A 115,757-nucleotide genomic window follows, 5' to 3' on the forward strand; every position below is an offset into this window, starting at 1 on the left:
ATTTAGATCGGGCGAATTTGTTAATGTTTTGAAAACAGGAACATAGGAAAAAGATGCGGTTGATGAAGCCCTTTTCGAAGCAATTTCCGTCTCCCACCTGTAGACTCTAAAGACAGTGAAATGTAAGAAAGAAGCAGTATTCATCTTTAATTCAACAACCTGACTTCCCTATGTGAAATCCTTTGCAGCTGTAAACTTGGTTTGTATCTTTGTTATATTAATTGTTAACTTTATGTGAAATTCTCCATTTAATTCCACGACCTTCTATTTCGTTGCTTTTCCTGAATCGTGAAGGGCCACCATGCTGGGGATGACTTGTATCTCAATTTTATTTTATACAGCTCAAGGCAGTCTACCTGGTGCTAAAGAGGGGCTTCCTGCTTCCCCCACCCCAAGAGACCCACATTCTGAGGGCAGACAGAGGGGCTTCCTAACCGATGCCTGGTTCCCAGGAGGGGAAGGGAATGTGGAAGGTAACTTCAGGGCTCTGAACCAGAGCATTTGGGAGAAGGGTGCCTGGCAGGGAGAGCTGTACATGCTGGGGCTGCACTGCCCCATTCCTCCACCCACCCCCCAGTGATCCCCAGGGCGCTTGCCCACCAGATGGGAAGCCCGGAATGAGGCCCTGGCATCCTTTATGGGGAAGGGGAAGCCTGCAACAGAGGCCATGATGAGGGTCCTTCCTTCTTCCCTGGGAAGGAGAGAAGGGGGGGGGGGGAAGCATAGAGTTGGAAGAGGCCTTAGAGGTCCAACTTCTGCCTTACATCCTTATTTCAGAGCATGTTCATTTTTGGAGCGTTTTTGTTTAATGAATTGCTGCTCATTTGTTGCCTGGCAGACCAACCAGCCTGCCTCACAAATTAATATAGCTGCAAAGAAAGAGGAAAGACGGCTTAACTTGTATTGTCTCTTTATTTATCCTAAATAGACAGGACAGAGTAAAAAACAAAAATATCTTGAACTGCAGAGATAGGCCTGAGTAGTTAACCAGGCACTTGGTCAAAAGATCCATTGGAGGAGATCGCATCTTTCTGGACCCAAAGAGTCACGTGGATATGAATGCAAATCCAGAAATGCTGCTGTGGCTCACACCTCCTTTGGTGACACAGCACAGAAACGTACAGATGCTTTCCAGTCTCTACAAGGTACACACCGCTGTTGCAACAAGATGCAGTAAGCTTTTTACACATCTGCCGGGGCAGACGTCGGAGGCCAAAGAATAAGGAACAAGAGTGACTGACTGACATTCATTCTGCCACTCACTCCAAGGGTCAGAGAGAAAAACAGGAGACAAATAATAGCAATAGGGTAATAAAAAAATATTGCACTTAAATTTGAAAGGAAACTCAACAGGGAGACATTCTCATAGACGTGGTGTCCCACTAGAAGGCTTCAATAAATAAACTTAGCAAGGATTATCATGGCTTTCAGAAAGTGGGAGAGAAGCAGGAGGATTCCTTGTCTGTTGCAGTTCAGAGGGAGCTTTCTGTCCAAAGAAGACATGCCAAGATTCAAAAGCAGAAGTCTGCAAGAGACCCTCCCACTCCCTCTTGCTCTTTGAGGATGTGGCCCATTCATGAAAGCCACGGATCCCCCAAGACAGGTCTGCGTGCATCGCACTGCCACCTCCAGAAGAGCGGAAGGGTGGAAGGAAGGCTCTGGACTTCACAGTCGTCCATTGGAAGGCCTGCTCCTTTGCAGCTTCGGGTGCTCTGACTTCATCGTACCAGAGGAAAAAGCAGGTTGTCGGGAAGAAGGAATAGTAAAGCTACTTAGTTCTGTCACCCCGAGGCCCCTTTGGGTGGGAAGACAGATTTATTTATCCAGACAATCCCATGGCCAAAATGGTAATTATTTGTAAACATACTGCTCCCCGGGAGTTTCCTGGAGGGAGGCCTAGCATCTTCTATCTACAGTGAAGGTTTCCTCGGGTTAATGAGGTCCAAGTACAGCTCTGAGCGCAGGAAGCGGGGGTAGGAGTCCTTCTCCATCAAGCCATAAATCCGCCTCTGGGCAAGGTCAAAGCAGCCCCAGCTGATGTTTTGCAAGTTCTCTTTGGTGTGTTCCCGGGTGTAGGAGTCCAAATTGACCTAGAGCAGGACGGACAGACACTGGTCACCGTCAGGCTGCCGCTTATTCGGAAGCTTAAGGGTGACATTAGAAGGGACAGGTGAACAAAAAACTGCAGCTCATTGTGTCCTGCGCTAAAACAGAGACAGTGTCATTTTTGGTGAGTGGCATAACGTCTGCTGGAATTATTATCTAGTCATGAAGTAGGCTTCAAAAACCTGCCAGACCTATTCTGACCTTACGATGCACAGAAAGCAAAAGAAGAGAAGGAAGAACCAATGCCTCCGGGAGCATCTTTCCAGATTTCATGGGATAAAGTTATGGAACCGATTTAAGAGCATCTTTTCCAAAAGGTTCCTTGGCCTCGTTTCTCTGATGAAACCACAGCGGAGGTTTCCATTCAGAGGCTTTGAAAATGTGCTTAAAGTTCTTTCTATTCCACACTCGAGCTGAGTAAACTTTCTACAAGCTGTCTGCACCCCAACAAAAACCCAACATCCCTTCCACTGCTTACCTCTTTGTAGGACTGGACCGCAATGTATTCGGTGAAGATCTTCTTGGCTTTGGCGATCATCTTGGACTGGGACTTGATGTTCTTGTATTCCTCACATGCCAGCCAGAACTCCAGGTTCTCCTCACTGAACTCAGTGCGCAGGAAAGAACGGAAGGCAGCCACTCCATCTGAGCAGGGATGAGAGGATGGGGTGGCTTTTGTCAGAGGGCCTTGTGCTACAAAGGCACGGAGGCTCCTTTGGCACAGCCACCTTACAGGGGAAACAGACGGCATAAGAACGCAATGAATAAATAAAAAGGGGGAGGGTTCTGTTTCTGTTTCTTCACTCTCAGTTAAGCGACTTTTATGTCAAGAAGCAGATTCTCTCTAAAGAAAATGTTAAGGGCTTTGTATCCCTTAGGAGAAGTTGGATTAAGGGCACTTTGGTTTGATTCAATATCTCTGGGCACGTGACAAGAGGCTGTTCCAAATTTCTTTAAATCCAGTCTCTCCAAGAGATAGGTGGTACAGATGCTATACAGCAGTGCAATCACCTGGCATGCAAAACCCCTCAGGCCAACTTGCTGCACCTCCGTGGGCACTGAGGGGTGGGGGGAGTAAGAGTGATGGGAAAATGTGCTTTGGAAGCCCTGCTGCTGGTCACAGCAAGCAACACCTGGCGACTCTCTGACTTGGCGATATTATTATTAGCAAAAGCTTTCTACCTTAACAAAAATTATCCTCTTGGCACAAAGAAGTACCCAGGTCCCATAAGCCAAGGCAGGAATAGGAGAGGAGGGCAGGGAAAGGGAAGGAAAATAACTGCTACCCTAAAGCTTTGTTCTATTTCCATCCCTGAATGTTTAAGATCTGAATTTGGAATGAATGGGTGAGAACTTACTCAAAAGCTCTGGCAAAGGGGAAAAGAAAAGAAAAATGCTGTCCAATCTTTCACAATTTTAATTCAAACACATACAGCAACCTGACTTTTGAAACTCAAACCCAGAAAAGGCTCCTTACATTTATGCTGCAGCAGCTTTTCCAGCGATTCCCCCCACTTGAGAGCTTCTTCAGGAGGGGGCCTGAAGGGAGGCAAGGGATGGGGGAGAAGTTAAAATCACACGTCACAAAAGCCCCGTGAAAGATGGAACCACTGTGGGAAGAAAAATAACTCCCCACCACATGGATTTATTAAAACGTCTCCTCTTTAAAACTGGAACAATCCTAGAACAAAAATAAATACTTTGACCAAACTAACTTGAAATTTGGAACTTTATTTAACCTGCCTATCATACTCTTCTGCCGCTCAGAGTCAAATATAGTTTGCCACAATCCCATCCCCCCTGCACATTTCTGTCCTTGCTGCCTCCATGGCTTCCACCACTTCACTCACAGTGTCCTGAATGTGTGTTGTCTCCAGTCTAGGGATCCCAGAACAGGCCAGGTGCCTGGGACAAAACAGGGCTTTGGCTGAGGTTGTGGCTTATGGGTCAAAAAGTGCCCCTCCCTTCCCCATTGGCAGCCAGTGCTGAGCATGACATGGACACAACTGAGGCTGGCATCCACACCTCTGGTATCTCAGCTTTTCAATCAGGTTTCCTCCTAGGCAGGAGGTTTCGTCTTCAGGGGTTGTTTCATTACCACAATCTCCCAAGTGGTTTTCCATCTCGCATCTTGGGCAGCGCCCCCCCCCCCCACTCCCCCTTGCCTAGGAGGGAAGTGTTCCCCACCCCCGGCCGTTTCGCTTACCGCTGAGGCTTCATCCCTTTGTCGGCCTTGCTCTCAGGCTGGCTCCCCAAGGCTTCATGCCGCTTCCGAAAGAGCGCCAGTCGGTTCTTGACGTCTTTGGCCCTGCAAGGAGAGGAAGCCGGGAGGGAGGGTGAGCATCCGAGGCCAGCTCTTCAGGCCTGGAGAAGACCTGCTCCTCCGCTCCCGACGCCGCAGCCCTTACTCTTAACGCCCCCCCCCCCCACACACACCCCAATCCCAGGCAGCCCTTTGCGCAGCCCAAGCGAGAGGCGCTGGGCACACGCGCATCGGAGCAGCCGGACGGAATCTTGGGGGGGGGGGGGATTCCTACGTGGGGAGGCGGGGAGGGGGCAACGTACTCCTTGGTGGTGTGCCGTCGCTGCAGGCCCCCTCCCCCGCGGCCGCTTCGCCCCGGAGCGCCCCAGAAGGTCTCGGCCTGGAGCTCCGCGGGCGGCGCTTTGCTGGGGTCGCGGAAGAAAGGCATGGGCCGGGCCGGAGGGCGCAGCCGGCCAGCCGCTTCCAAGAGCCGCGCGTCCCTCGCCGAGCGGCCGCCGCATGTGTGACTCACGCCGGAACGCCGCTATTTCTGGCCGCCGCAGGCACCAAACCGCCGCTATTTTTAGCCGCCCCGGGAAGGGAGCCCGGGCTCCGCGGGGAGGGGCTGCGCCGGTGGACCCCAGAGGCGGCGCTGCTTCGGCCGCCCGCCGCTGCGTTCCCCCTTCCCCCTCCCGCCGGAGTCGAGCTCCGGCTCTCCGCTCCTAGCCGGCGCGGCTCCTCTCCGCCAGGAGACGGCGATCAGCCGCCGCAAAAGCCGGCACGGCCGGCACCGCCTCTGCCCACGGCTGCCTGCCCGCACCAAGCCGCGCCACGTTCTTGTCCCGGCCCCCGCCGCTGCAGCCCCCCTCGGGCAAGGGCTGGGGAAGCAGCGAAGGCCGGGAGTGGAGCGATGCTGCCCCCTTCAGGGCGGCAGGAGGAACAGCAGAGGGCGCCGTGGAGGTCCTGAGCCCTGGGGCTGCTCCGCTCACCAGACGCCCCCCCCCCATTAAGGAGCGTCCAGAGCAGGAAGGGGAAGCCTGTGGGAGGCAGCCCTCCCTTCAGCTTCCCCAAAAGACCGGGCTCCTAAGGGGACCCAAGGCCCCTGCTGGCCAGAGAGGGAAAGAGACCCCCTGGGTCAAACCTGCTTTCTTCTGTGGTGGGGGAGGGGGTGCGGGGGACAAGGGGTCCCAGACTCCCAGCCGTGGCAGCTGTGGCCTCTAGAAAGTGGCTCTCAAGCCATTTGGGTGCACTGACCCTGTGGCCACCAATCGCACGCTTGGGTTAACTTGGGTTAACACGGGCTCAGATCAACACCAAATTGTGCCGCTGGCTTGCAGGCAGGCGATGAGGAGGAGGATCTGTTAGCAAAGCATCTGGGAGGTCTGGCTAGGAGGAGGGGGGTGAACCCTGCATCGCTCTAGAGGGACTAGGGGGGCCCTGTCCTTTGCAGAAGGACCCCCACAGATGGCTTTTCCTTCAGGGGTGGGGGAACTCTCTCCCCAAGGGCAACCGGCCCCTGCAGTGTTAACGGGAGTCGGGACAAAGGGGAACTCGCTTCTGATTCCCAGCCCTGTGTTCTCCAGAGAGACGCCTCCACCCACTCAGTCTATTTGAGGGAACGGATCCACAACTTGATCAAAGCACCGTCACACTTACATTGTCTTGTTCATCTTGTGGGCCCCTCTTGAGTCACAGAGTCCTTCAGGATCCAGCCCCTGCTGCTGCTGCGGCCACCATCACCACAATGGGAAGAGGGACGGGGAGACAGAAAGGTAAATTCAACCGAGGGAGACATGAAAGAGTTAACTATTCTCGACAGTGTTGCTGTTGCTCTCCTTGGCTTCCTCGGAGGGATCGGACCGGGGCAGATGCTTACTAACACTGCAAGAGAAGCCAACCAACCGTCCTTTCCAGAGCAGGCCTCATTTGCCAGATCGAACTGCACACAGAGGAACTGGCTTGGGAATCTCCTTGCTGGGCCTCCCCCGCCACCCGGAACCGGGGCAAACCGTGGGAAACCACGTCTTGGTCAAGCACCACCAGCCCAGCCCTCGGAGGCTTCCTCTGCTGGTAGGCGAGGCTTCCGGATCTTATCAGGCCCAGAGCTCCCTCTCTGCCTGGCAAGGACATTTCTGGGCCTTTCGGGTGCGCCAGATGGGCTCAAGTGCCTTTCCTCCGATTGTTGAGAGGGGTTCTCCGCTCCCGAGCAGGAACTGGCCGGGGCTGGCCTCTTCCGGCAGCAGGCAGCCGCCATAGACGGCAGACTCTTCTGCTTGGCACATGGGGTTGTTCTGTTCACCACCCACCTGACGGTGTGTGACAGGAAGAGGGCAGGAAGAGGGCCTTGGCTCTTGGGAAGGGGGCTGGCCGGCCCTGAGCTTTCACTCTGCTCCCCTGCAGAATATAACCTCGCAGGACCAGCATGAAGTGGGGCCTGGTCCATAATTCATAACAGGCATCAGGTGGCCGCCTTCCTTCTTCAGTATGGAGCCTCTGGTTAATCCAGTTAAGGAAAAGGCCTACAACTTAATGCCAGAGACCCCAAATCCCCGCTCTTCCTCTCTGTCCCTGCCTCTCCCCCTCTCCCCGGGGACCTGCTTTGGGAAAGGCAGCCATTCTCTTCTGCCTTGGCAGGGAGTAGCCACCCACAGCTGCCGAATCCCTCTCCAGAAGCCAAGCAAGCATCTCTGGGCATTTCAGAGCAAACTCTGCTGGAGAAACGAAAGGCCCAGCAGTCGTTCTCTCCCGCATCTCTCCGAAGTCGCCAGTCGTTTGGGGCACATCCCCTAGGGGGCAGCCAGCACACGTTGTGTGTGCAAACAGGGATGAGGATGATAGGCACAAAGGAAGGCCAGAAGAGGGAAGCCAGCAGCCCCGCAGGGCAGGAGTTTTGCAAAGTCCTTTCCTCCAGAGCTCCTCCATATCTGCTGCATCACACAGGCTTCAGGCCATTATTTTCACAGCAGGCAACGAGTAACTGATGGGGCTGCTGTTAGCCTGGCCAGGTTGGACACGGAAGCTGCCCATTTATCTTGCAGTTCAAAGTGCTCAGCCGGCAGCATCTTGGGACGCCCCTGGGACAGCTGCCCAGCCCAACAGCATCCCCAGGCTGCTACTGGTGGCTGTTCCCGGCAGTTCCAGTCAAACCCCGAGCAGCTCGACCGAGATTGGCTGGAGGTGGCCCTGGAGCTGCCTTTCCGAAGACGCCCCAAGAGCTGCTGCTTCGAGGAACGCCCTGCTGTCTCTGAGCCTGCCCTGCAACCCTACAGCCAACCAGCCCTGACTCTGCTTAGCTCCCCAGCCCAGCAGGCGGTGGAAGCTTGCAAATGCCCGCTTCTCTTCCCAAATTCAAAGGCAAAAAAATGACCCTGCATCAAACAGATCCCCGGGGGCATTTGTGCTCCAAATAGGTGAACCCCCCTCCAAAAAAAGTTGTCTTCAGTTGACAATGCAACATTCAGGAAACATGTCCCCGCCCCCCAGTCTTTTGTGTGCTTTTTTAAACAGAAATGAGATAAAATGTTATAATTACATTGCTACATTGAAATGTTTTAAGTAATCACTAATAGCATGAAGAGCTGAGCAGGAGGGAGGGAGGGAGGGCTGAGCGGAAGGAGGATATGAAGTCAAAATGTAGTGGATAGTTCAGAGGGAGGGAGGGAGGGAGGGAACTGCCTGGCCTCTCCGCTAACAAGTTCTCTAGGAGGAGGAAGTGAGTTCTCAGGCAAACCTTCCAAGCTCTTCTCCACCACACTTGGTCTCCCTGCGCCCCAAGCTCCTGCCAAGCCCCCTGCCTGTCCGGGAGGCCCCTTCTCCAACCTCTTTAGAGCGGGAGGCGGAATTTCCCTGGCTGATGTCAGAGGCTCATCTGAGCTCCGGACCCTGGCCATTTCTTGAAGCTTCCTGTCATTAATTGAGTTAAGTACAGAGGAGCTGGGAGCCGAGAGCTCTGCCAAGGGTGGGTTCCAGCTGAAGCAGCCACGGCTGCCGCCCTACAAGAACCGATTCGGTGGTTGACCTCCCGGACAGAGAACGTGGCTTGGTCTTTAGCTGCTGTATTTGTACCTTATCTGGGAAACAGGCATGAAGCATCGGAGAGTGGATCCAGAATTCCCTACCTTTCAATTGTGAGGCCCAATGGAAACAAGGGGCAGGAAGGTCTTCCTCCCAAGGAGGGCCAGTAAATCTGGCATCGCCACTTAGAAGCCTGGAAATGTATTTGTCAAACTAGCCCTCTAAATAAACTTGGAAACTGACATTTCTGGGGTGCCAAGAAAGTCTCCTGTGGTCCAAAGGCCTCGTCCAGCCTTCCCCTCGGAGACCCCCGAAAGGAAGCCGGGAGGCCCGAAGCCACCGCAGGTGCAGGGCAGAGCCAGCAGAGACCATGGCACGCAATTCGCATTCAAGATCATTTCTACCCTGAACTCTGGCTCTTTCTGCTCCAAGAGTACTCTCAACTTCACACACACACACCCATATTATCACACACAGACACACCCTTGCCTACCTTCCGATTCCCAACAAAGAGCAGGGTGAGTTGGTGGATGGAGCCCCCGTTCTTCAGAAGCTGTTTCTTGAGGCTCTGTGGAGACGGCAGGGTCCAGCCGGAGGTCGGCCCTTGCATCTCGGTGTAATTGAGGCTGGTGTCGGAGGTGAAGCTGTGGCCCGCTCGGGGCTCCTGGAGCAGGCTGCCTTCGCTGTGAGTGCGACGCCGCAGGGAGTTCTGCACACTCAGGCTGCAGGCCGGCTGAGACGTTTCAAACAGGCTGCAGCGTTTTCTGTCCCCCCTGGCCAGATAAGCCTCACCACTGTCCTCCTCCTCTTCCTCCTCCTCCTCCTCCTCCTCCTCAGCCAATTCCTCTGAACCGCTGAGCTTGAGGCTGGTGAGGCAGGTCAGGTCTTGATTGAAGGCACCGTCCACCTGCAACTTTGGGATGACGAAGGCAGTGGAGCCGCTGCAGGGCGCTTCCTGTTCCTGCCGCTCAAGGTGGCGGCTCTGCCTTCCCTCTTCCATCGTGATGCCCTGGACTTCTGCCACAGCTTCCCCCGTCAGCCCCTCTATGGAGTTGCCTCTCACAGGATAGGCAAGGCGGCGGCTGCTGTCGTCCTGCCCCACAGATGGCACTGCCCCTAATTTCGCAGTTTCTGGCTCAAGCATCTGGGGGAAAGAAAGGGGAAGGGAGATGATCCCCACTGCATGGTTGGAAATGGGATCAAAAGTTTCCCGTGTCCCGAGTGACCCTGGAAAGGTCAGGCAGAGGCCGATGTCTCTGAACAACCACAGACGCTTAAGCACCTCAGATACATGGGGAGCATTTCCTTCCTTCCTTCCTTCCTTCCTTCCTCGCACCCACCCTCCCTCCCTCCCAATAAGGGACACAGTGGTTGAGACTGCTTCTTCGGGGGCGCTCGCCTCCCCTCCCAGTCCTTGCATAAAATGCCTCTCCTCCCCACCCAAATACAATTCTATGTTTTGGAACCGTGAAAATCTGGCACAGAGCACTAACATTAACCAGCATACAGGCCGGCATATATTACACTTTCCATATAGGAGGCTGCTCAAACTAGGGTCTGTTCCGACCACAAGCAATGATCTACTGATGTAGCATTTGCTCCTAAATTTTGTGTGAAAGACCCTCCCACTTCCAAATTATATTCTGAAAATCACCCTCAAAAGCCAATTGGGAAGACGCTCCCCCTTCCCCTTTCTGATCAATGGCCAAGGGACTGGCAAAGAGGCTGGGACGGGGCATGGCAGCTCCCCAAAAGAGTCAGGGGCTGGTCTTAAATTCCCGGCACACGGGTGCTGGGCTTCTGCAATCTCAGGGTGGGGAGTGACCAGCTTGCAAGAACTTACGGATTGTAGGTGCTTCTGGTCAATGTTTCTGGGCGAGGGGTTTGCGGGTAAAGCCAGGCGAGGCAGTGATTACCTAAGCCCCAAACCTGGGACCGGCCCCACTGATTTCTCTAGAAACCACAGGACTCGCACGTCCTTCTCCAAATGAGCTGTTTGAGCTCATTGAGAGCTGCTGCAGGTATTTGCCCACAGCTGATCTGAGTCTTCTGCTGCTGCTGCTGCTGCTGCTGCTGGCATCCCCTGCCTTGGCTCTGTGTCCCACACTAGCTGAGATGCTTAATTGGACAACGGAGGTCCGGATGTAAACAAGGCTTTTAGCTCAGGAAACAAACACAGCTGGTCAGGTTCCAACCTGCCTCCTTTGCTCAGTGGGAGCAAATTACGAGAGATATTCCTTTGGGGAGGGGAAGATGGGCAGGAGACCTAGGAGTGGGGTGTAAACACCCTGTTGCTCAAGCAGCCCTTGTGCCGCATCATGGAAGGGGCCTGGGGACTTCCCTTCGGAACGGAGGCCCATCACACACACAACACATCCCATTTTTCCACTTAGCTGAGCTGACTCATAGGCCTTTGGAGGAGGGTTGATGCCACCGGAGGTAGATTTTAAACATTTCATATTCTCCCCAACTTGCCAGAAGACATGGAGTTAAAATCCACTTGCTCTCCGTCCAGAGAACAACTTACAGGAGAGACGAGGAAGAATAAAACCTGACATATTCAAGAGTCCAAATTTCTGCTTCCGATATCCCTAGAAATGTAGCCGTGGGCAACCAGTGGCTAATGCTGGTGGTAAATATGGAAATATGCTCTGGCACTCTCGGTTTGGGTAAAGGGCTGGCACCCAGGGGTTTTAAGGCCAGAAGGCTTCAGTCTGGTCCGGCACAGTCACGATACAGAGCGTCTTCAGCGTTTCTAGCAGATAGAGAAGTGAACCTGTGATGCTTAATGGGGTGATCAACTGGATCAATGTCAAAGTTTTAAGAGAAAAAAATAAGGCCCTCCAGACCTAAGCCAGGTAAATCCGAGTTGCCATGCTTGGGCTGGGCCTTAGAACGCTTAAAGTAATGACTGAGGGGAGCTTTTAACGTATGGATGCATTCCTGCCTCCCCTGTAGCACAGAGCACAAGCACAGAACAAGCCCCACCTCTGCCTCAGCTGTCCAAGCTCACCTTCATGGTGTGTGGGGGAGGGAGGGGGGGGCCAGGTGGCCAGGCCTGAACTCACCTGCCCCAGGTAACTTTCTGGTGGAAGTTTCCATAAAATCTTTTTATGTCCCTCCCCCCCCTCCCCCTTAAGCCATCCTCCTCCTCCTCCAGCTGCCACCAGCCACTTTGCAACCTGCTCCCCACCACCACTTTCCTGAGATGCCCCATCCTCCTGACATTCCCCGAGGCTGTTCCTGCTCCCTCTGCCTTCAGCCACTGTCTTTCTCAGCCTGTAGATCAAGCAAGCTGAAATAGTTGCTGCTCAATTTATTTTGGTGCCAGAAGCAGATTCATGCCAGGGAAGGATGAAACACCCGAAAACCTACCCTGCTCATTTAGTGTCATGGCTAAGGCCCCTGTCCTCAGCCTTGTGACATCACTCCTTCCACAAAGCATGACTTCAGAGAGGACCACCGCACACATTGTTCTCTTGCCACAACCACTGCATATTCTTCCCCAAACTAAGTACAAAACACAGAGTCCCCTCCCCACTTTAACCTTAGTAGGGAGGGGCTATCAGCAACACCGTTCAATTTCTCCAGGTGGGGAGGCATCGTACAAACCCGTAAGAAACAGAAGCAGCCCCTAACCACACCACAACATCAACACAACGTGAAACATCTAAGACACCTGGGTGTTTATCTCCTACCTCCACCGGAGATTCCTGGAGCCCCTTCCAATCCACAGGACTTGAAGCGTGTGCCCTGCAGTTGACAGGGCCTTCCCTGAAGGGCTGGCTGGGGAAGAAGGGGGCACCCCAAGCCTAGCCTTTGGGGTAGGGGGCGGTCGTTTCAAAGGTGCCCCAGATTAGTCTCATCCAAGGTGAGTAGGAGAGGAGGCAGCCGCTGCCTAGGAGGGTGTCCAGGCAGAGGGGAGGGTTCCCCCAAATAGGGACTGCCCCCCAGAGAGCCGGCTCCAGCTGCTACTCACCAGCTCTGCCTGCCCTTTCGTGCGGGCGCCTGTGAGAACGCAATACTTGCTGAGGATTTTATTGGCCTCCCTAAGTCAGATCATCATTGGATTAAGTGCAGCCAGGAACTCTGCCAGAAAGCAGCCAATTCTGATTATTCTCCTAAACCGCCAGAGGCAGGACTGAGTGATCAGCTGGACAGAGGTAGGCACCGCTTGCTTGCTCCCACTCTCCCTGGGAACAAAGGGGAGCCTTCATCATCAGCCAGGTACAAGGAAACAAAGCCTGCAAACGGCCCAAAGCCCCCCAATGTTCTTCGGCTTCTCTCTGCCACTCCTCTCCATCTCTCTCGTACGGCTGGACATCCCAAGTAGGGCGAGTCCCTGCCTGGCTGGTGGCTGTGACAGCATCTGTGCCTTGCCAAGAAGAAGGCAAGGCAGTCCCAGGGAAGAAGACAGCGCCAAGAATACGGCAGCACAAGGGCCAAAGCCAGCCAGTAGGCCAGCCCCGCGGACCCCCCTCGGGGAGGAAGGAGGCTGCCGATTCTGACTTGGCCTGGACCAGAGCAGGGCTGTTCTTGGGGCCATATAGTCCATGCACTGAGGAGGGTCCTCCCTGACCGGCTTCCCCCCCGCCCCTTGAGCCACGGCCCCGTGTTAACTGTCTGCACTCAGTCATGGGCCTTTGCCCGCCGGCCTTTCCCCTTGCTGCCCCTTACCTTGCTTTCCGCCGGAGGGGCTGTCGGAGTTGTTCTCGGCTGCTGCTTCACAATGTTCTCAATCAGACACCAGCACACCCTGGTCTTCTGCTCGCGGAAGTGAGCCTGCAGGCTGAGCACACACTCCAGCTCCTAGCACACAGGGACACAGAGGCCGGGAGAAGTCGAGGGGAGCAAGGCCCACCTGCGGCACCTGGTTCTCCCCCGGCAGCAGCTTTTCTCTCTGGGTTGCCTGCCCACCTGGGATACCAGCTGATCAGGAGTCCTTCATAGCAAAACTAGCTGCACACACAACTACGTAAGCTGAATGCCAGGAAAGAGTCCCGGGGGGCTTTTACTCAAGTCTGCTGGTTAGTTTGCTTTTCCTTTGCAGGGTCAGGGTCCTCCTCGCCCTGCCGGAAGCGGCGGCAGAGTTGCCAATGCAGATCCCTTCTCCTGTAGCTGCGGAGGGCAGCACTGAGCAAGGGTCGCTGCCCCCCCCCCCCAAAGGACTCCAATTGGGGAAACAGGCACTGCACACCCTCAAGGGCACATGTGTGTCTCTGGTAGCCTGCAGCATCAGTACCTTCTTAGCTTGGAGCAATTAAAAGGGAGGATTTAAAGAGATGAATTCAGATTTATAGAGGCTGCACGTCAGCCCAACAAAGCTATAGAGGCAGATAATGCAGCATTTCATGCCGACTGTCCAGGAGAAGCTGACGGGGAGCTTCCCACGCACTCTCCAACACAGGCAATACAAAAGCCTGTCCCGGAGTCCCCTCCCCCCCCCCACCTTGGATAATGGAATTAGCGGCTTGATCAATTCAATTAGGCCAGCCAAGAGCAAAGCTCTGCGGATTGACTGCTGGCAAAGCAGAAAGGAAGCTCTTTGCAAGTGGCGCCTTTTCCTGGGCGAGGGCAGCCACCTCTCTCTCTCTTTCTCTCCCTCCCTTTCTCTCTCTCTCTCTCCCTCCCTCTCTCTCTCTCTCTCTCTCACACACACACACACACACACACACACACACACACGTCAAATATTGACGTGCAGCTTGTAGAGAAGGGGCTGGCCCTGGAACTAAAGTGACTAGATCAGAGATTTAAAGAAAGCTTTCTTCCACCACTTTCTAAAGAGAGACCAAGCCACCAGCTTCACTTCCTCCAAGTCCTCCTTTATTTATTTTTATTTTTCAGTTTAACTGGGACAGTGACGTCTATTATTCAAACACCTCAGTAGGTTCAAGATTCCTATTTAGCCCCTTAACGTGCTCCAAAACTGAGGCAATCGGCTCAGTGTTGGAGAGGGGGAAGGTTTTGAAGGAATAAAACGGTGGCTTAAACCTTGCCTCAAGGTAACCATTTTGCCCATCAGTCTCGCAGGCCCACAAAGTTGCCCCCCCCCCCCCCCCCCCCCGCAATCCTGGAGATATTCTGAAAGGCCTGCTAGGATAAACTTGGTGTGCAGGTTCCCTCTGATCATCTGGTCTAGTAGAGGGGAAGTGACAACAAGTTGTGAGTTGTGCGTTCTTGAATCAGGGCTCGAAACATGATGATTTTGGCTAAACCCCAAAATGTATTTGCCCTCCCACTCTTTACTCGAATCGCATTATTCATATTCAGAGCCCTGAGATGACGTCTTACAGCACAGGTGTCAAACTCAGGGTGTCACGTTGGTGCCACATGGCGTTTTTCCCATTCGCGGATAGGTGGGCGTGGCCTGTGGGTGACGCATCTGGCCCGTGGGCCGCCAGTTTGACACCCCCGTCCTACAAGAAGGAAGCTTATTGCATCACTGACACTTAACTACAAACACAAGGACAAAGGCCCAAAAATCTCTCTTCCTTATTGACTGCGAGTCCTCAAGGTTGCAATATTTTGTGAGGCTTTCTTCTAGGTGGAATTCAGTCTGCCACCACTCTGGGACCCTCTGGACTGAGTAACTTCTATTTCTTCTGCCAGCTACCAAAAGAGGCTGATGGGATGCACTAATTGTAGCTGGAAGCTAATTTGCAGGTAATGCTTACCTCTGCCAGGTAAAGAATGCAGAATTTCAGATCTTCAGGGGAATCTGCAAGAAAAGTAGATTAAAGGGGTCATTTAACCTTCTCTGACTTGACAAATGAAAAATATGTTTTTGGCCAAGTGCTCAGCATGCTGTAGCTGTTCCCATGGAAAAGGGAAAGCTGGAAAACACAGCATTTCTAAACATAAGAAGCTCCCAACAGGAGCCCTGGAAGCTGCCCTAGCCAGGTGGTGAGCCTGCTGAGCTACCCAGCCCAACATTCTCTGCTGGAGACACACCTACAACACACTCCTCGATGGACACACAAAACATAGACAACTACTTGACAGCAATGCATAATCTAGCCAGGTGGTCTTAAATTATCCCACTTCTCTTGACCTGGTGCTGCTGGGACTCATTCATCCCACGGTGTTCTGACTGAGGCTTCCCAAGAGCCTGAAGCAAACTCCTGGTCCCGACAAAAACCCCTTTTATTAATTGACTGTGAATTCTGCTCATTCACCTCCAGCAAAGTCTTTTGAAGGAGGATTTAGGGTCACAGACCTTATCTGGTTTGGAGACCTGCTAGGCTGATAGCTGCAGAATTTGGTGAGTCAGGAACCAATGAAGCAAACTAATTGCCTCCTGCAAACTCCATTCCCCTTTCGCTCCTCTTTTATTTTCCTCTGGGAGGGGCCATTCATCGTCCACCTGTGGCCTTACTCCCAAGTCCACCCCTGTTCTTTAGCTGTTCCCTTTGTCTGGCAACTCTGCGCATGCGCACACTGGGAACAGGCTCCAGCTGTTCTTCGGCCTCACTGATGTCTGACTCTGAAGGCAGCTGATAACTGTCAGACGGCCCTGGCCCCCTCTCTGCCTCCGACGCAGAGCCCTCCTCAGAGCCTCCCCCAGACTCCAGGACTGGCCCAGGTTGAATTAATGACAAGATGAATTAATAAACAATGCCAAAATTGCTGTTGAGCATGGGCATCTTCAGGAAAAGGAAGGCAGGCAGGGAGTTCTGGCTGCCAGAGAGCACCTGAGCCCTTAAGGACTTTATGCATCTGGTTGAGAAAAGTGAGGGCCAAGGAGGAGCCGCAGTGAATCCCGTGAGATTCCCTTCCCTCGTGGGATCTCCTCACCCATGAGAACCACCACCAGAGAATCTGCCATGGCCACTTAAATGACTCTCCTTCCCCAAAAGGACAAATCAGGGGCCACGGGGCCCTTGAGGCAGTCAGGGCTTCCCACCTTGAGGGTTCAGGAGTCCCAAAACAATACGAGAAGGAAGGCCTGGTCTGCCCTTCAGCTCCTGGGACAAAGTGAGGGAAGGTGTCCTTAAATGCAGACCGTGACCAGAACTTCCCTGGGCGGAAGGATGGGCTTCGTGGAGGAGTCATTTTCTGGACTCACCCTCTTGCAGCCGCACATCCTTCAGGTAAAGCGGGTTGCGAAAGACATTACATCGTCCGGGCTCCTCTTCCTGGGTGAAGAGCAGTAAGTCTGAATAAACGAAGAGGGTCACCTACACAAGGCAGAAGGAAAAAGAAAAAGGGCCAAACATTGGAGCGAACTAATCACTGTTTCTGCAATTGATGGCATCTGGTTCAGTGCATCAGCCCCCATTTCAAATCTCTTTGGCTCCTTGCCCAGACAGGGCAGGCGTCCCTCTGCAAAGGGCTTCTGGAGTCACCCCTTGGCATCTCATTTTGGACCTTATGGGCCTAGAAGTCCCTGTGCAACACAGCTCCAAAAACTCCCCAGAATTTCAAAGATTATCACTGTGGGAAGAAAAATCAAGTCTAGACAGGATGTGACTGAAACTAGCGTAAGGTTTAGGGAATGGACATTTCTGGCAGAGTGCCACACAGTGCACGGCCAACTGCCCCTTTCCCTTTTAGTGGGGGGGAAAAGTACGATGTTATCACAATTCTGAGCGAAATTCTGGAAGCAACTTCCCTGCAACATACAATACAATGAAATCACTCTAAGACCACCAGACGTGCCAACCTCACAGACACATTCCAGCCAAATTCAGGAATTACAGTAGCAGCAAAAGAATTGATTATAATTGTTTCAGAAATAGTAGCAGAGGCAAAAAAGGAAAAAAAAGACCCATTGGAAGCAAAAAAGGGGAAGGTATCCAGGCTGGCTCTTAAAAACAAGGAGAAAATAAAGGAGTTTTGCCATTCCAGACCCTGAAGTCAAGATTGTTTACTTCAGGTGGCCAAAAGGTACTTGGAGCAGGACAGGTTCCCTCATCCCAGGCCTCAGGATGGAGTTTGTGAGCTGAAATCCCTTGCACTCTAGCCTCTTCTGGCACCAATCCCATTTGTGGGCAGAGACAGGCTTGGATCTTCCCCCCAAGAAAAAGCCACACGAGAATCTACGGGTTGGCAGCAAAGTGAGCTGGTGACCAGATTAATTCATGCCTCCAAAGGTCACATAGGGCTTTAAAAAAAGAGCCAACTTTTGATCGAGAGACACTGGCAGGGCTTCTCTGGCGCGTGTCCACCGGGAAGCAAGCCCCCAACAGAGTCAGTGCCCCCCTCGCCACAGCAATGCGCATGAGGCAACACAAACAGCATCTCAGCACACTGATGAGCCAGTCCAAAGGAAAACTGTCCATGCCAAAAAAGTAATCTCATCCATTAGCTGGTAGCAGAACTCATCCGTGGGTGCAGCAATGCGCAAGGGTTCAAAAACAAGGTTATTAAAACTGCAAGGTCTACGGAAACATTAGTGTGAATATTAACCACACTAACATTTCATGGGGAACCTGTGGGGCTTTGGAAGCAAAAGCAGGAGCCCCTGAGCTTGTAGAGCAGCTCCAGAAGGCGACTGCCCCAACCAGGCCACTTAGCAGCAGCAGCACTTCCAAAGGAAGGCCAGGCCGGCACAGCACAGGAGCAGGAAGACCAAAGGGGCAGTGGCACTTAACAGCAGATCGCTGCCTAGAATGGCCTGCCCTGGCACCAGGCCTCTCAAGGGTTAGGGCAGCCTAGTCTCTATGGCCAAGAAAGGCCTCTGGTTCTCAGGGGAAGCCTGGGGGTGAACCAGAAGGGAGAAGGTCCTCCATTTCTGTATTTGTTTAAATACAAGTTTATCTGTAAATTAAATAAATTATTTGGCTAAATTTAAAGATTTCTACGCCGCCCCACATCTCAACATTGTGACTTTAAATATTGTGAATATCAATTGTGACTGTATCACAAGATGCCCCTAACAATGCTGAACATCTTGTGCCCTCTGACATTATGGCACTTTGGATTCTTCTTCCTCGCCAGAGTCAGTATTAATAAATATCATTTCCTAGGATGCACCCAGATGCTCACCTCAGTTGGTTTGTTTCGAGTCTCGTGAAGCAGCAGCTCTTCTGATAAAAGCAGCGTCCGGGCTGGGCTGCAAAGATCCAGAGGCTAATGGAGTAAGAGAAACACACACAGACACACAACTCAGAGACCCTGATGGAGAGAAAACTCTCTGGAGGACTCCATCCATTTCTTCCTTGGCAGCTGCAAACCCCTGATAACCAATGGAAAGTCCAGAGTCCAGGAAATCAAAAACAAAACAAGCGGGAGAGCCGGCAGGTCACACAATAACTAGAGAAAGAATTCCACTTTTGGGAGATGAGGTGATCATCGTTTTGCTATTCAACAAAATCTTCAGCACACATTGAGCAGTTGAAACCGTCCCGGCGTGTGGCTGAGTAGAAAACATTGGCAAGGTGGCACGAGAAGGGAAGCACAGAGCTTACATGCCCGACTGGGCGCCTCTGTCTGAGGCAGGAGGACTCCATCTGCCCAGAGATCCTAACGCAGCCTTCCTTCTCTGGGCTCCACCAAGGCCACCCTCCGTGCCTAGCTGGGGGAGGAAGCTGCCTGGGAGAGCCACACTGGGACTGGGCTGACCAGGAAGAGAGTCCAGCCTCTTCCCCAAGCTTTCTGAAAGAGGCAGAGCTTCTTCTCAGGAGCAGCGTCTGTTCACAGAGGTAATATATCAGATTTCCCCAGCTACCTTCTGCCACGGTGTTTCTGTTCAGGGCTTCACTCTCCTCTGGCCTCCCTGGCTGTTTCTACTCCCATGTGCAAACTCTGCTGCTCTGGCAGAAGCCCAATCAACTGGCATTAACCATGGTAATTACAGGGTACGTCCAGAATCTGCATGCCACTAAACACCAGCTGCTGGGAGCTGCACCAAGGCCAGGTCTAGTCACGGCTTTTTTTGCTCTATGCACAACAAAGTGATGGTTCTCACTGGAGAATGAAGGCAAGTTGAAAACCAGCAAGAATCCTGCATTCCGAGCCTTACTGGCAAGTTCCCTGGGGCACCCAGGAGGCCATTAGGGGAAAGAAAAGACTTTTGCTGGGTAGGCCAGGACTCCCTGCCTTGCTCTGCCCTAGAAGGCGTCTAGAAGGATGACGGTGAACTCTGACTGAGGGCAGCTGGGCCAGAGAGAAATGCACAGCTCAGAGAAAAGGGACTTCCCAGGTATGGAGCCTTCCGAGACTCACCTGCACGAAGATGGGGAAAACCAGCACTTTGGGCAAGAGGGTTACGTAGGTGCCGTAACTGGAGGGTGGGATGTGGGATCCCAGCAGAGGGCAGCTCTGGGTGCTGCTTCCATGGCTCTTGATGGTCTGCACCGTCTTCATCAGCCGGGATTTCTTGCCACGAGATTCTCCTTTGCACACATTGCCTGGACGTTAGGAACAAAAATGGAGGAGGGATTCTGTTCTCAAGGCCGCCAGCCGTGTTAGGACACCCGAAGGCAGCCAGAATTACAACTACAGCCACTTACCTCCGGGAGCTTCATTCTCCTGGCAGACTCGCCTCAGAAGCTGGAAGACACAAGCACCCCCCCCTCTGCTTTTAGGACACAGAGTGATTTTGCCTCTATGCTAACTGGTCAGGGAGAGGACGGAGTTGAATTTTTGCCCCCACCTCTAGTTCTCTGCCTGCTATCTCACTGGAGAACGTTCAGTCTGAACTTTCCAGAAACAGTTTTCCTCATTGCTGAACCTTTCCTTAGAGGGAGGGGGTTCTCATTTTGATATCCGCTGGGCAGTTCAAAGGATAAACATAGCTGAACATCTCTCTCTCTCTCTCTCTCTTTTCCATAGGTGCCAACACGTAGGAGAAATGTGTCTACCACGCATAGAACAACTGCCACTGGCTTATCAATCTCCCCTTTTCCCAATGGCCGTACCTGGCCTCCCGGATTAAGCGGGGTAAGGAGGATGTAGTTCTTGTCTGTACCACTGGAGGAAGGAGGTCGGGAAGGCGGAGGCATGGTGTGCTGCTGGGGAGCCTTGCCAAGCTCAGTGTATCGTTCCCAGCTGTTGAGCGCAAACTCGTGGTTCCCATCGTACAGCACGTGGCAGCTCTGTCGATGCTCGGGGGCCCGCGATCGCCCGGTGCTGCTCTTCTCCCGCCGGGTGGGCGGAGACTGCAAATCGTAGGTGGATTTGCCAGAGGGGTGGCGGGGGACCCCTTGCAGGCTGGGTTTGACCTGCGGCACAATGCGCCAAACGATGAGGAGGATCTCCTGGGGACAGTTCCTGGAAGCAAAGGCCAGGGGGACACTGATTGGTTGAGCTACAATCCCCCTCCTCCCTGCAGCGACTCCCTGAAAAGGCCGTCCGCAGGGGAAGGTGCATGGACCGCGACAGAAAGCAAACCAGAGGCTGACCTTGATCCCACGGCTTGACTTGGGCCCTTCATTTCCCCCCCCCCACCCCGACACCCCTTTCCACACACAATTCATAGTCACCGAATCTCATGGGCCAATTCTACGCATTTCCAGTCTTCCACAGGCTGCTGATTGAGCCGAAGCACCGTGTCCAGTTGCTGCAAGCCAGCCTTCTCTGCTGGGCCGCCTGGAAAGAAAAGAGAGGGAGCTAAGCTAAACCGAGGTCACCCCTGAGAACTGGGTGATTTCACCTTCACAACATTTGGGGGGAGGGGGGGCTGAAAACCTGGTCTCGGGACAGAGCCCCTGGTTTCGGGCCTGGATGGCCATGTTGCAAGGACGCATGCCGGGAACTGAGGGTACCTGAAGCAGAAGGAAGCCAGGCAGCCCCCTCTGCAGGTGAAGCCCACCCATCCTTACCAGAATCAACGGCTTGGACCCGAACAGGGGCGTCGCAGCAGATGGTGAAACCGAACCCATTCTTCCCACGCGGGATTGTGATCTGAAACAAAATTAAGAGTTTTACACGCTTTTAAAAACTGGTTAAAAATGAATCATAACCGTGAAGATTTTTAAAACTGTAACAATTTCAGTATCTGAAAAGCTTAACATTTTTATTAATGATCTTTCTTTCCTGTTTGACCAGCAAAAGGGAAAGAACTGCCCTTCCGGTTTCGGAGAAAGGCGGCCTGGAGGAGGAGCCCCGCAGGGCTTCCAGGAAGCTCTTTCCCGAGGAAGAAGCAGGCACGGCGCCTCCCACCTTCGGAGCTGCAGCTTTTATGGACCAACTACTAAAGGGAGGATAGAAGCGTGACGGATTCAACGGGCTCATTACCAACTCATGCACGTATGAAGAGAATATTAGCCTGTGTAAACACAGCCAGGGAACTGTGAAAAACTGGAAGTTTGTAGCTGGAGATATGTTGCAATCCTACGCACTTACTTACTAAACACTTACCTGTGTTTAGTCCCGCTAAACGCAACAGACTTTATTTAGGGCTGTGCTGTAAGCTGTACGTCTTTTTCTTTCTGGATGGTTTAAATCCCCCCTCCCACCTTGCTGTCTGCAAGAAGTCTGTAGCCCACCCCTGGGATCAAGCTCCTTCTTCAGCCCCCCCAAAAGCCGGTGGCTCAAATGCCCCTCACACCCAGACCACGGAAACAGAAAAGAGTCAGACAGTCGCCCTCTGGCTCAACAATGGCATCATCAGGAAGACCAAGCAGGTCAGTCCCCGCCTAAGGCTGCCCCTTTCCACACAGAGGGCACCTCCCCCCCCACCCCGAGCACCTCTTCTGTCTACCTAGCAATACCAGTAGAGGGACATCCCAGAAGCCTTGTCATTGAGACCAGCTCTTGAGAAGGTAGCAAGGCTAGAGGACGAGCTGGCATTCCCAGAAAAGTGACAGCAGATAGATGAAGAGAGAGCTGCCTGCTTCCCCTGGGGACAAAGGGAGGAGGCCAGGCAGGGGAGGGTTACAGGGGCATATTCGCACCCCCACCACCGCACAGCCGACCGAGCCGCCAAAGGCTGCCTAGCTCATCGCTCTGTCTCAGCACTCGCTTGGCTCTGGTCCTTGGGGAAACCAGAAGTGGCCAAGAAGCCCCAGGCGAGCTGCTCTTTGGAGAGTCAGCTTCTGCCACCTCACAGGTATGTGGAAACTCTACTGCCTAAAAGGCAACAGGCCCAAGGGGAATCAGGTTTCCGTCCAGGTTGCCTCCCCCTCATCCAGCTCCCCCAGAAACGCTCCCCAGAAGACGGAAGCCTTAGCAGAGCCCAGGGAAGGGGGCCTGGTGCCCAGTTGCAACCGACCTGCCGGTAGCGCCGCTCCGAGCACCCTCTGCACAGTCCGTGGAAACGGCTCATGTCCAAAGCCTCGGGGCTTGTGACCAGCCCATCAAGGCACAGAGATTTCCTACTCTGCCTGGCCAGTGAGAGGAGGACCCAGCCTCTGTGGCCCCACACGGCTGCCCTGGGAACTCGGGAGCTCACAGAAGAATGGCAGGAAGCCACCCCTCACCTCCCAGGCGGCTGCAGCCATGTGCGGCTTTGTGATAAGCCCGGAGGTTTCCTGAGAACTCGGAGGGAGAAGGAAGGCGAGAGAGTTCAGAGTCAGGTTCCTGCCAGCAGCCCTTGTTCTGTCCCTGCCACCCACCAGACCTTTCCCAGCACCAGGGAAGGAGGGGGGGGGGCACACTTTCACATCCACAAGGAAGGGAAAGGACTGTAAATAATGAAGGCGCACAATTTCACATCAACTCCTCTCTGCCTGTTGGATGCGTTGTTCAGTAAAAACGCCCAGGGCTCCCTAACACACCTCATCCCATCAGGGAGACTGAGGCACGGGCACCTTCCTTTCCTTGGGGAAACGGTCTCTCCCTCCCTGTACTTTTCGTGGCCACTTAAATCTTCGTCTGCAAACGAAAGCGGGCTGGCTGATTTTGGGGGCGAGAACTTCCAGAGCTCCCAGAGCTGCTGGGTCCTTCTCCCGTCCAAGGTAGGTCAGGGCACCTCAACCAAGAGAAGCTGGTGAGGTCTTTCCCCCTGAAGCAGCACCAGCACCACCAAGGAGACTCTTTTGGTCACAGTTCTTGAGGCTGAGGGCTCCCTCCAAATCCCTCGGAAACACTGAATATATCCATGTTTCCAGTTGGGCAGTTCTAGAGCTTGTCCCAGAAAATGGGCCTCCTTCATGTTTCATTCCTCCCTCCCTCCCTCCCTCCCTCCCTCCCTCCCTCCCTCCCTCCCTCCCTCCCTCCCTCCCTCCCTCCCTTAGCCCTCCTGGTGAATGGAGTGGGCAATTTGGCCAAAGAAACTGGAGCCCAGGAGCTAGAAGGGGGCTTCCACACACCTTGATCTGCTCCATGTCCTCCTGCAGCTGCTGCTCCCCCAACAAGGCAGCCGGCTTGGCTAACGTCATCTCTGGTGAAAAAAAGAAAGAGAAGGGCACAAAGAAGGGAGGACAGCAGGGGGGCTTGTTGTGTCCTGCCCTCCCAATGGGGAGGGGTACATGGGGGCCTCCTCTTCATCCTGATGCTACCCATGAATCAGGCGCCTGTTAATAGCTGACCAATCCAAAACCATCCAATGCAACAGAAATCAGAAGAATAAAGGGAAAATACTAAGAAGGATTAAGCAACAAGACCAAAATGCTGTACTATTAAAATCAGTAGATCTATGCCTTATGCAAATCAGTTAATCCCCATATAGTTTACAGTTACAGAAATGTTTAACTGGTGTGTGCCCCCCCCGTCCCACCCCCTCGAAGTCTTCTGATTTCTGTCTTGAAACAGAGAAAAGGCCCAAGGCAGCATTGCAGGTTGTTTGTGCCACCAATAAACACTCTCTCCCTTCTGCCTTTTTTCTTTAACCTCATGAAAAACTGGGAAGTATAGGAAAGCATGTTCTTAAGGCCTTTTTTGGATGGGGGAGGCAGGGAGGGGGGGGCATCCTAAAAGGTCCAAGCCCACTCCTCACCTACAGGGAATCCTCTGCTGAATCCTGCCTGGCCTACCTGGCCAGAAGGGATCAGCTGAGGGCAGGACGGGCCAAAGACGGGCAAGTCTCAGAAAGTCTTTCTGGAGAAAGAGAAGTCCTCTCTCCTGGACGGACCCACCTTGGCCTCGCTTGAGGGGACGTGTGCCCACTTTCAGGTGCTTTCTTCTGCCCAGATCTTCTCCCAGTAAATAATACCAACCACAAATTTTCTGCAAGAAAGAAGGAAAGAGAGGGGGGGTGGGAATACCAGCTGAAGGATCTACACTCCCTCCTGTTTGGTGTTAATGTGCTACTAAAAAAAGAAAGGCTAGAGGGCTTTGGCCACTAAAATCCTACAACTCTGCTAGGCTTGGCTTTCAAAACAGGCAGCAGAGGGCAGTGCTTGCCTGCCAGCCTCCTTTCCTCCAAAGTATACTGTAATCGCACTGAAAGTAAATGGAAAAGATAATTAAAGGGCCTCCAAAAAGAAAAATCCCATTTGCTTCTCTGAAGATCTCTATTTAGATTTTTTTTTAAAAAAAAAATCTCTCTATTAAGATTGGTCTTTGCCTTGAGAATGTTAGAGGGGAACACAACGTCCTTTAACTTAGAATATCAAAGTTGTCAATTGCTCTTAAGTGACTGGCTTCATTTCTACCAACAGGGCTGTCACCTTCTGGACGCTGCACGGGACCATCGTTTGAATCCAGCCCTTGCAGGAAGGTAGAGAGGCCGCACCCCATGTTCTCACCCACCATACAGGGATCATCGTATTGCTCTCCCCGACACGAGAGTGCTAAGCCCTCTGAAAAGTCAGTCTCTACTGAGCGTTTCTGGCAGACGGAACTGTGTCGTCTGAAGAAGATCAGGAGTAATGTCACCATTCTCGGTTCAGCCACTACTAAACCCTCAGCCATCCCAAGCATTCTGGCTGGGTGCCCACCCCTCTCAGCCCCAGGCACCGTCCCTACCTTGTCGTGGCCCAGCAGGGTCTTCACACCAAAGCTCATGCAGCCAAGGAGTGTGCTCTGCCTGGACAGGAAACAGGGGAAGAGTAAGAGACAGCACAGAAAGGAGCCTGGGGTGCGGGTGGGGGGACGCTATTGTTATTGCCAACAGGAGGACCTCTCTCCATCATCCTGCTGCTGCCCTGCTCTGCTTGGCCCTCTCCTCCTTGCCTTGCTGATGTTCATCCTGCGGTGGCGCAGTGGTCAGAGTGCAGTACTGCAGGCTACTTCTGCTGACTGCCAGCTGCCGGCAATTTGGCAGTTTGAATCTCACCAAGCTCAAAGTTGACTCAGCCTTCCGTCCTTCCGAGGTGGGTCAAATGAGGACCCAAATGGTTGGGGAGGGCAAGAGGCTGATGTTGTAAACCACTTAGAAAGTCTGAAAAGCACTGGGAAGCGGTATATATGTCTAAGTGCTATTGCTAATGCTATCCTGGGCCCTGGAGGACAAGGGCCACCCAGCCCTGGCCAAGCGGCATGCCTGAAACCAGACTGCGAGGCTTGTGCGCAAGGCTGACTGCATCATCCCCCTCGATTGCTCTGCCCTCTTTACCTCGAATCCTGTGGTCGGTTCCAGACTGTGATGAGGAGGCGCTTTTGCTCATCTTCCTCCTGCAAACAGCTGGAATGCAGCAGAGAGAAAGTGACCCTCAGCCCTCAGGAATCCCCCGGCCCAGGCTCTCTCTTGCAATTGACCAAAATCCCGAGAGTCTCTGCCTTAGACAGCCTTACCCAGGTGTATGTACCCCCGGAGAAGGTGTCTTTAAATGAAGGCCAGATCCAGGAGTTGCTATTCAAATGGAGCTCAAAAAGGGGATCGCGCATCTGCTCAGCCACAATGCTGCCATCCCCCCACACTAGCCACAGCATTATGGCAATTGAAGAATGCTACCGTATCAGAATCCTATTGCTGCAGCCCCAGCAAAGACCTTCCCCTCCCTCGATTCCGCCCCCACGGAGAGAAGGAGGGAAAGGGCACACAGTTCTGTTCCAAAGTGAACAATTGAGGGGGAAAGCCCTGAGCTGCTACAAGCACCTGCCTGGGAGATGCACCCTCGACTTCCACGCGGAGGGCCCAAAGCTATGGGGCTTGGGAAGAAGCAAGTCTTGATAATCCCCATACTCACAAAATAAATTGCTCGTGGAAAACAGGGTTTGTACTGCCCAGAATGGTCCTGGACTTCTGCCTGCATTTCCATGATGTGTCTGGCACAATGGACACCTTTGTTAGGAGAGGAAGAAAAAAAATGCCATCAGTCTTCTTTTGGACAGCACACACACACACACACACTCTTAACACCAACCGAGCTGCAGCAAGCAGGGTAATCCTGTGGATTCCAGCACGAAAGGAATATACCCCTCTCCCCCAACGCAATACCCCTGGGACCTTCCCAAGTTCTGCACTATATTTGGGTGGGCACAGGGGACCCAGGAGCAATCCAGCCTCCAGAGGGGCTGAAAGTCTCATTGACAACGGAAGAACATTACAGGTAGTCCTCGCTTAGTGACCCCTGTTCAGTGATGCTTCAACGTTGTGATGGCCCTGGAAGCATAGCCCTTGGGACCAGGCCTTGCGCTCCCCCATGCTCCACCCACGACCACTTGATCGTTACCTGGCGGCATGGCGGTTCCCAGGCCGCCATTTGCGACCTTCCCACAAGCAAAGTCAATGGAGAACACTGGTACCACTGGAGTCCTCCTCCCCTAAGGGGCCTCCCCAGCACAGTCCTCGTTGTAGGGGACCACGGCCGTACCTTGACAAAGGAGCCACACATTCGGTCCTGTTTTCCCATGAGACGTTTGGCTTCCACGACTGAGTGGGAGGAGAAAGAAAAGAAGAAGAAATGGCATTTCAACAGGAATGAATGGAAAGGATTCTGTTTATGGACAGCAAGAGGAACCCTCTGCTCAAAGGTTACACACACCTCCTCCATATTGCTACTTCATGGCTGCCTCGCCCACTCAACTCCTACATCCTAACGCAACTCTCGCTGCCCGATAGATGAAAACAAGCGGCAAGAGCTTGGGCAAAAAGCGGGTGTTTAACGCACAATGATTAGGTTCACGTCTGCCATTCCGGATGACAGAATCCTGCCTTGGCTGCCCTTAGAGCCACCAGTGGGGAAGAAGAAAACGGATAAGGAGCATGCCTGTTTATGAGGCAAGGTGGATTTGTTCATGGCTTTCCCTGCAAACATTGCATTTTCAAGGAAAGCCGGAAGTCCTGTCCTTCTTCCAGGGCATCCAATGTTTCTTCCGAGGAATCCTCTGAGTTGGGACATGCTGCCATGCAGCGATGGTGTCTGAAGCACCACAGAGCCTTGGAAGGTGCCACCCCCTCCTCAGCTCCTGGCTAATAAAGGGCAGTTCAAGGGCTTGCCTGGTCTTCAACCAAATCAGAAGCACAACGGTGGCCAGACGACCCCTTCCCCACAAATCCCCAACAGGCTGTGGGTAGTCAATGTCATATCTAAGCGCTTCAGGTTTCCTCTTCTCTTGGGCAGAAGGTTTATTCCTTCTGTACCAAACACACCCCGTTGACTTACCATAAAGTTTCAGCCTTCTGCCTTGCAGGTGGATGGAGAGTTTCAGTTGCCCTGGAGCAGACAAGAAAGGCGATTGCAAAGTTGCTTTATGACTCTCTCCATATTTCCCTCTTCTATCTGTGAAACAGAGGTGGGCTTCTTTCTCTCCCCCACGACCCTCTCCTCACCCTTGTTTACTTTAAAGGTCTCGTGTTGCTCAGGCCAACTTGTGGCCCCAAGCAGCTTACAATTACACAGCAAACAGTCGTTCAGCCACCGTTCCAAGTTGCGACAGAACCAAGGGTACGCAAGATTGGTCCTTCAAATGGTGCAGGCTCCCCACTGGATCTCCACCGGCTTGCTGAGAGAACCACATTTTCAGGGTTTCCCAAAAGGCTGACGAGGACAGGGCTAACGATCGTGACTGCCTATGGCTCTGTTGCACGCGGGGAGGATGCAGAGGACCCAGAGGCCTGTGCCTCCAGGGGTGGGGGGAGCGGAGGACACAATAGTGAGGGGGATAGACAGAGGTGGTTTCTTGTGCTCTTGCAAGGCTGCACAATGAAACAGGTGCTAAATCATCACCACTGCCTCGCCAATCTCACCCTGTGGAGGACTCACCAAAGGTTGCCAGACAGCAAGGAAACTGCAAACGGTTAGCTGACTTGGCACAGAGAGAGCCTTGGTGGGCATGCCTGGGCTCCATGGTTCCCTCAGCTCCTTAACTGGCAGGGAGACCAGAGACCATTTTTCCAACTGCCCAACGGAGGCAGCTTCCAGTCACAATTTTTCTCCCAGGCGGCTGGCCTCGCCTTCTAACCGCCACTATTTGAATAGGACTCAAGGCCCTGGAAGCCCATTGGTGGATTTGAAAGTCGATCTGCACCCGACAGCAACCACAGCGACGCTCTTGGCTCCGCACCCGACACGCCTCGTTGCCTCCAACTGCCCTCCCTCAATCCCTCCACTCCCCGGGCTCTCCTGGCAGTGCTCTCCCCAGGCTGGGAAATGCCCTGCTACAAGTCTTTCTCTGCCCGGATGCCACCTAGGAACATTTGCCTCCAGGCATCCATGCGCTGCACACAGAAGTAAGCTTACGCGTAGCACATGATCTGACCTTAAAGCTCGTTTGCTCAACTGCTAAAGCTGAAACTAATCGTTCAAAACATGCAGAAGCTCAGCCTGACTCAGAAAAATTGACAGAAGACTGTTTTCCCATGCATGCTAGCAGGGCCTCCCTTAACCAACAAGCACTGTCCTCACGTTGCAGGCTACTCATTATGCATTTTATCCATTGCTTCTGGGGGTTTTCTCATCAAACAGTGAAGGCCAACAGGCGCTCTCCCCTTAAAGGCAATGCCTCGCATGAAGGACTTAGGCAGTAGTTATTTAATACCTGTAACGCTGGGAAGGGAAGCTCTAATGAACTGGGCAAGGTTTTTTTTTTTGCAGATAAGCTGGCTTACTTTCTAGGGGAGAGGCCCCAAGCAACCGCTTAAGAAAGAACCCATGGATTTTTTTCCTTTCCTTTTCAAATCCCCATGTTCCTGCACAGGCACGCTCCCATCTTCCCCTCCCCACTCTCTTCTTTAGCCCTGGCCCTTTTCCCGGAGGGCTCCTGGCCCTGACTTTACCTACCTCGCATTTGAGGCTCAGCATCCATAGTCTAACCAGGGGTCTTTCTTTCCCCTCTGTGCCGGTGTCAATGTGAGGACAACATGAGGGTGTTGGGTTTTTTTTTTTCTTTTTCCTTAGCATTGTAGTTTTGTGGACTTTAGCAATCTGTTTTCATAGTTCTGGATGTTATTGTTTTGTGGACTGTACAATCTGTTAGACAGTGGATGAGATGTACCATGGATGGATGGATGGATGGATGAGTGGGGGAAGGAAGAAAGGAAAGGAGGGAGGGAGGAAGGAAAACTCTGGAAAGGGCAATGCTGTTTTGCTCTGTAGTCTCTGGAGACTTACGGTGGCTACCTTACCTCCCTGTCTTTGACCGAGAGAGAACGCTTGATGTAACATCCCGCCGGCCCCTTCCTTGCCCTCCTTCTCTGCACTTACCCCTCTCTTTAACACAAGCTTGGCTTATCTTCCTGCGTCGCTTTAAGAGGAAGGCAGGCAGCTTTTTTGGAGAAGCCTGTACTTGGGATAGGTTTCCATCCTGAAACTGCTCAGGTATGCAGCCTTTGACACCCGCCTCGAGTTCCATTCCTGCAACCAAAAGGAAATCCTGAGGAATCTGCTGGCTGTAAGTAGATGGATGCCTCTCAAGCCCCGATTCTATTTCAGGCTGTGTTCCAAGGGTCCAAGGAAGAAAGTCACTCCAGCTCCTTTGGCACTTGCAGCGTCTCTAATGAAGAGGCAAAAATGTTGAAGCAGGTTTGAAGTTTGGTTCAGACTGAAAAATTCAGGCTGGCCTAATACTGTACTCCAAAGATGAGGGTGCAGCAATTCCTCGTCCAGGGCAAAAGAGTAACCGCAGCAACCGATTCGGAGGATTGACTGCAATTTTAAAAACACATTTTTGTATTATTTTGATTTGCTTTTTGCCGCTCAGAGTCATAGGCTGAGACAGCTGGCTATATAAATCAAAATGTCAGATAAGTCAAGAGAGAGGGAAGCCCTTTCCAACCATACCCCACGAAAAGCACAACTAAAGTGAGGCCGCTCCACTAGAAAGAGTTCAAAGAGATTGCAGAGCCAAACCTTCCTCTGGCTGTACTGAAGTTAATCAGTTGCCACAAGGCTTATCTTGCAAAAATGTCATTTAACAAGTAACTTATCCTCTGCAAAGGTTTGGAGGCAAGATATTGTTTTCCCAGCCCTTTTTCCACTGGAGCAGAATCTGCCCCTCTTCCCATTTCTTAGAGCCCCTGCTGTATCGCTGCCTTTGCATGCCAGATTCTGCCAGGTGCAACCACCTACTTCCCAGGGCCCCCTTCCAACTTCCAAAACCTCATTTGAAAGTTGGCAGTACCTTCCACAGCCACCAATTTGCCTTGAAAATGCTACTTGTTACCTTGCTCCTTCCACTTTCTCCTACCTGGGAAAAATGGTAAAACAGTGGTGGTGGATCCAATGCCCAGTGCCACCATCTCAAAACAGGTAATCAGTCCCTCCCTCTCTCTGTCTCTCTGTCTCTCCCTCCCTCCCTCAAAGCTCTTTAACTTGACCCACCTGCCAGCAGTACTGGAGATGTAAGAACAGAAGGTTAAATAGTTTTACAGAAGAAAAAGAAATACCCTCCCTATTCAGAAGTCAGAGAGAAAGCCACATCAAGGGTCTGAAAAGCCTCACTGATGTAGAATATCAGATGCCAAAAGTACACAGCTTTCAGTAAGTGTGAATAAACCAAGCTTCTTAAGAGTCAAGAGACAGACCATGGAAGCCCCAAACTCCCATCCTGTCCCATCCCTGCCCTGCAGTCTTCTGCACTCCCCTATGCTCAGAAGTCCTGGTTTTCCCAGCAGACAGCCCAGCACTATCCATCTAATGCAAGAGAGGGAATCCATAGCTCCAGACAATTATTTCTTTAAATTGTCAAAGACCGCAAAGAGAAAAACGCAACAGTTGTTAAAACACAATCCTGATAAATGGGACACCTTTGCCCAAATCCTGCCCTGGATCTTATGTATCTCCTAAATGAGCACCCTGGAATTCTTTCCATCTCCCAGTGTCGCATGGTGGTTCACACCACAGAATAACACCCAGAAAGAGAATTACATATTCCCAAGCTATTCCTTCTTTCTCTGAGGATGGGCCCAAGAGAAGCAAGCCAACAAGCACGGACTGCAAAGGGGCTCTCCTAACAACTTTGTGCCCAAAACCTTGGGAGAAATTGTGCGTATTTTATTTAAAATGTTGGGGAAAGCTAAACCTGGCTACTTCAGACATAATTAACTATTTTACTATATAAAAACCACAATTGTATCTTTACAACTTATCTTGGCCCCATTTAAAAAAACAACCACAAGTTGGCGTATTGTTGTTTTCGGTGCTGACTGGTCATTCTCCCCAGAATGTTAACTTCAAAACAAGGTAAACATTTTATGAAGGAAGAGCCGAGCACCCACCTTGAGGAAGGTCTGGAGGAAGCTGCTTGTGGAGGCCTGGTAGAGCTGCTATGAATGAAAGCTGGGCAGGGGGAGAACACAAGGAGGATTAACCACAAGGGGGAGGAGCCACACTCTCCTTTTCTTCAAAGTAGAGGGGTTGCCAAGTCAACTGCACAAGCAACACAAACTTTGCTCCAAAGAGCCATTGTAGCAACAACCGAAATCCATTCTGCTGTAGTTAATTACTTCTCCTGGGCAGACAATTCTGGAGTGTCAGTCTCTCACCCTCTCAGCTTCTTCTGTACAGGAAACCTCTTCGGACAAATCTCCCTGGCGGGGGCCATAAGCACTGAGACAGAGGCAATATAATCACTGTTTCCCCCAGGGGACCTGTAAAAAGCCAGAAACACTGGGGATCTTGCCTGCACATAGCCAGAGGCAGGACTCATTGAAAAAAAGCATGGTCTAAATTTTTCTAGGTCCCTGAACCACAATAATGAACCAAGAAAGAAAATTATGAAAGAGGAACCAACCTGAGTTTTATTTACCCCACTCGAATAGTATGACTGTTGTGCTCTTTTAATGATGTATTGTTTTCGTGTTTGTACCTTGTTTGTCCTCCCTCCCCCTGAATTGTGAGCCGCCCTGAGTCCCCTCAGGGAAAAGGGCGGCATACAAATAAAGTATCTATATCTATTTGCAATCGGTATATCCGAAGGTTCTTTCACTCAGCAAGGTTGTTGAGAAGAAGCTCAGACAAGAGTCAGGATGCTGCCTTTTACGCACGAGGCCAATGCATTTGGGGGGAGGGAGCCCAGAGGCAGAATCGCCATGCTTCATTTTCTCCCAAGAAGTCCTATTTATTAGGGGTGGTCATATTTATAAAGGACACTAAATTATTTAGATCATGAATCTGAAGCATAGGGAGCCCTGAATATTTGTTTCCAAGACCTAATCATTCCGAAGTAAACTAATTATTTCCTCTTCCAAGTCCCTTGCAAAAGTACCTCGCTGCTCACAGAAGGGGAAAGAAATGAATGATAGCAACAACTGACTGGCTTCCGAAAGGCCCACTCGAGCTGAAGGCCTCCGGGTTCTGCTCAGTTTCACAGCTGAGGGGCTCCGTCTTTCTTCCAGGACTTTTGTGTGACTCGGAAGCCGGCTGGGAAGACCGACAAAGCGCCTTCCGCCGACTCACTCTGTGCCCTCCAGGAGGACTGTTGCCCAGGAAGAGGAGTGTGGAGAGGGAATCGCCCGCCTTTTCACATCCCCGTCTGCTCCTTCAGCGGCCCTCTAGCAAACGGAGCGCCCTTGCCGTCCTTTGACTTGCCTTCCCTTTTAAAACATAACCCCTGAGTTGTCTTCAAGAGCCCCTTAACACGAGCGCTGCATAGGCCGCTCAAGTTCTTTTTCTGGCCGCCCAGCATCCCACCTATTGGTTATCACCAAAGGCGGTTTTTTGGAGACAAGGCTCAGAGAGGCACAAAGTCGGGAAGCAGGAATTTTAATGGTTGTAAGTTCAAGAGTGTGCCCCCCCTTCTTTTAAAATAGAAGTAACCATCCTTGGGAGTTGGCTGCTGATAACCCACCCAGCCGCCCCCTCCTCCCTGCCCCTTCTGGATTCAAGTGAAGCCAGGGGCAGAATTAGGGCTGTTCTCAGAGAGGGTGGGGGAGGGAGGAGGGGGCCCCGGGGACTGTAGCGGAGCAAAGGTCCTGGCTGCTTCCTGCGAGTCTTCTTTGGGCCAAACCTCCCTGCTGATGTCTGAAGCATCCCTCTCAGCCGGAGTGGCTTCCTTCCAGTTTGGCAGATGCTCGCAATACCGTCTGTACCTGGAGTTGGCTTTCGGTAGGCAGTAAGGAAAGGAATCGCAGCCTGAGTAAAATCAAGCCAAAATAGGGCAATGTAAGGAGAGAGGAGTTTTACCAAAGGGGCCCCATGACTACTGTGCCACCTGAGAAAACACCTTTATTCAGAGAGGGGGGAGGAACACACCTAGATTCTTTGCCCTACTGGCTGTGCATGACTTCCTTTTGTCTGCAATAAAGACGCCAATCTAGGCAAGTTACCTCTGAGAGTCTATTGTCCAGCAAGCCTTTCCCTGAATAAGAAGCCGCTGCAGGCCAGAACTTACTGCCAACCTCTGGTGGGAAGTCAGACGGCTCAAGGCGGAGAAGGGCAGCTTGAGATAAGGACGGCTGCCTGCGCATCTCACGGCCCCCGAGACGAATCGACCCAGCGTCAGAAAAGCCTTGCTGCCTTTTAAACCCTTGGGTCAATGGCTCCCTCTCTCCTGCACCTGGCCACCATTTGGGGCATTCATTTTGTCCCTTTAGGAGTTATCAGGCCATTTTTACTGTGGTTACTTAGTACATGAAACAGCCTCCATGCCGGCTCCTGGGCTACCTCTTCCCCAAGTCAAATGGAAAACACCAAGTGAAGGCCTTCCCAGATAGTCTTCATACACCAAACAGAGAAACTTTGTAAGTTATTTGGCTCCACTGCTGTTCCACGGGAAACGGAGGAGAGCATGACGGAGCTAAAGGAACAGGCCTTTCCTCCTCCTGCGGCCTCCAAGGTTTCCCCTTCTCCTCCCGAATCGAAGGGAACATGACCTCCTGCAACCATTCCGCCGTTCCTTAGCCCTCTTGCCTACTGGGTGCTGGCCCAAGGGGCGGGGGGGATGGGCAAGGAGGGCAGTATCGGGACTTCTGCTGGGGTTAGGGGGCGAGCAAGGGGGAGCTGACAGAAAGGTAAATGCTGAACCTTCCCTCACCTCGGCTCCTTAAGCTTCAACTATATCATAGCAGAGCCCTAGAATAAAAGTCCACTGCACTCACCCTCTATGCCCAGCCTTGCCAAATTGCTCTTATATTCCATAAATTTCAGACAAGACTTTCCTTTAGCAAACATTCTTGGAGATGCCTGCAGCTTGCAATTCCCTGCAGCCTGGAGAAAAAAAGAACCCACAAAACCAGACAGGCTATTTCCCCAAAATTGCTCCTAATTTTTTCTTTTTTTTTGGGGGGGGGGGGGGTGGGTGTACCAAAAACAACCCAAAAGAGTAAAAGAATCAAGAGATTCAGATCAACAGTTAAACCACCCGAGTTTCCTGCCTCTTTTCGTGTGGAGAGCAGGAGAGATAGAAAGATCTGCCCATCCTTTGCCTTCCTTCTCTCTCTCAGATAAGGATGCCACACCTGGGGATGCCGGGGGGGGGGGGGGAGATTAGTGCCTCTGCACTGGAGGGCCAGCGGCACTTACAGATTCTGGGGACATCTGGCTACACTCAAGGAGGCCCCCTGCTTCCTTGTCTTGATGGTTCCCAGCATCCCCCAGCTGCTCTATCATCAGGCGTCTCAGGACCAATGAGCCTGCGGCCAGTCAGAAGAAGCGAGTCAGTCCTGGCTGGAAAGTAGCAGTTAGACTTATATACCACTTCATAGGGCTTTCAGCCCTCTCTAAGCGGTTTACAGAGTCAGCATATCGCCCCCAACAACACTCCGGGTCCTCATTTCACCCACCTCGGAAGGATGGAAGGCTGAGTCAACCCTGAGCCGGTGAGATTTGAACAGCCGAACTGCAGAACTGCAGTTAGCTGAAGTAGCCTGCAGTGCTGCATTTAACCACTGAGCCACCTCGGCTCTAGTCTTCTAGCTACATTCAGAGAGTCCTAACGCTAGAATGGAAACAGGCAAACCTCCTGAGATGATCTTGGGCTGGCGGCCTAGGCTTCTTCCTGGGTCTTTGTCTTTTATGGGGATCTAAAGAAAAGAGGGGGTGGAAAGGGAAGGAGGGGGGAGGCTGCAGCAAAGGCCAGCAGGGAAAATCCCAGGAGAAGGAGCCAGAAGAGTTTGCCTCCTGTCTCTTTAATTCTACCTCTCCAGTATTTCACCAATTGACTCGGAGTGATTTGCAGCCCCCCCAAAAAGCAAGTACAGGATTGCCACCTCACTGCTTGGGTCTTGCTCACCTTTGCTTCAGACAGGTTAAAACGGGGCGCCTTCTGCACAATAAAGGGGGCTGCCAGTTTCTCCTTGGTCTCCAGCAGCGCCCTTGCTCTTTTGCTCTCCTGAGTCAACCCTTCCACATTTTGTAGCAACAGATGCAGAGCAGGCAAGGGGTGTTTCCTTGTCCCGAGGAGGCTGTCATCCATGCTCCTTTGTTGGCCTACAGAACTACAGCAGAGTACAATCTCAGCTCCCCTCCTTCCCAAATGTCCCCAGGAAAACTGGGTTAACAGGAGCACAGAGGTGAGGCCGTTTTTTTCTCATTGGACTAAAAATGCACCTTTTTCTTAGAGATTGGAAAGGGCACGGTCCCCCTTCTGTCCCCTTAGGCCACTTCCTCAATTCCCTTAGAATTCTTCTATTGTATTGTATAAGAGGATTGGCACTTGGGTGCCCTGATTAAAATGTTTAATTTAAATCTTCAAAAGGGAAACCTTTTTTTTATACTCAGTTTTTTATACTATTCATATATGCTTTTTTCATATTCAGATAACTCTTATTCCATATTCAGATGACTCTTATTTTTAATACTATTTTTATTCAAGTAATACACTTTTTCCTTTAAACTGGTCATCAACATAATGGAAAGACTGTACCATGATTTCATGTGATAACAATTTAATTGGTCATTTAAAAATGAGATGTAATAATAATGTTTAATATAACAGTAACTAAGAAAGTGGCTGGTCCAAAGTCACCCAGATGGTTTTCATGCCTAAAGAGGGAGTAGAACTCACCATCTCCTGGTTTCACGCCAGTACCTGAATCACACCACCAAACCTTTTGCATTGGTATTAAATATTTTTTTTAAAAAAAATAAAGGTTGCTTTTTAGAACTGACCTTGATTTATTGTTAGACTTTTGATTCCGCCTTAGATGACGAAAGTAAGGCTGACCCCCTGTAGGAATTTTATTTGACTTTTTTCTTTTCTGCAAAGAGAGATCATTCAAATAAGAAAGCAAAAAATAATAATATCCCACACACACTTGAATCCCATCCAGAGCTCTGCATGTGCCTCCCCCAATGCCCAAATGTGAGTGAGAAGCGCCTGGTAACAAGGAATCAACTGAGAGGGATGCCACAGAAGAGGCACCCTTTTTCAGCTCTGCCATGCGACTCAGTGTTTTCAAATCTCCTTTGTCAAGAGGCTTCTGGAAGGAGGACCTCTTCCCTATATCTCGGGAAGCCCCAATCTCTGCCTTTACCAGCAATCCCAAAAAGCTTCCAAGCTTCAGTTCAGACCAGGAAAGTCCTCACTGCTAGATTTCTCTCCTTCAAGCAAGGGGTAAAATAATGAGTGAGGACCAATCAATGAAGCAACCCAAAAGCACACACACGCATACACACACACACCCAGGTGCAACTCACAGTCCCTTGATGATCCTGGAGAGAGCAGAGACTTTCCAAAGCTAGGTCCTTCACACATATTTTTGGAGGGGTCGCCTTTCTAAAAAGGAAAAAAAAGGCCCACTTAATTTCTTATGCAGTGATTCAACACCAGTTTAAAAGAGAAGTATTGCAATACTGAACAAAAAGCAACCCCTCTTCCTCCTTAGAGAGAAGTAGGGGGCAAAGAGCAGCAGAAGAGTCCCTAGGCTGCCTTAATTAAAGCTCCCAGGGGAAGGTTGGGCTCTTCACTAGCAAGCACCTCCCTTTCCCTAGGGCTCCCCAAATACAAAATTACATTGCAAAATGTTTTGCAAGGTGAGAACAACAGAATGAATCAGATATGCGGAGGCCAAGACGAGCAAGCAGAGGGAGATCCTTCAGAGCCGAGACTTTGTTCTCATCCATCCCCAAATGCAAGGCGACCAAATTACATTTATGGCATCACTTACTCTCTCCCGCTAGGATTCTCAGACTGCAGGAATCTGGGTCGCATGTCTGGAACCCACCGGAAAACCGTGCTTCCACAGGGTGCCTGGGAACCCAGTCTTTGCACTACAAATTCGGAGAGGTCTGTCACCTGCATCTAATGCGAAAAGCAATGACTCTTTACTACTTGGCAAAAGAAGAGCTGAAGACCACCAGGAACAAATGCTGGATTGTTCACGGGTTAACAGTTCCAAGTTCAGGTGTAGCTCCAGAAGGCATCCAGGATAGTCTGCCTCAGTTGCTCTCTGGGCTAACTGGCTAGTTGAGTGCCTCAAGAGACTGCTTATCAACAGTGAAAATGAGGTTTTACTACTCGTCTACTTTGTTTCATTAATGATTTAAAAGATTTCTGAGACCATAAGCTCTTCATTACACACAGCTATAAACTCACGAGGAAAATGTTTATTTACTACAAGTAGTCCTTGCTCAATTACAATAACTGGGACTGGCAACTCCACCTCTAAGCAATGTAGTGGTACAGTACATCATCACATGGCTGTGCCAACCTAAAATGACAGTTGTGCCAGTTCCAGCTGTTGTTATTAAGTGAATCCCGCACAGTTGCAGAAGTCCCACTCAGCAATGCAAAAGGGCAAAATGTGCATCAAAACACAGTATTGCAGGCAAACTCTGCACACAGCCTGGAGTTTACTATCAACCCTCACCTCAATGAGGGGCCACAATTGAGAGTTTCCTCTAATTTCATTGTAGGACATAGAGCATTTAGCCACATTACTGAACACAGAATGCAAGAAATGTGAAGCAGTTGGGTGTTGAATATGGTCTGGGTGGAGCCTCCTTCAAGGCCCAAGAAAGCACTTCTACATATTCCTCCCCCTGCTTCCCCCTCCCCAAAAAACCCCAATCCATTGAATTCACTCACCTTCTCAGGTTGCCTCGAGGAGGTTAAACTTATTGGTGGGAAGTGGAGAGACTGAGATTCCATTCTGGAGTTCAGGCCTGGAAAATGATTCTTTTCTGAACTGAAATGCACACAGAGGGAGACACACAATGGAGGCCATGCAGAAGGCACAAAGGCTGCACAAGGATTCTGCCTTCCTTCTGCATAGTTGCAGACATGTGCAGAAACAGCCTGTCCTGTTCCATTGACTAGATGGGTACTGTGAAAAAAAAACTCTTGTGTAGGCGGAAAGGGGGGGTATTCTTACAGAACGCTGCTCTATGCCTATCATCCCACAAATACTTATAGAGGAAATCCACATTTGCTGACCTTAATACTGAAATGGGGGGTATCCAATCATTATTCAGAATAGATTTTGAAAAGCAATTTCTAGCTTCTTTGCTACTGGAAATTGTCTTGGAGTTGAATTCAAAACTTCCCAGACATTTAAACTGTTCTCTCCGAGGATAATGGAGGGGAAGGTCAACAATCTTCAGGGTTGGCAGTTTGCCTGAAACAAGGAGAAAGCAAAGAAGCTAACAACGTGCTTGCTTAAATTAAAACTTTTTGGAATGGTTTTTAGTCTGCACTAGCTACGAAACCTACTTCGTTACTATGACCATTTAAGAGAATAACAATAATCCCATAGCTCAACAAATTCCAAGCAGGTTGGCCACAGGATGAAGCATGTGTTGTAACACACTTTTGTACAAACTTTTGCTTTCTGTTAGGGTTATGTTCCCCAAAACCTCAAGTCAAACAAATTTGCCTAAAGTGAAATGCCAGACCTGTGGAAAAAATGCCAGGCACATCACCCACAGGTACATTTTTGCTTACTTCAGTGCCCCTTCTGTATAGCTCTTTCTTATTCCACGGCCAGGAATGGAAACAACTGCCTACCAGTCAGCTTTAGTGGCCTGGCATCTAATTTCTACAGAGCACTTCTTACCTTCAGAAGCTGGGGAATCTTTTCCAGGTATGACTACGTTCTTCAGCAAAAGGTGAGGATGCCCACTTTCGATTCTCCGCATAGACTCCCAGCAGGGTGGATGCTGACAAGCGATCATATTGCAAATGGTTTCATCCCATTGAGCACCGATATTGACTATACCCATTGCTGTCAGCAACTTTCTGCAAGGTGGTGCAAGGAAGAACAAAACAAAGTGAAACAACTGTTCCAAATAGTGGATTGTGAGATCAGTGCTCAGAAATTCCCCCTTCCTTCTGAAAACCACCACAGTTGCTCTTTCCTTCTGCATACAATCCAGTGTTGATGGCGACTCCTCACAAAGTTCATTTTGGGCTTTGGGGATGCTCAAGGGGTATCTCTTTCTGCAAGGCAGCAAAAAGGGGGGATTATGATCGGGCCTCTTGGTGGGTGCCTTTTTAACCTATGGCATGAATTGCAGCACCGGAATACGAAGGGAGGAGGAAGCTTCACAGACCCCGACCTAAATCATTGCACATGTTGCTTAAGAGCATGGCTGTGGATGTGAAACCCCTTCTTCCACTTTAGCTTCTTGGAAGGAGCATCCTGAATAAATGACAATGATCACAATCATTATTGTTATGCCCATGGTCCCAGTGGAGGACCAGTCGTGGTGAAAGCTTCAGACTACAAACCGGGAGGACAGGCTTATTCCTTCGCCTCGGGGACAAAGTCAACCTGGGGATCTTGGACCAGTCACTCTTTCTCGGCCTCAGGAAGGCGCCAATGGAAACCAAGTCCGAGAAACTTGGCCAAGAAGCCCGCAGGGACGTGCCCGGGCCGCCTGCGAGGTCGGGGCGCGACTGAAGAACATAAGGAGCCCAAGGAGGCCTGGGGGAAAACGACTGGTCCGCTCCGAGGCTTCTCCTGGGCCAGGCCACGTCTGGACACCCTCCGAAACAGTCGCCTCTCCCGGCGTGAGGACTCGGCTAACTCCCGGCCCGCCCTCCGCCCAAAGGCCCGGCTCGGGCTGGACAGGGGCCCCTTTCCGCCACGCCCGTCCGCCGCGAGCGGAGAAGCGGCGCTCCGCCATCCCACCTGCCTGAGGTAAACTGGGCGCCGTCGCCATGGCAACGAGAAGCGGCCCTCGTTTCCCAGGGTGCACTGCGGCCGGAAGTCGGGCACCGGATATGGGCCGGGGGGGGAGAGCGACTTCCGGAGCGCTTAGATGGCCCCGCAAATGGCGCCTCGGCCGCTCTGAGCCGCAGTGGGGGCGGAGCAGGCCAAGCCAGCCCCGCAAATGGCTCCTCCTTCCCTCCCTCCCTCCGGAAGTCTTCCCTAGGGGGCGTGTCCGGCGGGGCGCGGTGCATGCTGGGCGGCGGGGCAACGGCCACTGGTCTGCCTCCGCGCGCCTTTCGAGCTCCGCGGCGGTGAGCGGCGAGCGGAGCAGCCTTTGGGGGGCCCCGATCTCGCCCAGGCCGGAGCGGCTGCAGGGAGGCCGGGGGCGCTGCGGTGCCGAACGGGGCGGAGGCTCGCCTTTCACCTGCAGGCGGGCGGGATGGCGGAGCGGCCGGAGGACCTGAACCTGCCCAACGCGGTCATCACGCGGATCATCAAGGAGGCGGTGAGCGGGCGGGAGGGTCGGCCTCCTTCCAGGCAGCGGGCTCTGGCTCTGCCCGGGGCGGTGGGTGGGATGGATGGCTGGGCCGCCGGAGCCTTTCAGCCGAGCCGCTTCCCGCCCCTCAGCTCCCCGACGGAGTCAACGTCTCGAAGGAAGCGCGGAGTGCCATCTCGCGGGCTGCCAGCGTCTTCGTCCTCTACGCCACCTCCTGGTGAGTCGCCGCCTTTCCTCCCCCACTTTGGGGGCTCCCCTGGGCCGGATCCCTCCTGCCCCCCAACAGTGCTGGCTGTGCCGGGAGAGAAGGACGTGTCCGGTTTAAAGAGTGGAAGAGGGTCATAAAAAAGTAGATGTTTGACATAAGATCTGAGATCTGAAAGAGACAGTAATAGAAAAGAGAGAAAAAGAAGGAGAGAAGGAAGAGGGGGGGAGAAGAAAGAGGTAAGGAGAGGAGGATGGAAGGGAGAGGAAGAGTAGGAGAAGGGGAAGGGAAGAAGGAAGGGAAAGGAGAGGAAGATGGAGGGGAGAGGAAGAGTAGGAGAGGGGAGGAAGAGTAGGAGGAAGGGAAGACGGAAGGGAAAGGAGAGGAGGAAGGAAGAAAGTAGAGAAGGGAGGGAGGGAGAAAAGAAAGGGAAAACAAGGTGTTACAACAGGAGGAAGTGATGGTAAATAAAGCAACCCAAACTATATATTACAATCTATTAAACAATTAAATGATTACCTATTAAATAAATGTATCAGAATGACAAATGTAAAGAAGAATAACAATTATGTGAACGTATATACTTAAAATTGTATGTGAGAGAACAAAAAAAATTAAAAAGGGTAGGTGTTGATCCTCTGTGTTTTGTGTGCAGAAATGGGTTGGTTTCAGCTGGGGCTGAGACCTTGGCGGCTGCCAAACCTAACTTCCCCTGCCATCTAGTTTTTACTGAAACGTAAAAGTAGGGGACTTTCAGCCGTGATGGGGGGATGTTTACTTGCTTTTTACTTTTTCTTTAAAAAAAAATCAGTGCCAATAACTTTGCAAGGAAGGGGAAGAGGAAGACGCTGAATGCCGGAGACGTCATTTCTGCTATGGAAGAGATGGAATTCCAGCGATTTGTTGGGCCCCTCAAGGAATCCTTAGAAGGTGAGTGCAGCCGGTTTGGATCTGGACTTCCCCTTCGGCCCTCCCTCCCCTTCATTTCCTTCTTTTAAGACTTAAAACTCTGCTCAAAGTTTGCCAAAGGCACAGTTCTAAACACACTTTTTGTTTTAAAAAAATTCTTTCAACCGAAACAAAATTAGTAAAGATATGAATATACCAAAATATGACTTGGTATCAAATGCAAGGATTAAACTTTTCCTGCCACAATTCTCTTGCTCGAAAGTTTGTTGCCTCAAGCCGGCAGCTTCATTGCTAGAATACTGACTCCAGGGTTTTGAGATAAGCTGTTTTCCATTAAGAAAATGATTGTTGCGAAATGGGTTGGAAATAAAGGACTCAGCACTGAATGCCACTTGCTCTTTAGTCTTTAAATTTCCCTCACAAGGGATCCACTCATAGTTCTTCAGAGGTATTGGTGAGCTCCGCAAAGCCACACTTCCACAGAAGCTGCAACAAGGCATGCTATTTTTGCCCCGTCCCCTAAGAACGGCTCTCATGCTGTGCTCTTCTTCGCGTCACTTTGGCTCAGTGGCATGCTGAACAGCGGGCACAGCACCCGTCAGTCTCCTGCTGTGGCATACGACAGTTGGTTTAACGCTATGTGTCTTGGTGTTGGTCTTCTAGCTTACAGGAATGAGCAGAAAGGCAAAAGGGGAGTGACGGACCTCAAGAAAAAGGACAGAGAGAAGAAGGAAGATGCTGAGGACCCTGACAAGAATCGGGAAGTGGATGAAAATGAGGAGGGAGAGAGGATGGAGGAGGAGGAAGAGGAGGAGGAGGAAGCACAGCAGCCAAATGAGGAGGAGGAGGAAGAGCAGCAGCCAAATGAAGAGGAAGAAGGGGAGAGCTGAGTTGTGGCGGGGGTGGTGGGGAAGTGAGGGGAGAAAGCCAATGGAAAGAAACACAACTCTCTCCTTTTGTCCTGAAAATGGCTCTGCAGGTTCTGGGGGCACCTCAGGGAAACTCCTTGCCTTCTCTCCCCAGTTGGAAAATATGACTGACGTGGCATCAGGGGCTTCTTTCTGGGCATGCGAACGCTGCTTGAAAGGGGCACCACTTATCTTTCCTTGTGCTGGGGATGCTCTGGTTTTGGCTTAAAAAGACTTTCTCCGCACCCTCGGTGTGTGTTTTTCTTCGGCGCTTCATTGAACAGGGTTTAATTAAAAGTTGTATTTGCAGAAAAAAGTTCCACTCTTTTTTTAATTCTTTTTAAACAAAACAACACATACAAAATAAAGCAAGAGAAGAAAAAAGAACAACTTTCCTCCATTTCATCAAGTCGTTTGGTTACAAGTTTCTGTGCATCAATTCTTAAACTTAGGACTAACATCACTGGTTTACATTAAACATAACTGAATGTTTCACTGTCATTGAGCATTATATGTTCAGATTACCATTAATATTCGTTCATTTGTAACAATCCTTATTTCCTTGAGTTCATAATTATCTATCAAATAACAATGAGTCTTTAAAGTATTATAGTATCACCTACCTTTAAGGGGACAAAGCGAAGATTGAAACAAAGAATTCCCATTGGTTTATAATATACATTCATATTTTCAATTAACCATAGTGTCACCAATCATTGACTGATTTATGTTCTGCTGAGCAGAAGGGATTTTATTTCTGCCTGTTTCGTTCTGTAACAAGCTGGGCAGTGAGATAAAAGCTGCTCCGGATTGCTCCTGTTCCTTTTGTGCAGCAAAAAAGACAGGTTAGAAAATCATGCCATGCTGACTTCTGGACTTCTAGAGCCGAGGTGGTGCAGTGGTTAAATGCAGCACTGCAGGCTACTTCAGCTGACTGCCGTTCAGCAGTTCGGCTATTCAAATCTCACCGGCTCAAGGTTGACTCAGCCTTCCATCCTTCCGAGGTGGGTAAAATGAGGACCCGGATTGTTGTTGGGGGCAATATGCTGACTCTGTAAACCACTTAGAGAGGGCTGAAAGCCCTATGAAGCGGTATATAAGTCTAACTTGCTATTGGATGCTTTTTCCTCCCATCGGCAAATATCTTCAGTCTGTCCTTCCTGCTGCGGTTGCATTTCTAGTCTTCATTCCAATTGTGGAGCAAAAGATCCTTAAGCTAGGAAAGGCACTTGAGGCTAAAAAGCAAGACCTCAGGTACAATTTATATTTGCAATGTTGTCAAGAGGTAAAAAAGTAAAAAAAAAAACTGCCATCCTGAGAACCAGCAAAAACAGCTGCAGGGGGGGCACACTATTCCAGATGCTTCTACAGGTTGTCGCCTCTGATTCCAGAGTACAACATGAGCCAAATTCACATCCATCCCTCCTCTGGCCCAGGAACCTCTTTTGCTCCCAAAAGCAAGATTCACCCCTCCCTCCTCCCACACGCAAGAGTTTGTGGACTCTGCAAGTGGAGTAGTAGTATTGAGGAGTCTCTAAAACTAGTGGGGCCATTACCAATCCAGCTGTCCTGCCTGGACATTGTGTTTTCGGCTGTTCTGGCTGTAGAACTGGGAGAACCAGCGCCGGTGCTTCAGGATGGCGGCATCTTCCTTCACCAGGAGCGGATTGGGAAGGAACTTCTTGTTATTCCAGATCATCAGGTCTCGCTCAAACTGGTTCAGGAGGAATAGCGGAAGACAAATGATCAAGGAAGCAGCAGCAGAAGAGCAAAACGCTTGGCTTAAGTACATGAAACAATATAAGAACATCCCAAAAAATGCAAGACACCCTTTGTGTCTTTGTTCAGCCCTCGCGAAAGGAGAGGGTGGCTTCAGCGAGTCACCACAGAGGCTGCAAATTTGCCAGTGCTTTTTAAAGCCTATTTTATTTACTGAGTTAAGCAGTCTAGCAAGGTGATCTGCAGCCACTTGCCCCCCCACCCCCGGTGTCCTGCAAACAATTCGATCTGCATTTCTGCTCTAAACTGCAGCCCTAGAAACATGGGTGTGGTCTCTGCCAAAGGGAGGTTGGAAGCCCAAGAATTTGTGACGCAGTTACCTAGACCCTTGTCAGGCATCCCCCTCCCCAAATAGATGCCCCCCCGTCCCTCACTCAACAGCCCCAAGGGGCCAGGAGGTCACATGGACCGAGTTTTCCCCCCAGGATCACCACCTGCACCTCTTCTCACCTGGATCTGCTCGGCCCACATTACCAGCTTGGCAAAGAGGGAGAGTGTCTTGCGTGGGGTGTAGATCTGGTGGACCACGTGTTGCAGAAGTGGCTCAAGAGGGGTGACGGACTGAACAATCAGCCCCTTGCCAAAGATGGCATGGCTCAGGGCCATCATAACTATCCCAGGACCGACCTGAACAGAGGACACAACCATCCCGTTAAGAGTCCGTTTTTCCCTTCAAACTGACAGGGATTAAGCAAACCACCGCCCCACAAACCAGAAGTGACTCTCATGTACGGCTTGCCTTCCTCGCTTTCTTTGGGAAGAGGCATCCCATTGATCGATGCTTAAGTCCTGGGCTTGGGACAAACGCCGCCCTCTCCCCGGGTGGAGAGGATCTCCGTACCTGTGTGGCCTTAACATGCAGATCGAGGCAGGCAATGCGTTTGCCAAAGAGCAGCACGTGGTGCGTCAGAAGCAGGACTGAGCAGTGTCCGTTGGGCTCCGGCTCGGGCTGCCACTCCGCCTGGGGAGCAAGCACTGCACTGAGAGTAGAAATGCCCCTGCTGCTTTGGCACCAAAAACCCCGCCAGCCCTGCTTAGAAACAGCCCAAATTGGCACCCCCCACTCCTTTCTTTCCAGCATTACTCAATGCTTGGAGCCGGAGGAAACACACTTTTGAGCCAGAAAGAGACCAAGATAAATGCTCCCCCTCCCAATAGGTGTTGCAAGCACTCTGGGATGGTGAAGAGCTTCCTCATTCCTGCTACCTCTGTTGACAACTGAAGGCAATGCAGAATACCTTCCAGTGGGACAGGGAAGGCGGGGGGTCTCCATGCCTGCCGTGCTTCGCTTAGTAACTGAGTAACTTTTTGCACGTGTTTAATGTTGGCCTTCCGACATGACGTAGGCAGCTCCACTCAATCCTCTCTTCTTGCCTTCACCTTTAAGTGCAGCCTTTGGGACTTCCTCAGAGGGAACCGGACCACCAGGATTTGGAACCCGTTGCCGGCTGCCTTACCTCCCAGGTGTGCTTGAAAAATGCCCAGCGGTGATTGCCTGTGAAGCGCAGGTCACTTCCAGTCATGATCGAGGGATTATGGAGAAAGGTAAGGTGGGCTACATCGGCAGCATTCTCTGGAACTTCCTGCCCGGGAGGGGAAAAAAAAAACATTCTCCTGGGCCTTTCTTGGACAAAAGCAAAACAGAAGCACGCTTTTTCCCAAGTACCAAGAGAGGCACTCCAAATCAACAGGTGTTTCTAGCTGAGAACCAAGTGACAAGGCCCATTGGGCACCCAGCTGTTCTTTTCAGATAGTTGCTATGCAAGGCCCTCAAAGGCAGAAGTCCAGCTAACTTTCAAACCCCACAACTGGCCCCTCTGCATTCCACCCCATCCTGAATCCCCCCGATACCCGGGTTCAGATTGAAAAGGCACCGCTGCTGGCCTTCCCTCGGCCGAGCAAACTACCTCAATGTGCGCGCTGACAAAGTGCTCCGTGGCAGCCCCGAAGGTCCAGTCAGGGGATGATGCCCCTTCCTGCTCGGTGACTTGCCATGCTGGGCTCGTGCCATCGCAGTGGTACCACACCATGATCATGTCGTTCACTTCACATAATGGCCAAACTTTGGTAGTTGCAAATTCAGGCACTGGAAGACACGGAGCACGAGAAGGTAAATAGACAGCAAGGGTGGGGGAGGGCTGTTGATGGACTTGCCATCCCAGGAGTGTCAGATTTTCCATTATCAGTGGGAATACAAACTAACGCGAAGCCCAGAGTTCATTTATTTGACCCAGGGACTACACTGACAAGAGGACCAAAACGGTATAGCAATTTATGAATGCTTTAAAAATAATAAAATTGGCCCAGGAATTTGGAGGTCTGTTATAAGTTACATTTCTAGGAAGGAATTTAGGGTGTGTGTGCATCAATCCTGGTTCCCCTGTTGCTAGGCAGGGCTCCCCTGAGGCCTGAGACAACTATACCCCTGGAGAGTCAAAATGAGAAGCTGCAGCACCACCACCACCACTCCCCAGCAGACAAAGGCCCTCCGTGATGCTCAGGGAAACTTGGTTGCAACATCACATCCTCTTAAGGCAGTCACCTCCAGTCGGGCCTAAACTCCCTCGGCCCAAACAGAAAAGCCCCCCCCTCCCCTCACCTTTGTTGGCATATGGGATCTTGACGCAGCGTCCGTCCTTTCCGGAAAAAATCCAGCCATGGAAGGGACACTCGATGCAGTTGTCCACCACACGGCCACCGATTGCAAGGTTGGCGCCAAGGTGTGGGCAATAAGCGTCCAGGACATGCGCTTCCCCATCCAAACCTCGAAACACAGCAAAGTGTTCTCCTGGGCATGCGAAGAGAACGATCAAAGTAAGCTTTCCTTTCTGTGCTCGGAAGAGCGCAGCATCTATTCCACAAGGCAAGCCAGGATTGCGCCCGTTTTGCTAACCCCTGAGCTCATCCTTTACAAAATTAACAAGAGGTGCCTGGGTACCATAGTCCATGGATGGGGGAGGGGGGAGAAGTTTCCTCTGAGAAGCCCCCAGGCAAACTGGAAAGGCATTTGCTGCTGGTGCATGGAGGACAGCCCCAGAGAGTGGCTCTCCGGAGTCTCAAGGGAGGCTGGAGGAAGAGAGGAGCCATCTCTCCCCCTGACCCAGGGCAGCCAGTTCCAACTGCAGAGTGGGGAACTGAGTCTCACAAGACCAGAAATGGACTTTTCACACTTGTTTAAGGACATGAACGGGCCTCCCGACTCCTTCGTGGAGATTAAAAAAAAAAAAAAAGACGGCATGCCTCCCTTATCAGAAGAAGATCCGGGAGTCCCAACTCCTGCAGAAAAGGTTTGGTGATGCCCCCTGTGCCCAGCTAGGAGTTGAGACTGCCAGGTGTACCCTCCAGCCTACTGCAACCCTCGCCCTCTAGAGAGGAGGGATGAGTCCCAGAAGCCTTCGATGGCTGAGAAATTCTGGCGGTGGGTCCACCTGGGGAGTTGCCAGGCTCTTCGCCAGGAGCCAGGTTCTCAGAGAGAGTCTTCGGCCAGAGCAAGTGGTTCGTGAGGCTGGCAACCTGATGCCAAGTAGGAAGAGGCTAACAGTTCCAGGACTTTTAGCCCAGGTTGCCCTACCTAAGAAAACGCGCTAACTCCTAGAGCCCAATTCCAGCCCGAATACAACAACAGGAAGAAAGCGCGGAGGGGCCGTTCGCTTTTTCCTGCTTCCAACCTGCTTTTCTTGCTCTGCGAATTGACGAAAGAGGCACAAGAGATCACTATGCCAGTTTGGTGTCCTAGCGAAGGTGCCGGCCTAGTAAAAACTCCCTGCGAGGCTTGCCTTAGGCAGGAGATCCGGCTGGGTGACTTTGGGCCAGCCACTCTCTCTTGGCGCAACTCAGTTCCCAGGTTTGAGGTTGAGGTTTATTCCATTTATATGCCGCCCTTCTCCCGCTTACAACATTAAAAGAAACACATACTACAAAAGTTAAAAAGAAATTAAATGGGATATCCCCAAACCCAATTAAAATTAACAATGACGCTTTTTTTTTAAAGAATTCAAATTAAAATTAACGATAATCAATACTTTGATTTGTTTTGTTCAGGCCAGGCTGGCTTGCTGGAAAAGCCAACGTTTTAGGGCGTGTCGGAAGGACCGGAGGTCGGGGATTATACGAAGCTCCGGGGGCAGCTCATTCCAGAAGGAAGGTGCTCCCACAGAGAAGACTCTCCCCCTGGGGGTCACCAGTCGACACTGTCTGGCCGACGGCACCCTGAGGAGGCCAACTCTGTGGGATCACACTAGACGGTGGGAGGCTACCGGTGGCAGTAGGTGGTCTCGCAGGTATCCTTGGCCTAAGCCATGGAGCGCTTTAAAGGTCATAATTAGTACCTTGAATCGCTCCCGGAAGACAACCGGCAACCAGTGCAGGCCGCCTAAAAGGGGTGTAACATGGGAGTACCTGGGTGCCCCCATGACAACCCGCGCAGCCACATTCTGGACCAGTTGAAGCTTCCAGGTGCTCTTCAAGGGCAGCCCCATGTAGAGAGTGTTACAGTAGTCCAGACAAGAAAGGAGGAGGGAGCCAGTGAATGTGCACAGGGCATCCCGATCCAGGAAGGAGCGCAACTCCCAGGGCTGTCCTTGTGGGCAAAACAAGAGCGGAAGAAGCCCTGTGTCAGGCCTGCATTTATATTCCTTTTAGAATTTTGGCTTGCCACACTTTCTCTTATTTCATTATGCTGTTTCTTTAAGTATAGTCAATGGGAGGCGGGATTAGAAGGAGTAGGATTTTGGAATGTATTGTTTTTCATTCTTTGCTAGAAGTCAAGGTCATCCTTTGTCTCCGCACTTTCACACCTGACCGGAAGAAGCTGGGCATGGACGCCAGCGTGGAAGGCGAAGATTGGACCATGTGATGGATTGTGGGTGTGGGGACAAGATCATGAACTTTTAACTGGGTGGGATTCTGATGTAACTTCCAGAGTTGGGATCCCACAGCTATGTGCCAACATGCCTGCTTTATTAAATTGGAACTTTAAGCATAGTTTTGCCTTCGATTCTGATTTGATTCTACATGGTATTTGGAATGCTGACACCCTGGTGTATTCACCACCTTGAGGTGTATATGGAAAAGAACAAAGGTATCAACCAGAGGAAGTGAAGGACCAAAAGCTCTTTAAGTGTTGTTGGCAAACATTGATTTCCAGAGTCACATGAACTCTACCAATGGGCCTTCTCTGAGTCCCAAAGCATCTTTAGTGAGACCAGTAGAACAACAACGTTGGCTTTTGCCACAAACTCTTACTGCAGTTCGTGCGGATGACATCTGATAGCACGTAAAGCGATGGATCAGAAAACATAACAGGTTTCTGGATGACTTTGGTATGGTAAGAGAAAAATAAACTGCAGGCAAATTTGAGCTATCCCAGAGATGTTCGTCGTGGTGCAGGAAGGGAGTCTTTTTTTAATCCCCTTAAAATGTGCTTGCATTGTATCATGGGGAGGGAGGATTCGTTTGGTCAAGGGCTAGAAACCAGGAGACAGTGAGTTTTAGTCCTGCCTTTGCCATGGAAGCCAGCTGGGTGACCCTGAGCCCATTGTTCTCTCTCTCTCTCGGCCAGCCCATCACAAGGGGCGGCTGTTGTGGGAGGAAAAAGTATTAGGTATGTTTGCTGCCTTGAGTTATTTACAAAGGTGTTGTGACTCAGCAGAAGTCTCCTGTGAGTCTTTTCGGGATGCAAGATTAACAATGCAGCTGGGGCTCGTTAGTGGCGTCTTCTGAGGATAAAAGGACGGATGGTGCCACGCCCTGGTTGCAGGAGTCAACGTTCATTCATGCATTCATTGATCACCGGTCATGGTTTATTTGAGAGACACTTGGAGAAGTGATTTGCTTTCTGTAACCCTGATTCAAGGAGACACTTGGAGAAGTGCATTGCTTTGTAAGAGTTTTGTTTTGCATTCTTGTCAGAGACTTGATTTATGTTTATTTTTGGGCTCGCAGCCAGTCTGAGCCGAGGACTGATAAAGTTCTTTCCTTGTACGTTTGTCTGCCTGTTGTCTGTTAACGAGCGGAGAAGGGGGGACAGAACACAAAGGCATGATATAAACAAAGAAATAACAAGAGTTAGCCTTCCTTATTAATCTAACAAAGGAGGATAAGATGTTACTTAAAGGAAATAAATTAAAAATTACCATATCTCTGAGAGTCCGCCCAGTGCCAAGAGGAATGGCATGAAGCAGGTGCTTTGTGAAGAAGCACATCAAGGCCTCAGGTGAAAGAGATTTTTCCCTTCTTTGAAGGGCAAGTTAAAGCAAGCCAAAGAAGAATTAGTGGCTGATTAAACGTTTAAGTTTCAACTGGCTCACCCTACTCTTACGTAGAACCTTTTTCTCTTATCACATGCTATATCCTCAGCCTTGGGGATATATTTGGGGTTGGGGTGGAATTCTTCTTAGTTCGTGTAACTTATAAAAAGTCCTGCACTTACCACCACAACTGAGCCAAAATTTCTGCTGTTAAGAGAGACATTTTTAAAGTGAGTTTTGCCCCATTTTGCGACCTGCTCTGCTGCAGTCGCTAAGTGAATCACTGCAGTTGATAAGCTAACAACACGGTTGTCAAGTGTATCTCGCTTCCCCATTGCTTGTCAGGTCGCAAAAGGGGAGCCCATGGCCCTGGGGCTCTGCCACAGTCGTAAGTATGAACCAGTTGCCAAGCATCTGAATTTTGATCATGCGACCAAGGGGAGGCTTCACAGGTCATTGATTTGATTTGATTTATTTGACTTGTATGCCGCCCTATTCCCGGAAGACTCAGGGCGGCTAACAATCAGAAGGGGAGGGGGTACAAAAATAAAAATAGAAAACAGAAATGTAAAAATACAACAGTCATAACCTCGAAGGGGTCTGGAAAGTTCAACAGCCCCAGGCCTGCCGGAACAGCCAGGTCTTAGTTGCTTTGCAGAAGACCGGAAGGGTGGTAAGGGTTCGGATCTCCACGGGGAGATCGTTCCAGAGGGCTGGAGCAGCCACAGAGAAGGCCCTCCTCCGAGTAGTCGCCAGCTGACATTGGCTGGCAGATGGAATTCGGAGGAGGCCTAGTCTGTGGGATCTAATAGGTCTTTGGGAGGTGACTGGCAGGAGGCGGTCTCTCAAGTACCCAGGTCCAATACCATGTAGGGCTTTAAAAGTAACGACTAGCACCTTGAAGCGAGTCCGGAGACCAATGGGCAGCCAGTGCGGCTTGCGGAGGATAGGTGTAATGTGGGTGTACCGAGGTGCACCCACAATTGCTCGGGCAGCTGCATTCTGGACAAGCTGAAGTCTTCGAACACTCTTCAAGGGCAGCCCCATGTAGAGCGTGTTACAGTAGTCCAGTCTTGAGGTGACGAGGGCGTGAGTGACTATCCGAAGGGCCTCCCGGTCCAGATAGGGTCGCAATTGGTGCACCAGGTGAACCTGGGCAAAGGCCCCCCTGGTCACAGCCTACAGATGGTGTTCTAGAGTCAGCTGTGGATCCAGGAGGACTCCCAAATTGCGAACCCTCTCTGAGGGGCGTATAATTTCACCCCCCAGGCTGAGAGATGGAATAGCTGGACCATCTTTGGGAGGGAGCATCAATAGCCACTCGGTTTTGTCGGGATTGAGCGCAAGCTTCTTCGTTCCCATCCAGATCCTGACAGCCTCCAGGCACTGGCACATCACTTCTACCACTTCACTGAGTTGGCATGGGGCGGACAGATACAATTGTGTATCGTCCGCATATTGATGATATTTAATCCCGTGCCAGCGTATGATCTCACCCAGCGGCTTCATGTAGATGTTAAATAGGAGGGGGGACAGGACCGAACCCTGCGGCACCCCATAATTGAGGGGCCTAGGGGTCAATCTCTGCCCTCCGACCAACACCGACTGCGACCTGTCCGAGAGGTAAGAGGAGAACCACCGAAGGACGGTGCCTCCCACTCCCATCTCCCGCAACCGTCGCAGAAGGATACCATGGTCGATGGTATCGAAGGCCGCTGAGAGGTCAAGAAGCACAAGGATAGAGGAATAACCCCTATCCCTGGCTCGCCAGAGATCATCGATCAGCGCGACCAAAGCAGTTTCCGTGCTGTAGCCAGGCCTGAAACTGGAATGAAAGGAATCCAGATAATCGGTTTCATCCAAGGACCGTCAGAGTTGAAAGACCACCACTTTCTCAACAACCTTCCCAACAAAGGGGAGGTTGGAGACTGGACGATAGTTACTCAAAATGGCTGGATCCAGAGATGGTTTCTTCAGGAGGGGTCTCACCACCGCATCCTTTAGGAGGTGCGGGAAGGACCCCTCCTGGAGAGAGGTGTTAACTATCTTCTGGATCCAGCCATGTGTCACTTCCCTGCTGGTCGAGACCAGCCAGGAGGGACAAGGGTCCAGTATACAGGTGGAGGCACTCACTGCTCCCATGGCCTTGTCCACTTCCTCAGGAGCGACAAGTTGAAACTCGCTCCATAAAATCCGCTCAAGACCTTCCCCCGGTACCTCGGCTGGTACCGTGCAATTGGAGTCCAGATCTGTCCGAATCCGAGCGACTTTATCCGTTAGAAACTGAACAAATTCCTCAGCTCTACCTTGTAAAGGGTCGTCCGCATCCCTCCCTTTCAAGAGGGAGCCGTCTATTCTAAACAAGGCGGCTGGGCGCGATTCAGCGGATGCAATAAGAGCGGCAAAATGCGCACATTTCGCCGCCCGTATTGCCACGAGATAGGTCCTGACTGTGGGAAACAATCCTAAGTCAATTTTTCCCCAGTGCCATTGTAACTTTGGTCACTAAATGAACTGTTGTAAGTCGAGGACTGCCTCCAGTCCAGGGCGAAGGGCCTGTTATGAAATATAGAAAATAACCGAACTGCCTGCACCACAGAAGCAACCCTTTAAAAGAGGTGGTGGGTGTGGTGGGTGCGTGAGTGATATTTATGAGAGCACCCGTTGGCACAGCCTCAGTTCACCCAGCCCCAGTTAAGTAAGCGCATGCAGAGAACATGAGGAGGAGGTGCCCAGAGTTTGATCTCTGATAAAAGATCTACCTTTCTTAAATGAATGCACATTCTCTATGCAAACTGTGGTTACTATCATCTTGGCCTTGGAAAAGGACCCCATCTTGTGCAAGCCAACGTAATCTCCCAGCGTAATCCCTTGTCTTGAGCAATCCCCAAACGGACCCATTCCGTCCCCACCAGGTGGATGCCCTCAATTGAAAAGGGGAGGAACAACCAGGACGGGGATAATGAGGAACTCCATCTAGGTCACTGGACGCTGGCACTCATTCAATGGCATACCATCGGTAACCAGCTAAGCATTGATGCCCAGGGAGCCACGCACTCAAGAGCACAGCAGCGGCCGCCAAGAGGCTGAAAAAATAGAGCTCAAGGAGAAAATCAGATTTGTTTTTCCCAATCCACAGGACACTGCAGTGGCAGGCTGGAAAAAGTAAGGTTTCTCCGTTCATGGGTTATGCCCAATTTGTTATTAGTTTGGCTTGTTGCACAGATGTTTATTTTATTCACCTATTGGCTCTTTCTCTCTTTGTGGCAAACAAAATCTCCCTGCCTTCTATTACCCATCCACTCCCCACCCCCCAAAAAAACTGTTCGAGGCAAGTTGGGGTGAGACAGCCCAGTGGCCAGTCCATCATCCTCTGCCAACTTTCTTGCCAACTCCTGGTCTCTAGGCCACACCAAAGGGATTAGAAATCAAGGCCAAGCAGATTCAAGGCAGGAAAATGTGTGGGATGGGCTGGGATCAATCTTCCCATTAAGGGGCGCAGCTCCCCCAATCCTTGGAGCTACGTTAGTTCTGCATCTGCTCCACTACCCCCACTGGCATCCTTCCCACATTTCAGTTGAGCGGGACATTCGGCCTCCTGGAGGTTAGGTTAGGTTTATCAGATGTATATGCCGCCCTTCTCCCAAAGGACAACATAAAAACACATATTACAAAAGTTAAAAGAAAGATTAAATAGAATATCAAAAAACCCTCCAATAGACATTCACAACAAGATTTAGAAATTAGGTTAAAATTAACAATTAGAATTAATAATTTTATTCAGGCCAGGCCGGCTTGCTGGAAAAGCCAACTTTTTAGGGCGCGTCGGAAGGACCAGAGGTTGGGGATTATGCGAAGCTCCGGGGACAGCTCATTGCAGAGGGAAGGTGCTCCCACAGAGAAGGCTCTCCCCCTGGGGGTCGCCAGCCTACACTGCCTGGCCAACGGCACCCTGAGGAGGCCAACTCTGTGGGGTCTGACGGTGGGAGGCTACCGGTGGCAGTAGGTGGTCTCGCAGGTACCCTGGGCCTAAGCCAGGAAGCGCTTTAAAGATCATAACACCTTGAATCGCACCCGGAAAACAACCGGCAACCAGTGCAGGCCGCCTAAAAGGGGTGTAACATGGGAGCACCTAGGTACCCCCATGACAACCCGCGCGGGCTGCACTCTGGACCAGCTGAAGCCTCCAGGTGCTCTTCAAGGGCAGCCCCATGTAGAGAAGGTTACAGCAGTCCAGGCGAGAAAGGAGGAGGGGGCCAGTGACTGTGCACAGGGCATCCCGATCCAGGAAGGGGCGCAACTGAGCCCCTCAGTCTTGGAGGGATTGAGCTTGGAGGGGCGCTTGCTCTACCGCATTCCGGACCTCGCCTGCCCGCTTCCCTCCCTCCCTCCTCCCTGGAGCACTCACCCAGCGCAGCCACGTTGCGCACCTCCCCGCGGGCCAGCTCGCCTGAGCGCAAGAGACGGAACCAGCCGTTGGGATAGGAGGGCAACAGTTGGCCGGCACGCCGGTTCTTGCGCATCCGGGCGGCGCTCTGGGCGGGGGTCCAGCCGGGCTCGGGCACGTAGCCCACCTGGTCCAGCGAGCGAATCAGCCGCTTGGGCCGCAGCGCCAGCCACGCCGCGCAGCCGCCCACCGCGGCCCCCAGCAGCAGCGGCGGCAGCAGCAGCAGCAGCAAAAGGGGCGGCAGGAGGAAGAGGAGGAAGGCGGCGGCTCCAACGGCCACTAGGAGCGCGACTAGCCTCATCCTGAAGTGTCCGACTGCAGCGCGTCCTCGCACCTCTTATAGCTCCGGCAAGGGGCGGCCCGACTCAGCCGCTTCTCCCGGGGCGGCAAGGGAAGGACAGCTCGAGCGCCTCCTCCTTGTCCCTACAGGCTAAACGCGCCGGTGGAACTCTCTGCCACTGGCGGCTCTAGCAGAGCGCAGCACAGGCCCTCTCGCGGAAGGGGCTCCGTCGGCCAGTCCAGCCCAAGGAGGCTAGGAGTAAACGGGTGGCCGTTGGCCACAAACCCTCAAAGAGGCTCCGGTCAAGGGAAGGGCAGGAAAGGCGACCTGTCAGTCACCGAAGGGGTCCCCTCGCCGCCCCTGGTTTCTGCACAGAAAGGTTGGGCGGCTGAGCTGGAGCCGCCCCTCTCCAGCCAGGGGATTCCACGGAATCAACGAGGATTAACCTGGAAAACGATGTATTCCCTGTTGCCCCCAAACTCAGACAAGAGGGGAGAATGGAGAGATAGAGGGGGGGGAAGAGGGAGAGTCTCCCACCGAATCTGCCTCCGAGGGTCTCTCAATACAGACCACTCAGGGAGCCTCGGAGCAGGCTCTGACCCCTGCAGACCCCTGCGTGTGTGGCATAAGTGGGTCCGCGAAGTGACTCACTTGGCATTTCAGGGGTAGCCCAGGCAAAATGTTTTCCTTACTGTTAACAGGTTTTTTTTCTAAATGGGGGGGTGGGTTACAGCCCCCCCCCCAGATGACAGGAAGGGCTTCACAGGGACCCGCGGCCAGGTTTTACCAGAGGAGGGGGTCTCGCATGGATCGAGCCCACGCCTCTGCCCGCTTCCTCGGAGGATCTCGCTGGCTTCCGCGAAGGTCCTGGGCCAGTGTTTCTCAACCTTGGCCACTTGAAGATGTCTGGACTTCAACTCCCAGAATTCCCCAGCCAGCGAATGCTGGCTGGGGAATTCTGGGAGTTGAAGTCCAGACATCTTCAAGTGGCCAAGGTTGAGAAACACTGTGACCTGGGCAGAGGCTGCCTCCTTTGCTGAGGGAATTGCAAAGCCCCCCGACCCTAATTGTTCGTAGCCTCACTTTCAAAGCAGCAAGAAGTTTTGCTTGTGCCACACACACACACACACACACACACACCCCTCATGTCTCCTTTAGTGCTATTGTTATATTCATTCCTGCTCTCAAAGCACATTTGGAAGATGTGGGACACCAACATAGTGAAGTGTTTCTATAGCAACGTGCACTTTTTAAAGACGTCACCAAGACTGATTTGAATTGCTGGATTCTGGGGCTGCTGGAGAAAAAAAACCCTCAGTTCTTTTGTTCTGAACAAGGCGGGGGGGGGGAATCTTTATCGAGATATGTGGGTGATATGTGCGTGCGTGCGTGCGTGTGTATGTGTATTCACTCCCACCCATCACTTTAGCAGCATTTGCCATTTTCTATGCGGAGGAATGCCCGCCTGCCTGCCTGCCTGCCTCTCTGCTTCTCCACAAAACCTTTAATTTGCTGGTGGCAATAAAAGCTGTTAAGAGGAAATGCGGGAAGGCTAAGGGAGAATAAAGAAGGATCCAGCATTTGTTGCCACCAGAAGCAAGAGGGCGTCCCGTTCAGAGGCACGAAGGAAGGAGCGGCTGCGTCTATACGTCTGACAGCTATTCCTGGGCTGGCTCCCAAGCAGCCAGCCCAGGAATAGCTCTGCTGTTTTGGGGAATTACGCAGCGCCTCTTGAAGGGGTCAGCATCAGGAAAGCCCCATTGCACAGTCTGCAGGAGAGACACTCGGACCACTGCCCGGTCTGTACTGCCCACCAGGGACAAGGACACTCCTGCCCAGCATATTATCACTGCAGGGAAGCCTCCTTTCCCCCTTAGCGGGGGGGGGGGGGCTTAGAGCCTCAAGGGGGTTCACTGTCCCTTCTCACGGGAAAAGAAGGAGACCTACGTTTTCCACTTGGCTCCCAGCTGCACAAGTGCGCAAATTGCCCGGCTCTTCTGCCTGGTATGTCAAGAAATAATCTTCCCCCCCCCCACCGCCCCCTCCCACCGACTGGTGAGCTGTCCACCTGCTTGCCATCTCCCTTGGCTTTACTGGATCCTCTCCCTCTTCTTCCTCCACAGCCAGTCTATTCATCCCTCCTTCCTATCTCCTCCCTCTAGATCCCTCCTTCCTTCCTTCAGTTGGGCTGCAACCCCAACCAGCCGAAGCATCTCCTCCTCGCCTAAAACCAGGTCACCTGCTTTTGGGTCGGTGGGCTGACGAGAGCTGGGGGGTGGGGGGAGAGGGGAGCTGCAGAAAGGGATGATGCACTTCCATCCAAGGGAGGGCAGAGGACGGCCGCCTTAGGGGGCTCTTTCCTCGCAGAAGCCCCGAGGTGACTACCCACCCGCTTCCTTTTTCTTCTATTCAGATTCGGGGGAGGCGCGGGTGGGTGGGGGGTCTATCTTCCAGAAGCCGCTGGCGCGGAAAGTGGGGGTGGGGGCTCCCTCGGGAGCCGGAGGGTTTGGCCGGGCGGGGGCTGGCTTTCCGGGGCCCCTCCCTCCCTCGCTCGCCCCCCTCGCCCCCGCCCCAGTCGACGTGCCGCGGCTGCCGCAGTGGCAGGTTGGCGGAGCCGCCGGGCGCCTCTGCTGCGCGCCCGACCGACCGCAGGGGGGGATTCAGCACCGCGGAGAGCGGCTCGCCCGGGGCGCGGGGCGCCATGCGGCTGCTGCTGCTGGCCGTGCTGGTTTGGTTCTCGGTGGCCCGCGCGGGCTGCGAGCCCAAGATCATCAACATCGGCGCCGTGCTGAGCACCAAGAAGCACGAGCAGGTCTTCCGCGACGCCATCAGCCAGGCCAACAAGCGGCACGGCATCTGGAAGATCCAGCTGAACGCCACCTCCGTCACCCACAAGCCCAACGCCATCCAGATGGCTCTCTCCGTCTGCGAGGACCTCATCTCCAGCCAGGTAGGCGCGGGTCCAGTCCCACTCCCAGGGCTGGGACCACCCTCTCGCCTCCCGCCTGCCCCTTTCTCTCCCCCCCCCCGCACCGCTCCCCGCAGGAATCCGCCCCTCCCTCATGTTCCCCAGGCGGGCAGAGAAACGCCTCAGAGCCTTAGGAGCCAAGGAGCGGGGGCGGAGGGGGTGGCAAAGCCGGGACCCTTTCCAGAAAGCATCCCAAAGCCCCCTTCCCTCCTCCTCTGCCCCACCCCAGAGAGAGCTGTGTGAGCATAATAGGGGGAAACTGGTGGGGAGGGGGAGAGAATCAGCCTGGCTCACTTAATGCGCCAAGGCGGACACGGGCACGAGAACGTGCGTGCATTTGGGGCGGCTCTTGGAAGGCTGAGGGGACTGAAATGGCAGGGAAACCGTCGAATGGGAAGGGAGAACCGCTTTGCCTGCCACCCCCGGTTGCTGTGTGGCATCACTCGGGAGCAAGCACTGCCCCCCCCACCCCACCCAAAAAGGCTTAAGAACCCTGCGTTCTTAAACCCCGGTGGGCATAACTCGCACAACGCAGCTGGACTTCTGTGGGCACAAACATGAGCTTTCTCACAAAACCACACCTGCACAGCGCACACCCCTTGCAGGTTTACAGGTGAACGGTTTCCTCTTTTAGGAAATGGAGTCTAGAAACTCAACACTGGATTAAAAATTAAGGGCACACGAAATGCGCCCTCGAGGCCAATAAGCCTCCTCCCGAGAGAGAACGAGGGGGACCTAAATCCTCTCCCCACAAGCACACTTATTCCCCCTCCCTCTTTGCTGTTTGTTCTCCTTTCTGCGCAAGAGCCAAGGAAGAGGCAGGCAATGGGGAAAGAGGGGGGAGCCAATTGGGTGCAATTCTTGGAAGCTCCCCCCCAGCCCAAAAACAGCAGAAGAGAAAAGATTAACCGGATGGCCTGCCTGCCTTGAATTTCAGGGTGTCCCAACCAGCCTCCCAGAGTCCACTCTGCATCTCGTCTTTTTCTCTTTGCTTTCACGAGCCCTGAGCTAGCTTGTAACTTGATTTCTTGTATCAAGAAATCCATTCAGTGGGCCAGGAAAGGCCCTTCCAGAGAGCCCAGAAGAGACTTAGCAGAGTGGAGCCAGGATCCAACTCAAGGCCATGAAGCAGAATGAGCAGGAGGACTCCACCAAGGATATGACAAGCTAGATATCTGGAAAGGCTCGAAGGAGCAGTTCTGGTGAAATGAAGTTCCTCGCCTCACCACTAAACACAGCAGCAAAGGGACAAATAGAATAGAATGGAATAGAATAACCGAGTTGGAAGGGACCGTGGAGATCTTCTAGTCCAACCCCCTGGCTCAGGCAGGAAACCCTACACCACTTCAGACAAATGGATATCCAACATCTTCTTAAATACTTCCAGTGATGGAGCATTCACAACTTCTGGAGGCAATGTTGTTCCACTGGCTAATCCTTCTAACTGTAAGGAAGTTTCTCCTTAGTTCTAAGTTGCTTCTCTCCTTGGTTAGTTTCCACCCATTGCTTCTTGTTCTACCCTCAGGTGCCTTGGAGAATAGTTTGACTCCCTCTTCTTTGGGGCAGCCCCTGAGATATTGGAACACTGCTATCCTGTCTCCCCTGGTCCTTCTTTTCATCAGACTAGACCAATGGTTCCCAAACTTTTTATTGGCCATGTCCCACCTAAGCATCTCTAAAATCCTGACCCCCCCCCCCACACACATAGAATTTTTACTTTACTCAAAAAGTGAACTCTGCTCAAGTATAGGCAGCCTAAAAGGTCATTAACTTAGTTTAAACAAGGTTCAAATTGCCCCCATTAAAAATCAAACTGCCCCCCCATGGGGCATGGCCCCCACATTGGGAACCACTGGACTAGATCTACCCAATTCCAGCAACTGGAAAATTCTTTATATGTTTCCAGGAAGGCTGTGAGACAAACTACGGAAGCATATAGGCAGGGGGACTAAACAAGGAGCAGAGCAGAGTTTGCCCCCCCCCCAACAGGCTTCCAACCTGGGGAGGCCTGAAGAGAAGATAAATTCCCGAAGGAAAAGGCCATCAGCAGAGCTGCCTCTGCCTTCCTTCCTTCCCATCTTCTGGGCAGGATGCCTGGGGAAGGCCAGTTGCTAGGAAACACGAGTGGGAGCAGGAGACCTCCCCTCTTCTGCTCCTCGCAGGCACCCAGTCAGAAGAGTGGATGCGACGGGCCTGGAGTGAAGGGAGGAAGGCAGATGGAGGGCACAGGAAGGGCAGGAAGGGAGCAGGCAGGGAAGGCAATGCTTCGGACTTCCCCACGGCACCAGGAAGAAGCAGGAGGTTTTGCAAAAGCGCTTACGAATGCAGCATGCACTCCCTTTGGCGAAGGCTTGAGCATCACTCAGCCACCAACACACACACACACACACACACACACACACACACACAGAAGCAACCTGGTTTGGCCCTGCGCAGAAAGCCCACTCCGTGACCCGTCAAAAGCGCGTTCCACAAAAGCGCGGTCGACGAAATCGCGTATGTGACGTCATCACAAAGCGACGAAAAAGATCGAAAAATTGAAATAAAAATTAAATTACAGCAAGCCGATTCACATAAAGGTAAGGGTTAGGTTAAGGGTTAGGGTTAGGGTTAGAGCGTTAGCGTTACGTTTAGCGTTAGGTTAAGGGTTAGCGTTAGGTTTTTCGTTACGTTAAGGGTTAGGTTTAGGGTTAGGTTTGGGGGGGGGTTAGGGGAAGGTTTCAGCTTTATTTTTACATTTTTCGATCTTTTTCGATCTTTTTCGTCGCGCTGTGATGACGTCACATACGCGCTTTCGTCGACCGCGATTTTGTCGTCTGCGGTTTTGTGGTAGAACCGCCCACTTGTCTTTTTTACAGGGAACTGGAAAAATGAGTCATTGCTCTTCATGACATCCATTTCCCTCCACCATCCGAAGACTCAGATCCAAGGGCTTTCCTATAGTCCTGATATCTGGACAAACCAGTGGTTTAACTTGGTCGGACTGTCATTTCGATCATCACGGGGGAGAGGGGGGGGTTGTTCCTAAACCTAATGGATGCATTATGCTAATTGGGGAACTATTTTCAGAATTGGTTCCCCAAGGCAGCTGGATGGGATACATCGCAGAAAGAAAGAAAGAAAGAAATCTGCAGGCATTTATTCATTCGGCCCATTGCAAATCAAGGGGACTGCTAGCCGTTACCCACAGGAACAACCTTCCCCTTTGGGTTGGGGCCAAATTTTCCCCCAGAGAAGACAAAGCAGCCCTCACCCCCCCCCCATTCTAGCATTGCCTGCTCCCCCTTGCAACTGCCCCCCCTCCCTCTCTTTCTCAGAATCTCCACTGACTCTTCCACCTGAAACGGCCCTTGGGGAGAAATTACACTTCCGTGCTAAATGTGCAGTTAAATAAATCATATTATCTAGCCTGCCTCTTCCGAGGGGGACTCCTCTTGACCCTGTGAATGCCTCGGACAGATTCATGCAAGTCAGCAAAAGCAAAACAGCCTCCGGAAAGCTGACCCGGCTAGGAAGCATCGACTCCAGCTGGCCCTGGGCGTTACTGTCCAAAATGTCCCATGAGGGCCAGTTGGTGAAGTTGACTTTACCACCAGAATTCTATCGCAAGGACAACACTTATCTCCCAAATCATGCCAGGAGATAATAAAAATACGGATGTGTTTCAATAATAGAAGGCTAACCAAAGTGAATTTCACAGCTAAAGCCAATTTTGTCTGTGTTCCCCTAAGAGCCAAGATGGCGCAGTGGTTAGGGTGCAGTACTGCAGGCCACTTCAGCTGACTGTTATCTGCAGTTCAGCGGTTCTAATCTCACCAGCTCAAGGTTGACTCAGCCTTCCATCCTTCCGAGGTGGGTGAAATGAGGACCCAGAGTGTGGGGGCGATATGCCGACTCTGTAAACCGCTTAGAGAGGGCTGAAAGCCCTATGAAGCGGTATATAAGTCTAACTGCTATTGCTATTGCTATTGCTAACGCAGTCCCTGAATTCGCTCAGTTTCCTTGATTTGCAATAAACACTAAACTCCCGCCAAAGAAGTGTTTGAAATAACATTTTAAAATCCCAAATGCCTCTAGGACCAAGCAAAAAAAAAAAAAAAGCTTTGAATGGGATCGCAACGTCATAATAAAAAGAAAACGATGATATTTCAGGCATGGAACCTGTTCTTCCCAAAAGAGACATTCAGGAGTCACCCTTTCGTAAGCGGCTAACTAAGAAAAATACAGGTCATCCTCGGCTTACGACCCCCAGTTGAGAATTTATGTGGCTAAGTGAGAAGTGTGTGGTTAGTTTTGCCTGATGTCGCGACTTTCCTTGCCACATTTGTCAAGCAAATCACCGCAGCTGTTAAATTAGTAACACGATTGTTAAGCGAGTCTGTGACTTTGCTTGCCGGAAGATGGCAGAATAGAATCATGTGAGCCCGGGACACTGCAACCGTCGTAAGTATGAACCGGTTGTCAAGCATTGAATGCAAACCACGTGACCGTGGGAGACGCTGCAACTGTCATAAGTGTGAAAAATGGTCATAAGCCCCCTTTTTTTCAGTGCCGTTTGAACGTCCACTAAAAGTACTCTTATAAGTCAAGGACGACCTGTATCAGCTCAGAAACACTGAGCCTTCCTTCTCAAGTCCCAGGCTTATATCCTCTGTCAGAAGGGGGGGGGGAGCCGAACTGGTACAAAAGAAGAGGACCAGACTAAGCCTTTAAGCCCATAATGGCAAACCTACAGCATGCGTGTCACGGGGGGCAAGCGGTGCCATCTCTGCGGGCAGGCGAGCTGTCGCCCAGGTTTATTTTATATTAATTGCCTCCCGCCAGCCAGCTGAGTTTTGGGTCAGACATGCGCATTCACAGGGGTGGGGGGCTCACGCACGGATGTGCGGGGGGGCATTCCCCGTTTTGGTGCTGGTAGGCCTCCCTGAAGCCAACTGGGACCAAAAATGGGAAGTAGGGAGCACCACGCATCCCATTGATGGTCTCGGGAGGCTTCAGGGAGGCCTGCTAGCACCAGAACGGGGGGGGAGCATACCTGCGCGGGGGGGGAGCACTTGGGAGTCGTACGTGCATTCATGGGGGTGGGGCCTGCGGGGGGCATTGGATTATGGGTGTCGGCACACATAAACGCACTTCTGGCACCTGAGGCAATAAAGGTTCACCATCACTCTAAGAACTCTAAACCAGCTCCGTGAAGGTCTCCGGAGACTCACCAGCCCTCCCCTGACGTGAGTCCTATCAATGCTCATCATTCGTTCCAATGCCAGTGGACAGAAGTGTGCAGCCTCGCAAAGAATCTCCTCTCTTTAAAAAAGAAAAAACATTTTCTTTCTCTGTTTCAAACAAGAGCTGACAAACGGGTAATGCTTTCTGTGGCATTTTGAAAGCACATTTTTTTAAAGTTTGGGGTAACAGAGAACAATATAGAACATTTGCTCCTTTTTGTAACAGAGAGGTAACAGAGCCAGACAGAAGCCTGCTTGAAGAACGTAATTGCCCGGACTTATTCACAGTTCTGGAGGCTGCTGTCCGTTTCACGAGTCCAACTACTAGCATTAGAAGCACCGGTTGTTTCCGGGGCAGAGACGGGGTCCCATGTGTGAACCACTGTCGTTGTGCTGTATCCTTACAGGTTTATGCCATCTTAGTGAGCCACCCACCAGCTCCAAATGACCACTTGACCCCAACACCGGTGTCTTACACAGCTGGGTTCTATCGGATTCCTGTCCTTGGGCTGACCACTCGCATGTCCATATATTCAGATAAGGTAACAAAATCATTATTTTCATGACTGGTTGTTTTCATGTACTGCTAATACTAGTGTGCGTATATTATGGGGAGAGGTAGAATATCCTTTTAATTTAAGTTCCTTGTTTCTTGTCCATCCCCTGGAACAATTCTCAGCTCTTTTTTTGCACAACATTCCTTAAGATACTTGAAGACAACCATCGACTTCCCTTCTCCAGGATAAATATATCGGTGGTGCTACCAACTTTTTCCTATATGTTTTTCTTTTCCTTGCAATCCCTCTGTCATCTTGGCTGCTGTCTTTTAGACATGCTGATGACTTCCCTGTTCCTAGAACTCAGAATAGGGAAGACAATATGGAAGATTTTACGATTGGCTAGAGAAAGGAAACTAGAAAAGAAAGTAGGGGGAATATATAGAACCCAGACGGTGCACTATTAAATGGAAGGGGGGGAAGCAGGGGAAAACAGAAAAGAAAATATTAAATATATAAGTATAGATTCAAGAGTGAGATATAAAGGGGTGGAAAAACATAGGACAGATTAGTGAAGGTAAGGGAATAAGAAATGATAGCAAATCATATTTGGGTTTGCGGAAATACCATTCCCAAGAAAACATAAACTGAGATTTGAAAGAGACACCTACAGCAACAGAAAAAGAAAGGGAGAGAGGAGGAGAGAATGAGAGGAAGAAGGGGGAAAGAAGAAAGAGGTAAGGAGAGGAGGATGGAAGGGAGAGAGAAGGAGGGAGGGTAGGAAGAGTAGGAGAAAGGGAAGGAAAGAAGGAAGGGGAAGGAGAGGAGGATTGAAGGGAAAGAAAGAGAAGGAGAGAAGGTAGGAAGGGGAAGAGGAAGAGTAGAAGTAGGAGAAAGGGAAGGGAAGAAGGAAGGGAAAGGAGAGGAGGATTGAAGGGAGAGAGAGAGAAGGACAGAGGGTAGGAAGAGTAGGAGAAAGGGAAGGGAAGAAGGAAGGGGAAGGAGAGGAGGAAGGAAGGAAGTAGAGAAGGGAGGGAGGGAGAAAAGAAAGGGAAAATTGGGTGGTGTTACAACAGGAGGAAGGAATGGTAAATAAAGCAACCCAAACTGTATATTACAACCTATTAAATGATTAAATGATTACCTATTAAATAAATGTATCAGATTTACTATAACATATTAAATAAAATAATAAATGTATAAGAATGACAGATGTAAAGAAGGATGATTATGTGAATGTGTACTTAAAAACAGTATGTAAGAGAACAAAAAATAAAAAAAATTTCTGGGAAAAAACAAGAATAGGCGAGGCAGGCCATTGAAAGACCAACGGAGAAGAGTCCTTGCTCCCCGTCTTTGGGGGTCAGCACATGGAAAGAGGGTCTTTCCAAAAGCCATTCAGCTTGAGAAAGATCGATCAGGGTGGAGCCAAAGTCCCTGGGGAACAAAACGAAAGCCTGGCGTTTGTTTTCTGGATCCCCTCTCAAGGCGACTCCCTTGTGTGGAAAATCTTTTGGCCACCCAGCAACGCAACCCTTTTCCTCTCATTCTTCTGGTTCCCTCCTGCCTCTCATCCGCAGAGCATCCACCTGTCCTTCCTACGAACGGTGCCCCCCTACTCCCACCAGTCCAACGTCTGGTTCGAGATGATGCGCTTTTACAAGTGGAACCATATCATCCTCATTGTCAGCGATGACCACGAGGGGCGAGCGGCCCAAAAGAAGCTGGAGACCCTCTTGGAAGAGAAGGAATCCAAGGTCAGTATCCGCCACTCTCCACGGCCTAAGCTTCTGTGGACACAGAAGCAGAACCCTTTTAAAGTCTCAGGCTTGTTGTATGTACGTAGAGCTGTGTGTGTAAAAACACCTTCTTTCTTCCCATTGTTGACATGACTAACATTATGCTTTAAGCATCAACGGTGTCTCTTTGAGTAGTACCTAACGAAACTTTGTACTCTTATTCATTTCACTTGCTTTACCATGGTCGAAAACCTTCCGCATTTAAAAAAAAAAAAAAGAGAAAGCAAAAACATGCAAACGAAACCAGCAACAACTGTGAAATGAGGAGAAACATAACCTGGAGCTTTGCAAATCCCCCCATCTCTCAACGGCGAGTGGGCTGATAAGAGAACGCTCCCCAGAGTAGTAAGGAAGCTACCCAAGGCCTCCTGGTCTCTGGTGGGCCAGCTGGGGTCAGAGAGAGAGGGAAAGAGAGCGTGAGGGAGTGAGAACACAAGAGAAAGAAAGAGAGAGAGAGAGAGAGAGAGAAAGAAAGAAAGAAAGAAGAAAGAAAGAAAGAAAGAAAGAAAGAAAGAAAGGGAGAATGGTTAGCTGAGTATCTCAGGTCCTAGCACAGCTTGTGGGCTCCCTGATTCCAACTGGCTCGGTCTTGCTAGAATATTTTGGAGTCAGGCCTGGTCCTGGACAGCTTGGTCCTTGGTTACGTCCAAGTTCCTTTCGCTTCCCAGCTTGCTGACATGCGTTTTTGCCTCTCCCGTTCTTCCCAAGCCTCTTCTACCTTCCTCCTGAGCTCTGATCCCTTTCTACAAGGACTTTATACTGCCGATCCATTCGCATTGCAAGACTGACATATACCCGCTTTCATAATCAAGGTCAGAGAAAGAGCATCTTTCTTCTTCTCCCCCGCCGACACAACAAAAGTTTTGTTCCGTATTCAAAGCGATAGTGAGTGATGGTGCAACTGTGCTACAGCCTTTTTCTACTGGCTGTTATTAGCATGCACTGGCTCCGTGGCCTTCCCTGCACTACACAGCTAATAGTCGCCAGGCAGAGAAACCAGAGCTGTTTTCCTGGAGAAGGGCGGCATACAAATAAACTAAATCTTAAATCTTAATCTTCCCTCTGCTGGTCCCACAGGCCGAGACAGAGTGATGCAGTGCTCACTGTAAACAAAGGTGGAGAGGGAGAATCATCCCCAAAATATCCCCCCTCCTCATCAAATAAATCTCTCTGCACAGACAGACAACTAGGGAGAACCCGAGCGAAGAATTGCTGCTTTTCTAGGTGTTCCTTGGTTTCCCTTTAATAAATGGGCCCTCGGTTAGGAGATCCTACCCACGCCCAGAGATCCTGCAGTAATCCTGCCAACGTCAAAGGATTGCCTCCTGTTCTGACAGGCCTGGTCAAGAGCTGCCCAGGGCTCCCTTTGCAAGCTGACCTACATAGATGAGTTTGATTCCTCTTTGATCTGGCGATGCTGGCAAAAAGCATCCTGAGACCATCTGGGCGAATGACGTGGGGGTTGCCTCTGCAGCTCTTTTGGGGAGACGGCACAGATGAAAGGATGGATCTCATAAAAGGATCATATGGCAAGACCAGCAGCCTACGGTAAAGAGGCTGCTCTAGTTTAGGTCTCCTTCTCTCTTCTTTCCCTGAGTTTATCCAGAGGCCTCGGCCAGGCAAGCCCCTCTCCAAGCTCTTAGCAGCCCATTTCTGCCCATCTGCTCCCTGGCCGTCAGCAGCCACATTGTAATAGAAAAGCAGGGCTTCCTGGTCCTCAGGCATGTATGAGGGTCACTGTCTCCCTTCCCTCACACTTCTAGAATTAAACTCCCCCCCCCCCACCTCAGCCAATTCCTAACTGCCTAAGCCACTGGCTCTGCAAACGCATTTCTCCCGCGCTTGAAGCAAATATGGTGTTTACGGAGAATCTGAAGGAGCAAGCAACGTGCCATGTAGGAGCCTCCCAAGTTATCTTTCGGCTGTGGCAATAACATTCCCTATATGGTGCCTCCCCTTTCCCCCCCTCCCCATTCCAACATACCCTAGAACTGCAGTTCACAGAACCATCTGCTCATCTCTGCAGACACAAAACATCATTCCAGAACAGTAGCACCGCTCACCGCCATCCCTGCTAACAGCTAACTTTTGATTCGGGCACGAGGCTCTCTGTGGACAGGCAGATTCCGGAACACCTTGGCTCTGCCTCTGATCAGAAAGGATTGCTCATTGAGCCTCAGTCTTGAAGCCCCTTTGAATGGCACCCAGAATCTTTCATCTGCATGGAAAGGTCTTGTTTAAAACTTCCTTTCCCCAGCCGATCAGAGCAAGGCAGCCAAATTGAAGCCGCTATTAACTCAAAATATAGTTGCCCCAAGTTTAGAAAATGGCTCTTCCAGATTAGAACGGAGAGGATGTTTTTGAAGAGCTTCCCAACTTCTCTCAGATGGCGGGGCAGGAGGGCAGAGCAGTGGCTCCTGCAAAGGCTGGGGTGGGGGTGGGGGGCTTCCTTCTTTCTTTGACTGCAGGGTCCTAGCCAGGATTGTTCGAAACGACAGGGCAGTGGCACCCAGCCAGCCCCAAGAGGATTGCAACCCTCATGGCTGCTCCGGGGGCGCTGACCACTCTCCGAAGGAATCTCACACGAAGCTCTGGCTATGATCCATGGCGTGGCGTGGCAGCTCAATGGCTTGAATGTACTTTTCATGAGAGAGGGATTACACAGTGGGGGTGGTGGAGTGGATTAGCCAGTCCCCACAGTTCAGGAGGGGCTCCATTTTCAGAGCCAGCTGCAAAGGAGCGCAGTTTGGCCGTAGTTTCAGTCATCCCTGACGAGGGAGAGCCTTTCAGTTTATTCCACCAAAGCTCTTCTCATGCTTCCCTCTCTCTCTCTCTGAAAGCTGGAGAAGGCGATGAGAAGGAACCTCCCATTTCATCTTTGTGCATCCCCTTCTCTTGCATCTGTCCGCATCTGTCCTCCTCTTAACCCCCCGAGGTCTTATTGGATGTCCTCAGGGCCATTGAGCCGAGGTGGCGCAGTACTGCAGGCCACTTCAGCTGACTGCTATCTGCAGTTCAGCGGTTCAAATCTCACCGGCTCAAGGTTGACTCAGCCTTCCATCCTTCCGAGGTGGGTGAAATGAGGACCCAGACTGTGGGGGCAATAGGCTGACTCTGTAAACCGCTTAGAGAGGGCTGAAAGCCCTATGAAGCGGTATATAAGTCAAACTGCTATTGCTATTGCTATTCAGAAAGCTGCTCATCCAGATCATCTCCCCAAAGAATCTTATCTTCCCTTCTGGCTTTCCTGGCTTCGAAAAGGATGCTGTCCAGGACAATTGACCCCATGGTTGGCTAATAGGTCAGGCTATGCGTGCCTGTCATGGAAACCTATCATACTTGCTATATGCTCCAATGCTCGACAGGCGTAGCCAGTGAGAGGGGAGGCAAGGCGGAGCCAGGTTCAGCTGGGGAGGGGCCAGAGGGCCCCCCTCTCTCCTGGGTTTTGCGTGCTCCAGGGTTATCGCCTTCCCTTTTCACAAAGAGTGGAGAAAGAGTTGGATATTGGATTGCTTTACTACACGTCATTTTTTTTCAACTGTTTATAATATTCTTCTGTGTCTACATATTTTTTCTGTGCACATTATTCATCAGAGTAAAAAAAGGAACTATGACAGCCTCGAACAACTATCCTATGACAGCAAGCGAGGACCCAAGGTATATTTGCATGGACAATGCACGCCGCCCACCAACCTTAGCAAAATGACGAACTTGGCCACAGGCACAAGGAAAAATTAATTAAAAATCGGAATCAGAATCAAAAAAAAAAAATCTGTACCGAGCAAGCGAGCAAACTCCATGTTTTTGGTAGCACGTTATTTTATGTTGGGATAAGTTTGTTTGACCCTGAGAATGGAAATGTAGCAAGCCAGCCCTGGAAATATTTGTTTTGGAGACATGCATGTAAAGCAATAATCAACTTGCAAGTATTTTTTTTCTTTCTTTCTTGAAAAATTGAACCAATCCCTTCCTGCTGTCCTTTCCTTTCCTCTTCTCCCACCCCCACACCCCCTGCCAAAAAGAAATGGTTCCTTGGTGTGAAACTTTCACTTTGATTCCCCACGTCCCCAAGATGAACCTTGTGCATTTTCAAAAATTTTGAGTTTCCCCTGGTTTATCGTTTTGGTTTTGTTTTTCTGAAAAACAACACTGGTTTGAGTTTTCAATTGCATTGCAAATAAACAAATATGTATCGATGATACTTATATATATATACATCTATGCCTTTTTTCCTCTTTTCTCTACAAATGCACGCCTCTCTTTGAGTCTTGAGTGACTGCATGCACAGTGCAAAAGTTTTTTTAAAAAAATTAAAAGAGAAAACAGTATCGATTGATATCAAAGAAAGGGGAAAAAGCCCTAAGAGAAAAAGAAAAGAAAGAAAAAAAAGAGAAAAGAAAAGAAAAAAATAACTTCCCTCTGCCCTTCCTTTCCATGCCTAGCAGTGCTTTGGAAGAGGGATGGAATTCTCTCTCCTAGGAAGCATGGTTCTGACTCAGCTTTCAGGCCTTTGCACTAATCCCTCTTGCTCACACCAATTGCAGGCTGAGAAGGTGCTTCAGTTTGAACCAGGAACAAAAAACGTGACTTCACTGCTGCTGGAAGCCAAGGAACTGGAAGCTCGGGTGATTATCCTCTCCGCAAGGTAAGAACTGCACCTAACCGCCAACTGCCTTTCAGCACCCAGGCCTCAGGCGCAGATGCTGGAGCCTCTGGGCGCAATGATGCCCCCGCCCCCTGATTCCTGGGGGTCCTTCCTGTCCTGCACCACCGAGAAGCAGTAGAAGCGAGGTAAATGATGCACCGGATGGGAATCAGATTGGTTACTGGCACAGTTTACAAGGGGAACCCCAGGCCCACAGACGGGGCAGGAAAGAGATGCCCACCTGGCCAGGTGACAACAGAGTCCAAAGTGAGGGGCTGTAGAATGGGAGCAGTCCCACCAGCACCAGCACCACCATCCTTCCAGCGACCAAATCCTTTGGCTTCCTTTTGGGCTCCCCCAGCCCTCCCTCAGGAAATTGCAGAGGGGGAAGGCCTTCTACTCCCCCTCTCTCTCCTGGGTGCTAGCCACACACGATCAACGGATGGATGGATGGATGGATGGATGGATGGGGCTGAGAGCACAGCTCAGCCCAGCAGGCAACGCCCCCCTGCCTAATATTCTGAACACAAGGATGTTCTCTGCCCTGAGACCAGGAACAGACAGGCATGGCAGAGGTGCCAGTGGTGCTCCCGAGGCAGGCCAGAAAGGAGAGCAGGCCAGCAGCTGCCCAAAGAGCCACCGCATCGCCAGGGACAGGATCGAGATCGTAAGACCTGGTAGCCCCTCCAGGCTTCCCTGCTCAGACCACGCCTGGAATATCCTGTCCAGTGCTGGTCATCCCCGTACAAGGAGGACCTCCGGAAGGGATGCTGATCAAAGCAACCCAGGGGGAGGCCAAACCCTCTGAAGAGTAGTTAAGGGAGCCAAGTGTGGCTGGCCTGGAGGAAGATTCCAGTAGATAAAGGACTGTCCCAGGGAAGAGGGGCCCGCACATTCTCCCCAAAGCGCCCTGATCACAGGGCCAGAACCAGTGGTGGGAGCTTTACAGAGGGAGAACCAAGCTCAAGATAAGGGGGAATTCCCTGACCTGTCAATCCAGAGGAATAGTCTGCCACCTGGAGCTACGGGGGGGGGGGGGGGGGCGTCCCTGGAAGATTTTTCAAGCCAAGGTTGGCCAGCCGTTGGTCTGGGATGGCCTGAGGATTCCTGCCATGGGAAGGGGGCTGGACTAGAAGACCTCTGAGGGACCTTCCAACGGTAGACAATGATTCTATGGTTTCCAAATTTCTGGATTTCTTACCGGAGCTAAAATTAAAAGTTACCCACCGTTTAAAGTTCAAACTTCTTTCCAAGAAAAGTATTGCAATCCTCTGCATGTCTACTCAGAATGAAGCCCCTGCTGTGTTTGATAGCCCTGCATTTTAAAAATTAAAAGGATTATACTTCCAGTCCCTTGAACATGTTAACTCCAACCCTAAAATTCTAAATTGAGGAGCCAAGTTATCTATGAGCTCTGAGATCGTTACATAAAGAGAATGAATTGCTGAATGAAACATACGATTCCATGCTTTTGCAGTTACTGACATAATTCATGCAGAGCGATTCACCCACCCGGCACCTTTGCGACTGGCTGAAGGGGGAACCGGAAGCTGAGGACTGAAAGGTTCAGCTGGACGGCTCCCCTGTAGAGAAAACCTCCAGGGTTCTGTAGGGAGAATCCCCCTCTGTTTCTTTCCACCCAAAGGGAGTGTTAAGAGAAAGACCCTTGCGAGAGTCTCCCACCTTCCCCAACTCCAGAAATGTTCCAAGAGAAAGCAGGGCCTTGAGGAGCCTTGGCTGCCCTCTCCCCAAAAAGGGACAATTTCCCTAGCCTACTTGCCATTTGGCCCTGATCTTCTCAATCCCTGGGATCACCAACCATCCAATAATTGGCCCCTTCAGCCAGACAGTCTGTGAAAGCATTCTTTCCTAAGGCCTCCCTCCCGAAGTGGAATGAACTACCCCCAGAGATCCGGACCCTACCCACTCTCATGGCCTTCCGAAAAGCTATCAAAACCTGGCTATTCCGGAAGGCCTGGGGCTGTTGAGCTCTTGACCGAGGTCCAGCCCCGCTTAGACTGGGTGCATGGTGTGTTTCTTTTAATCTGCTCTCTTTGTCTGTTTTTTAACCTTTTTTCTTAAAATTTTATTTCTGTAAGCTGCCCGGAGTCCTTCAGGATTGGGCGGCCTATAAATTTAACAAATAGAAATGGAATAGAATTAGAAGTGGGCCCAAGGCAGACCAATAACCTGCACTGGAGAAGCCCCCGGGAGCTTCCCTCTCTCCCTGGGGTCTCCTCAAGGGCTTCCCTTGGCAGAAGCGTCCATGGAAGGGAGCACTAAGGAAGGGCAAGGGGTTCCTTGCCAGTGCCACCTCTCTTCTCTTCCAGCGAGGACGATGCCACCACCGTGTATATGGCAGCAGCCAAAGAAAACATGACTGGTCCGGGTTACGTATGGCTGGTGGGAGAAAGGGAGATCTCGGGCAACGCCTTGCGCAATGCGCCAGAAGGTATCCATCCTGCTCCCGACCATCCTCTCAAGCCACGCAGCTTCTGGTCCCGAGGGTCTTCCTCTCGGCCGCCAGGCGGGCTCTGCTGACCTGTCTCTTCTGGGTTGCCAGAGGAGGGAATTGACAAGATGGGGGGGAGGGTCAGCAGGAATGGGGCAAACTGCAGCCATGCCCCGCCCGGTGTGGGCAGAACAGAGAGATTCATCTTCCCCTGTTTATCATGTCATGCGGGAAGAACAACCAGGTGGCTCAGGAACGAAGGCCAGGCGCAGAGCCTCCGGGATCAAAGGCAGTCCCGCTCAGACAAGCAGATTCTGGGGGTGCAGGTGGAAGTGTAAGAGGCTCAGAAGCCCCAGAGGCCAGCGGGAACGGAGCTCCCCTGCGGGGATCTCCTGAGTCTCTTCTCTTTGACCCTTCCAGGACTGATTGGCCTGCAGCTCATGAACGGGAAGAACGAATCCGCTCACATCAGAGACGCCGTAGCCGTGGTGGCCCAGGCTGTGCACGACTTGTTTGAGAAAGAGAACATCACGGACCCTCCCCGGGGCTGTGTGGGGAACACAAACATCTGGAAGACGGGGCCCCTCTTCAAAAGGTAGTAGCGGGAGGCCCGCCATTCAGGCCATGGGCCCCAGCCACTGCGGGAGGAGGGAGGGAGGTCCAGCTGCGTCACGGGGCCTGTTCCAAGCGCTCACCTATCTGCCCAAGACCACCCAGAATACTTTCCCTTGGACCTTCCCCCCCCAAAGAGGCGAAGGGGGCAGAAAGGCAGCCTGCAAAGCCTAAAGGAGGCAACTTCTCTTAGGGTGCTGATGCAGACCAAATATGCAGAAGGCGTGACTGGCCGGGTGGAGTTTAACGAAGACGGGGACAGAAAATACGCCAACTACAGCGTCATGAATCTCCAGAACAACAAACTGGTGCAAGTCGGAGTCTACAACGGGAGCCACGTAGGTGTTCAGCCCATTCCTTTGACCTTCCCGTCCCTTCCTTTCAGCTCTGGGAAGGAAGGCCCTGGGCTCCGGGCCTCCTGTGGGTTTCCAGAGCATTAAAGGCAGCCTAAACGCATGCCGCCCCACCCCACCACGTCCTGCCTGGCCATCACTAGAAGCCTCTGCCCAGCCCTGCCTTGGCGGAGCAGTTTGTAACCGTCGTGCCCGAACTGCCCCTTCACAGTTTCTGCCCAATGACCGGAAGATCGTCTGGCCGGGAGGGGAGACAGAAACGCCGCAGGGCTACGAGATGTCCACGAAACTCAAGGTAGGGTGGCGATGCCCAGTTGGCCTCAGTGTGGGGAAGCTCTGTGGCCTCACTCCCAAGAGGGGAATTGAAGCCAGCTTCTGGAGGAGCTGCCCTGCTGGGTCCACCCGAGAGGGAGAAAGGCAGGGAGAGCATCCGAGGGCTGTCACTGGGAGTCAGCCAGGTGGGGGGGGGATAGTGGTATGGGGACGGGGCTCGCTGTGGCTCCCGCCTTCCCTGCTGAACCTTCCTCCTCCCGAGCAGACTGCTCCTCCGAGGCCACAAGCCTTTCCGGCCTCTCTCTCCACAGATAGTCACAATCCACCAGGAGCCGTTTGTCTACGTGAAGCCCACCCTGGCCGACGGGAAGTGCAAGCCGTTGCTCAACAGCACGGGGGGACTGGTGCAGCAGGTGCTCTGTACGGGGCCCAATGAGACCTTGCCAGGTGAATTCCTCGGCCCAGAAGCTAAAGCCACAACTGAATTACCCCACCCCACCCCTCAAAAACAGACCCTCCACTGAAGGTGAAGGACTGCGACTTCTCCATTTCCTCTCCATTGGCAAAATTCACTGCCAGCAACTTCATAAGTTGAATAGTGAGGGACCCCCCCCCCCACCCATTTTCTTCACTTGCTTCCACTGATATTGGATAGTTTTCTTTGGAACAAAGAGGAGGGCTTTAGATCAACATGCAAAATATTTATGTGGCTGTCGTGTAAATTTAGTTCGAAGAGCCTAGTTCCTCCCAGCGTTTCCCTGCCCTTATCCCCACCTTCTTCTCAGCCGCCTCACAAATGGAAACCGGAAGCAGCTATCCTGAAAGCTGCCTAGTGCACATGGGACCCAGAGTAGGATCTTCGGGGGTCCATCTTTCCCTTCCTTTCCTTTCCTCCCTGCAACACAGGGCGGCCCAGCGTGATGTTATGCTGCTACGGCTTCTGCATCGATTTACTCATCAAGCTGGCGAAGACGATGAATTTCACCTACGAAGTTCATCTAGTGGGTGACGGTAAATTTGGCACGCAAGAACGGGTAAGAATACGGCCTTCCCCTCCGTCTAAGGGGAACTGAGCCAAAACAGTCGCAGTGGGCAGTAGTCCTCAATTTGCTTCGGATTTATAACTCTTGCTGATTTTTCAAAGGGGGTGGCAAGTCATCGTGCCCACCCCAATCACCCTAAATCAACCTCTGGAGGTTGGACCCGTCAGCATCCAATCAAGCTCAGAAACAGCTGCCTAGTTTCAGTTTAGAGGGAGGGTCGGGGGTGAATGACGGGGTTTAAGCCCAAAGAGAGGCCGGCTTCCAGAACAAGTGGATTAGCAATAGTAATAGCAATAGCAGTTAGACTTATATACCACTTCATAGGGCTTTCAGCCCTCTCTAAGCGGTTTACAGAGTCAGCATATTGCCCCCAACAACAATCCGGGTCTTCATTTTACCCACCTCGGAAGGATGGAAGGCTGAGTCAACCCTAAGCCGTGAGATTAGAACCGCTGAACTGCAGATAACAGTCAGCTGAAGTGGCCTGCAGTACTGCACCCTAACCACTGTGCCACCTCGGCTCTTTTTTGGGTTAAGGACCCATAGCAAGGCAGAGGAGCAGGCAGGGTTCGGTATCAAGAGCTGGCATGGAGGTGAGGCATTGTGAAGCCCTGTAGACTCCAGATAGGATGTGGAGGCAGCTAAGTGAACTAGCCAGGTATTCCTCGCATGCAGCAGGTATTAACTCACCTGGCTTGGAAAAGGCAACGCAGCAGGCATTCCCCAAAGAGGCCTTGGCTTGAGATCCCACTTAACGTGCAGCTGGCGGCTGGAGCAACTGGCCTGGAGTTCAGAAAAGAAATGGCGGGAGGGGGGTGTCAGCTTCATCCGTTCCCCCCTGACTAAGCAAAGACCAAGAGATCCCAATATTTTGACCGTCAGAAGAGAATTTTTAAAGCCTTGTATTGGTTCTGGGAAGTCAGGGGGGGGAAGGTTGGGGGGGACAGGGGGAGGGAGCGGAGTTTACTAAGTTGGAGGAGGAGTGTTGGATTTTAAGGTATTATGATTGTACATGTATACTGCTGTTTTTTTCTTTTTTATGTATATTGAAATGGAATTATAAATACCATCAACACAAAAGGGAGTTTGCTCAGAAGCTGAAATACACCAAGTGAATTAGAGGAAGAGTAGGAAGCAGAGGAGAGAAGAAAGATAGGAAGAGAGGGACAGGAGAGAGGGTGAAGGGGGGTAGATGAGTGTACAATGAGGAGTGGTAAGGGGAGAGAGGAGAAGGAGAAAGGAACGAGAAGTAGAGTAGAAAATGATGGAGGGAAGAAAGGATGTAGAAAGGGGGAGGAGAGAGGGGGAAGAAAGTGTCGGATAAGGTATAAATATGGTGTATGGAGAGCAGAAGAGCCAATAACTGGTTGGGTTTTTTTCCCTTTGGTAGTTGATAGTAAGATGAATTGATGTAATTACTTAATAATACAATCTGATACTGACTATGTAATAGTATACATGTGATTATATGCTATGAAAATGGAAAATAAAATGTTCTATGAGAAAAGAGAATGTTTAAAGCGCTGGGTTGATCTGCGGAGTCTAGGGTGCCCTCTGAGCTTGGATGTTGGCTTGTACCTTAAAGAAGGTCACCCTGGTCAGGATGTCTGCAAGAGACGACCACGCTCAGGGCGCGCGCAGACTCCACGTATCAATCGCTCTCAAGGCTCACTAGGAGCTATAGTAACTAGGCACCTCCCTTCCCTTCTCTGCTCGGACTTCCTAAGCCGTTCGCGGCCAGACTCACCTCCGAGGGAACAGCTCAGGCATCCATCGAAGAGGGTCTTTTTGCACACACCTGTACAGTGGGATGACCCTGGGCGGGGCTGTAATTGCAGGTGAATAACAGCAACAAGAAGGAGTGGAACGGGATGATGGGGGAGCTGCTCAGTGGCCAGGCTGATATGATCGTGGCACCGCTGACCATTAACAACGAGCGGGCTCAGTACATTGAGTTTTCCAAGCCTTTTAAGTACCAAGGACTGACCATCCTCGTCAAGAAGGTAAGGCTCGGATACCGACAGGGCAAGAATACAAAGAGCAGTGGGAGCAAATCCCAGGCCCTCAGCTAAGGATGGAGAGATGGAGCCTTGAGCAAAAAGGGCCTGGGCCAAGGGTCAGCCACTGGCTGCCCTGTAGCAACGGCTGCCTCCTCTGGAATGAGGCCATCCTTGTCCAATAATACCCAGGCAAAATTAATTGTAATCCTAACAAATAAGGGAAGGGGAGCTGCAGAAATAAAATCTAACAGCAACAACCTCTCTGATGTGGTGTGGAAGCTCCTTTGGCTTCCCAGCCAGTTATGACAAACACAGCAATAGCAACGACCCTTAACACTTAACACACCGCTTCGCAGTGCTTTTACAGCCCTCTCTAAGCGGTTGACAGAGTCAGCCTCTGGCCCCCCAACATTCTGGGTCCTCATTTTTCCGACCTCGGAAGGATGGAAGGCTGAGTCAACCTTGAGCCGGTGAGATTCGAACTGCCCAACTGCAGGCAGGCAGCTGGCAGGCAGCAGAAATAGCCTGCAGTACTGCATGCTAACCACTGGGTGGCTACCACGGCTCTTGAATGGACCCTCCGTGTTTGGGGGCAGCCAATCCCTTAATTCCTCTTGCCCCGTGAAGGGACAAGAGTGGCGGGGTTAAGAGTTTCCGCTTCCCTGCCCTGCCTGAGGATTTCCCAGCAGCACTGGAGTGGCAGTGATGGGAAACTGGTCTAGGCCGTGTTGATCTGACCAGATCTCCCGATTCTGGCTGGAGACGGTCCACTCATTGCAAGCTTTTTCCAGCCCTGATCTCCTTCTGTGTTGCAGGAAATTCCCCGCAGCACCCTGGATTCATTCATGCAACCGTTCCAGAGCACCCTATGGCTCCTGGTGGGGCTGTCGGTGCACGTGGTGGCTGTGATGTTATACCTGCTGGACCGTTTCAGGTACCGGAATCCTCAGAATGGGGAGGGGGACACGGTCCGTGGGTGCGTGTGGCCGTGGGTGGGTGGGTGGGTCGGGGCTGGTCGTGAAAAGCCTCTGCGAATGGAGATGCTGGGATCGAGGATGTGGACGGCGATGTTGCTGAAGATGGAAAATCCACAGGCCTTCGCCATCCACTCACTAAGCAGCCACTTCATCGTCTCAGGGTAGGCTTCCATGGCGTGGTTTATGCCCCGTCCAGTTGGAGGGAAGGGCCGGGCCATCCTGAAGCTTAAATTCCGCTCAAACCCTGGGAGTTTTCTTCCCAGCCGGAAGGTCTAAAGGCCTGTTTGGTAATCCTCGGGCTTTTAGGCAGTGGGATGAAGCTGCTCCTGCACCGACGGGCACCCCCGTGCCCACAGTGGCCCTTGATAGATGGGGGTAGAACTCAGCCAAGGGGTGTCGCTTGCTCTTTTGCAGTCCCTTCGGCCGATTCAAAGTGAACAGTGAAGAAGAGGAAGAGGACGCCCTGACGCTTTCGTCGGCCATGTGGTTTTCCTGGGGGGTCCTTCTGAACTCTGGCATCGGAGAAGGTGAGCCTCAGAGCCCCTGGGGAGGGAAATGGCTGTGGCTTTGTGCCGTCAGAGGGCAGGAGGTGGCGCAGTGGTTAGAGTGCAGTACTGCAGCCACTTCAGCTGACTGTTATCTGCAGTTCAGCGGTTCTAATCTCACCGGCTCAAGGTTGACTCAGCCTTCCATCCTTCCGAGGTGGGTGAAATGAGGACCCGGATTGTTGTTGGGGGCGATATGCTGACTCTGTAAACCGCTTAGAGAGGGCTGAAAGCCCTATGAAGCGGTATATAAGTCTAACTGCTATTGCTATTGCTAGGAGGCTTTCACCAGGGAGGAGAGAGGAGGCGTGGGTGGAAGGATCTCCCTGGGAATGCCTCCCTTGATCTCGTTTTTCCTTTTGGGTCATGAAGTTCCATGTCAAACACAGGGAAAACTTTTCCTCCCTCCCTCTCCAACTTCAACAGATTCCTTTTTTTCTTTACTCTCTCCACTCCATCAGGTGCCCCGAGAAGTTTCTCAGCTCGGATCCTCGGCATGGTCTGGGCTGGTTTCGCCATGATTATCGTGGCCTCTTACACTGCCAACCTGGCTGCTTTCCTGGTGTTGGACAGGCCGGAGGAACGAATCACGGGCATCAACGATCCTCGGGTAACGAGAACGGCAAACTGCCCCCAAACAGACCCCCAGCTCGGCAGGTGGCCCACCTGTGGCTCAGGAGAGGCCACTCAAATATTTCACTGCATAGAACCGAAAAGGGGTTCCAGGAAAAGTGGGTGTGTTTCTAACTATTATCACTATAAGAGGAACCAAAAGCAAGAATGGTCAGTGAGGAAGGCTGCACTGCAATAAGGCCCTGGTTCAGATTTGACGGAGGGTAAAGCGAGGAGGGGGAGGAGGGGGGGAAGCCAAGAAGGTAAAAATCTTCTTGTTCTTGTTTCCCAGTTGCGAAACCCTTCGGATAAGTTCATCTACGCCACCGTGAAGCAGAGCTCGGTAGACATTTATTTCCGGAGGCAGGTGGAGCTAAGCACTATGTATCGGCACATGGAGAAACACAATTACGAAAGTGCTGCCGAAGCCATCCAAGCTGTTCGGGACAAGTAAGTGTTTGCCTAGAGCAGCCCTGTCTCTCCCGCGGCCTCTCTCCTCTCGGGTCTCTTTCCCGGAGTCGACGATGGGTCCGCGTAGTTCTCAGAGTCATAGAGTAGGAAAAGAGCTCCAGCCACTCCCCGGCTGAAGGAAGCAGCCCAAGCACGGAGGCTCCCTCTGCAGCCAGCTTAAGCCCACCACTGCTTTGGGGTCACCTGCCCGCAGGAGAGGCAGCGGGCGCAGTAGGTTCCTCACCCAGAAACGAGAAAGCAGGCAGTTCCCTCTTCTGACCAGTGGACCCAGAGGGCGGCTGGCTGAGTTTCCCTGTGAGGCAGCCCGGTTCCTTCGTCGTGCCTCCTTTCAACCTCTTCCCCTTTTACTTCACGGGCCTCCTTCCATCCCCACCACAGCAAGCTCCACGCTTTCATCTGGGACTCGGCTGTGCTAGAGTTTGAAGCCTCGCAGAAGTGTGACCTGGTGACCACAGGAGAGCTCTTCTTCCGCTCCGGCTTCGGCATCGGCATGCGCAAAGACAGTCCATGGAAGCAGAATGTCTCCCTGGCCATCCTGAAGTCTGTACTCTGTCGGGAGGGAGGGAGGGAGGAAGGGCAGGGGGGAGGGCAGAGGGCTTTGGGAAGGGGGGGGGGCGGGTGGGATCCAAGGCCAGGATGCTCCTTTGAGCGTGACAATAGAAAGCTTCTCAAAACACTAGATTTCAAAGCTTCCTAGAGTTCAGCCATTGGCAAATTTCTGAGTCGGAACCCCAAGCACACTCTGGGCTATTCACTAAGGATGCTCACTCAGACGAGTGCAAACATCCAGGCGAGGGCTAGATGGCAGCAGGGAGTAGTGTTTCTGTATTTCCTTGCTTCACTCACTGCAACCCTTCAGCCGCTGCCTCATTCCAGTCTGCTTCTGTTGACTATGTGGCCACTGGCTGGAATAAGTCAATCCATCCTGATACAAGAAACAGGGAAGAGTTGTCAGTCATCCTATAAAAACACCGTGGGGGAGTTTTTTTGGGGGGGCAGGGGGAAATGCTTCCTGGGGGGTAAGGGGGAAGAGTACGGGGCGCAGTTTAAACCTCTCCCCCTTGGAAAGCTTAGCTCAGGTTATACTGGGACACAGAAGGAAGCCCAATAGTTTCAGCAGGATCAGCTTCCTTCCCCAGCGAATTATCCGCGCCCCCTTCTTCTGCTTCCAGCCTCCACGAGAACGGCTTCATGGAAGAGCTTGACAAGACTTGGGTGAGATATCAGGAGTGTGATTCCCGCAGCAATGCTCCGGCAACACTCACCTTCGAAAACATGGCAGGTAAGGCGGCCACCTCCTACCTGCTTCGCCATCTCCTAATTTTTCTTTGGCCTTTCCCCAAACTTTTCAAAAAAAAAGTTCTCCTTCATTTCTTCCAACTCAAAGCATGTTTGACTTTAGTGGCACGTAAGCAGAAGATCCTAATGAAGGTTGTAGTGAATTAACCTTTTTCTAGATCAGCCTGAAAAAACTAACCAAATTGGATTGGATTGGCGCAATTGAAGCCCTATCAATTCAAAAGCAGCCTTAACAAATGAGGGAGCGTAAACACAAAGGTTTTCGACGGGCAGAGTTATATGTACGGGGTGGTCGTGGAGGTGAGGCAGACCCCCCCCCTGGGGGGGGGACAAAGGCCCCCTAGTGGAACTGGGCCGAGTTTTGTTTCTGGGGAAACAGAAGCGAGCCCACACTTCCCTCAAGTCGCCCTTTAGAGCCAAGAGCCAGATTCGGACGTCAGGCTGTGCCGTCTGCCACGTGGAAAAGCGATACGGAGGGCTCAGTGTGGCCGAGGGCCACAATGGGAGCATGCTCAGCTACCAAGATTGCCTGGCTGAGACCATCTGCAGCTCTCGGCTGGAGTCAAGAGGCGGCTAGAATATCCCCAGCTGAGCCATGGAGCTATGGGATAAAATGTGGCTCGGCTCGAATGCCGCTCATCAGGGAGCAAACGGTTGCTTGAGTTTACAGTAGCTTGATCGTCAATTTAAGCCTTACACTAATCGGCATATATCGAAATGAAATTTCGTTGCATGCAGCTCACCACCTCCGGCATATGCTGCGGAAACACGGCAGAAATAAATAAATGAGCCAGCCTTTGCCCACATCTATTATAGGGCACAGTTTGCCTCTATGCCAGTGAGGAGCTGGGCATGCCCAAAGGCCTCAGCCAGGAAAGAAAACTTTGAATTTGAATTTAATAAAATTTATATGCCACCCAATCCCGTAGGACTCCGTGCGGCTTACAAATACAAGAATAAAATAAAAACTAAAATATAGGAAAAAGAAAAGATAGATTTAAAAGCAACACACCATACACTCAATCCTAGATGGGACTGGACCTCATTATGGGGTCAACAGCCCCAGGCCTGCCGGAACAGCCAGGTTTTAGTGGCTTTTCGGAAGGCCGAGAGAGTGGGAAGGGTCTGGATCTCCACTGGCGGATCGTTCCACAGAGCCGGAGCAGCTACAGAGAAAGACCTCCCCCGAGTGGTCGCCAGTCGGCATTGCCCGGTCGACGGCACCCGGAGGAGGCCCAGCCTGTGAGATCTTATAGGTCGTTGGGAGGTATGTGGCAGGAGGCGGTCCCGCAGATATCCAAAATCCCTGAAGGCCCAACCCCTTTAGGACCTGGGAAAGGTTGCCAGGGATGCTCCCCTCCTATCCCCTGCCACTCAGAAGAGCAGCCCAGTCGGAGGCTGGCACCGCAGCTCTGGAAACCTGGCAAATGCCAGATGTCCTCCCAGGGATGGCAGGGAGGCTTCTGCGCTTTCAAAGGGCGGCGGGAGGAAGCCCCGCATCCTCCGTCCGGGTGTCTCCGTGGCGTTAACCTTCCTGCTTGTTTCAGGTGTATTCATGCTGGTGGCTGGAGGTATTGTGGCCGGGATATTTTTAATATTCATAGAAATAGCATACAAAAGGCATAAAGACGCCCGGAGGAAACAGATGCAACTGGCGTTCGCGGCAGTTAATGTGTGGCGGAAAAACCTGCAGGTAGGACAGACCGTTTTTAGAGCAACTCCTCCAAAACAGGTGCGGTTTTTTTTGTTTCCCATTACTTCACCCAATCAGTGACTACCGTGCTACGGGGGATGCCCAGCGGCCTCCCTTCCCACTTGCCACTGACCGAGGCAGCAGTTCCATGGGGGGCAGGAGGGGAGGGGAGGTGTTACACACACGCCCCCCCAAGCCCACCTCCTGCTTTCTGGGGAGGCCAGTGGGGGTGCTCTGCAAATCCAGCCTCTTTTTCCCTGGCTGTGGCCCAAATGCTGCACTTGCCGGCTGGGCCCCCCCTCCTCCTCCCACCCCCTCCGGTTTCCTGTTCTGCCCATTCAGGAGTCCAACGCTAGGAAAGATGGCGTCACCGTCAGGCTGCGGTGGGGGGGTGGGGGTGGGGGAGCCCTTCCAGGAAGGAGGCCTGCTTAGGCGATCCAGTGCACAGTTCCATGGCTAAAGCTATTCACACAATCCACGGCCCTTGTTCCACCCAATGTCCCTTTAGCATCCCCCCCCCCCGCCCGCTGTCAGAAGAGGAGAGTAGAAGTGATGGAAATCTCCACTCAGCCACCCCCAATTCTCACCATTTATCCCCTAGAGGCAACCTTTCGAACAAACACGCTCACTTCTTTCACATCCCAGCAAACGGGATCCGGTCAGCGGCTCCTGTTACTGGCATTCCCCACCCCCACCCCACCCCGTCTGTACAGGACATAAGGCAAAATCTGCCACTCCTCTTCATGCCAATGCCGCCCACCCAATCAGAATGCCTGTTGCCAAGTGAGGGTGCCAGCAGCCACCTTCAGCATCCCAGATGAGGGCATGCACTTCCCGCTGGTGTGCCACGCCCTTCCTGACAAAGGGTGTGCCCACAACCCCCCCCCTCCTCTCCTTTCCCAGAGGAGCAGAAGGGAAGCGGTGCAACAGCCTTTTCTTTGCCAGGCAGCCAAACGGAGCCCCTTGTGCAGAGGAGGGAAAGCGAAGGGGGTCCGGCAGACCCATTCCCACCTGCTTCAGCACCTGAAGCTGCTGAAGCCCCTTCGAGGCTCGGGGTGGGACGGGACGGGCGGGTGTGGGGATACCAGGAGAAGGCAAGCCGGGCCGGCTAATGCAAAGCCGCCCACCCACACGACCCTCCATGAGCCGCCCAGGAGTCCTTACCTCCCTGCCCCCCGCCCCGCAGCCACGCAGAAGGGGGTTTGACCCAAAACAAGAGCACATTAGTCACTGCCATTTTTCACTTGCCAACTTTCTAGAAAAAAAGTCCTCCCCTGGGCCATGGGGAGGTGGGGGGGGAAAACGAATCTTGTGGGGCGGTCAACTCAAGCATGCCACCCCAGGGGTGATAAATAAACAGAGAAACGATGCTAAGAGATCCGTTTGACAATGTAAGACTTTTTCACAGGAGGATTCCTCAGACCACTAGTATCTGGTACATTACTAGAAGGTAGGCAAGTGGAAAGATTTCTTTCTTCAAGAAAAAAAAAATATAAATATATATATATATACAAAAAAAAGCAAATATATCTATTAACTTTTTTTTTTTGGTTTGGTTTTTTATTTTGCTACCTGGGGAAAAAAATTCACAGTTTTGCCATGGCTGTTTTTGGCAATGCCATGGGAAAGGCAAAAAAAAAAAAAAAAGAAAAGAAAAGAAAACCCAAAATGAAACCCCCTCCCCTCCCCTCCCCTCCTCTTGCTAGGTTTTCTTTTTCTGTGCATGCGCGTCGGAGTCATGGAGAATAACTGGAAAGGAGGAGGAAATGTATCTCCCGCGCATGCCCCATGCACCAGTGGGATACATTTTTGGTCACCCCCTGTTCACGGGCTGGTAGAACCACACCTGGTTTCACCTTTCCCTCTCCCAAAGGGGTTAAAGAGAAAAAAAAAAAAAGAATGGGGAGAATTCGGATCGGCTGGGATGCCCCCCCCCCTTCACCCTGCCCCACAAGAAAAACAAGCCCCCCACCACCACAGTGTTGACCAGGTCTGACTTCCTACCACCCAACAGCTGTCTTTTTTTTTTCCCCTCTCCATTCTGTTTTCTTTGAGTTCCTGGCATCCTTAAATATCATTCAGAATTGTAATGCTTTGCTTATTTCCCTTTTCTTTTCCTTGTTTTGAGTTTTAATTTCAAGAGATTTTTGTTGTTTTCTTCTTTTTTTTAGAAAAAAAAATATTATTATTTTACGTTGAAAAAAAAAACAGTTCAAGTTTTACGCCAAGCATCACTGAAGTTTTTGGAATACTTTTTTTTAACATACAATGACCTTCTCTTCCAATGCAGTCCTCTCTCTCTCTTGTGGCCGTAGGATTCACCTTCAGAAAAGGCCCTGAGCATTTTTATTTAGTGGTAGGTGAAAGTGTCTCACCTCTCTCTCTAGTTAGACCAGACGCGACAGGAAGGAAGGAAGGAAGGAAGGAAGGAAGGAAGGAAGGAAGGAAGGAAGGAAGGAAGGAAGGAAGGGGCAGGGAGTGAGATGTTTCCCTATCGTGTTTCCATGATGCCCTGTCCGTGTTCCTCCTGGGGAGGCCAGTGGAGCAGCCAAGGCCTCCGGAGTGTATAAAACGCAGCGGAAATCCAGCTGCTGGCTCTGCCCTCCTTTCCCCCCGCCCATGCCCACCACCCCCCCATCTCCCCGTGCCCGTCTCAAGGGGATCCTTTCCACCCCATCTCAACCTAGTTCCAAAGGAGACCTTCAGACCGATCGGCCCTGGCGTAATTCCCGAGCCGCCCAGGGTCAGGGCCAGGTGTTATGTCTGGGACGGAGAGCCATCAGGAGATGGTAGGCGTTGTCTTGGCCGTAGAAGGCAGACAAGAGATGTATCCAGGATCGTGACATGGGGTTCATCTAGGTGTAGAGATCCAAGCCACCAAGCCAATGGAGATCTAATCGCTTATATACATATTCATTTTAGGATAGAAAAAGTGGTAGAGCAGAACCAGACCCTAAAAAGAAAGCCACATTTAGGTCCATCACCTCTACCCTGGCCTCCAGCTTCAAGAGACGTAGGTCATCCAAAGACACGGTAAGAGGAAGAAAAATAAAAAAACAATTGTGCCCTCTTTCTTTTCTCTCTCTCTCTCTCTCTCTTTCCTTCTTCTTCTTCTACCATCCCATCAACTACCACACACCCATCCCGGAGCTACCCGTGTGACCTACCATAGCCTCATGTCCGTCCAGAGTCAGTCGGTCGGTCAGTCAGTGAGTCAGTCAGTCAGTGAGTCAGTCCCGTGTCCCTTGGCAAGTTTCAAAGCCGAAGAGGGCAAAAGGAAAGTTTTGAATGCTTTGCAAGTGTCCTGTGAAGAAGAGTTTAGAGAAAGAAAGAAAAAAAAACTGCAATGAGTTCCTTGTTCTAGTTTACTTATTTATTTATTTTGGATTCTTTTCTTTCATTCTGTTTAGAATTGTGGTTTAAGTTTTGCTCACTTTACCGATACCAACAAAAATCAGCTCTCCCCTCCCCCACTGTTTTCTGAGTGTCCCTGTTTGTCCCCTATATGCTTAAAAACGGCTACCGACCCCTCCCGCACTCACAGCCCCCCTCCCTCTAAATTCTTCCCTTCTAAATCTGGGCAATGTCTCACCTCACGCTGAGCCACATGTTCATTGTATTCTTTTACCTGTAACTTCTGTTTGTGTTTTTCAAAAGAAAGAGGACATTTTTTTTAAAAAAAGAAAAATTCTTTTACTTTACTTTTTGTGTCAATAAGAGGCAACTATACTCTCTGCTTGTAACACTCCGGAATGAGCTGTGCAGGCTGGCAATCAATAATTCTTTGGAGTGGTAGAGTTCTAGAAAGCAAAAGTTGTTGCTGTGTGTTGGTGTGTATCTTCCCCAAACCCTAGCAATCCAGCCCAATGAGAAAAATGCTCCTCTGTTTTAAACCCAAACACCCTGTCGAAAGAGAGGCTCATGGAAATGCTTGCTCTCAGCTTTCTGCTTTTCAACAAGCCCCCCCCCCCCTCAGCAGGCCAGGGGGCACAGGGTTGCATGTAGAAATGAAGCAAGGGAGGGAATCTCCCATCTGCATGACCTGGACTGGATTCCCATGTACCACTGCATGTTGAAATGTTTGGGAAGGAGGAAATGGAATTTCTCTTTTCTGCTCTGCAGCACAACACCAGGAATTGGCTCACAAAACTATTTCTTGCAGTGAGCTGAAATAAAACTTTTAAATATTTATTTTTATTTAAAATTTCCTTTGAAGGGAGGGTATAGATCATAAGAATGGGGTTTTTTTTTTGAACTGCAAGAAGCTACCAGAAAAGTGGGGAGTCCCCGTAACCCACCCACCCACCCCCAATGATAAGGTAGGAGAAGTGAGAACGCTTCCCCTGCTGCCCGCAGACTGGGCTCGGTCGTGAACCGATAGAAAAAAAGAAAACCTGCAAAGGAGGAAGGACATTCAGGGAGAGGTTCAGCACCCCACCCTGCCCCTCGGAGCAGTCGCTAGGGGCTCGGGCCACTTTCAAAGGCCTCCTTCCCCAGGCCCCGCAAAGCTCTCAGGGAAGCCCTCCACCCCGAGCAGAAGGTCCTCTGGCCACTTCTCCCTCACCATCTATGGGCAGGTATGTCCCAGGACACGAGCCAAATTGGCGCTCCGGGCAAGGAGACTTCTTCCTCCCCAATGAAAACCAGCTTCAAAAGCAGCCCCTCCCCTTTTAAAAACAAAATAGAGAGAGAAGGACAAGGAAGAAGAAATGATATTCAATGATTTTTGGGTTTGCGGAAATACCACCCCAAGAAAATATAAATTAAGAGCTGGAAGAGACACTTGCAACAATAGAAAAAGAAAGGAAGAGAGGAAATGAGAGGAAAAGGAGGGAAGGAAGAGAGAGGTGAGGAGAGGAAGATGGAAGGGAGAAGAAGAGAAGGAGGGAGGGTAGGAAGGGGAAGGGGTAGAGAGAAGTAGGGGAGAGGTAAGGGGAGAAGGAAGGGAAAGGAGACGAGGAAAGAAGAAAGTAGAGAAGGGAGGGAGGGAGAGAGAGGAAGAGAAGGGAAGGAAGATAAAGAGGAGGAGAGGAAGGGAGAAGGAGAGAGGGTAGGAAGGGGAAGAGGAAGAGAGGAGGAGGAGGGGAAAGGTAAGGGAAGAAGGAAGGGAAAGGAGGAAGGAAGTAGAGAAGGGAGGGAGGGAGAAAAGGAAGGGAGAAGAAGGAGGTGTCAAAACAGGCGAGGGATGGTAGACAAAGCAACCCAAATGGAATATTACAATTCTATAAATGGAATGACAAATGTATAAGAACTATGAATGTAAAAAAAAAAAGAATAATAACTATGTGAATGTATACCTCTAATTGTATATAGAGAACCCAAAAAAATATTATTTTTAAAAAAGCAGCCGCCCTGTCAGTTGAGCTGCCCCACTCACAGTCCCTGCAGCTCTTTGGGGATCGGGCAACTAGGGGGGAGCCTGTGCTGGTCCACAAGGCCCCCACGGACCCCCTAGAGCCCACCTGGGAAAGAAAGGGGAAGAAGGCGCCCAGGGTTTCTCTCCCCACCTCTGAGCCTTTCCTGAGAGCGCCCCCTTCTGGCACCCTCAAGAAGACCAGGCCAGGCTTCAAGGGGTGGCCTTCCTCTCAGGCAGGCCTGGGGGCTTTGGGCATTGGGAAGACCCTCCTGAAGCCTCCTTCCTCCCACTGAGGTGGCCCACAGCCACGCCCTGTCCTGCTTCCCCCCCCCCTTCCCCTCACAGGCCTTCATGATGAGGACTGAAGTGGGGAAGAAAAGCCCAACCAAAGCCCCCCCCCCATCTTTAAGGTGGTGGCTCTCCCTGAACGTCCATCAAACGGCCCCCACAAGGGGACCGAAGGCAGGGACCCCCCTTTCCTCCCCCGGGGGGGCGTGATGTGGCCCAGGGGAGCCCTTTCTCTACCCAGGCCTCTCTGGAGGAAGGCTCAGCGCCCTTCTCTCTGAGGGAAGGGTTCCCCCCCCACTTGACCCTGCCTCGGAGGGGGTCAGGCATGGCTTCCCTCCCTCACTGCCCCCAAGGCTGGCCATGGGGAAGGCCCAGGAGCAGCAGCGGTATGGGCTGAGGGGAAGCCCCAAGCAGCCTCTGGGGGCCCAGATTACGACTGCAGGGGAGGGCATCTGGCCCGGAACAGAGAGCACCCCTGTAAAATGGGGAGGGCACAGCCCCTCCCCCGAGTGTCTCTGGGGGGCCCACGCCCAGCCCCTCTTTTGAAGGGTGCTTGGCTGGCAGTGGGTGCCTCTGGCCCTTGCACTCTCCAACTGGGCTTCCTGGCAGACCCCCCCCCCCAGTGGCCTCTTGCAAATAGGCCCCCAACTCCACTCCCCAGGACTGTGCCGTGCCAGCAGGCCCCTTGGGGTAGCCTTGTTTGCCAAGGGCCTTTCCAGGAAGGGAGCCTGGCATTTGCAGGGCACCGCCTTACCTGGGCCTCGCCTTGCCAAAGCTGGCCAGGCCTCTTAAGCTCCTAGGAAAGAAATAAAAGTGGGGAAACCTTACCCTTTGCAGCTGAGCCTCCTGTTCCATTCCAGTCTATCCCCAGTTTAAAATGTTTTTAAGGTAGGACAAGTTGCGTCCAGCGCCAGCCTCTGGGTGAGACTGCCCCCAGCAATCGGTGGGTCGGAAGCAGGAAGCCTCTGTGGAAGGAACGGTTCTTCCCTTCTGGAGTCCACCCGTGGATCCACCTTTGGAGAGCCGGATTTTGTCCCATGGGATGAAAGGGCCTTTCCATTTCCAGGCTCCCTGGAGGGAATGGCCTGGGGACCCTCGCAAGGAGAAGGAAGAGCCGATAGTCGTTGGTTACGCCGGTCCAACCTTCACAAATAGTGGCTCCCTTTCCCATCCTACTAGAGCGCAGGGTCAGCGGATCACACCGATCCACGAGGCCGTTCTGGGCTGGGGGGTGGGGGGGAAACGCCACAAAATTCACTCTGAGCTTTCCCAGCCGTGAGACCCCGTGGCCCCCTCTACTTCCGATGGCAGAGCCCTCCCAGTGGCTATTATGCTGAGGACATCGACTCCGCCAGGATTTCTTTGGTGCTCGCGAATCCCCCAAGGTTTCTTTCTCTCCAGCCATGATAGGGACCAGAGGCCAGGATGGATTTAATCCGTTGAGCCTGTTTTGTTAGGGCCAAAATCAGCATCAGGCAGGAAGCAACCTCTGCCTCAAGAACCAGGCACAGCAGCTAGCCAAGTGGGCGGATATGTGGCTGCATTTGGGGACGATGGAAGGTCAGGCAGGGGAAAAAAATCCTCCCTCCCTCTTAGTCTTGGGTGGAGAAGACAGGCAGGCTGACACGCGATGAGGGGAAGGGACCTTCCTTACGGGTTGCTCAGGCTCCTCGAAGGGCAAACGCTGCAGGTTGTTGGGCGGGCAAGGCGGCATTCTGTGGGGCACCGTGGTGAGGGTCGATGCTCTTTGCACAGCTGGGTTTTGCCTTTAACTCTGGAACTGCAGCCAATGCCTCTGTAATAAGACCATGTGCCATTCATGCGCCTGCTCCCTACAGACAGCCCCGCGATGTCACCACGCCCAGCATCCGTGAGCTGCAGTGCAGATAGCCCTGTAGAGACTCCCGGCTTCAGGAGCTGCTCAGCACAGGGTGGGCTCTTGTCCTGAATGTTGATTGACTTTTGTCCTGTACCCACGTCCTGTATTGCGGGGGTCTTCTGTAACGGGCAAGGAGCGTGAGGGCCCAGGCAGGGGTGAAGGGCAGGCCCCAGACCCCGGGAGGAGGGCGCCAGGAGGATGGGAAGGGTGGGGGGGCAGAAGGGGAAGGCGGGGCGGCACGAGCATCCTCCGAAACGTCTCCTGTCTACAGAGAAGAGACGCTGACTGGCTGGAAGTTGGTGGAACGCCAGGGCTGTCATGGCTGGAAGGTGCCAGGAGGGGATTAGTTGTTCTCCAGGCGGTTGAACCGGAGGGCCGCAGAGGCTGTCATGTAACACGTCCACCCACCCTACCACCCTGTCCCGGGCAGGGATCCCTGAGAGATGATGCACGTCTCTGCTGTCCTGGCAGGCAGGAAGGCAGGCAGGGGAGGCGCAAGCAGGGCCCGGAGGGAAGAGTAGCTGTCCAGCTCGGGGAGCACCAACGATTGGAGCTCTGCCGCTAGGCAAGGGAGTGGCAAAGGAGGCCCCGGGCATTCCCTCCTCATTCCACTTGTGTGTGCCAATCATTTTATTTTAAAGGGTGGCTACAACAGCCCTTTTTAAAATCTCCGGGGCAATTTGAAGTTTGTTTTTGCCACTATTGGCAAAGCAAGTAGCTTTGGACTCTAATAAATTGTGGGGATCTGCTAGTGTTTCCCGAAAGGTTTCCCTCCGAGGGGCACTTCCTAGGCACCGGCCCTCCCTCCTCCAGCAGGGGCAGCAGAGATCCTTTCGGAGGCCTGGGTCTCTACACCCGCCCCCTTAGCAATTATCTTCCCAACTGACCATAAATCAAGCTCCCTGAGCTGCCTCGTTCTTTACTCCCTGGCCGCTGAAGCCACGTCCCGGGGTGCTAAAACTAAGAGGGAGAGGAAAGCGCCACCAGTTCCCGGTGGCTGTGGGGAGAGGCTTTGGGCCCCGCCCTGGCCAGGCTTCCCTCGTGGGCGGCATCCTGTGCAGGGGAGCTTCCGCTGGCACTTGGCACGCGCAGGCTGCGGCCCAAAGCGAGGGGCAGGGACGGCCCGTGCATCATCCCTCAGCAATCTCCCACCGGGGACCTGCGTCTCAGTTGCATCAGCTGCTTGCAGCCAACCCCGCCCCCACCTAACATCTGGCCCGTCTGTCTGTCTGTTTGTCTCTTGCAGCAGTACCAACCCACCGACATCACTGGGCAACTCAATCTCTCTGACCCCTCGGTCAGCACCGTGGTGTGAGATCTCAGGACGGACCGATGGAGACTCCGAGGGCCCTCCTGGAGACACCAAAGGGAAGCCTTTGACATCCACCCACGGCGCCTGCATTGCTTCCTTCCCTCCGGCCCCCGATAGACCCCCTGCTCTCTCCAAGGGTGACCAACCTCCCTTGTGGCCTTGGGATGAACTACTGGACTCCAGGAGGCCTGGGAGCACCTCCGTTTTTTTCCCCCCTAGAGGGTGGCCTCCATGTACTTCTCCTCCTGGACACGCGGAGAAGGTAGTTCTGAGAGACACCCCCGGCCAGGAGAGGATGGACGGCCCATTCAGCGAAGCGGACCGGGTCTGTTGCCGAGGGGAAGAGACTCGCCGTCATTCCATGCATGCACAAAACCGTTTAAGCCCACCTTACTTCACACAACTGTTCCCAGACTGCATCAGGGGGCCGTGAAGAGGCCCCTAGCCCCACGGCTCATGATGCCCTTTGTTTATATATATATAGCCTTCTGTAAAAAAAAAAAAAGGCCTGTCGGTCCACCACCTCCCACCCAGGAAGCCCCGTGGCCTTTTTTGGGGCTGTTACCGTGAAGGTTCCAGTGTTTCCTCAGGACACCTAAGGTTTTCTCTGATGTGGGGGGGGAATCTCCCCGTCTCTCTCTATATATATATCTCTCTCTATCTCTGTTTTGACTACTTCTTAGCTCATTTGTGGAGCAGAGTTTTAGCCAACTGCTTCCATGCCTCCCACCTGGTAAAGCGACATTTCCGGTAGGACGGGAAGCCCCCAACTTCTCCGCGACTCTTTGCTGGCTGTCGATCCAAATCTCCAGCTCTGCTCTTCCTCTGCAGAAATGCTTCCCAGCCTCTGCCCCGGACGGACGCCGGCGCTGACCCCCTCGGCTCTTCTCCAGGGCTGGGATCAGGGGGAGCCTTGGGGTCGTCCCTCTCTTCTCTCGTGGTTTATGGCTACGTGCATTGAGATTTGTAACAAACCTCCTCTGGCAAACAGGCACCTGCCAAGATCTGCTCGCCTTTTAGACAGAGAGGGTCCCGATTCTTTCCTCCCCTGGCCTCAGAACAACCCCCCACCCCACAACCAATTGTCCTGCAGTCCAGCATGTGCCACTGCCTTCTGGGAAGGAAGCCTGGCCTCCTGGCTCTCCAGCTGAGAGTGATGCTGGTTCCAGAGCTTCCATCTCTGACCCCGATTGACCCTCACCATGTTTTTCATTCCCCCACTCAGGAGGACCAAAGTACCAGCCTTACCACGACTCCAGCAGCTCTCTGCCCGCTAACCCTGGCCTGTCTTCTAGGAGGGTTATGAGTTTGACTCAGGCAACCCTATACAAATACCCTGAAACTGAAACCTCAAATCCGTTTTTGCAACCGTGGGTGAAGAATCTCAATCCAGGTTAAGACAACCCCGCTTTGCCCAAAGACGACCTGCTCTGCCGAGAAGCAGAGGCACCCTTATCTTGCTCCCCTCCATGCCGCACGGTCAGAGCCCAGGGCAGGCCGTAGGCAGGAGTGGCAGCCACGGAGGCCCGGGCAGCTCTGAGCGAGCGAGGCCAGGCTGTCGCTCTGACGCTGCTTCTGGGAATCAGCAAACCTGATTCCGCACAGTTCATGTTGCAAATGCCCAAGATGGTTAGCAAAGTAGCGCCAACTTAGGGTGCCACTCAAGAACTACCAAATTTGAGGAGACACCTCAACCCACGGCCACCACTTGCTCCTTCTACTGGATCATAACCACCACCCCCTCCCCCCCCCCCGATGTACCCTTCCACCTAGATCCCAATTTCCCAAGCTGGCCCGTGTACCACCCCCCCCACACACACACACGCATTCTGTACACGCTTACTCAGAAGTAGGCCCCATTGTATTCCCTGGGACCTTCTCCTAGGTAAGCAGAGATGGGACTGTAACTCTAACCGGGCGTTTGGAAATGAAGCGTACGACCTTGGACAGGTGCCGCTGAAGAAGCCGGGTTCAACAATTAAGAGTTATCAATACTTGTGTATAGTTCTGCTATGGGTTTTTTGTAACAGTGAATTTAAATCCATTACTTTGAAATGACACATTCTTCTTGCCTGTGTGTGTATGTGTGTGCGTGTGTAAGGTGATTTTTTAAGAGGCAACTGGGCTTTCTGTTTTTTTTTCTTTGAAGCTTCCTTTTAAAGGTCCACTTACCTCTCCTTCGGGATAACCAAGAACCTGGATGGCTGAGAACCTCCATAGACATTTTGCAAGGACACTTCTTTATTTAAATTAACAGCGGAGAGGAAAAGTAAGAGGCAGCAGCCTATATTTCCCTTCCTCATTCTGAACTTAAATAAAAGTTCCGCAAAGAGAAAGACAAGGAAGACTGGCTGGTAGATGTGCTCCCAATTCCCCAGATGCAGCCCGGCTTTAGATGTCAGCTGCCCGGCCACGGCAACTCTTGAATTCTGGGATGGGTCATCAAAAACAAGTACTGAAAATACCTCAAAAGTTGCAGTAGCTGGAAGGGAAAGATGCCATCTGGGGTGGAGCTGGAAGTCACCTGCAGAGGCTGGAGGAGATACCACCCTGAAGGCCCAGCAGCAAGCAGAAGGGTTGCTTGGAGAAGGAAGGAAGGAAGGAAGGAAGGAAGGAAGGAAGGAAGGAAGGAAGGAAGGAAGGAAGGAAGGAAGGAAGGAAGGAAATGATACAGAAAAGGGGCTGCCAATAATTCTTCGCACCTGAAGAAATGATGGTGAGACAAAGCAAGAAGATGGGATTGGATCTCCCAGGTCACGTGACTCAGGCATTGGATTTGAGCACCTGTATCATGGCTGGAAAGGCTGATCCCAAGACATCGGCCTGGCTGTTGTTTCTGATAAGCACCATTTTTTGGCCTTCAGGAGACACAACATCTGCCATGCAGCCCCATCCACAGGGAGATGTTTTCCGACTGTCCGGCTGGAAAGTGAGCTGCTTCCCGAGCCACTCCGAAGGTTGGCAGGCCAATGCCCAGCTGTGCCGTCCCTCCAGGGCAGTCAGAACCTGTCGGGCCAAGCTCCAGGAAGGAGGGGAGGCCCAGATGCCCCTCCAGTTCCCTTGACAAGCTCGGCTTCACACGGTCAGCCTCTCTGCTCCATCTTAGACCTGGAAGCTGTGCATCCCACCCCCAGGCTCACCCCGCAGCCCAGACAAGGACTGGCTCACCTCTTGCCTTTTCCTTTCCAAGAAGAATAAGGGGGCCTGTGTATCATGGATGTGTTGGGGGGGAGCCCACCTCGGTATTGAGATGTTTCCTGGTTGAGGACAAGGAGCCCAGCACTGCTCTCCCCATTGGGCAGCATTTCTCAAAGGGGCCGTAAGCTGAACGCAGGCCCTGTACTCAGCACAGGCTGCGTCTCACCTGCCTCCTGGCTGCCACTCACTAAATCAAGAGCAACAGGGACCTCTGGCTGTGCCAGCCTTGGGAAGCTGACAAACGCTGAGCCCAGAGCCCAGGGGCACTGAGATGCCACGGTCATCCTTGCATTGGCAGCCTCCGTTTTATCTTACCTCCCTTTCTGAGGAAGACCTGGGAAGCCACCAAGCGGGGAACAGAAGGGGCTCCTTTGCTTCAAGAAATGGGAGGAGGGTGGTGTTCTTTTCAGGGAACACAAAGGAGTCCGATAGGAAGGGCGCTCCAGCCTCTCTGCCTGGTCCTCAGGCCCACCTCGGTGGGAAAAGAGGCGCAGGCCCCAACTCTTTGGCAAATACGGACCACTCTTACCCCAAGGTCCCGCGTAGGGACAGGTAGGTACAAGCTCAAATCAAGGATCCACCCACTGGCCGAGGGAGGAATTGGGGTTTTATGCACAAAGCATTTGACACAGAAGGGTTTTCTAGAGCTACAATGCTGCACTTCCGCTGGCAGAGACAGGGGAGAGAGTGCCGAAGGATGATGGTTTGGGAGCGAAACCCGCTTACCGCAGGCGAGTGCCTGCCCGTGGCCAAGCACACGAGCCCGTCCTCGTCAGTTTCAGGTGGGCCACCGCCAGCGAGCCCAGTAGGATGCCGACACAAATGCTGGCCAGGAAAGTCGATGGGCCGATCAGGAGGAAGAAGGCGTAGCTGGGGAGATTCATCCGGGGTGTCTGGCAGCGTGCAAAGGATTCGTTTCCAAGGGTCGAGACGGGATACTGCACGAGGGACGCTCGGCGTTTGCAGGTCACTGAATTCGCCTCTGGAAGAAAGAAGCAGCAGAGAGCCAGTCGTGGTCATAGGGGATTCCTCCACCCTGGGTTCAAAACAGACCTGAACTTGGTTGAAATTATTGCGATTCTTCGAAAAGGCACACTAACAGATATCAACTCTGCTTTTTTCAGAAATTAAAATGTGTTCCAAGTAACAGCTGTTTCTTTTGCAAATGCTCTTCGAAATCAGCCTAAATCCCTTTATGTCCTACTCAGCCGAGAGACCCCGAAGTGGTGAGTCAAAATGCCGAGAACTGGGAAGTAACTGAATATTCTTCTATTTCCCAACTTCTTTTAATTTTTCTACTGTTTGCAAAAAATGTGGAGCATGCTGTCTTAATCCTGGTAACCTGGGGGGGGGGGGAACCCCAGAGCAACAAGTCCGAGCCGAGGTGGCGCAGTGGTTAGAGTGCAGCACTGCAGGCTACTTTAGCTGACTGCAGTTCTGCAGTTCGGCTGTTCAAATCTCACTGGTTCAGGGTTGACTCAGCCTTCCATCCTTCCGAGGTGGGTAAAATGAGGACCCGGATTGTTGGGGGAAATATGCTGACTCTGTAAACCACTTAGAGAGGGCTGAAAGCCCTATGAAGCGTTATATAAGTCTATATAAGTCCACAGCTTCCCGTGGCTGACTACCTTCCTCAAGTTCTGTGGGGCAGGTGGCAAGCGAAAGGGGGACACAGGGAAGGCTGCTTAATGTTGCCCACTAAACAAGGGCAGATGCTGTAAGAAGCCAGGAAGGGGAGGACGGGACCCACTCAAGCCAACTTCACCACGAAGGGCCGGCGGCAGAGCCGACCAGAGCAATCTCTGGGGTAACAGCCCAAATGCCCTGGCATGGAAAATATCAGCCAAGGGGCAGCGGGACACGGCCACGTCTCCTCCACCACCTCTGATGTGCTCAGCTGAACAGTGAAGGTGGATGCTCTACCCTGCAGTGCGAACCAGCTGCTTACCTGGAACTTTGTCCCTGTTCTTCCCCAGCCACAGGAAGAGGGGCCAGAGGGCACAGGAGCAGGTCCATGGGTTGTCCTCCAGGGTCAGGTAGGACAAGGCAGGCAGGCTTTCAAAGAAGCCAGCCGGGAGGGCGGTCAAGGCGTTGCCGTGGACGAAGAGGGCCTTGAGGTGAGGGAGGGCCCCGGGGAGTTCTGCATCCAGCCTCAGGAGCCTGTTGTTCTCCAGTTTCAGCCTCCGCAGGGTCGGCACGGGGAGGAAAGTCTCTGGGTGCAGGAGGCTGAGGGAGTTGTCGCTGAGGTCCAGCTCCTGCAGCTCCTGGAGGCCCACCAGGGCCAGGCGGTGAATGCTGGCCAGGACATTGTTGCCGAGGCACAACTGGCGCAAGACTCTCTGGGCCGCAAAGGTGCCGTTCCTGAGGGTGGCGATGCGGTTGTAGTCCAGCAGGAGGGCGGTGGCATTTGTGGGCAACTGGAGAGGCACGAAACGCAGCCTACGGTCCACACAGTTTATCTTCCCCGAGGAGCAGTTGCAAACATCTGGACAGCTGGAAGCAGGGAAGCGTGGCAAGAAGAGGAAGAGGGCGAGGACCATGAAGGCTCTTTGCCTTCGGCCACCAGGGCAGCTGCGATGATGGGTGGCTGGCAAAAGCAAAGCCCAGGGCCAGGTGCCGGAAGCCATGGGTCTCTCAGGCCCACCCTGGAAGAGGATCCACATTTGTTCCTCAGCTCCACCGCTTCGTGCAATGGGAGGCTCAGGAACCGGCGAGGGTCTGCGGCCGAGCTTCCTCGCTCAACAGCTTCCTCTGTTTGGAGCAACTTAAGAGCACAACTTCTCGGGTGTGTAGTTAATTCTGAGTCAAGCTTCGGCACTTCCTTAGCAAATATTTTGACAGGCAGCCGTGCCAAGGGGCAAAGCAGCCACTTCCTCCTGGGCCCAGCCGTCCTGGGCCTAAGGAATCACCTGATGCCGGCCCCTCCTAGTCCGTCTACCTTCTGTACACAGACGGTCTTTGTATGTGCCAAGAGAGTGACTTACCGGCAGGTTTCTGCTTCTCCGTCTCCCGCCAAGGAGCATCTCTGAGAGGCAAAATCTGCCAGCTGGAAGAGGCTGAACTCAAGAAGAGCTCCTCACCCAAAGGGCCACAAGCTCATGGGGTCGGCCATTCTGAGAGGGGGCTAGCGAGAGGCGCTGGGGTTGGCCTGGGGGGGAAATCTCTCTGCAGCAACCAGGGTGACACAACTGGGGATTATTGGTGACATCTAACAAGGAAGCCATTGTTAGAAGCGGGTGGAGGGCCGGGTTCTGTCCTACAAGGCAGCTTTTCCCAGCAAGGGAAGCCATCAAGCAGCCACCCCTGGGAAATTTCTCCCATTGCCTAAGGATAAGGGTGCTCTGGCAAGGTGCCCTCTGAAAATAGATCCTCCTCCCAGGGAGAAGCATAGGAGACCTGGCAGCCTCTCTTCCCTCTCCCAGGTGGGCAGCTGAGTGGATCCCAATGCTGGCCCAGTTGTCAATCTTATCCCCCCCACCCCGCTTCCCTTTTCGGAGGAGGCTGAGAATAGCCATGCACTCACCTCATTAAGGTATTTGTCTCATTAGTGAAAACAAAGGAAAAGACAAAATTCCATGGGACAGTTGGCAGAGAATCCCCAGCCCACATGAAAAAACCCCTTTTGGAAACTACAGAACTCCTTGCCCCCCTTCCGCAGAGACCCTCCCACGCTCGACAAAGGGACCCCTGCCTCTTGGGCGAGAGTCTCTCCGAACAGAAGGACCACAGACACAGGAGGGTCCTCAGCACCTGCAGAGCCTTTATTGGCCTCTTCTCCCCTTTTCCCTCAGGGGATCTTGGTGTCGTCATATATGACCTTGGAGGAGACCCTCCGGTCCCTTTCGTCCTCTGCCGTGAGATTGAGGGAATGGGACGCCTGGAACTGGACCATGGTGACGAGAGCAAACTCTTCGGGGCCCAGGAAGCTCAGGCTCGCCTCTGCATGGGGGAAAGACGCAAAGATCCTGGCGAATGACAGATGGGGGGGAATCCTACCCTGGTTGCAAACTCTGTCCTGGGGCTGCAGCCCTTCCCAGGAGGCAAAAGGGCCCCCCGAAGAGCCATGGCAGCTGCTTCCAGAGGGAGGCACCAAGCGAGACGGTGACCAGTTTGGCCCAGACGAAGCCCATTGAGCCCGGCTGGCGAGATGCCCGGATGCCAACCGACCCAGGCAACTGAGGAGAAGCATCAGTGCAACGTGTTTTAGCTGAAGGAACTCCGGAACAGAGTGGATCCCATAACTGTGGAGCATACCCCCATGCCTCTGAGCTAACATACCAGTGCAGAGAGGGATGCAGAAGGAGCAGTTGGTCCCAGGAGTCCTTTGCTGGCAATCTTCCACACAGGTCTGTACGGGGACGCCACAAACTGCAGCAAGATGTACCACATGTCCCCTTTAGGGATGGGCCCATTCCCAGCTATCCTCCTACTCAAGCAGGATAAAGAGATCTGGAAACTGCAGCTTCTATTTTCTCCAGATAAACTGAGGGAAATAAGCCAGATCTAGTGTTCCTACCCTCCCTGTCCTACGGTCCCCATTGATTGGTACTCATTTCCTGTGTACTTATACCTATTGTGTTGTACATATTTGATAAACTAAATAAATGAAATAAAATAAACAAATCTTTCTGGATGATGGGACCTAGATATATCAAGTCAACAGGAGTAATTTTTTACTCGGTGGAAGAAAATATGTTCTGGAAAGATCACACGGCAGAGCTGGGGGCATCTAAGAGCCAATTCCCTTTTCCCTCTGCTTCCTCAGGAGAAGCCCCTTGCCCACTACTAGGCAAGGAACACAGAGTCGGCCCTTCAACCCATGGATGGGGGGGAAGAAGAGGGGAGCGTTTAGTCCTTTCCGAAATAAATACCGATGTTTACAACACGGCCTGATTTCCAGACAGACAGGAAGACCCTCCTGGGCAGAGAATCCTAGAGCAGCTGCCTCTACTGGAAGGCTCACAGGGCGTCTGAGGAGCTCCGTCCCCCCCCTCCTTGGACCCTCACCTTTCTCCGCTGTGGTCTCCAACGTGCCACTGCAGTCGCAGGCTGGGCGAGCCGCGCTTGCTGAGGTCTTGCGGCAGGCCAGGCCGCTAAACCCTTCCGCGCAAACTGAAAGGAAGCAGAGCCATAGGCATGACGGGCGAGGGCACTGAGACCCCCAGCCCCATTTCTGGGAAACACGGGGATGGTACGGCGGCAACTTCGGAGCCCAACTCCAGATGAAATCCATCATTTTTCTTTTCAGATGAGTCTCAAGCAGTCGGAAACTCCTGAAGCTGAGGGCCAGAGGAGAACTGCCAAACGGCAGAGGGAGGACAAGGAGGTCGTACCACCATTTTTTTGAAAGGGCTCTTAGGCCTTTGCTAGGCGTCTGATGCGCCAGACTCACTTGGGGGAGCTGTTAATGTCAATATTAGCACACCAGGGAATATGACAACTTGCTTAAACACCAGTGCGTCTTCTGCTGGCCCTCAGAGACTAAGAATCCCCCTTAGCCAAAGTTCTGGGGCCTCCTGGGGTAGGTTGTCCCCCCATCAGATGGCAAATCCGTCCATGTGCCCCCCACCCCCTCAGCACGTACAGCATCAGAGTGAATTGTGGGGCCTGGGGATGAAAGGCTGATCTTGGGCGACACATTCAACTCTCACCTCAGAGAGCAGCTCATAAACGGGATGCCTCGTTTCCCCACGGAGAGAGGCGCCACTGTGCCTTTGCACACAGAGGTTCCTCTTTGAGGGAGCCCCTCCCTCTGCTGGCCCCCCATCGGACACTTACTGGTCCACACGTGAAGCACTGAGTCTGCTTTGGGGCCGGCCTCGTTCTTGCTGCTGAGCAGGTAGAAGCCGGTCCTCGTCTCTAGGACGGCCACGCACGCGGGGCGTTCCAGCAGGCACTCCCGCTTGGCCCCCTCCAGGGTTTCTGCCAAGGGGTAGAGCAGGGATGGCTCTCCCGCCACACCGTAGCCCGTCCACCGGTCAAACCACTCTGTGGCTGGGAAGGAAAGGGAGGGAACGCCAGGAGGAGATGGGATCAGCCGACTCGTGGCTCACGGAAAAAACACTTGCCCACCCATAGAAATAAAAAAAGCTATAAAGCTGCTTTTCCAAAGTCCAGAAGAAAGAGCGGAAGAGGCTCGCAATGCAAAGACAGAAGCTTAGCAGAGGTTCTGAAGTTTGGGAAGGTTTCACAGCAGCAGCCCAGCCGGCCAAAGGGACCCTGGAAAGGGCCCACTTTGGAGCCCCCCCAGGACGGCCTCTCTGGTTCATGACAAGCAGACCTGCCATTGCTCCCCAAACTGTGTGAATGCGGGAAAGCCGAGATGGGGAGCAGAAGGCGAGCAGAGGAAGGCAAGCCTCCTGTCCCACCCACCCACCCCGTGAGGGAAAAGGATAGGACTTTCCACATCCAACCCACTCACCTTCAGGGCACTTGCACAGGAAAGGCCTGGCTTCTCCACAGCTGGCATCACCCAGAAGTCCAGTTGCCGAGTTGAACCACACACAGTCCTTCCGCCCCCCGTTGGCCACATCGTCTCGCAAGTGCCTGTCCCGTGCAGACGAGCGAAAGGATCACAGCCAGCCTGTAATGCCTCCCCCCTGATGGAGGGAGCACAAGCTGGCTACGTGTGGAAGGAGGGCCCTTGGGGGCAGCAGTGGGGTGATGGGGAGGCTTCCCCCAGCAGACGGGGAGGAGGGGCTGGGCGGGGTCCCTCTCACTAAGCCCCAGGGGCTACCTGAGGCTGGAGCTCTTTGTCCAACTGCAGGACACTCCTGGCTTTAAGGAAGGAGGTGGCCCCAAGCAGACGGGCCCCAGGGCCACTTACTGAGCCACTTGCTTGCTGAGGGGCTCCAGGGCTGACCAGCGAAAGACCGACTCCTCCTTCCGGTCATTCAAGCCTGTCCAGAAAGTGCCTGGGAAGTGGGAACGCACCCAGTCCTGGATGGAAGGAAAAGGGATCCGGTCTCCAGGTCCTCCAGGAGAAAAAGCTGTTCCCTCCGCTCCTCCCCACCCCCACCCAACCACCGTCCCGCCCAGAAGCCCCTGGCCCAAAACGAACTGAACCAGAGTCTCCCTGGTGGGAACCTGAGGTGCCCCTTCCTGGCTGGCTCATAGGGGGGAAAGGAAGCGCCAGAGGGCCAGAGGCTGTGGCTGCCCAGGGAGAGGGAGACGGTCCCTGCTTGCCGGCCCCTTGCACAGCAGGGTCACAGCAGGAGACCCCGGTGTGCTTGGCAGGGGAAGGAGGCTTAGAACCGCAGCGGTACCATCTCCGGAAGCGAGGCCAGGTACAGCAGCTCTGTCCTTCGGAACCTCCGGCAGGCCTCCTGGGCCTCTGGCCAGGCCCCAGTGGAGAAAGGGTCCCAGAGGTAGCAGCTGCCATTCCAGTAGCTCCATCCGGGCTCCACTGGACAGGAACTCGGGGGTGCTGAGCCAGAGAGGAGGTACAAGTGAAGACTCAGGGTGCCTAGAGGGGGTCCTGCCATGTTTCAGCTCACAGCTCTTATTTCCCAAGCACCAACTGATGCTTCTCCTCCTCCTCCTCCTCCTCCCCCCCCAAAGGAAACGCAGCCGATCCAGGTCCCCACCCTGGCGGTTCCGATGAGGAGCTGGGCTGGGACCCCTCCGCCTGGGCTGAAAGGTGCCCCGGCTGCCTCGACCTCACCACCATGGCCTGGCGAGCCACTCACCCCAGAGCCCCTCACACACCCAGGGCCTGAGGTGGGAGCACGGGGAGGTGGCCAAATCTGGGTCTCCCCCGGGACGGATCTCCAAGCAGCCTCCGCTCCCAAGAGGCACGTCAGGGAGCCTGAGAGAGGAAGCAAGCAGAGTTGCGCCCGGCTGAGCATCTCATGGAAAGTCCAGGGGAGGGCAGGTGCCCTTCCAGGGGCTGGGAGTTGGAGCCAATAGGAAGTGGCAAGCCCATTGGAGGAGGTGGGGACCCCCCATAGTGGCTTCTCTCCCTGCTTTTCAGCAGCTGGAAGGAAAGACCCACTGGATGCATTGGGTCCTGGGGGGGGGGCGGGAAGGGGGGTGAGGCGGCCTCCAAGAGCCCAGAGAAAATATCTGGAGTGGGAAGCAGAGCACCAGGGAGAAACCCCCACTGGCCGAAACGGTGACCGATGTTTCCCAAGGCAGCTTCCTACCCCAATGTGCTCACCAAGGCGGAGAGAGGCTATCCACTCGGCCTCCTTCCCATCTCCACACGCCGTCTCCGTCGGCATCGCTCAGCCCTGTCCAGCTGCCCCTCTTCACCATGGCTGCCACCCAGGCCTGTGAGGGACAAGGGACCCCTCACTCTCCACCCTTCGGCCGTCCCGGGGAAAGAAGGCCGGTCTTGCCAAGGAAGGGACCTACGCTCTTCCCTCAGGGCCCCCACGGGAAGGCCGGCAGCTCAGGCGGCCTGCACCAGGGGCTGTGCGCCAGGGGGAGGAAAAGCAGGCCTGAGCTTGGCTCCGAAGGGTCAAGGCAGCCAACTGTCCTCTTGTTAAAAGCAACCTGCCCGGCTTGCCTTGATGCCTCCCCTGCTTACTTGGGCTGAAATCTCTTGGTGCATTAACAACAACTGTGTAAGGAGGAGGAGGCCACTTGGAGTGAGGATGCTCAGCACCGCTAGGCACAAGGGGAGTTTTGCCTTGCCTGCCCATCGCCCTCTTCCCCCCCCGCCTGTTAAAGAGACACCCCAAAGGTCTGGCCTTTTCCTTGGTGCTGCTGAGGACCAGGAGGGTCACGTTTTCGCCATAGGCCTGGCAGGCAGCCTTGGCCTCCTGCCAGCTCTTGCTGCCCTGCTCCTCCAGGTAGTAGCAGTGTCCGCCCCAGAACCACCAGCCGGGGCCCCTGGGACATCTGGAATGCACCAGACCTAAGAGAAACATTCACCGTGTTAATCGTTTAGCTGCGCGGTGCCCGAGTCGATGTTTAGACCCGGGGCACGAGGGACGTGTCTGTTTGTGACCTTTGAATGAGAGCAACCACCAAATGAAACCGGGCACTTTACCATGCAGGCAGGAAGGGCTGAAGCGATGCACACAGCGCAGGCGGCCATCACACCGGCCGGTCAGAGGGTTGTGGGTGTGCGTGCTCAGGCAAGGGGACGAGTGCCTCTGGCAGAGCTTTCCCCAGAACCCAGGGGAGCAAGCTGCAAGCAGAGAAGGCGTTGGAAAGGCCGTCCCTTCCCTTCTCTTCCGCCAAAGAGCCACCCTTGTTACCACCCTGGCTGCCCATGGAGAACTAGGATTCCTCCTGTGGATTCTCAGGCACTCCAATTGACACACAAAAACCTGCCAAAGGAAGGTTGAACGGGGAGGGTCCTTGCTCTAGAAAAGGACACCCTTCCAGGGCAGTCATAGCGGCCTTCAGAGACACCTCCCCGCCTGGCTGTGTGCGTTAGGTGGCCCAATGAAGCCTTTGCTGCTTTTTATGAATCACGTTGTCAGAGGGAGCCGTGTTCAGGTTCCCCCTGAGGGCCTCAAGCTGAGAGGAAAGAACCAGGAGGTCCATTTCTGGCTTCTGGGTCCTGCCTGTGGGCTTCCAGAGGGCGTCTCGACGGAGAAGGTGGAATCCAGAGACAGGAGAGACACGGCCCGCCAGGCTCTTCTCCGCGGCACAGGAGGTGAGTCCAGGAGGCCGGAAAGCCCCAGGCAACCCTGAAGTGCTGAAGGAGGGAAGCCCCTCGCCCTGCCCCTCAAGACAGAAGGCACTGACCTGCCTTCAAGGACAGCAGAGCCCCTGAGCCCGGGCTGTCCACCAGCACCGTCCCGGCCACTGTATAATGAGCTCCTTTCAGGCTCAGGAGCCCCGTGCAGCGTTCCTTCTGCAGGTAGCAGGCGTCTTCCGCTTCCTGCCAGGAGGCATGCCTCTGCTCGGGAGCAGCCTCCTGGAGGGAGACGAGCAGCTTCTCCCTGAACGAAGGCAGCTTCACATCTGCAGGGGGTGAAGGCGGACGGCGTGGACAGCTGGAAGAAACCTCACAGCCCTTTGCTTTGGACGCAGCCTCTGCACCACAGGATGAGCTCCAGCACTTGCAGGGCTTAGCCACATCTCCAAGGTCTCCCCCCCCCCCCCCCCAATCATCAATAACAGCCGGGTGTGAAGTAACAGCGAGGAGGGAGGGTAGAAGAAGCCGAAGCCCATTGGCTCTCTTTGGCCTGATTAATTATCAGCCCCTTGGAGAGAGCACAGACAGCTTCCTGCCTTGGCCGAGGGCTCCCACTGGGGCATCCGGTTAGTCTCTGCCATGGGCAGAAGCCGTAGGCTCTATGGCCTGCTGGGTCCGAATTCATCTCAGGCTTTCCTGAATAAAAATTTCCAAAGAGGCTCGGATATAACTGGGACATGTGGCAGGTTCTCTCCTTGCCAAAGCTCAGAGGAAGCAGGTCGCCTCTTGGTGATTTTGGAGCAAAGCATTTGTGGGTGAAAACCAGTGTCCTTCTCCCCTTCTCTCCCCCTTGGCTCGGTTTGTGTGGGGCAAAGCCATACCTTCACCTCGCTGGCAAGCCCAGAGTGAGACCCCCGGCTGCTGGAAGCCTCCTCTCCCATCCACAGAGAGGCCATCTGGGACCTGAGAGGGGCAGGGAGAGGGTCAGGGCCAGAAGGACTATGCATGGCAGCTTCTAAAGGCTCCAGGTATCCAAGCCCTCCTGGCAAAAACTCTCCGGATGGAGCACCCGTAGTGTCGCCATTCGCAGGAAGGGTTTGGCGCGCCAGAGAGGAGGGGACGACTCCAAGGCAGGGCACCACCTCATGGTGGGGAGACGCCGCCGTGGGTGAAGGAGGGCCACCGTGCCCCTCACCTTGCTCAGGGGTGGCACCTTCCTCACCGTGCTGCCCAGGTACCTCTGGCACACGGCCTTGGCTTCTGCCTGACTCCTGTAACGCTCGCGAGACCAGCAGCTTCCTTGCTCAAATATCCAGACCTCCAGCGGGAGGCACTTCAGTGAGGCAACGAGGGCTGTGAGAAGAGGGTTCATCTTGACGGACGAGATAGTTTAGGGGAGCTGGGGCAAAGAAGCTGAGGCGGACACACCCTTTCTGTCTGGAAGACCCCGCCCTTCGCACCCCAAGCTCTTCCCCTTCCCCAGGATCCCTCGCCTGTCCTTCTGGGCTCCAGGAAGAGGCTCTCGATAATAGAGGAAGCGAGACTAGCCCAATACTTTGCCAGAGCCCGGTTCCCAAGCCTCAGCGGTGGGAGGGGCAAACTTGGAGCCAGAGGGGGCCATTGGCTGGACTGCCCAATCCAAGGGGAAGCCCCCCCCCCCTCCCGGTTCTCCTACCGGGAGCCTCTCGATAATAGAGGAAGCCGTCGCAGAGGCCCGTCAGTGGGTTGCAGCTCAAGCTGGGGTGGCATTGAGGACACATCAATTGGCAGTCCTGCCCAGAGTAGCCAGGAGAGCACCTCGTTTTGACGTGCACGGTTGCCACTGCTCCAGGACCCTCCGGGGTGACAAAGCGTCTGCCCACCATAAGGTGGTGGCCTGCCGCGGTGCTGACCACGACGTCACAGCCCTCGCCCAACACGCTGCACTGCTGCTTGGCGGTCTGCAGTGAACGGAAGCTCAGATCCGCCACCTTAGCACCCACGAAGGATTTCCCAGGGAAGGTCATGTACGAATCTGGAAGAGATGGAAGAGGCGGTGGGGGGAAAGGCAGGCAGGCCTCATCTCTCGCAGGGGACATCCCTCCTGCTCTTTTCACAGCCTCAGCCCCCCACCCCCTCCCCGCAAGGTTTTCCTTTGGGCAAGAGGCCAGGGCTGCTTCGGCTGGCTTGCTTAGGAAATGCAAAAACTTAAAAGTGCAGCAAGAAATTCCAGATAGTTTATGACTGAAGAAACAAGGAATGATATAATCTGTTTAGAATTAGCCTAGCAAAAGAGGAGTTAAAGCGCAAATGAAAGATGATACTAACTTTTTTAAAGTTTATTTTAGAACATCTTTGTTAAAGATTTATACCCTGTATTGGTTCTGGGAAGTCGGGGGGGGGGGAGGTTGGGGGAGGTTGGGTGGGAAGGGTAGGGGGAGGAAGGTAAACATTTGTAAAAGTTTTTTTTTTTTTCAAAAATTTTCAATTAAAAAAAAAGTGCAGCAATCGGAGGAAGGGAGGCAAGAAAGGGAGGGGGATTCGGGCAATGCAGCCGCTGACCAGAAGGCATTGTCCACCACCAAAGGCTGAGGCTTTGTTTAGGCCACCTTTAGAGCACGGCCAGAGGGGGGAAATCAACCTCCTGTTCCGTGTAGCTCTGTCTCCTTCCTGGCCACGTTTAGACACGCCTGTTCCCTTCTTCCTTTTTTCTCTACCTGGCTACCATCAGCCACAAAACACAACTCTCTGCAGCTTTCGTCTTGCCACAAGGGGGTGGGCTCCCCTTAAGTATCCTTTGGGTGGGAAAGTTGTTTGCCAGACAGCAGAGCTGTGGGACGGGAGGGGGGAGCAAGGAGTCGTGCTCTTCCCCACCAGCTCTTACCGCTGCGGCGGGGAGCCTGGCAGACCCACCGGTGGGGCCTGCGGCATGGCTCGGCCTTCAGGAAGCCAGAGGTCAGAACAAGCATGCAGACCGCCATGCTGGAAGGCTCCAGAGAGAACATGAAGCTACGTGGGAAAGAATTAGAGAAAAGAGGAGAAGATGCGGAAACAACCAGCTGGCTCCACAAGCCGTTTGGCCCCGGAGATCCCAGGGGCTCCACATGCCAACCTGCTTGGCTTGGATGGAGTTTAGCCATGGCCATTTTCCTGGGCAGAGTAGATCAACCCAGAGCGGAGGGGAGGCCTCTTACCGCCTCAGCCCTTGGTTGAACAGGGTCCCATCCAGCCAGCTCCACAGGTCTCTGCCGCTGCTGTGCAACCCTGTCCAGAGGCTCCCTGGAAGTTGCCCCTGCAGCCACATCTGCAATGCACACACAGGGGCGGCGCCAGTGGAGGGTTATGGCCGGTACGCCCCGGTACGGGCGTAGCTGTGCCTGCTGGGAGCACCAGGTACCGTTCTGGTACAGTGCTTCCGAGGGCCCAGCCACCCGCCCCCACCAGTATTTGACCCAAAGTGGCCATTTGTGTACACGGACGGAGCTTACGGCGCCTGCGCGATACTCCGCCGAGCAGGTGGAGCGTCGCAGGCGTTGGATGGATGCCCCCATTGCAGCATACCGGTTGCGATGAGATCTGGAACCCACCACTGGGTGGTGCATCCCGCGGGTGGGATTCCAAGAACTGCCCATTGCCCCTCGCCACCCACCAAAATCCCTGGCCACCACTCTGCAGCAGGCCGGCCCCAGAGAGGGCAAGCCGCTCGTCCCCTGGCTGTGCTGGGATCTTCCCTGCACGAGGCCGAGTGGCTGGGCCTTGCCGCTCCAGACGGCCCTGCCGGAAACTCCTGGCCCAAAGCTCAACGGCTCACCAGATCCTGCGGGCCGTTCAGAGAGAGCAGGCTGCCCTCGTGGAAGCGCTGGCAGAACCTCTGCGCCTGGCTCCACTCGAGAGCCGCGTCCAGCACGAAGAAGAGGCACTGGTCATCGCGAGGTCTCCAGCCCCTGGAAGGGGGGCAGTGCACCTCTGGGGAGGAAAGAGCAGGCGGAGGGTGGCCTGAGGACACAGCTGGCTTCCCCCTGCCTCAGAGGGAGGTGAAGGGCCAGTGGCCTCCTAAGCAAGGTGTCCCCATGCTGGCAGTGCTTGGGGGGTGGGGTGGAGGGGGGTGAGGCAGATGGCCAGAGATCCATCCAATCCATCCCGGATCCTTCCCTTCCCCAGAGGACTTTTTGCAGCACCAACAGAGGCAGAGGGAGGACAGAGAACATGGGGGAACGAGGGAGGACATACCCCGGTCCAGGAAAAAGGACAAGGCCCGAGGAGTGCATTCCCCCAGGAAGAGGGTGGCATTTGCGGCTTCTTGGAACAAGCAGAGCCCAGAGTGCAGATTCTGCAGGCGCATATCCTGCAAGAGGCGGAAGCTGCTCCGAGGGTCAGGGGAGCAGTCGCAGCTGCTCAGGACTGAGGAGCCCCCCGAGGGCACCTGCACAGAGTGGACCAAGAGTGTCTCACCTGGCTAGAACTTTGAAATGGCTTCTAAATTACTTTGGGCACGTTGGGCTCCTTAAACCAAGCAGGGCTTTTCTGAAGGACCCGGGAATAGCAATAGCAGTTAGACATATACCGCTTCATAGGGCTTTCAGCCCTCTCTAAGCGGTTTACAGAGTCAGCATATCGACCCCAACAACAATCCGGGTCCTCATTTTACCCACCTCGGAAGGATGGAAGGCTGAGTCAACCCTGAGCCGGTGAGATTTGAACAGCTGAACTGCAGAACTGCAGTCAGCTGAAGTAGCCTGCAGTGCTGCATTTAACCACTGCGGCACCTCGGCTCTACGCCCCCACCCTCGCCAAAGGACCGTCTCCAGACTGACGCGGGGTTGACAAAGGAGCCAAATACAGAAAATGCAAAGAAGTCACGGCTGACCAGGAGGCAGGCAGGAGGGTCTGCAATGTTGCGGAGTCGGCCGTTCGGCTGCAATCCCCAGAGAGCCCGTGGGGCACAGGGGCCAGTCAGGGGCTGGAGGTGGACGATGGACCGCTCTGGGTCTGTGCAGAGAACCTTCCCTCTGATCCGGAGGCGGCCAAACCACACAAAAGGACGAGCTGGGGGGGGGGGGAGGGGAGGAGAAGCAAAAGACTCTGGTTCACCATTGATTTCCAAAGCACAGGAGTGAACCTAACCCTTGTCTCTGGGAGCCCTGGAGGAGGTGGAGGGGGAGGAGGAGGAGGAGAAGAAGAGGAGGAGGAAGAGGAAGAGAAGGAGGAGGTGGAAGAGGAGGAGGAGGAGGAGGAGGGGAAGTGGTGGAGGGGGAAGAGGTGGAGGAGGAGGAGGAAGAGGAGGAGGGGGAAGAGGAGGCGGAGGAGGAGGAAGATGAGGCGGAGGAGGAGGAGGAAGAGAAGAGGAGGGGGGAGGAGGAGGAAGAGGAGGAGGAGAGGAGGAGGAGGGGGGAGGAGGAGAGGAGGAGGAGGAGAAGAGGTGGAGGGGGAAGAGGAGAGAGGGAGAGGAAGAGGGAGGGGGAAGAGGAGGCGGAGGAGGAGGAAGATGAGGCGGAGGAGGAGGAGGAAGAAGAAGAGGAGGGGGAAGAGGAGGCGGAGGAGGAGGAAGAGGAGGCGGAGGAGGAGGAAAAAGAAGAAGAGGAGGAGTGTTTTTGAGTGAGGAAGAAATTCCTGCTGTCTGAATCACCTTGGGGGGCTCCTCCCCAGACCTAGGAATCCGGCTGGATCATGGGCCCAACTGGGCTTTGGGAAGCTGGAGGCAAAGTCAGAAAAGGAAGAAGCCAGGAAGGACAGTGACCCCAGCCGTGGGGAAGGGATCCCTAATTTCTCTTGTGGGGAGAGGCTGCAACTCAACCACCAACCAGGAGGTGGGAATGCAAAGGCCAACTGGGAGGTGCGAGGTGAATGGGGCATCCACAGATCGGCAGCTGCATTGCCCACCCTAACACGGCCCGTCCCGATGCCCCGACAGGAACTCCCCCATCAGGGAAGCCACATTTGGTGTCCACCCAACCCATCAATTCCCCCGCCCCCCCCCGCCTGGCACTTTACCTGGCTCTTCACTGGGAGGGCTGAACTGCACACCTGGAGGCTTCTTTGCAACCAGCTGGCTCCAGCTGACCACGTTCCCGGGGAATTTCCACCTGTTTCTCAAGGCTGCCAGTTGCTTCACTGAGGACTCAGAGAGAGCTCGGTCCCACAGGTTCACCTCACTCAGGTCGCCCACGTAGAAGCTGGGCCCTGCAAGGTGGCCCTGGTCAGCAAGACCCCTGCCTTATCCCCCCCCACACACACACACATGCAGAGAAATGAGTGGCAGTAGGCAGGATGCTTCTCTTGCTTAGATACAGGACTTACAGAGGAAAAGAAGGGGAGGAGGGCCCTGGAGATGGTAACGGCCGTCACTCCTGGCACCAGACCTGCCACGGTGCAAATCATCTCCCAAGGGACTCAGCCGGGACTCACCCCCGTGGCCACCTTCCAGCTGCCCTAGGCTCAGTCTCCCTCCCAGGGACAGCCCCTTCCACAGGAAGCCACTGCTTTCAGACAGGTCCGGCTGCCAGGGCTCTCCATCCACAAAGACCTTGAAGGGAGCGACGCCGGGAGCGTTGGTGACCGAGACAGCCAGATGATGCCAGGACCCATCCAAAAGGAGGCCTCGGGTGCCGTTGAACAGCAGGGCTCTGCAAGAAGAGCCAGAGTAGGCCCCGGGAAAAGGCTTGATGCCCTCCGTGGCCCCCTGGCGCTGCTCATTCCCAGGCGAGGCTGTGTGGCCAGTGGGTAGAGAGGGACGCCAGAGGGAGGGCCCATGGATTTGCAGGTGTCCCAGGTAGGGAGGGTTGGTGGCACAGGCCTGCCCGCCTCACCCCTTGGCGTGGAATTCCAGGCCAGAAGTGGAGAGGAGGAAGAGCGCAAACTCTGACTGCGGCTGCCACTTCAAGAAGTAGCTGACTGCGCACATCCGGGGAGAGTCCAGGAAGGAGCTTCGGATCCACAGCCCAAGGGTGAAGTTGCCCAGGTAGCCGTGGACAGCATCCTCCAGCTGCAGGCTGCTCCCGTGTGAGAAGTGCAAGGCAGAGGAGAGTGGATACTCTGGAAGAAGATGCCAAGGGGTGAAGGCATCCCAGGGGGGCCACAGACCCTTCAAAACACTCAGGAGAGCCCCGACCACAAAGCTCTGCTTTTCCCTCTGATCTGAGACAGCCATCCTTGACCAGAGTCGCCTCCATGCTTCCAGGGCATGGCTACGAGATTGGCTCCCCCAGAAGGGCTCCCTCCACGAGGAAGAGAGCAGAATGGCCACCAGGAAACTGAATCCCATGCTCAGGCCCTTCTCCGACTGAGTGGGGTCAGGATACGCCAGCCAGGCCCTGAGGGGGCTGCTGGTGTCCCTTGCTGTGCTTGCTGGACCAACTTACCCAGGGAAGCATTGGCTACGGTGGCTCCACTTATCTGCAGGGAGCTGATGTTCGCAAGGAAGGCCTTTTGGCTGTCCGACAGCCGGAAGTGCTCCTGGTGGTTGAAGAAGCAGGCGAAGCCATCTGGGTAGCTGATGAAACTCCAGGTGTTGAGGACGGGGTGGAAAGGAGCAGGAGGGTAGCTCTTGCACGCCAGAAATATGCCCTGTTCACTGAAGATGCTGCCCTGGATATGAGTGGCATTGTACTCAAAGATGATCCAGAAGAGGGTGCTGTTCGGATGGAAGGAGGTCAAAGCCAAAGAGAAGGTAGCATGGCCCGTCAGAGAGAAGGTGACGTCAGCTGTGGCGTAAGGACCCATCCCGCCCGGGAGGAGAAACCGAACAGGCTCCGGGGGACCACAGGAATCTGCCGGCAAAGAGCATATACCGAATTAGGCCTCCTTCCAGGACATCCAGGAAGAGCAACCTGTGGAGGGAACTGGCAACTGGGTTGTGAAGTAGTGTTCGGATCGTCTCTCGAGTCTCCCAGCCCGTAGAAGGACCTGACTCTTCTTGAGCTTCAGATAAAAGGGAGCCCAACAGACCAGAGACTTCCCATTGTGGGAGTCGCCACTGTGTTCCACAACAACACAGGTGTAGGGGGTTATTCTACAGGCTTCCACACCTCCTCTGTAAATTTAGAAGCCTCAGCTTGAGGACTATTAGAAAAGGCAGCCTGGATGATAATAAAAAAAAGGTGCTCAGCTATGCAGAAATGGATAAGTTAACCATGGAATTAAAAGACAGAGAGGAAACCGAATACTACAAGATCTGGAATAGGTGATACGATAGATACAAAATTAATACATAAAGAGTACCTAGGAACATTAGTAAAATGAAAAACTGTATATACAGTACAGTACATAGCAAATAATGCTAAAAGTTAGATATTATATACCTACCTACCTACGCAAATAAATCCATCCATCTATCTAGCTATCTTTATAACGTATAGCATGTAATATATAAAAGAGCATAAAACTGAAAAAAAAAATGTAAATAGAAGGATACCGATATTGGAACGCTGTAAAGATTGGAAATGCTGTTTTAGAGTTTTAAAAGGTTGAATAGAAATTATTTAAAGAGAAAAAGAAAGGAAAGGCAGCCTGGGTGCAGATTCAGGCCTTCATTCATTGCACTCACCGTACTGGAGTTGGCAGATGAAGCCTACGTACTCCGCTGCGGAGTGCAGCTGGCAAGGCCTGGCCTTCCACGTCCCATGCTCGCTGCCATCCAGGGGCCGAAGACTGAGCACAGCGCACTGGTCCTGCCCTGCAGACGGGGCTGAAGGAAGAGGAGGGGGGGATGCTGGGCTCCGTCAGCCTCCCACCCCTCCAGGACACCCTGCAGCCTATTCTCACGAGTAGCTTCGAACTTTCTCCCAGGTGGTGTAACAGAAAAGTTTCAAAATCCGTGAATGCGTCGTAACACCCTTGCTGTGTACGGTGTAAGCCCCATCACCATTTTCATTAAAGTAGCCCAATAATTTTATAGAAATGTTGTGGTGTAACAGGACAGAGATTTTTTTTTGTCCTGCCCTTGATGATTTCATTTTAATTTCAACCCAAAATGCTCTTTAAAAAAAGGAAAGGGAAAGAAGGGGAAATCTGAAAAGAAGTATTAAATATATAAGTATATATTCAAGAGCGAGATATAAAGGGGGGAGGGAAACATAACTAGCGTAGACTAGTGAAGGTAAGGGAATAAGAAATGATACTAAATTATATTTGGGTTGGCGGAAATACCATCCCAAGGAAACATAAACTGAGATTTGAAATATACACCAACAATAATAGAAAAAGAAAGGGAGAGAGGAGGAGAGAAAGAAAGGAAGATGGGGGAAAGAAAAAAGAGATAAGGAAAGGAGGATGGAAGGGGGCGAAAGAGAAGGAGAGAGGGGAAGAAGGGGAAGAGGAAGCAGTACGAGAAAGGTAACGGAAGAAGAAAGGAGGAGGAGAGGAGGAAGGAAGAAAGCAGAGAAGGGAGGGAGGGAGAAAAGAAAGGGAAAACAAGGTGTTACAAAAAGAGGAAGGAATGGCAAATAAAGCAACCCAAACTGTACATTATAACCTATTAAATGGAATAATAAATGTATAAGATAAATGTAAAGAAGAACAATTATGTGAATGCATACTTAAAATATGAGTATACTTAAGAGCCGAAGTGGCGCAGTGGTTAAATGCAGCACTGCAGGCTACTTCAGCTGACTGCAGTTCTGCAGTTTGGAGGTTCAAATCTCACCGGCTCAGGGTTGACTCAGCCTTCCATCCTTCCGAGGTGGGTAAAATGAGGACCCGGATTGTTGTTGGGGACGATATGCTGACTCTGTAAACCGCTTAGAGAGGGCTGAAAGCCCTATGAAGCGGTATATAAGTCTAACTGCTATTGCTATTGCTATATTAAAATGATATGTAAGAGAATAAAAATAATAATAAATTCTTTGCGGGGGTGGGGAAGGAAATGTCAAGACCAATAACAGAGTTCAGCCACGCAACCCAGGGGCCCAGAAAACTACCTGAGTGCCACCGGCGGTAGGTGGGGGCTGAGGCATCGCTCCATTTCCACAGGGTCCCCAAGTGCAGACCGATCCACAGGTGCCAGCCATCCTCAGGAAAAGCACCTGGAGGGGAGGGGCAGAACCAGCAGGGATGAGACAGCCTGAAGAGCACTGGCCCCCTGGACGTGGGCCTTCTCCGAAGAGCAGAAGCCAAACACGGAAGGACGCAGGCGGCCGAGCCAGTCCGTTCCAATGGGGTCCCTTTTTTTTTTTTTGCATTTTTTTTTATTTTTAAACATAAAAAACAACATAAAAAAATTCTCATCCATGCATACTGTAGAAAGTGTATCAGTTGGTTACAAAAGGTTTTTATGCATTTCTTCCACAGTCATCAAGCATAATTCATATTAACTCAAGTATTTTAGCTCAAATATTTATACATGTTGCTCTTATACATCCATTTATGTTTGACTATAATTATTTAAACGTCCTTCATCATAAAATATACCGAAATTTAATACATAACCACATACTGGCATTTCATTTAATATTTCTAAAATCCTCCCATAACACTGAATCCTTATGTCCTGTTCTAGCTAAACATCCATAATATTTAATAACAGACTTTTCTAATCCTCCTTTCCAAATCACTGTTGGCAATTTTCATCTAGTTTCCTTATATTATACTCATGGGGGTCCCTTTTGATCGGCCTCTGCAACTCTGAAAAGGGATCAGGAATCTCCACGAGGGAACGGGCAGGCGTCTTACTTGAGAGAAAAGTATTCTCCTCTTCATCGTGGACAATGGCCAAATTCCCTCCGAGCTGCTGGCAGAAAGACTGGGCCTCTCCCCACGACCTCTGTTCCCGCAAGGATGGGAAATGGAAGACGTAGCAGTGGGCGCGGAATCGCAC

The 115,757-nt window shown here is 52.6% G+C and overlaps 7 protein-coding genes across 17 annotated transcripts; 2 read left to right on the forward strand and 5 right to left on the reverse strand.

Moving 5' to 3' along the window:
• Window positions 1-893: 893 nt before the first annotated feature.
• Window positions 894-32,385, reverse strand: RGS3 (regulator of G protein signaling 3). Of its 6 annotated transcripts, XM_032232523.1 has the most exons (25): window positions 32,058-32,385; window positions 31,791-31,851; window positions 29,779-30,219; window positions 27,739-27,789; window positions 26,947-27,005; window positions 26,320-26,414; window positions 25,746-25,814; window positions 25,157-25,217; window positions 24,325-24,415; window positions 23,560-23,630; window positions 21,130-21,211; window positions 20,791-20,896; window positions 20,227-20,578; window positions 19,819-19,858; window positions 19,532-19,716; window positions 18,353-18,436; window positions 16,431-16,542; window positions 15,040-15,083; window positions 13,040-13,171; window positions 8,856-9,506; window positions 6,005-6,072; window positions 4,313-4,414; window positions 3,584-3,645; window positions 2,585-2,751; window positions 894-2,090 (listed from the first exon to the last, which is right to left on the reverse strand). In XM_032232523.1, exons 3-25 carry the CDS (start codon window positions 29,924-29,926, stop codon window positions 1,911-1,913), a joined length of 3,012 nt encoding a protein of 1,003 aa, XP_032088414.1. In that variant the 5' UTR covers window positions 29,927-30,219; window positions 31,791-31,851; window positions 32,058-32,385; the 3' UTR covers window positions 894-1,910. The 6 variants fall into 6 exon arrangements, with proteins under 6 accessions (XP_032088414.1, XP_032088415.1, XP_032088416.1 ...); XM_032232524.1 differs by lacking the exons at window positions 31,791-31,851; window positions 32,058-32,385 and adding an exon at window positions 30,355-31,709; XM_032232525.1 differs by lacking the exons at window positions 29,779-30,219; window positions 31,791-31,851; window positions 32,058-32,385 and adding an exon at window positions 28,339-29,772.
• A 234-nt stretch (window positions 32,386-32,619) lies between these two features.
• Window positions 32,620-40,658, reverse strand: C16H9orf43 (chromosome 16 C9orf43 homolog). Its single transcript, XM_032232529.1, has 12 exons — window positions 40,584-40,658; window positions 39,507-39,688; window positions 38,888-39,068; window positions 38,540-38,639; window positions 37,620-37,753; window positions 37,150-37,228; window positions 36,622-36,710; window positions 35,744-35,948; window positions 35,471-35,534; window positions 35,035-35,144; window positions 34,611-34,719; window positions 32,620-33,645 (listed from the first exon to the last, which is right to left on the reverse strand). The coding sequence occupies exons 2-12, from the start codon at window positions 39,670-39,672 to the stop codon at window positions 33,395-33,397; spliced, it is 1,488 nt and encodes a 495-aa protein (XP_032088420.1). The 5' UTR covers window positions 39,673-39,688; window positions 40,584-40,658; the 3' UTR covers window positions 32,620-33,394.
• A 185-nt stretch (window positions 40,659-40,843) lies between these two features.
• POLE3 (DNA polymerase epsilon 3, accessory subunit) lies at window positions 40,844-43,496 on the forward strand. The gene is made up of 4 exons (XM_032233073.1): window positions 40,844-41,109; window positions 41,232-41,317; window positions 42,117-42,235; window positions 42,878-43,496. Exons 1-4 carry the CDS (start codon window positions 41,044-41,046, stop codon window positions 43,102-43,104), a joined length of 498 nt encoding a protein of 165 aa, XP_032088964.1. The 5' UTR covers window positions 40,844-41,043; the 3' UTR covers window positions 43,105-43,496.
• A 669-nt stretch (window positions 43,497-44,165) lies between these two features.
• LOC116519389 (cholesterol 7-desaturase-like) lies at window positions 44,166-55,672 on the reverse strand. Its single transcript, XM_032233242.1, has 7 exons — window positions 55,558-55,672; window positions 47,501-47,689; window positions 46,809-46,987; window positions 46,359-46,484; window positions 45,743-45,862; window positions 45,352-45,528; window positions 44,166-44,836 (listed from the first exon to the last, which is right to left on the reverse strand). The coding sequence occupies exons 1-7, from the start codon at window positions 55,670-55,672 to the stop codon at window positions 44,675-44,677; spliced, it is 1,068 nt and encodes a 355-aa protein (XP_032089133.1). The 3' UTR covers window positions 44,166-44,674.
• A 2,905-nt stretch (window positions 55,673-58,577) lies between these two features.
• On the forward strand, window positions 58,578-94,228 carry GRIN1 (glutamate ionotropic receptor NMDA type subunit 1). Of its 4 annotated transcripts, XM_032233060.1 has the most exons (21): window positions 58,578-58,826; window positions 64,477-64,611; window positions 66,147-66,323; window positions 69,960-70,022; window positions 70,910-71,010; window positions 73,341-73,462; window positions 73,883-74,057; window positions 74,268-74,412; window positions 74,639-74,722; window positions 75,012-75,147; window positions 75,607-75,734; window positions 77,582-77,746; window positions 78,559-78,677; window positions 79,135-79,247; window positions 79,727-79,875; window positions 80,170-80,327; window positions 80,727-80,888; window positions 81,521-81,630; window positions 83,195-83,340; window positions 86,263-86,373; window positions 92,110-94,228. In XM_032233060.1, the coding sequence occupies exons 1-21, from the start codon at window positions 58,578-58,580 to the stop codon at window positions 92,176-92,178; spliced, it is 2,817 nt and encodes a 938-aa protein (XP_032088951.1). In that variant the 3' UTR covers window positions 92,179-94,228. The 4 variants fall into 4 exon arrangements, with proteins under 4 accessions (XP_032088951.1, XP_032088953.1, XP_032088952.1 ...); XM_032233062.1 differs by lacking the exon at window positions 86,263-86,373; XM_032233061.1 differs by lacking the exon at window positions 69,960-70,022.
• A 211-nt stretch (window positions 94,229-94,439) lies between these two features.
• On the reverse strand, window positions 94,440-98,057 carry LRRC26 (leucine rich repeat containing 26). The gene is made up of 2 exons (XM_032232442.1): window positions 97,322-98,057; window positions 94,440-96,355 (listed from the first exon to the last, which is right to left on the reverse strand). The coding sequence occupies exons 1-2, from the start codon at window positions 98,034-98,036 to the stop codon at window positions 96,096-96,098; spliced, it is 975 nt and encodes a 324-aa protein (XP_032088333.1). The 5' UTR covers window positions 98,037-98,057; the 3' UTR covers window positions 94,440-96,095.
• Window positions 98,058-99,144: 1,087 nt separating this feature from the next.
• LOC116518904 lies at window positions 99,145-107,166 on the reverse strand. Of its 3 annotated transcripts, XM_032232439.1 has the most exons (14): window positions 106,644-107,166; window positions 106,164-106,321; window positions 105,850-105,931; window positions 105,076-105,294; window positions 104,369-104,509; window positions 103,532-104,233; window positions 103,062-103,180; window positions 102,639-102,799; window positions 102,200-102,312; window positions 101,795-101,919; window positions 101,152-101,367; window positions 100,381-100,485; window positions 99,652-99,741; window positions 99,145-99,312 (listed from the first exon to the last, which is right to left on the reverse strand). In XM_032232439.1, exons 6-14 carry the CDS (start codon window positions 103,627-103,629, stop codon window positions 99,161-99,163), a joined length of 1,179 nt encoding a protein of 392 aa, XP_032088330.1. In that variant the 5' UTR covers window positions 103,630-104,233; window positions 104,369-104,509; window positions 105,076-105,294; window positions 105,850-105,931; window positions 106,164-106,321; window positions 106,644-107,166; the 3' UTR covers window positions 99,145-99,160. The 3 variants fall into 3 exon arrangements, with proteins under 3 accessions (XP_032088330.1, XP_032088331.1, XP_032088329.1); XM_032232440.1 differs by lacking the exons at window positions 104,369-104,509; window positions 105,076-105,294; window positions 105,850-105,931; window positions 106,164-106,321; window positions 106,644-107,166 and having other exon boundaries at window positions 103,532-104,292; XM_032232438.1 differs by lacking the exons at window positions 99,145-99,312; window positions 99,652-99,741; window positions 100,381-100,485; ... (3 more) ...; window positions 102,639-102,799; window positions 103,062-103,180 and having other exon boundaries at window positions 103,637-104,233.
• Between the last annotated feature and the right edge of the window lie 8,591 nt (window positions 107,167-115,757).

The sequence above is a fragment of the Thamnophis elegans genome, chromosome 16 (assembly GCF_009769535.1).
Source record: "Thamnophis elegans isolate rThaEle1 chromosome 16, rThaEle1.pri, whole genome shotgun sequence".
NCBI lineage: Eukaryota > Metazoa > Chordata > Lepidosauria > Squamata > Colubridae > Thamnophis > Thamnophis elegans.

Excerpts from the sequence above, each read along its gene's own strand:
- RGS3 (XM_032232523.1), bottom strand. The coding sequence starts at position 29,926 with ATGGAACTCGAGGCGGGTGTCAAAGGCTGCATACCTGAGCAGTTTCAG. Across the intron at positions 25,815-26,319 it reads TTCCACGAGCAATTTATTTT|CTGTTTGCAGGAGGAAGATG; the intron begins GTGAGTATGGGG and ends GCTGCATTCCAG. Across the intron at positions 4,415-6,004 it reads CACAAGATGAACAAGACAAT|GGCCAAAGACGTCAAGAACC; the intron begins GTAAGTGTGACG and ends CTCTCCTTGCAG.
- C16H9orf43 (XM_032232529.1), bottom strand. The coding sequence starts at position 39,672 with ATGGGTATAGTCAATATCGGTGCTCAATGGGATGAAACCATTTGCAAT. Across the intron at positions 35,145-35,470 it reads GCCCAAGATCATCTCAGGAG|GCTCATTGGTCCTGAGACGC; the intron begins GTTTGCCTGTTT and ends GACTGGCCGCAG. Across the intron at positions 34,720-35,034 it reads GCCAGATGTCCCCAGAATCT|GCTGCAGGGAATTGCAAGCT; the intron begins GTAAGTGCCGCT and ends TTTTTTCTCCAG.
- POLE3 (XM_032233073.1), top strand. The coding sequence starts at position 41,044 with ATGGCGGAGCGGCCGGAGGACCTGAACCTGCCCAACGCGGTCATCACG. Across the intron at positions 41,318-42,116 it reads GTCCTCTACGCCACCTCCTG|TGCCAATAACTTTGCAAGGA; the intron begins GTGAGTCGCCGC and ends AAAAAAAATCAG. Across the intron at positions 42,236-42,877 it reads CCTCAAGGAATCCTTAGAAG|CTTACAGGAATGAGCAGAAA; the intron begins GTGAGTGCAGCC and ends TTGGTCTTCTAG.
- LOC116519389 (XM_032233242.1), bottom strand. The coding sequence starts at position 55,672 with ATGCGCAAGAACCGGCGTGCCGGCCAACTGTTGCCCTCCTATCCCAAC. Across the intron at positions 46,485-46,808 it reads TTGTCAGCGCGCACATTGAG|GAAGTTCCAGAGAATGCTGC; the intron begins GTAGTTTGCTCG and ends CCTCCCGGGCAG. Across the intron at positions 45,529-45,742 it reads TGCATGTTAAGGCCACACAG|GTCGGTCCTGGGATAGTTAT; the intron begins GTACGGAGATCC and ends TCCTCTGTTCAG.
- GRIN1 (XM_032233060.1), top strand. The coding sequence starts at position 58,578 with ATGCGGCTGCTGCTGCTGGCCGTGCTGGTTTGGTTCTCGGTGGCCCGC. Across the intron at positions 70,023-70,909 it reads ACAGCAAGCGAGGACCCAAG|GCTGAGAAGGTGCTTCAGTT; the intron begins GTATATTTGCAT and ends CACCAATTGCAG. Across the intron at positions 80,328-80,726 it reads ATCCAAGCTGTTCGGGACAA|CAAGCTCCACGCTTTCATCT; the intron begins GTAAGTGTTTGC and ends TCCCCACCACAG.
- LRRC26 (XM_032232442.1), bottom strand. The coding sequence starts at position 98,036 with ATGTGGATCCTCTTCCAGGGTGGGCCTGAGAGACCCATGGCTTCCGGC. Across the intron at positions 96,356-97,321 it reads GAACAGGGACAAAGTTCCAG|AGGCGAATTCAGTGACCTGC; the intron begins GTAAGCAGCTGG and ends TCTTTCTTCCAG.
- LOC116518904 (XM_032232438.1), bottom strand. The coding sequence starts at position 107,046 with ATGTCCCCTGCGAGAGATGAGGCCTGCCTGCCTTTCCCCCCACCGCCT. Across the intron at positions 105,295-105,849 it reads GGCTTGCCAGCGAGGTGAAG|ATGTGAAGCTGCCTTCGTTC; the intron begins GTATGGCTTTGC and ends CACCCCCTGCAG. Across the intron at positions 104,510-105,075 it reads TCTGCTGTCCTTGAAGGCAG|CTTGCTCCCCTGGGTTCTGG; the intron begins GTCAGTGCCTTC and ends CTCTGCTTGCAG.